The following is a 143,045-nucleotide window of genomic DNA, read 5'->3' on the forward strand; positions in this document are numbered from 1 at the left end:
TAAGTCCCCCACACTATGGGACTGAACGGTGGCCACTACTGGCTTTTCTTCAATGATGCCTGCTGGTAAACTAATGACAAACCTCCCTCAAATTACCCACTACAGTGGTAGGGTGAAGCATCACATCCACATTGCCGACATTCACCACAGGCACATATACTGAACTACTCTCACCAAAGCAGGTGATGCTAAAATCTCAGCTGGGAGACCCAACTCAGGAGGCTCAACAAAACTATGTCCAACGTACTGGGCAGAACAGGTTGCGGCCACCAACTTAATCATGCCACCTGGGATGTGACACACTACGTCCCGGCACCTGCACACATCCCACTTGATTGGAATGTTTAACACTTACTTGCTGACAATATTGCATCACTCTTGACACACCTGGTGTTTGTGTAACTACAGGTAGGTCAAAGAGGGCAGTGCCATGCTGGCGAAAGAGCTCCTGATAGCACTGGCTAAGGATGTTCATCCCTAACACCCCAGGAACACTTGAACTCAAGCCACCAGGAGGATCTCAAACCACCAGGACACCACACCCCATGACCAACTGGCCACAAAGTTCTACATCCAGCACCAAATACCCAATATAAGGAATTGTAAGCCCATTAGCTGCACGAAGCTGTAGCCACTGACAATTCTGGAGACGATCTTGACCCCAGGGTTCAAAGTGGTGTCAAACAACTTTCAGTAATTGTGGACACCATAGAACCTGTATCCACTAAGCAGGGCACTGAAACACCCCCTATCAGCGCAACCACATGTGGACAAGCAGAGATCAAATGGGAAACGGAGCTGTATACACCTATCCTGCTTGAGTCATTTACTTCTAAAACTAGTTTTCAGACGGTTGGGACTGTCCTCTCTCTGCTGTAGAGACCTGCAGCAGGCTGGGATGGGTGTGGAAAACGTCGTTCCCCGTCACATTCTCTGGCAAAATGACCTTGTCATTGACACAGTCTACATATAACTGGACCAGAACGAGGGGACAGACTATGGTTATGTGGTGTTTGAAAATGGGCAAAGGTTTGAGTAAGTAGATTCAACTGCTGTTACTGCTTCAACATCTCTCAATTCAGCCATCTCCGACTGCTGTGATGACCTAGAAGTGTCAACCACTGTCCCTCCATGTACCCCATACTGAATACCAAAAGCTAAAGGAACAGACTGACTACGCCCCCCTTGCCCCCTAGGCATCCCCTCTTGTTCCCACCTCATAGTTTCACTACGGACATCTAATAACATAGCAGTAGGCTGGCGACTAACCAACTGCTTAAGTTCCCATCTCAGTGAACTATCAGCAACGTGCTCAACAAATTGGCCCTGCAAAAAACATCCACATTACAAATAGCATTTGGTGCCAGATTCTTAACCCTTTCCAAAAGACCCATCACTGCAAGAGAATATTCTAAGATACTCACCTTGTTTTCTAGAAAAGGCGGCCTCTTGCAATGCTACATAAGACTGAGAGCAACCATAAAGATCACAGCGCTTTAATAGTCTTGTCAGGGTCTCAACGTTCTACCTCAGGACGATACCTAATCTCATCCCGGACCTCACCCTCCAAGTGGTCAAACAAGAAGAAAGCCCGGTCTAGAGCTGACATGACATAACCTCATGCATACCTGGGCCTCATCAACCCATTCATCAATACTTGAACCTGATTTACCATTAAACAGCACCAGAAGGTTGGGGTTGGGGTGTAACAGGTGTAGCACTAGAGGAATTAGGCAAAGCTGCCTAAGGAACAGGCAAACCACCCAAAACCTGCTCCTGCTGCAACCTTGCATTGTCAGCTCTTAACTGGGCAACCAAATCTCTCAATTCTTGTAATTCATCCTCCATTTTAGAACATTTTCTCCTTTCTTTTATTAAAAAAAAAAAAAAGAAAGGAGAAACTTACCACTGCAAAGAAAGGGCTACCAATAATACAAAACTCGAACACCACACTACTGTTCTGTTTCCAAAAACACCAAATCCAAAATGCAAACAATTGAATAAAGCAACAATGTCTCTGATACCAATTTATAGTGATCCTGCCGACTAGGCCAGTATGTGGCAGGAGTGAGGGGTAAGGAAAAGAGGTTGATAAAAGCTATGAGTTATCAGAGAAACAACATCACGCTATCTGGCTACACCACCTTAGGAATTTCACCCAAGGAATTAACAATGCACAGGTTCGAATCACTGATATTGGTCAGAGACATTGGCCACAATTCAACAATAAGTTTGACAATTCACATTAAATAAATACAACTGCATTCATTTCTTCATCAGTAGAGCACAAAGGGTCAACAAAAGGTCAAAGCAGGGAACTGGAGCCCAGAACAGAGGCAGAGGGTTAGACTAACCACTCCACAAACATACATTCCTTGCACACACACACACACACACACACGTGCAGATGATCACAACACATGGTGAGGAAAACACCACCACCACCGACGGACCAGTCCTCTACACCAGGTGCCCAGGCCCTATGAAGACAAAGAAGATACACGTCAATGGACAGAGCAATGAAATAACCTTTCACTGAGTCTGTCAGTCTCAGCTAACCAAATTTACAACAAATACAAAAAAACAATAAACATTTACAAACCAATAAACCCACTCAAATCATCCACAACAATCCAAACATAAAATAATGCAAAAGTAAAATAATAAAAAAAACAATTCAGTAAATCAAAATGTTCAACCAAAACAAAATTAACAAAAATACAGAAAAAAAATACAAAAATAAAGTAAACAGTTAGCTGAAGCTAGAGTAAAACTAGACTAGAGTAAAATTACAGGCCTTCCTGGGAAACCTATAGGAAATGAGACCATTAGTATTACCTCATGGAATTAGGCCACCCAATCCAGAATATACAACCATATTAAAGCTTACATACCAATCGTCAAATCCTTTAAAAGGAAGCTTTCCATAGGAAATTAAAACAGGAAAATCCCAATCTGGCGGCTGCATCAGGCACTCATGACTAAAACATAAAAAAAAGGAAATCCACAGGATTCTAAAATGTATGCCCGTGCTTCAGAAACATAACTCATTATAGCTGCAAGCTGTTAACAAGCATTTACCCACATACATCCCATACCTTCTCTGATGTCCACATCCGGTTTGTACAATAATGACAGTGACCCCATAAGCGAAGGATAAGGCCGGCAATAGCAATGGAAAGTGAAATCACACTCGGAAATCGCAGTCTCTAAAACACATTAAACATGATATTAATGATGCACGTCTTATAACTGAAAATATATATACTTATACGAAACAAGCATTGCTTTTACCTTACCGACACCGGTATCCACGTTAGGTTCCTACGACACCAGCATGTTAACGACGCAACGTCTAGTACAAATGATGTATCCCAGGTGGCACGCATACTTCCGTTTTTTTATATGCTACCGAGCGCCACCGATTGGCTAAAACGCCAAACAATTAACCGTAGGGGCAACTGCCCCTCCTGCCACATATGGTTCAGTTTAGCCAATAAGGTTCAGGAGAGTCCTGTCCAATCACAGTTTAATATTAGCAAAGGCCAATATTTTGGCATCATGCCAAAGTGGGGAAAATATAGAAAGTCCTACCGAAAAGAATGGGAGAGCGACCCATATTCTATTATATATATATATAGGACCGTCAGGGCCAGCAAGGCCTTCTCTGCTGGTCTAAACAGCAGTGATCTGAATCATTGACTTGCATGTTAATATATTTAATATATTTTTCCATGAATGTGTATTAAATTATTCCCAATAGTCTATTCTCTACATTTCACAGCTTTTCTCTCGGTTGCGCTGCTTCCAGTAGTGTATATTTATGATAAGAGTATTTATCCAATCATATTTCAGCTAGTGGCTGACATCATGTGTTGCTTGGCCTTCAGAATCAATAGTGCAGGCGCCCGAAACTTAAAATAAGTGGCAATGAAACTGTTCCATTAACCAATCAGATTTCGAGTTGGCCGTCTAGCAGGCATGCGATTACGTCAGCAATTTCCCGTCCTTGGATTGGATAATTGGAGTAGTCAGAGGCAGCGAACCGCCCAAACTAAATAAAATATATATATTTTAACTCCCAATGGCTGACAGAGGAGAAGAAATTGATTTGGTCGCAGACGTCCTTACAAATACATTTTCAAGGCGGACTTTTCAAGAAAATCCTTTTGATTCTTCAAAATAGTTGGTAAGCTTTTTCAAGAACCATTTATGCTTTTGGGTTTTCTTTTTTTTCTGGGTTTTCAGTTTGCCTTCATTCCAGTTTTTTTTTTTTTGCTGCAGTGAAAGGAAACTTGTGAGACTGAATTGTGTAAATGTGTTTTATTGCTATATGTAATGTAATGTTATTCATGTTCTCTATAAGATCCTGTGACACAGCGCACTGTTATACAGTGTCTCTATATTCTCTGTGTCTCATTTCGGATGCTGCGTCCTCCGGAGAGTGCAGTTTGCTGCATACGGCATCAAGAAGAAAAGAGAAAAGTAACCATAATAAAATGGACTATTCCTTGTGAGGTGTGAAATACTGTAGACTAATTTCTTTTTTCCTTTGTTATTTAACGGCTGATTAGTATCTATTGCCGTGGCGTCATAATGATGCTATAGAGGTGGATTAATTCAGGAAGGACACCAGTGAAGGCCTACGTGTGAAATGCACGGCCCACCACTGATACATATACACATAGTGTGTGTGTGTGTGTGTTAATAGTTCCCTTTGCACTACCCGATTTGTTTTGGGTTTTCTGTTTGTTACTGTATTAGTTATCACAGTATGCATTTTGGGCTGGTGTTTTTTTAAATGTGCAGGTTTTAAGCTGTAATTGGGCTGGAAATCTTCAGTCCAATCTGGCAACACACCCTGTCAAGTCATTACAACACACGGAAAAACTGACTTGTTTTTTGTTATTGTTTCAGGTGAGCAAGTGATGTCATCGCACCTTATGTTTACAGAATGTTTATTTAATAATTCCTTGTGTTAGTTTTAATGCACTTTTAGTATTAAACTGTTATAAGTTAATACATCAGCGCACACGTGGTTGGAATGTTAGCTATGCTATGTATCTCTATGTTAAAGCTCTATGTTTGTCTGCATCACTGTGTTCTGTGTAGCACCTCTGGTCTAAGAGGAACGTTGTTTCACTTCACTGTGTACTGCATCAGCTATATATGGTTGAAGTGACAATAAAGCTTCTTTGACTTTGACTTTGATATGCCTATATTTATTGAGAATTATTGTATAACTTTGCACACTTTGTATATGCATGTTTGTTTAAGGATTACTGTTTAATTACTATAATATTATTGTAAAGGAGTTATAGTATTTTTGTTTAAAGTAATAGCTTTTTATTGTATATTGTGTCTACACCTGTAGATGAAGAAGTCACACCCTGCCAAGTCATTACAACACACTTGTTCAAAAAAACTGTCTTGTTATTTTGGGTGTTTTGTTATTGTTTCAGAGTGTGACCACAATAAAAATAACCAGAGCCACTGTGCCACCAGAAAAACCTGTTAATTCTGTGCGTGCAACATAAACTCTGCTTGTGTAAAATGGACGCAGCAAAATGCGAGATTCGAAATCAAGCATCATGTAACCTGATGGGATCCTGTAACAGGTAATATCAGTGTAATTTAATTTTATCATTCTTTAGGGTCATCTCATACTTTTACTGTCATAATAAACCTCCAATCCTCAGTTCTTAGAAACCAGTGATGTTTCTGATTGATCTGAGCCCTGACTCCTGCTCGGTAATCTCACAACACTAGTTTTTCAATAGTTTTGAATCAGGAAATTATTGTAAACCGTCAGATGCCAGAAAGTAATATGAGAACAACAGAGATGAAAAGGACAGCAATATGAGCAAAACAAATGATAAAAATATACTAATGAAATGTCAAGCATGTCTCTCTTTTAAAGGAAAGAAATGGCATCTTCCACTTTAACAGTATCACATGAAATAAAAATATCTAAAAGCAGACAAAAGAGCCCTTCTACCATGTGGTATTTGTAAAAAAATAAATAAATAAATAAGCATGCACGAATCCTATTATTATTATTTCAAATGATATATTTTGTTCAAATATGACTCTATTTTATGTTCATGTTACATCACTCATCATTTCATTTTCACAAAACAGTTCTGCCTCATTTATCATTCAGCAATTTTCTCCAGACAGATTTTATTCCAGTAGACTGAAATGTGTAAGCAAGTTTGTTGTTTGATTCGGTTTCTCTTTGTGTTCTTCAGTAAAGTGCAGAAACTCAGGTTAAAGCTTTGATTAGTTTCTCTCCTACAGAGAGGACTAAAAATATCCACTTATCAATATACAGAAAGTCAAATGTATATCTATTGGGCAAAGGAGTTTAATCAATATGAGCATAATCAGTGCATGTGCTGAACTGATTTAAGTATGCAAATGAATGTTCCATGATCACTTTCTAGACAATTCATGCCAAGATCATAGTAAGCTGAAATCTAATAATTAGACGTTTTGAATGTAGTGTCAACTGTGTTGAAATAGTATTTTTATAGATGTTGGCTTTTTCATGTGATGTTAATAAATAAATATAAATGTTGTTAAAATCTTACAGATACACACTATTACCAGTACGTCTTCACTGGAGTCACACAATTTCCCACAATTCACTGCTGCTGGGATGCTGGATGGTGTGCAGGTCAACTACAGCAACATCAGGAAGAGAGGTAAAATAATAGGCAGATCTTACTTTATATTTGCACTTCTGGTATTTGGCAGGGCAACTTTAAAGTCTCTCTCAATGAATACATTAACACTGGTTCAGCCTAAATGGTTTTTATGTACATACTACAATACATAAAACAAACAGGGAAAATAAGAGCTAGTTTAAGTGTTTCTGGAAGAGGTAGGTATTCACCCGTTATTTGAAGACAGTCAGTGACTCGGCTGTACGGACATCTAGGGGAAGTTCATTCCACCACCTCAGTATTTTGGATCTGATGCAGCTACCAGAAGCCAGTGGAGGGAGCACTGCAGTGGGGTGGTGTAGGAGAACTTACGCAGGTTGAAAACAAGTCATTTTGGATCATTTGCAGTGGATGAATTGAATTCAGAGGTAGACCTGCCTGTAGAGAGTACTCCAGTCTTAAAATGACCAGAGACTGAACAAGCACCTGAGAATGGCCGAATCCTGATGATGTTGTACAAAAGAAACCGACATGAGCGTGTGACATTAGTAACATGGGAGGAAAAGGACTATTGATTGTCCATGGTTACTCCAAGGTTGTGAGCAGTGGCTGAAGGGGAGATCATGGAGTTGTTCAGAGATAACACAAGATCCTGGGCTGGGGATGAACCACCTGGGATGAGCAGCAGTTCAGTTTTGCTTTGAGTGGGATTACTTCACAAGAACTCGCACTCGCTCTAGGTGTGAATAAAGAAGCAGGAATTAACTCTAAATGTTTTAAAGAGACAGATCTGCTGAAGCTGAGTAAGGTTTAAAATGTTCACATTCGGTCACCTGTCAAAAAGAACAACAAATCAAAACCACAGGCAGTAAAAAGAGTAATAAAAAAACTCTACACACTCGCACAAACCAGTTCAGGATCATGTCAGGCAGTACAATGGTGATGGAGGGTGGAGAAGATCAGTCTGGATCTGAAAGATCTCACCTACTCTGCAGCTAAACCACAAGATGTGATCACCAAACAGATGTGGGATCCTGCAGGAGACTGGACTGAGTATATGGGGAACTCCCTGGAGAAAGAGTGTACTGAATGGGGAAGAAAGGTAAAGTGTGTGTATGAGTCTCTCTCCACACACACACACACACCAGGCAGCCCTGAGGCAACAATGTCAATATTCTTTACATTTCTTTATCAAGACATTGTGATTATTGTAAAATAACTTTCTTCCTGTTCAGTATAATAATTTGGAACATTAGCAAATCCACCTACATGCAGAAACAAACACATTTATCATCCAGATGTGAACTGATTTTGTTCATGAACAACTGTAATCTGGTAACTTTATCTGGTTTCACTTTTACTTTTCAGCTGCAGAAATGTAATCAGTTGATGACACCATACAGGTTTGTACTGTGTTTATTCCGAGTTATATTTTACTTTTATTGTACTGTCAGAGCGGTTCAGTGGCTGGAGTCAGACAGAGAGTCCATGAGTTCATCGTGATGAACTCTGATTATGTGTCAGTGTTGGAGTGTAATGAAGTGATGCAGTGGAATTAACACCATCAGCTGAATCAGGAGACGTTTTCAACACCAGGTCAAAATAAGTGATTTAGATAAACATACTGGAGAAATCTCACAGTTTTCAGAAAAGAGAGTTTATTTCTGATGTTGAAGAAGTTCATTCAGGTCTCCTGTAGATCCTCTCTGTGTTTCCTTCTTTCATGGCTGTGTATCTGGCCAGTGTGAACAGGTAATCACTCAACCTGCGTCAACAAGCAGCACATCAGAGCAGGTAAAGAAGTGACACTTAAAGCTTCAGCATCTCTGTTTGTTTTAAATCTGTGTTAAAGGAAGATTCTGAACAAACTCTTGTGTTTTACCTGTTGAGATATTTACTGACGTCAGGATCGGCCTCGCCTGAACGCACTATAGGAGCCACGCTGCAGACAGAGACAGGAAGTGACACGTGTGAACCAACGATCAGCTCATAATGAGATAAAACATTAGTGCAGATCTACTGTGTGTGTGTGTGTGTGAGACTGACCAGCGCTCGGCCCGGCGACACACAGCTCTGGCCACATGCAGGGCAGCACTGCTTTTCCCCCCAGACTGTAGAACATAATCCACAGTGAGAGGATGAGAGAAGAACCCAGAGTCACACAGGTGAGAATACAGTCCAGCTTTAAAGAGTTTCTTTATCCAAAGTACAAGAACATTTACTATCAGATGAAGTGTGTAAGAGGAGGAAGCTTACAGACAGGATGAAGTGTGTGAGAGGAGGAAGCTTACAGACAGGATGAAGTGTGTGAGAGGAGGAAGCTTACAGGGAGGATGAAGTGTGTAAGAGGAGGAAGCTTACAGACAGGATGAAGTGTGTGAGAGGAGGAAGCTTACAGACAGGATGAAGTGTGTGAGAGGAGGAAGCTTACAGACAGGATGAAGTGTGTGAGAGGAGGAAGTTTACAGGGAGGATGAAGTGTGTAAGAGGAGGAAGCTTACAGACAGGATGAAGTGTGTGAGAGGAGGAAGCTTACAGACAGGATGAAGTGTGTGAGAGGAGGAAGCTTACAGACAGGATGAAGTGTGTGAGAGGAGGAAGCTTACAGACAGGATGAAGTGTGTAAGAGGAGGAAGCTTACAGACAGGATGAAGTGTGTGAGAGGAGGAAGCTTACAGACAGGATGAAGTGTGTGAGAGGAGGAAGCTTACAGGGAGGATGAAGTGTGTGAGAGGAGGAAGCTTACAGGGAGGATGAAGTGTGTGAGAGGAGGAAGCTTACAGGGAGGATGAAGTGTGTGAGAGGAGGAAGCTTACAGGGAGGATGAAGTGTGTGAGAGGAGGAAGCTTACAGACAGGATGAAGTGTGTGAGAGGAGGAAGCTTACAGGGAGGATGAAGTGTGTGAGAGGAGGAAGCTTACAGGGAGGATGAAGTGTGTGAGAGGAGGAAGCTTACAGGGAGGATGAAGTGTGTGAGAGGAGGAAGCTTACAGGGAGGATGAAGTGTGTGAGAGGAGGAAGCTTACAGGGAGGATGAAGTGTGTGAGAGGAGGAAGCTTACAGACAGGATGAAGTGTGTGAGAGGAGGAAGCTTACAGACAGGATGAAGTGTGTGAGAGGAGGAAGCTTACAGGGAGGATGAAGTGTGTGAGAGGAGGAAGCTTACAGGGAGGATGAAGTGTGTGAGAGGAGGAAGCTTACAGGGAGGATGAAGTGTGTGAGAGGAGGAAGCTTACAGGGAGGATGAAGTGTGTGAGAGGAGGAAGCTTACAGGGAGGATGAAGTGTGTGAGAGGAGGAAGCTTACAGGGAGGATGAAGTGTGTGAGAGGAGGAAGCTTACAGGGAGGATGAAGTGTGTGAGAGGAGGAAGCTCATCTGTGTAGGAATCAATCCATCTCTCCAGCTCTGCTACAGTCTCACTGCTGAACTGCGTCTTCTCTGGTGTAGAAGGAAAAACACTGAAAATAACACACTGTACATACTGTCACTACTCCACCTGCTCATTTCTCTTCCGCTCTCTGTCTCTCACACACACACTCTGCATAATGAACACACACTTATGTGGCTCTCTCGGGCTGATGAGCGAGGAGTGGCCATGTTAGAGCCCACGTCCTGCAGCACACACTGGATCTGGAGAAGGAAAAGACAAAGCTGCAGTCAGAGACACTCAGTGTTCTTTATGGTGGTCCTACACATCCAACACACTGAATTATATATGTGTGTGTGATATACTGTGATACTTAACACTCACACACACCTTACTGTTGTGAAAATATAACATGCTAGATTAATATAACGCTCATCACACACACACACACACACACACACCTTGTCTAGCTGATGGGTGAAGGCGTGTCCTTTCTCGAGGCAGAACTCTCTAGCCAGCCTAAGCAGGAAGAATGTGTATGATGAAGACTTTGATACACTGATGAGATACAGAAAACCCTGTGTGTGTGTGTGTGTGTGTGTATCTCACCCGATGGCAGACGAGAGCTCGTCCGTTGTACCCAAAGCTTCAAAAACACGATCCTCTTTGGGCCGCCTCTCTCCTGTGAAAGTGCTGGAAAATCCTAGGAGAATTCAGTGGACAGAAAACAGTCCCATGTTGAGGCTCAGTGTGAAATAATGCAGGTGGAAATGCTGAGGCTCAGTGTGTTTATGTCCGTGTACAAAGAGAGAGAAAAGAAGAGATGAGAATTGTGAAACCTTTGTCTCCTGTTTTGGTGTAAATCTTGGGAATGGGCCGATCTCGCTCCGACTTTGTGCCAAAGCTCAGAAGGTGAGAAAGTTCAGAGGTTACACACGATTCCAGTCAGAGTTCAGGAGTTACACTTCTCTGTTTATGAAGGTTATGAGGTCAAATCCCAGAAGTGAGACAGAGACACTGCAGTGAAAACTGCTTCAGAAGAACTTTTCCCCAGACTTCTACCAACTAATCCCAAAGGAAACTAATGACAAAATCATTTATTAAAATATTAAATATGGAGATGCTGGAAGTTAGGAAGTGATTTCTGGAAACAACAACCTTTCTGAAATGTCCAGAATGTCTGCAGGTTTATTTAATAACTCTAGTTTGGAGCTCTGAGTGTTATTTGTTGTGTTTTTTACTTGTTTTAACATGGTTTTGCTGCGTGTGTTCATCCAAAGACAGAAAATCATTAGTGATATCAGTTCAGTTCATTTCATTCTATCATTTGTTGTCGATATGATCGTTTACCGCGGGTTGAACTTGTTACCATGGTAACTAAATGTGATGAATGATGTGTAGTTGTTTACCTTCTGAGGTTTCCACACAGAAGCTGCTGTGACTTTCTCCACGTTATTAACTGCAGCACACAGTGACGATGTGCAGCTCGACTCAAAGACAAGGACAATGCCATTACACAACTCTACACTGTTTAATGCAGTCTGATTAAATCCACAACATTTACTAACCTTAATCATCAAATCTGATGGAAATGTTTCTCGCCATACTGTAAACTGAGCTTTATTAAAGAGAATTAACTACACTACACTAGCTGCTGTTCTACTAGACAATATTACAGTTCGCAATTCAGGAAATACGGAATGTTTACACTGATCGCCTTTGGCCTTCCTGCTACCCGTAGCTGAGTCTGTTGGTTTCGTTACAATCTACATTTTAGTGTTCTAACTAGGACGCCTAGATAGTGTGCAGTGTCCTGGTCGCCATTTGGAGCGTGTTTCTAGCCGTATGATGTTTCTCGCCCTCTTGTGGACGCTGATTGTAACTGCATAAGAAAAACCCGGATGCGGCTCAGCGTCGTCTGTTGCTCAGATTTTAACTTCAGACTCCTGATTAATATTCTGAAATAAACAGAACGGATTTTTCTCTACCATTCGCAGAGGTTCACACATTAGTAACTTCTTTAATAAATATATATATTATAATAATATTTATTGCTGTAATTGTGTAATAAATTGTGGAACAGTTTAGAGGTGAACTGAACAAAAGAGGGAAACTTCATGAATCCTGTTAATTCAAACAAAAAAAATAGTTTTTAAGATCATCGTTTAATGTTTTTTTCATTAGATAATAATTTGAAGACAAGAAGTGCCATGAAAATGAACGATAATAAATCGAACATTCAGATTATTTAAACAAGTTATCATTAATAATATTAGTAGTGTCATTGTATTATATTATATATTAATAATAATAGTAGTAGTATTATTGTGTTATATTATATATTATTAATAATATTAGTAGTTATTGTATTATATTATATATTATTAATAATATTAGTAGTGTTATTGTATTATGTTATATGTACTAGATTGTAAAAGTAACTCTTACTGTTTATAATAAATAATAAGCTAAGTGGGCGGGACGAGCTGTCAGACGACTGATGACACGATGTGGTGACGTGCACTCTGATTGGTCCGTGTCCGGCCGTGCGTGTGGATCCGTGTTCTGATTGGTCACCGAGCGGCGTGTTTTCCTTTTTATTCAGTGTATGAGGAAGTCAGAGAGTCAGAGAGACTCTCAGTCAGGAATTAATACCTATATTACTCACTTTTTATTTGTGTGATTTTAATCTCATGTGGTTTTATATGTATAAATGTATTTTCGGGATTAATTCTGGACCTGGACGGTGGTCTATAGACTGAACTTGTACGGCGAGTGTGTGATTTTCTTTGCCCACCCGTATTCGGAGTGTAGGATTAGTGAGGAGTTTTGTCGGAATGCGGGTGGGTTTTTAATGCTGGCTGTGTTCCAGACATGGCGGCTGTTCAGGAGTGTTTCATTTCAGCTCCGGGGAAATCCATCCTGCACGGAGAGCATGCTGTAGTACACGGGAAGGTAAAGTGTCCCATTCTACACACTTCATTCACTCTTTCTCCTCTGATTCGCTCTTCCACTGGAAATAACGCTGCAGTTGAGATACTCCGCCTGTAGAGGGCCTTTAAAATGCCTTTGGAAACTGAATTTCAGGCCAGAAGTGTTGCAGAAGTGTATTTACTGATCCATCAGGCTTCATGTGGCATAAATATCAGCTCTAGACTGGACACACACATGGGTATCAGAGGCACAGTCCAGTGATGTGAGCTGTGAAGGAGGTGAAGTGAGTCTCCTCAGAGCTCATTGATCAGAATCCAGCACTTTTCTATCTGCTGTATCTGGATGTGTCGTGTGGAGCTCAGGTTAAAGGCTGCTTTCAGCACCTGAACTCTTCATCATCTCCAACAGGTGGCGCTGGCTGTGAGCTTGAACCTGCGCACGTATCTGCGGCTGCGGGTCACGTCTTCATCCGAAGTGTCCGTCAGTCTCCCGAACATCGACACCTTCCTGTGCTGGAACATCAGCGTGCTGAAACCACTGCTGTCTCACTGTACAGGTAGAGCTGATCACTTCACCCTCACGTATCTGTACAGAGACACGGCCCTGGTGTACACATCCTCCCTGTGTGTATGTGTGTGTGTGTAGGTGAGTGTAGGAGCTCCACAGAGCTGGACACTGAGCTGATGAGGAAGCTGAGGGAATTTACAGGCGTCTCTGATGGATCCACAGACACCAGGAGCATGGCGGTGCTGGCCTTCCTCTACACCTACCTGCGTGTCTTCTCCCAGTCAGAGTAAGAGCGAGTCCACCTCACACATTACACTGACCTCGTGCTTTTATTACTACTAGATTACTTTAGGAGTGATGTGATAAAATCTGTAACATAATCCTGCTGGTAGAGAAGCCTGTGCTTGTGTAGAAGCCCTTCACTGGGCAGAAGAAGCTGAAATGGTTTTAAAAATGATTTTCCTAATGTGTGTGTGTGTGTGTGTAACTCCAGAATCCTGCCCGGTCTGAAGGTGTGTGTGTGGTCTGAGCTGCCTACAGGAGCAGGTTTGGGCTCCAGCGCTGCGTACAGTGTGTGTGTCTCTGCTGGTCTGCTCACCGCCAGAGGAACCATCAGCTCTCCTCTTACACAGAGCCAGGAGACGGCCAGGTCTGTTACTCACTCACACATACTGTACTCGGCTACTTTAAATGTGATAGCATCATCCCATAAGGTCAATAGTGGAGTGTCTGTTGTTGTGTGTTTCAGGTGGAGTGATGAGGAGCTGGAGTTGATCAATAACTGGGCTTTTCAAGGTGAAAAGATCATACATGGCAACCCATCAGGAGTAGATAACGCAGTGGGGACGTGGGGTGAGTCTCTGTGCTCGGATTTAATCACACTTCCTGCGTGGAATAAAAGCTCAGTTCTGCTAAAATCCAGAGTTTCCATTTCAGTGCATTGTGATGAGAATAAAATAAAATACACTGCTGATAAAAATGAAAGGACGACTTTTTAATCAGAGTTTAGCATGAGGTCAGGGAAACTCCTGGGATACTGATGTGGTCAGTTCAGTAGCAGAGGGGGTTGTTGATCAGTTTCAGCTGCTTTGGGGTTAATGAAATGAACAACAGGTGCACTAGATGGACAACAATGAGACGATCCCCGAGACAGGAATGGTTTTACAGGTGGAGGTCATTGACAGTTTTTCTCTACTCATCTTTTCTGACCGTTTTTCACTAGTTTTGCATTTGGCTAGGGTCAGTGTCACTACTGGTAGCATGAGGAGATACCTGGACCCTACAGAGGTTGTACAGGCAGTCCAACTCCTCCAGGATGCACAATAATACATGATATTGCCAGAAGGTTTGCTGTGTCTCCCAACACAGTCTCAAGAGCATGGAGGAGATTCCAGGAGACGGGCAGTTACTCTAGGAGAGCTGGACAGGGCAGTAGAAGGTCCTTAACCCATCAGCAGGACTGGTATCTGCTCCTTTGTGCAAGGAGGAACAGGGTGATCACTGCCTACAAAATGACCTCCAGCAGGCCACTGGTATGAAAGTCTCTGACCACACAATCAGAAACAGACTTCATGAGGGTGGCCTGACGGCCCACATCTTCTAGTGGACCCTGTGCTCACTGCCCGGCACCGTGGACCTCGATTGGCATTTACCACTGAACACCAGAATCGTCAGGTCCACCACTGGCACCCTGTGCTTTTCACAGATGAGAGCAGGTTCACCCTGAGCACACGTGACAGACATGAAAGGGTCTGGAGAAGCCGTGGAGAACGTTCTGCTGCCTGTAACATCGTTCAGTATGACCGGTTTGGTGATGGTCAGTGATGGTCAGGGGAGACATATCCATGGAGGGACACACAGACCTCTACAGGCTAGACAATGGCACCCTGACTACCATTAGGTATCGGGATGAAATCCTTGGACCCGTTGTCTGACCCTACACTGATGCACTGGGTCCTGGGTTCCTCCTGGTGCAGGACAATGCCTGACCTCATGTGGTGAGAGTATGCAGGCAGTTCCTGGAGGATGAAGGAATTGATACCATTGAATGGTCTCCACGCTCTCCTGACCTAAATCCAACAGAACACCTCTGGGACATTGTTTCAGCCACCAGTTTGCACCTCAGACTGTCCAGGAGCTCAGTGCCCTGGTCCAGATGTGGGAGGAAATACCCCAGGACACCATCCTTCATCTCATTAGGATTTAGAAACTATTGAGGACCATTTAGAGTTGCTGCAGTGAAATTTCTGCAGAATGGACGATCCTGCTGCAACAGTTTTCACTTTGATTTTGGGGGTGTGTTTAAATTCAGCCCTCTGTAGGATAATAATTTTCATCTCCATCAAATGATGTGGCATCATTTCATTCCTAACACATTACCCAGTCCAGATCAGTCCAGATCAGTCCAGATATCCAGCAGGAGATTTTTCACCATTGAGATCTGATGAGTTTTCAAAGGGTTCCTTCATATTTTTTGAGCAGTCTACAATCAGTGTGGAACATTTACACTCCGAACTGACAAACCACAGTGTGTGCGATGTTCAGAGACGAGTGCGTGCGTGTGTGTGTGTGTGTAATGTTCAGAGTTGTGTATGATCATGTGTGTGTGTGTGTGTCTAATGTTTTGTGTTTGAAGACAAAGTTAGATTTTTTTCTGTTAAAGTGAAAGGTTGATTTTCTGAAGCTTCACACTGTGTGTCTGCAGGAGGCTTTCTGCGCTACCAGGCTGGGAAAATTACTCCACTGAGCAAGTAAACACACTCTTCACCCCTACACACACACACACACACACTGTAATTAAACTGTGGAATAAAACTTTTCTGCTTCATCACTGTGATACACTGTGTGTGTGTGTGTGTGTGTGTTGCAGTGTACCCACACTGAGGATCCTCCTCACCAACACTAAAGTACCGCGCAGCACCAAACTCCTGGTTTCTGGAGTGAAGGACAGAATTAATCAGGTGAGTCATTTCCCTCCTTAAAGGTTCTTCACTTGTTCTTCTGGAGGAACCTTTAACACTCTGTGTAGAACCTTACACCAGAGGAGAAGCAAGAACCTCTCATTATCCAGAAAGACCTCTTTCCTAAGAGTCTCCGAAGTACCAAGAAGTTAGAAGAAAATAAGTTACTCAGTTAATACACACACTGTTAGAAAAACAGTCTATTAATGGTGTGTGTGTGTGTGTGTGTCGTTCAGTACCCATCTGTCCTGCTCCCTGTGCTGGAGTCGGTGGATGCCGTGTCTCAGATCTGTGAGCGGACACTAGCTGAGATGGCTAGAGAGGGAGCTTCAGCCAAACACTACAGCACACTGGAGGTACACACAAGTAGCACACACTGAGAGTTAGGACACAACAAGCACTAGGACTGTTCTCACAAGCGCCTGTGTGTGTTTACTGTCTATTTTATGCTCATACAAATCCTCCGGATTTCCTCTTTTCCTCCTCAGGATTTAATAGACATCAATCAGCATCACCTGAACGTGATGGGCGTCGGTCACATTTCTCTGAACTCACTGTGCCAGGTCACACTGGCCCACGGCCTCCACAGCAAACTGACCGGAGCAGGAGGAGGAGGCTGCGCCATCACACTCCTCACACCAGGTCTAGGAACACACACGTGCGCACACACACACACACACACACACACACACACAGAGGTACAAACATGTGACAACATAAACCAGACTTTAATATCAGTGCATTAGAACTGGAGCTGTAAGGTAATGTAGGTATCACCTCAGTGTGGTAACGGTGGTTGAACATCACGGCATCTCAGATTCTCAGTAAGCAGAAACACCTCTGAGCAGTGTGTTGAATATCTGTTGATCATAATGACTTATACACTCCTTATTAATATTAACTGGATTTTCCACACTGTTCCTCCAGAGACAGGCGAGTGTGTGGTGCGAGACGTGATGGAGGAGCTGAAGCAGGTTGGATTTGACTGCTGGGAGACGAGTATCGGAGCGCCGGGTGTCCTGATGCACTCGCCCACCTCACTGACACACAACATCCTCCACATCCTCACTAAATACTGATGTACTGAACACACACACACACATACACACACACAGTAGATGAACATTATAGCTATACCAACAGTATTTTATTTATATATATATATATTATATAATGTTACCTGTGATTAGAGCATTGCTGAAGATAAAAGTGGACACAGATTTGAACACTATAGACACCAGAGCTACATCATCCTCCAGATTTACTTGCTCGCTTTGTTTGGGGATGAAGATCACAGCTCAGGTGAAGAGCTAATACAGTGGAGGATCTCTTACATATTTAAACTAACTTTATATTTCTAAATAAATCTGATTCTCCTGACTGAATGCAGTTGTTGAGGATTTCTTCTCCTTCTGCTTCTTAATATTATTATTATTATTATTATTTTCCCCCTAGAACATGGCACTCGTGTGTGTTTACAGTAAATGTCTCTTAGTGTTGCTCCCATTTCGATGATTTCTGTCAGGCATTACATACAGTCATGGAAAAAAGTAAGTACACCCTCCTTCAAGTCTATGTGTTTATTAATCAGGGCCTTAATAACAATTATCTGTTCTTCACCAACTTCCAGAAACAAACAGATAACTTCAGGTGACATCATGATGTACACTCACCTGAGTGGTCCAGAACACCAAACTGCTTCATACAGTCCCACTTCCTGATAATGAACTAATCTTGTGCAGTTGATTCAGTGGATCAGGGAGGATCACAGATCCAGGTTTCCTTTTTAAACATCTTCCTCTAAACTGAATATCCCATCTTTTCTTTAGAGAAATAGAGACAGAAGTCTGAGATTGTCTCTCTACAAAGGGGCTGTTTCCTAATATAAAACACTATAAAAATCCTCATTTAATCTTTTATTATTTAATCCAGGTTTTCCCCAGCTCTTGAGAATATTTCATTTTTAATAGGGTCATTTAAAGGAGCTAGGATCAAGCAGCTGATCATTAAAATAATGAATATAAACCCAATAAGCATTTCCTGTTCCACTGTGGACACTGTGGCAGACTCCTTCATGCAGAGTGACTCATTTTATACAAGTCAGCAGTTGAAGGTTAAGGGCCTTGTTCAGGGGCCCCAGTGGTTGCAGCTTGGTGTTCCTGGGATTCAGTCTCACAACCTTCCTATCAGTAGTTCAGCACCTTAACCTCTGATCTCCCACTGACCTCCCACTGACCTCCTACTGACCTCCTACTGACCTCCTACTGACCTCTCCCTTCACAGGAAGTCTGCTAAAAAAAAGAAAAGAAAATGTTATCAGGTTTACAAAAAAAGGTTTTGACAGAAACAGTCAGTCTGGAGCGTCTCACTCCACACAACACAGAGGATAAGGGTTTAGATAATATTAAAAATAATATTTTTGTCAGTTATTTTTAAAGTAGATCTATTTATTTAACGTAGGACAATGTAAACAAACTAAATTCATTTTATAATCAAAAATAATAAAAACAACAATAATAAATAAATAATAATGTATTTAAACGCCTTTTAATTAGAAATAGATGAGAATATAAAGAGTGATGATCATAAACTCTTCCCTCCTTATTGTTTCACTTTCAGAATAATTCTGTACTCCTCACATCTCCTCAGAAACTGGTGATGCGACTGAATCCTGAGTTCTGATTGGTTGCCCCATGTACACCCTCCCCTTTTCACTTAGACACCGAGAATGAGGAAAAACACTCAATCTGAACAGATAGAAATATTTAAAGGGACGTGTGCAGGTAAACAAGATCAATCTGAACACAAGAAAGGATCGGTAATTTTCTATAAACTCTTCAACAGAATTAACCAAAGTAACAGTTAAGTCTGGACATTGAGTGTGTGGATAAGAGATTAGTGTTAGTTTAGTGTTAGTTTAGTTATTGACCGGATGTGAAACAGTGATGTCTCTCTGCAGCTCAGTGATGAAGACTCTGCTTTTCTTCACCTGTTCTCTTCATCTTTCATCAGCAGGTGAGTTCTGTAATGTGAAACAAAAGCGCAGCAGGTTTTTCTGAAGGTTTATAAAATATTTTGCTGTTTGCTGAAAGCTGACTTTCGTTTACTTGCCATCAGTTTGTTGGGTGTCAATTCTAAAAGGGATACAGAGATAAGATTCCTTTTCTAAGTCTCTCCTTAAGGCTGATGTCTGGTCTGTTGTGGGATATGACTCTGTGTGATGCTTCATCACTGCTGGATATGGACTGGTTTTCTCTTTATACAATTCAATGCCACATATATTCGCCAAACAAAAAAAAAGTTTTGCAAGAAAATAAAGTTTTGCAAAAGAAAATAAAGTTTTGCAAAAAAAAAATAAAGTTTTGCAAAAAAAAAAAAAAATAATGCAAAATATAAATGAGACGGAGCAAAAGCAATCATTTTGTGATACCATTTTTCTTTGTCCTTCACTTTTCTTTGCGTTTGACTTTCTGCCACTGTTTTGACGTGAGGGTGGAGTCAAGGTGTTGGGGCGCAGGCCAGCCTCCTTCATCAGCTGGAGACTCAAATCATAACAGATGAAGTTAACAGAACAGAGGTCTCTGTTTGGATTGATCCTTTCCTTTTATATCTCTTACATTAAAATGAGTATTGTTTTATTAATGTCCATAGATTTTATTTACGACCGTGGTGAAGTTAGATTGATATTCGGACATTAGACAGACATTCAGAAGCGGTATTTTAGGGACCCTCGATAAATTTCTGTATTTAATAAAATGTGGTACTTGTTCCTTACCTGGCTCCCTGCCCCAGTTATTCTAATTTCTTCTTAAATATACATATGGTATGCGTCATTCATACAGCTTTTGTTAATTTATTAATAATAATTTAATTAATAGATAGCATTAATTATCATATTTTATCATATAATAATCAGGTTAAGTAATTTGTAATTATTTATTTATTTTTTAATTAAAAAAATCACTACTCCTTCAATACATTCTAGGTCATGTGACCCTGTGACCCAAAACTAGTACCAAAATAATCTACTTGGTCATCCCCACAAGGTACACCTCTTGGTATCCCAAGATATGTCTTCAGTGATTTTTATTTATTTATTTATTTTCTTCTTTTGTTTAATTCCTTTCTTTTTAAATAAACAAGTCATTTTCCCTCACGATTAAACCCAGTATTTTAGTGTTATTACCCAGTGCTCTTCTTAAACACACAAGCAGCCTCTCCAGATTTTTTTTTCTGGCTGTTTGAAACTCCAAAGTGTCCATTCCCACACACTGTGCATGCGTCCATCTATCTGTCACATCTGTCTGGGTGTGTGGTACACAGGCTCCACAGCTGAGGACAGGAAAACTGTGCAGAGCGTGATAAATAAGTAGCTAATGTAGTGAAACTGAAAGATATATTCCTGGAACAGAGTTTTTACTGTGTGGATGCTGCAAGTTCTAACCAAATGAATTCTCTACAGGATCCTTAAAGATGGATTTAAAGAAAAAAATCTGCAGAATGAAGCAGATTTCTGTCCTTCTGGATGTCCTGTTCTTCCTCACCATGAGTTTTCCTCAGGTTTCTGCAGGTAGGAGTGATTAATGATCATGAATAATTGCTGTGTTGTGTTCATGTGTACATGTGGGCATTAGGTAAGTGAGATATGACATGAAGGCGGTGCTGTTATACAGTAGAAATCACTCCTGTGTTGTCTGATGAATCCACTCACCTTCAGGAAGTGAATGAAAGTTGCTGTGTTTTGGGTCGCAGTGTGTTTTTGTTGTAGATCTGAGCTGCTAAACTGAACCACTGGCCCCTCCATGGTGGCCGAGAAGTGAAAAACAAAACAAATCCAAAACCAAATGAGCAAATCCAAAAATAAAAACACAACAGCAATTCAGACAAAGTGGAAAAGGTAGGTGTAGTTTGTGAATGGAATTCTTACCTCTGCTCTGATAGCGCTCCTTTTAATCTGGAATAGTTTTGTCTTTGAAACATATCTGCGTTCTTCAGGTGTGTTTTTAGAGATCACAAACTAATCTTCATGCCATGATACGCTATCAGTATATCCAACATCACCCCATATGAACGTCCTTCCTCACGGTAGCGCAGAATGAACTCCATTTTCTTATTAATATAAATGTATAAATGTTATTTTCTTTAAAAGATTTACAGTTGCACTGCTGAAAAAATGGTGTAAAGTGAAGGCAGAACCCCACACATGTAAGAAGAAATAAAGTTAGATACACAATTTCCTACTTCGTGTATATCTTGAGTGACAGATATTCCATTCGCAAACTAGACCTACAATTTCTGGTTTGTCTGAATTGTCCTTGTGTTTTCGATTTTATTAAAACTATAAACCTGTGAAGGTAAAGTTCCACCTTTATATTTGTCTAACAGACAGACTCTGATCTGACTGCTGAAAAGTTTTTGAACTCTGACTCTGCTCTAATTTGTTGAAAGTAAGATAACATGTCCATCAGCTTTTACTGATCCTAAACATTAAAGCTTGTTGTTTGGGAATAACACGAGGAACACACTTTTCTGACACTGCAGACTTGCATATATGTTAAATCTCGTTACAGACATTTCACCACATCAACGATTAGATATTAAATTTTATTAAACACTTTATGTTCATGTTAGATCATATGAATGAGCTGTTGCTATGGTTATATCTCCCTCCAAGCTCACACAGACACAAGTGGTTCTCCTGCTACTGGTTTATTGAAGACTTTTCCTCAAATCCAGCGTGAAAACTAAACACAGTATTGACAACTAAACACAACAAACACATTATTTTGACACACAGTGAAAGCGTGAGCCACCGAAGCAATGGTGGTTTACAGACATTAAATACAGACAAATAACCAAATACCTCGTGGGCTGCATGCTGTGAGAAAGGGAAATAGTCTTTTAATCTTTTAATCTTAATTGTTTTTATGACAGTTCAAGTCCTTTTATGAGTGGAACTGACTTTTAGCAGAGCATCCGTAATGTTGCTGCTAGCTTTCTTGACTAAGAACCTTCTCGCTAAATCAGCATCTGCACTAGGGATGTGCACATCAGTGCTGGAGTATGGATACATCAATACTCAGAAGCTTCAAATTTAGTATCGGTATTTTCTAAAAAGTATCGATATTTTAACTATATTATTAATTTCTGCATAACTAAATGTTTTTAGCGCTGTGTACAGGATAGTCGGTGATGGTTTGTATATATGACGTTACACACCGTTCGGTCTGCAGCAGAACGCGAATGATCATGTGACATTCAGCTATGTACACACACACACACACACACTTCTGCTTTACAGAATGGCACGAAGGCAGAAAGGAAATGGTGGTGGGGTGTGGGGCTATTTCTCAACAACGGAAAAAAATTACAGACAACACAGACACTGAAACTTATAAAGAGATGGAACAAAAATGTAGAATACTGAAGGCAGGAGGAGACAGCAGTAGATTTTAAACCTTTCAATAACACAATAACCGATCCAAAAACAGACACCAGTTAGCATTTTCTGTGAAGTTTATATTCACACCCCCTTCCTCGAGGAAGAACTAAAACACCCCCCTCACCATCATTAACCCTCTTAAAGGAGCCTGACATTTAACATTTAGCCAATACACTACAAAAAACAGTAGCCCAGTCTCTTCTGTCCGATAAAAGACATAACTGGACAGTTTTAAGGGAGGTGAACCCTATCCAGGTACACAGAGAAGAGTAATTACTTAACCTATTAACTGTACTCTCTCTCTCTCTCTCTCTCTCTCTCTCTCATTACCTTTAGGTGAATGAGAATAAATATGAAAGTGTGTATGTGTGCGTGAGTCTGCGTATGGGGGATGTACTAGTAATCCTTACTAGTAATCAAAAACGTTCACACAAGTATAATAATTCCAATAAATTCTGACCTTCTGGGGTTAGAATATACCTTTTTGTACAGTATATAAATAATTATGTGTTTGGAATGTCCCATTAATGTTAGGAATAACAGTATGTGTATATACTGTGTGTGTGTATTTTGTGTAATTTGTTATTAATGGTCAGTATGTGTTTGTAATTTGCCTTTACATGTAATGATCGTTTTTCTAAAATTAACATTATTTTGAAAAATCACATTCACATTTAAAACAATAAGTGGTTTTTGTTTCAGGATCGTTAAAATTGTAACAAAAAGTATCGGTATCATATCGTATTAAAAAAATTGTGGTATCGCCCATCCCTAATCTGCACCGAGGCTTCAAAATAAAAGTACAGCAACATTATATATTATTTTATAAAAGTACATATAACAAACACGACTTAACTTCAGTTACAGGCTTGATTTTACAAAAATGTAAACAAAATATTTAAACTGTATAAACAATTTAAAGGCAGCAGTTACAGTGGAAACATTTTCATAATATAAAACATAATTTAAGTAGTGCATTAATATAAACCTGTGATTTGCAGCTGTACTTCTGTCAGAGCTGCTATTATAGAGAGTTAATCAACACCTTCTGACCAATCAGGATTCAGAACTCAGTAGCACTGTAGGAAGAGCAAGTTGGCTGTTGAAAAGAAACAGAAATGAAAAAGATCAGGCGTGGCAGTTCTACTGATGTCCTCTATGCCGTGTTGCTCAGAAGAGTTCAGATCTCTTTTCAGTCTGCTCCCTTTCAAGGTTTTATTTTCTCACACAGTTGTTCCTTATCACTGTTGTCTTTTTCTCAAGATTTAAATCTTCAGCCAGATTTTTGTTGTGATGTTTCAACAGTCAGACACTCTCTGCAGTATCTCTACACTGCTGTCACACCAGGAATTAATTTCCCAGAGTTCACTGCTGTGGGTCTGGTGGATGGACAGCAGTTTGTGTACTACGACAGTAACATCAGGAAGATGATCCCAAAGACAGAATGGATAAAGAAGGTCAGTGCTGATGATCCAGATTACTGGACCAGAGAGACGGAGCGTACATTGAGTGACCAGGAGGATCTCCATCATCTATTGCACACTGTAATGAAAAGCTTTAATCACACTAAAGGTAAAGATGAACACAATTATTAAAGTGCTTAGTAACAGTCAGAGACAACAATGTATTTATATCAGAGTCTTCACACAATGTATGTGTGTGTGTGTGTGTGTGCAGGAGTTCACATACTCCAGAGGATGTTCGGCTGTGAGCCCGGTGATGATGATGATGATGATGATGATGATGATGATGATGGCACCACTAGACGATACAATCAGTTCGGTTATGATGGAGAAGATTTCATCAGTCTGGATCTGAAAACTGGAACCTGGACTGCAGCTACACCACAAGCTGAGATCATCAAGAACAAGTGGGAGTCTACAGGATACAAGGCTCAATACTGGAAGAACTACCTGGAGAACGAGTGTATTGAGTGGTTAAAGAAGTTCGTGTCTTATGGCAGAGAGACTCTGGAGAGGAAAGGTAAAGCATGTGATCAGCTCTGTTGCTGTAACTACAGTCACTCATACACACACACACACACACACACACACACACGGTTACATTCACTCATGTAAAATATTGTGAGTGAAATAAACACAATAGTTTTCAGAACAGAGTATCTGAATAATCCTGTACAGCCCATTATCACCTTTTATATCACACACACACATAGATTTGTTGATATTGATGCATCTACATATGATACAGTGGCAAGAAAAAGTATGTGAATCTTATGGGATTTCATGGTTTTCTGCATAAATTTGTCATACAGTGTGATTTGATCTTCATCTAGGTCAAGAGTCTTGACAAATACAATGTGCATAAATAAGAACACAAAAAATCCTGATCTTTATCTGATGTCTTTATGGAGAACAACCATGAAGAACCTCATAGAGCTAGTCAATAAAGCTAATTGGAGTCAGATGTTAGCATACCTGGAGTCTTGTTAAGAAAATGAGTAAGGAGGTGTGGACTAAAGCTACTTTGGCTGATAAAAACACTCAAGCTTTTTGAGTTTGCTCCACATAAGGAGAATAAGCTTATGTGAACCATGCCTTGCCAAAAAGAGCTTTCAGAGGATCTACAATCAAGAATTGTTGATTTCCATGAATTCACCAGTCTACAAATGAAGACACTGTAAAGTTTGGTGGAGGACACATCTTGATTTGGGCCTGCTTTCCTGCATCAGGGGAGAAGATGAATTCCCAAGTGTATCATTACATTTGTCAATACTCTTGAACTCTGAACATCAGATCACATTTTATGTCACATTTTATAACATTTATGAAGAAAACCATGACATTTCAAAAGGTTCAAATACTTTTTCTTGCCACTGTATATGTATTTTAAATATGTTAATATATTTCCTAGTACAAATCTATCTTTTTCATCTTTGTAGACTAAATATGTTTATAACATGAGAAATTCCTCAGTCTCACTGTCTAGGGGAAAAATAACTTGATACAAGCCTTTGAAAAGTTATCTGTAAATGAACAAATCACACAGAGTTTTAATATTTCTGTCTCTGTGTCTCTTCAGATCATCCTAAAGCATCCGTGATCCAGAAACACTCGCCTTCTCCAGAGGTGGTGTGTCACACTACAGGTTTCTTCCCCAAAGCAGTGAATATCACCTGGAGGAAGGACGGAGAGGACGTGAACGAGGACGTGGAGCTCAGAGAGACGTTACCCAACCAGGATGGAAGCTTCCAGAAGAGAAGCATTCTGAAAGTCCCAGCTGAGGATCTGCAGAAACACACCTACACCTGCGTGATTCAGCACAGCAGCTTGAAGGAGGAGTTAGTGCTGAATGTGATCGAGCAACAAATCCGGGGAGGTTGGAGAAACACTTTCCTATAAAACTACAGATTTACGGATGATTCATTGATGCATCAGTTAATAAATATTTTGTGCTGATTTAATAGATAACAGGTACAAGTCTAGTATGTTGGATTGGATCCTCATCTTTGGTGCAGTTGTTATTCTCTTCGCTCTCTCTGTCGCTGGATTTGTTATTTGGATGAAAAGGAAGAAAGGTAAGGCAGAAAAAAAGACGACAAATTTAGAAACCTTTGGATTCTTAATAAGCATGTTGTGTGTTTTTTTCCACAGCTAGAAAACACTAATCTAACTAATTTGCTGCCAACTCAAAAACATTTTTTGTTTATTTTAAAATAAAATTTTGATTTAAATTCATAGAGAAAAAAAATCTTAAATGATTATGTAGACCAAATACACTTCACAGTTAACAGGGGTGGTCATGGAGAACAATTTGGTGACTGCTGCTTCTGCACCTCATGAGGGAGATCATTCTCAATCTTAGCTAGGGATGGGGAAGTCTAAATTCAATTCAGAATCGATATCCTCTGGCCCCTAAGACTCCCACCAGGAAAAGAGAAAAAAACTTGAATGAATGATGTAGGTGACTGTTTGTTTGTTTCTGTCTTTCAGTCACACATGTTCCAACTCAAGGCAGCCCCAGTGTCTGTAAGTGAGTCTTTATAATCAAAGGGTTATTTAATTGTAATGTTTCACCCACATATTAAACACTTTATTTCTTTCACAGCCTTTACCCGTTTGCCATGGGTCTGCCAGTGCTGCCATGGTTCTGAGGAAATGAGAAAGTAAGATATGACATTTGTTGAAGATCTGCCTTTATATTTTACATGGATTAAAATGTGTTTTCTTAACTTCTCATTTTTTCTTTGTTTTTCTTTTTAGGAGAGAGGAGGAAAGAGAGATGAACATGGACCCCATAGATGACTAACTGAAAAGACAGCACAAGCATTTTTACTAGTTTTGGGCTGTAGTCAGGACCACCATTGTCCAAGTTCACGTCCAGGACTAGCCGAGATCGAGTCGAGGACAAAGTCAAGTCTGGAACCTCAGAAAACAACACTGAGTCAAGATCTAAATCCACAGTTGGCTTTTGGCTTCACCAGTCATTAGGCTGTTTTCTAGGGAAAGGTGTTACTTTGCATCAAAGTATGTTGATCTGAGAAACTCGGACAATATGAACATTATTTTTAAGTCTCAGTAGAGATGAAGAGCATATTCAGAGCTTAGATCAATGCCCAAGACTGAGACATGTCTAAGTCAGTGCAGAAAACATTTCAAGAGTCCTACAGCCTTATACAAATCATTCAGAACCTATTCACACCTTAATTTCTCACATTGTTGTTGTCAAAAGCCTACAATCTACACTCCATACACCATAATGCTATCAGTGCAAATTTATTTAAGAAAAAAACAAATCCCTGGAATATCACACTGATATAAGTATTTAGAGCCCTTGCTATATGACACTTGAAATTTATCTCAAGTCCTTTATATTTCTCTAAATCATCTTTGAGATGTTTCTACACTTTGATTGGAGGTTAAATGTGATTTTTTAAAATGTGAAAATTTAAAATGATAGGACATGATTTGGAGAAGGAGCACACCTGTGTTTTGGTTTTAACAGCTGAAAATGCACATCAGAACAAAAACCAAGCCATGGGGTCAAAGGAACATCCTGCAGAGCCAAGAACCCAGACTGGACTTTATATCAGAGTGGTCAGACCAGAGCCTCTTCTCAGTGAGTGACGCATGAAAGCCTGCATGGAATTTGACTTTTTTTTCCACTCTACCATGAAGCCCAGATCAGAGGTTTTGCAGTGATGGTTGACCTTCTGCAAATTTCTTCCATGTCTACACATGCGGTCACTCTGGATCTCACCCAGAGTGGCCATCAGGTTTGTGGTCACTTCTCTTACCCTGACCTTTCTCCACTGCTAGCTCAGTTTGCTGGTGATCAGCTCTAGTAAGAGTCCTGTTTGTTCCACATTTAAGCATTATGGAGGTCAGTGTGCTCTGGAAACTTCAGTGCAACCTCCAGTTTGAAAAGGTTCCTTGTGGTATTTTTGTATATGTTGATGCTGTAGGTCTGCAACAAGCTGATGTCTCCACCTATATGAAAGCAGCAGACAGGATATCTAACACATCAGTCACTCTTATGTATCTACACTGAACTGGGATAGTGGCACCTTTTAAAGCATTTTGTATACTTTGCATATTTTATTAAAATGGTACAGTTTTGTATTCCGTTCATTCTTTTTTCTGTTATAAGAAACAAATAAAAATTATTTAAAATAAGTAAGACTGCTTTGGTTCAGTGAATAGTTTTTTATTTATCGAGCTGATCTCAGTCTCACATGTAGATCCTCCCACTGGAGTGAACTCAAGGCCTCTGAGACAGGCTGTCCAGGCCTGAAGACTCTCCAGTCCAGCTGATATCACACGAGAAAATCAGACTGCAGATCAATATCAGAATCACACACAAGGGAGATACATTTCTGTTTTCAGAAAATTCATGGTTCCCACCTCGAGACCTCATGGTGCAGGTGGTGCAGGCGACTTGTCACTGTGCTGCTCATGGAGCGAAACACAGAGACACTAAGGCTGAGAATCTCCTCATCAATACTATAATATTATAATTTTATTTTGGGCATTGAATAAATAAACAATGTGTTTAAGGAAAAGTGTTCATGATGTTTTTGTGACTTTGCTGACTTTTGCCCTCTTTTACGCTCAGTCTTCTCAGTCTTCTGCCACTGCCAGAGTTTGTCTTCTACAAAGTGTATATGGGCATTCCTGCTACTCTCTGGGTTTTGGGTGTCATCCTGCAATACGATTAGAATGACAGGTTTTTGTTTACATCACAGAGGCTCTAGTACCAGGAACGTCTCCCTTGGACTGTTACAGCTTGAGCTGTGTTAAGGAGGACAGGTCGTAGGGATCTGAACATCCAGATTTTTCTGATGACATTTGAGGTCATGGGTCTGTCTGGTATTATATCTTTTCATATGTCTGTCTTCCAAGGCTGGAAGATCTACAGTAATCTGAGAAAACATTCCTGTCCAGGAACATGGCTGTATGAGGAACCACTGCTCCACAACCCTTTTATGACCAATGCAATGCTCTCTTCAGCAGGCCCGGTTCTTGCCAGCCATAGAAGGGTGGGCAGACAGATATCCCAGGTGGGCAATTTTTGGGGGTGGGGTTGAGGAGATAGATACTCTGTAAAATTCAACTAATTAAATAATGGAATAGCAAAAATATTTGTAGTAATATTCTTGCATGGGCTTGGTTAAGAAGACATTATTTTAAGTCAATATAACCACAAATAAGTTTTTTGAAAAATGTTAAATGAAGGGTTATTTTCAACATTCAGAATGGCTAATGACTGGACTAATGAGCACAAATTCAGCCAATATTATAATCGTTTTAAAGTTGGAGTGAAGTTTAGGCCAACTAAATATTAAATATTCAAGTAATATGTTAAAGAGAGAAATGGAGTAAACATTTAAAAAAAAATCTGTGGAACTAGATAGATAGATAGATAGATAGATAGATAGATAGATAGATAGATAGATAGATAATTTTTTAGTTTTTTAAGGTGGAGGGAGTCGGAATTGTTTCTGACACGGGAGCTGGGGATGATGGATTTTTTGAAGTAACAGCGGCCACATTACGGTCAGTGTTTCTGGAGCCACTAACAGGCTTTTTCTAAATGCACCAAAAATCGATGCATTGCAAATATTTCCACATTTTATGCATTGCATGGCTGTCTGTGTCACTTCTCCGTAACGACAGACCGGCAAGCCGCCTCACCTCGCGAGTGTAGACCGCGCCGTTACTTACAGCCAATCAAAAACGGGAAACTGTTTGGTTTTATTTTACTATATTCTGAATTTTAAACACATTAAACACTTGAAATGCGAAAAGTGATGGTGGTAAAATGGTGGTTTAATGCTGTTTAAGCTCTGTTCATCACTGCTGGATAAATGAGCGTGCACGTGACACCTGCGCGTGACAGTGAAACAATTAGTCTCTTTACTGAATAAAAGTTTTTAACATCACATTAAAATCCTCTTTATCACATCACTGGTACTCTACTGCCTCCTACTGGTTCATTCCTGAATTATAATAAACACTCAGAAATAAAGCCTGAGACATGTGTGCACTTCATTTATACTTATTTATTAGGGCCCGAGCGCCGAAGGAGCGGAAGCCCTATTGTTTTCATTAGATTTTTTTTTTCAAACTTTCGGGGTATTTTGGACCCCTTAACATGCTCAAAAACTCTTGAAAATCAGCAGACAGGTTGGAATCTGCGGCCATCAGGACGACACCGTGGCTCGGCCCTGGGCGTGGCACACACCCGTTACAACGCCCCCTGGAACATCTTGCTGCATAGCTGATACACACTTGCACGTATTCATGTACACCTTGGTCCACACTTAGATCTCACTGAACTGAACAACTTTCACGTTGTCATTAAGTCTAATCCACAGGAAGTCAGTTATTTTGAGTTGTTTGCAAAACACCCCAATGGAATTTGATATACTCCTCCTAGGGAATTGATACAACCGCCACCAAACCCAGGCTAATATGATCTCAAGACATTGATACAACCGCCACCAAACCCAGGCTAATATGATCTCAAGACATTGATACAACCGCCACAAACCCAGGCTAATATGATCTCAAGACATTGATACAACCGCCACCAAACCCAGGCTAATATGATCTCAAGACATTGATACAACCGCCACCAAACCCAGGCTAATATGATCTCAAGACATTGATACAACCACCACCAAACCCAGGCTAATATGATCTAAAGACATTGATACAACCGCCACCAAACCCAGGCTAATATGATCTCAAGACATTGATACAACCGCCACCAAACCCAGGCTAATATGATCTCAAGACACTGATACAACCGCCACCAAACCCAGGCTAATATGATCTCAAGACATTGATACAACCGCCACCAAACCCAGGCTAATATGATCTCAAGACATTGATACAACCGCCACCAAACCCAGGCTAATATGATCTCAAGACATTGATACAACCGCCACCAAACCCAGGCTAATATGATCTCAAGACATTGATACAACCGCCACCAAACCCAGGCTAATATGATCTCAAGACACCGATACAACCGCCACCAAACCCAGGCTAATATGATCTCAAGACATTGATACATATCATGAATATTTGTATTATTTTGACCAAACAGGGTCCAATATGATCTGAAGACATTGAGGATCTAAAGTTGATGAGGGATTTTTGATCTCAAACGGTTCAGCCGGTTCAACTTATGGCGATTAAAAGGAAACAGGAAGTGGCTAATAACTTCGGTGTATATTGTGTGATGTACATCAAACCTCAACTTTATATTAAGAGAAGAAAGCTGATCACACGGACATGACTACTGTGAGTGTCAGTCATAGCGCCACCAACTGGCAGCAGGAAGTGTGTCACTTTTAGAAATCTCTAATGTTTTCCCTTCCTTTCACCTGATTTGGTTGAAAATCGGTCAGAATAATGTCAGGACATGGCTGATGTGAAACTGTGAAGGAATTTGTGATATTTTAAATGATGTTGCTATGGTGAGGACATAATAGAAGAAAATTAATGTTCCTATATCTTAACAGTGGAAAGCCCTAATGTTTCAAAATATTTTCCATAAAAAGAACAACTGGTTGTGAGTAATTCTGCTTAGTTTCATGATTTTGTGACTCTCTAACGGCTCACAACAAATTTCTACATTCATCAGTTCAGTGGCCATGTCCATTGTCCATGGTTTTGGCCTGACTCCTGCAGTACTAGACTATGTCCACTAGAGGCTCTTTCCACTTTATTTTTTTTTTTACATATGGCTTCATGTTCACAATTTATATACACAGAGTCAGCCAAAAAATGAATATACACTTCAGGAAAAGAAAAACAGTATGATGTATATTATATTAGTATAATATTAATAATATTATCATAATATCATCATATTCAGCTCTGGAAAAAATAAAAGACCACTGCCCAATCTCCAGATGTGAACCCTATTGAAAATTTCTGGAATGTCATCAAGAGGAAGATGGATGATCACAAATCATCAAGAAAAGCTGAGCTGTTTGCTTTTTTGCAAAAAGAGTGGTATAAATTTCCCCAACAGCAATGTGAGAAACTGGTGGAGATCATGGAGCCAAAACTCATGCAAATCAGGGTTATTCCACCAAATACTGATTTCTTAATGTTATTTACCCAAAGCATTAACACAATTTGTTTACAAATTATTTGCATTTTGTTTTATTTGAGTTATTAAAACTCTGAAATACTGCATGATCTTGGGTTATTTTGATGTGTTCTCATTTCCTTTAAATATACACTCTAAATAACAATAGTTATATTCTGAATTTAGGAGAAATATTGTCAGCAGTTCACAAAAAATGAAACAAAACTCTTCATCTCACCAATACATGAACCTGGAAGAAAAAAACAGAAGAAACTCATTATTTTGCAGTGGTCTCTTATTTTTTTTCTGGCACCATACATCAGTAAATCACATATATCAATAAATTTAGTAATAAAATACTTATACAAATTTTTCTTTTCCTGAAAAGTGTATACATTTTTCTGGGTGACTCTCTCTCTCTCTCTCTCTCTCTCTCTCTCTCTCTATATATATATATATATATATATATATATATAGAGAGAGAGAGAGAGAGAGAGAGAGAGAGAGAGAGTAGCGTTTTTTAGAAATGTTTCCTTTTTCAGAAAGAGCAACAGGTTGGTTTTTTCTCCCAAAGGCAGGGGTTCCCAAACTTTTCAGCCCACGACCCCCAAAATAATGGTGCCAGTGACTCGCGACCCCCACTATCCTTGGAGATGGTTAAAATATACAAACATTGCGCGCAATGGTGCACACGCACCAATTATCCTATACAAACATGAGACAACACTAAAAAGCACAACAGTCTAACAGCCATATAATATTTATTGTAATTTTCTCTTTAAATTTCATCATTAACCTCACCGTGTGTGCACACCGATGCACTCGCTCCAAGACAGTCCATCTTCTTTTAGTTTGTGGTCAAGTTTTGAGAAACAGTCCTCTCCTGTGCATGTTCCCTCCAGCAGGGTGCAAAACAGAATGTCCTCGTTAAGTTTTCCGGTTAAAACTGTATCTGACGAATACAAGCAGCTGGGCAGTTTGATAGATCTGTGGATTCATCTAACTGTAAAGCGTATTTCCCTTTCTTCACTCTCTCCACCAGCTGACACTTTATGTCGTGGTCCATGTCGGAGATGCACTGGGCAATAGTCCCGTTAGACAGCGGCACCGATTCTAGCTCACGGGGCAGTTTATCCCCATGCATAGCCCGACTTATAGCTGTAGCAGCGGGTTTAATGAGGGTTTCCCCGATCGTGTGTGCCTTTTTTGCCTGTGCAGTTAAATTTGCCACCTCATATGATACCTGTTGAGCTTTGGTGGGGATTGTTGTTTGTTTAGTTAGGACTTTCTTTTGGCCTTGTAACTCTCGCTCCTTTCACCTGAAAAAATCTACTGGTTTAGCAGCAAGAGAGGGGGGCTTGGTTTTCTGTGTCGTAGCATTTTTACAGGCTTTAGGCTTTCATGTGCAAGCACCTCAGTGCACACTACACATTGGGGATGTTGTACTTCGTTGATGATGACGCATGTGAATCCATACTGGATAAATTCCTCTCAATACTTTCGACACTTAGAGTAAGTCTGACCCGACTGCTTATGGATGTCCTCTTTATGCACACGCCGGTCTCTTTCCTTACCTGAGGTCAATGGCCTTTTTGACAGTGGTGCTTCTCCACTGGCCTCTCCGCTGGCCTCTCCACTGGCCTCCCTGTGTGGTGGTTGGTTGATATCAACCAACGTTTCATTTTAACAAAAATCTCCTAAGCCTAAATAAGATGGTGCTGTAAAGTGATCTGCTGCAACTGACACTATTGCTGTGTTGTTAACCTGTCGTAATAACCTCAGGGGTCGTTACTGAATGGGAAAAAAAGCTAATCTAATTTAAAAAAAAAAATCTAATCTAAATCTAAAAAGGCTAATGGATTTTTTACTTGCATGTTTTTTTGTAAATGTTACTATTAACTACAATTTTTGTAACTTTTGTTAGTTATGGATAAAATATGCTATTTCTAATAGTTTAAAAAGTTTATTTGATTTCTGGAAATCATTTCGCGACCCCCCCACCTCACTGTCTCATGACCCCCCAAGGGGTCGCAACCCCCATTTTGGGAACCACTGCTTTAGATCACAGGTGTGAAACTTCAAATCTGATGCAGGTTTAATGATTAAAATATTTTTCTTTCTTGAAAGTTTGTCTCCCAGGTTCAGTGTCTCCTGCTGTGTTTTTCATGCTGATTGTGGTGTTTGGTGCAGTGATTGTGTTTCTTCTTGGTGTCCTCATCTTCATCATACTGAAGTACAGAAAAAATAGAGGTAAATAATAATAATAAATAAATAAATAAATAAATAAATAAATAAATAAAAATGATCTATCTGTTGTTTTAGGTGCTGAAGTAGAGGATTATGAGGTAATTAGGTTTATTACATTTAATAATTGTTTTTTTTTTGTTTGTTTGTTTGATTTTTTTTCACTGTTAATAATTTGAGTGTCCTGGATTTTTTAGATGTTCTATTGTTATAACAAAATGCTTAAATGATAAGTGATAAGATCAGAAGACTTTTCAACAGTTCAAAAGTTTGCATTTCCCTTTCTGAATGTGTTATAAATACATTTTTAATAATGTTTTCTTTATATCAGCCTCTGAGCTCCTTCATATCCTCTGAGCAGCTTTTCTGCATCTGTATTAAATTAAATTAAATTAAATTAAATTAAATTAAATTAAATTAAATTAAATTAAATTAAATTAAATTAAATTAAAAAAATCTTTAGACAATATTTCCCTTGCTGCAGAAAGGATGTTGTAGATACTATTTAAAATAGAGATATATTTTATAAACTACTTAGTAATAATATAGATTATTACCCTTTAGTGTTAAAGTTATGATCTTTAGAACCTGACTTAATATAAACTATAAATATATATTTTTTTTAAATATACAGTATCATAAATATACACTAGCAGCACATAATTTTAAAAAACAGATTCATTCCCACAAACTTCATCATTTCAGAATATCTTAATGAATAATAATCCAACTCTTCGAATATGAAGCTCATTGTTTAAATATGTTTATTATTTTGGTTATTCAGTGATGAAAAGTTTTTGTGTGACAGTTAATAACTGTGATGATTGTATATAAAAAGTCAATAATAATTGGGTTTAATTTTTTCTGCTGTGAGAAAATATTTTCAGAAATGAATCATGAACCATATATAATGACAAGGAATGTAATCGAATGATAAATAAACTGTTGCAGACTCTCATCAGCAGAGCTTTTTTAATTCTGGTAAATAAATCTGATCTGGTTTATCTTCAGGTATCAGGTTTATTCTAAGGAAGGAAGCAGCACACATGATAAAGAAGAGGAGAAAATCTCAGTCTTGAGGATCTAAAGAGTTTCTCCACAATGTGGACTTTCTGTCCAGCAGAAGCCAGTTACATTGAACTGATTTATTATTTCTATTTCATCATCTCCACTGTCTGTGTCATTACAGGATCCTGACTCTGACTCTGATCTACATCTCTCTAAGGAGAAAACCAACAGGAGACATGATGAAATGGAGTATTCCTATGTTGTGTTTTCTTCTGTCAGTCAGTAACACAGCAGAGTCATGTGTCTACGTTATATCACACGCTGATTACTGACCTCTTACACATTTCTGATGGTGAGTCAATGAAGGAATGATCACATTTAAAGAACCTAATGTAACACATAGTATGATGTAAATTATCAGAACAGTTCATTTACATTTCATTTTTTGCGCTTGGTAAACTTTTAATCAGCTTCAAAATGTAAGATATATCATTATTACTGAAGAATAAATATATTTTGCATGTTTTTTAAAAAGTTATACCAGAAAACTGATTATACGGTTATAAAAGAAGTAGATTATACACATTAAAATATATCTATTTATTTCTTTCTTTTTGTTTGTTTGTTTTTTTCACATTTCACATTATTATTATTCAGAATTCTTCTTTTTCTACTTAATGAAATGTAAAATGTGTAAATATAGAGCATTAGAATAATGATTACAGATTGTACACATACCCTGGTTGGGCACTAGGTGGCGCTCTGATGGTTTCTATAAATAAACAGTAGTGTTGATCTCGAGCTGAAGGAGACACAAATCAAACAAACCACCTCCTGTTTACTCTGTAATTTTAATGTCAGTGGTCAGTCGTATAAATACGAGAAAACACTGTAACTTTAGTCTCTTTAATACTCGATCATGTTTTACATTTTTTTAACATATTTTTGTCCTGAATGAAATGTGCTGGCATGAAACTGTTTGCAGTTCTACATTAGGAAAAAATGTACAACACTTTTATTAATATGTTTTAGGACAAGTCAGTGAAATGTTTTTGAAAATGTTGAAGTAAGTTAGCTGGTACACTGGGTAGCGCGAGCCACTTGGATTGTTAATGATCATATTTTTAATGATGCAGCGCTGTTACTGTTCCCTCATACTGGCTGTTTATTCATTTCATTCTTTTTGCTGTTTCATTTACATTTATATTCTTTATTTCATCACGTGTCCTCATTCATCATGCTCTGTGCAGATTATGGTGTGGTGTGTGTTGCTCTGTGAGGCTCTTTGAAGTAGACTGAAAAGTTAGAAAGAGATAATTATTAAATAAATACAACTAAACAAAATCCATAGAAAACTACCTCAATTTCTGTTCTTCCCCTCTTATAAAAAAAAAGTGTTTACTGAATTAAATCCCATATTTGTTTGGACATTTCAAATGCTCGGTGGAATACTAATCATATATCTCGTCATAATTGTTTTTTATATTATTCTTAACGTTGTTATTTATGTTTAAAAATTAAAGCACATAGTGTAAGCGTGAACATATTTATTTTTGTGTACTTGTTAAAATCTTTTAAGTAGTCACATAAATCTGATTATATATTCAAGAACAACATGTTGTATTATTATATATAATAGACATTAAAGAACAGATAAAACATATTCCTTATAATTAAATAACTCACCTGATGTTCCATTCAGCATCTTATACAGCACCATGGCTAAGGCAGTATTTTTCAACCTTTTATGAGGTTTGGCCTCAAAAATCCCGTCGCACACCGCCAACAAGAAATTGTACAGAATGACACACTGTAGCCTAACAGTCTCTCAGTTAGTTTTTATTCTCTTAGTGTGAAACCTTGGCTTTCTCGTTCACCATTGTGGTTTTTTGTTAAAGTTGCCTGTTTTTCAGTGTGTTTCTAAATAGACTGCGTTCTTGTTTCTGTTATGAATGAACAAGGTCATTATTGTGCTACCTACTGATGTATAGGAGTATTTCAACCATGTGTTCAACAATGACAAATTATTTGCAGTAACTAAATAATAATTTTTTGGACCATTTAAGTCAATAATTGGATCATTTCCCATGGCACACCGGACGATCTCTCACAGCACACTTGTGTGCCTCGGCACAGTGGTTGAAAATCACTGGTCTAGGGAAGGTTTATAATAAATCAGCAGCTAGAAAGGAAACAAGCCACAAACTGCGTCTCCACTTCACTAAAAAGGTAATTTATACTACTTAAACGTCTTACTTCACACCTCACATTGATTACGAAGCTGAGAAAAGAGAATCATGTGTTAATTCCTGTGGTATTGAGTCAGCAGGGTATTTTTGAACATGTATATTGTACTGAATGAAATGTGACTGTGATGGAGCTCAGAGAGAAACCTGAGTGCACGTATATACGGCGCAAGAAAAGAAAAGTTGTGTTTCTTTAACAAGGAGAATGTATTTGAATGTAATTATAATAAACAAAATACTGAACACTTTAATTTTTAGAAGGATTAATTGTGAGATCTACACTGTCTAAAATCTGTTCCACATTCCAACATGCTTTCTTTCATTTTCAGATTAAAATTGGTTACAGAAAATTGCAGAAGAGTTTTTGTATGGCGTCAGTTTTATGCCTTAAGTGTCGTGGTCTTAAATATGATATGTGGAAATCACAGAGTTGAATAACAAATTTCAAAAATAACAACAACAAAATAAAAAAAAATTAAAGAAAAGAACACAAAATTAAAAACAGAATTGTATTTTCTGGATGAAATCTAGGCCATACAGAATACATCCCTCTCCACATTTCCACTTCAATTCACCTTCTGTACCTGCAAACACTCAACAACAAGCACAGTGTCATCAGCTGATCCTTTATTACAGCTCTTTCACAATAAAAGCATAGAATATATAAGATTACATTCACTCTTTACTGGATTTACAGACAATACATTAACACACACACACACACACACAATATTTAAACATTTTACACCTCAAGATTTAACCTGATTAAATACTATATACAATACTGTAAAATGACAACACAGAGGAATCAGAGTTTATTTTTAAACTGATTTATTATTAAATGACTAAACAGTTACACAAAATTATAGTGTGTGTTTATTAATTATTTTGAAAGTATTTATTTACACTTTCAGAATACTCCTGCACTCCTCACATCACCTCCGAAACTGGTGACGTCACTAAATCCTGAATTCTGGTTTTCAATTAGAATTTCTCCTTCTGAAAACGGAAAAACATCCTCACGCAGCTGTAGGATCTGTAATTCTCTCTTAAACCGAATTAAAGAGAGTTTAAATTCACAGTTAAAGTGGAGATAAATTTCTAAATCTATTCGGTAAATAAGAAATTTCCTGTTTACTGTGTGTTTTAGTATTTAGTGTGTGTTTTAGTATTTAGTGTGTGTTTATTGTGTGTTTATTGTTGTAGTGGATCAGATGTGACAGAGTGATGTTTCTCTGCAGCTCAGTGATGAAGACTCTGGTTTTCTTCACCTGTTCTCTTCATCTTTCATCAGCAGGTGAGTTCTGTAATGTTTACTGTCTTTACTACATTTGTTTACTCTCTAATATTAAAGTTTAACACTAAAGCTGTGATAAGAGTCAAATCTGATAAAGTTACACAGAAATAATACAGGAAATAAAGAAATAAATCACTCAAACAGAAATACACACTTTATTATTATTATTATTATTATTATTATTATTGTTATTATTATTATTAGTCTTTACAGTAGGATGATGGAGGGCAAACCGTAGAGAAAATACAAATAAGAGAATAAATACAGATGAAGTGTGATTTATTACAGTTTTAATCTCTTTATTTTAATTTAACGAGGGTCCACGGAAGAGGTTAAAAATAAGTTTTACTGTAATAAATTAAATTACAATGAAAAATTATATTGTGATTTTTTTTATATTGAATATTGTCTAGCGCTACTAGGACAGTTCCTTTTCAGACCACCAGAGGGGGTGCTAGCAGGTGATTTATCATAGCTTGCTTTTCTTGTTTGTGTAGTCCCCGTGTGCCATGCCCCTCCTATTGTTCCGCTCTCCTGTCCTGTCACCTGTTTCCTATTTTGTGTATCCATCTTTGTCAGTCGTTGTTGTTTGTTTGTTGTTTGGTCAGACGTTATGTTCAGGTTTCCATGTTAGCGTTACAGATTGTTTTACTTGTCCAGTGTCCTGTCTTAATCTTGTCTTGAGTTTCTTTAAATAAAGCAGCGCTTCATTTTATCCTGTGTGAGAGTCTGATAAGCTGCGCATGGGAAATCGTGTCTACCACCAGATAGACCAAGACCAGGATTCGATCCCTGCTTCGACTGGTGTCTCTTGAACGTTACAAATCTAAAATTAATGAAAGATTTAAAGGCACAGCTGAATGTATTCACAGATCAGCCATAACATTCTGAGCAGTGAGAGGTGAAGTGAATAAGACTGATGATCTCCTCATCATGGCACCTGTTAGTGGGTGGGATATATTAGGCAGCAAGTCAACATTTTGTCCTCAAAGTTGATGTTAGAAGCAGGAAAAATGGACAAGTGTAAGGATTTGAGCGAGTTTGATGAAGGGCCAAATTGTGATGGCTAGACCACTGGATCAGAGCATCTCCAACACTGCAGCTCTTGTGGGGTGTTCCCGGTCTGCAGTGGTCAGTATCTATCAAAAGTGGTCCAAGGAAGGAACAGTGGTGAACCAGAGACAGGGTCATGGGCGGTCAAGGCTTTCCAAGGGAAACCTTGTGTCCTGCCAACCATGTGGATGTTACTTTGACACGTACCACCTACCTAAGCATTGTTGCAGACCATGTACACCCTTTCATGGAAACGGTATTCCCTGATGGCTGTGGTCTCTTTCAGCAGGATAATGCGCTGTGCAACAAAGCAGAAATGGTTCAGGAATGTTTTGATGACCACAACAACCAGTTTGAGGTGTTGACTCGGCCTCCAAATTCCCCAGATCTCAATCCAATCCAGCATCTGTGGGGTGTGCTGGACAAACAAGTCTGATCCATGGAGGCCCCACTCACAACTTACAGGACTTAAAGAATCAGCTGCTAACATCTCGGTGCCAAATTCCTCAGCACAACTTCAGGGATCTAGTGGAGTCCATGCCTCAACAGGTCAGGGTTGTTTTGGCAGCAAAAGGGGGACCAACATAATATTAGAAAGGTGGTCATAATGTTATGGCTGATCAGTGTATGCTTCAGCTTTACAGTATTTTCCTGTGTGTTGGGTTAGTGATGTAGTGTTAATGTGTGTGTGTGTGTGTTTGTGTGTGTTGACTTAGTGATGTAGTGTTAATGTGTGTGTGTGTGTGTTTGTGTGTGTTGACTTAGTGATGTAGTGTTAATGTGTGTGTGTGTGTGTTTGTGTGTGTTGACTTAGTGATGTAGTGTTAATGTGTGTGTGTGTGTTGAGTTAGTGTTAATGTGTGTGTGTGTGTGTGTTTGTGTGTGTTGACTTAGTGATGTAGTGTTAATGTGTGTGTGTGTGTTGAGTTAGTGTTAATGTGTGTGTGTGTGTGTGTTTGTGTGTGTTGACTTAGTGATGTAGTGTTAATGTGTGTGTGTGTGTTGAGTTAGTGTTAATGTGTGTGTGTGTGTGTTTGTGTGTGTTGACTTAGTGATGTAGTGTTAATGTGTGTGTGTGTGTGTTTGTGTGTGTTGACTTAGTGATGTAGTGTTAATGTGTGTGTGTGTGTTGAGTTAGTGTTAATGTGTGTGTGTGTGTGTGTTTGTGTGTGTTGACTTAGTGATGTAGTGTTAATGTGTGTGTGTGTGTTGAGTTAGTGTTAATGTGTGTGTGTGTGTGTTTGTGTGTGTTGACTTAGTGATGTAGTGTTAATGTGTGTGTGTGTGTGTTTGTGTGTGTTGACTTAGTGATGTAGTGTTAATGTGTGTGTGTGTGTTGAGTTAGTGTTAATGTGTGTGTGTTTGTGTGTGTTGACTTAGTGATGTAGTGTTAATGTGTGTGTGTGTGTTGAGTTAGTGTTAATGTGTGTGTTTGTGTGTGTTGACTTAGTGATGTAGTGTTAATGTGTGTGTGTGTGTGTGTGTGTGTGTTGAGTTAGTGATGTAGTGTTAATGTGTGTGTGTGTGTGTTTGTGTGTGTTGACTTAGTGATGTAGTGTTAATGTGTGTGTGTGTGTGTGTTTGTGTGTGTTGACTTAGTGATGTAGTGTTAATGTGTGTGTGTGTGTGTTTGTGTGTGTTGAGTTAGTGATGTAGTGTTAATGTGTGTGTGTGTGTTGAGTTAGTGTTAATGTGTGTGTGTGTGTGTGTTGAGTTAGTGTTAATGTGTGTGTGTGTGTTGAGTTAGTGATGTAGTGTTAATGTGTGTGTGTGTGTGTGTGTTGAGTTAGTGTTAGTGTGTGTGTGTGTGTGTTGAGTTAGTGTTAATGTGTGTGTGTGTGTGTGTGTGTGTTGAGTTAGTGTTAATGTGTGTGTGTGTGTGTTGAGTTAGTGTTAATGTGTGTTTTTACTCTTTTACAGTCACACACTCTCTGCAGTATTTCCACACTGCAGTTACAACTGGAATAAATTTCCCAGAATTCACTGCTGTGGGTCAGGTGGATGGACAGCAGGTCACCTACTATGACAGTAACATCAGGAAGATGATCCCAAAGACGGAGTGGATACAGAAGGTGACTGCTGATGATCCAGATTACTGGAACAGTGAGACACAAATTACAGGGTCAACAGGAGAGCTTCAAAGTCAGTATGGCTACAGCAATGCAGCGTGTTAATCAGACTGGAGGTAAACACACACAGTGAAGGTGTGTTACTTTCTAAAGTAATCAGTGCAGCGATAAAGAGGTAAATCATCTGTCTTTAATATGAGAGAAAATCACACACTGAAAATAAAGAGATTCATAGAAATGAGATAGAAATTGAGATTTAAGTGTGTGAGTGATGAAGAACTCAATGAGGAGTAAAGTGTGGTGTTTGAGTGAAGACTGCAGAAGCAGATGGAGCTCAGCTAAACCTCATCACTCTTACCTCTGGGTCTGTGTGTGTGTGTGTGTGCAGGAGTTCACACAGTGCAGAGGATGTACGGCTGTGAGCTAGATGATGATGGGACTGTTAGAGGATACAAGCAGTACAGTTTTGATGGAGAAGATTTCATCAGTTTTGATCTGAAAACTCAAACCTGGATCGCTCCAACACCTCAAGCTCTGATCACCAAGAACAAGTGGGATCATAAACGGCTTATGACTGTGGGCCAGAAGAACTACCTGCAGAACATCTGTATCAATTGGTTAAAGAACTATGTGTCTTATGGCAGACAAACATTAGAGAGGAAAGGTAAAGCGTGTTCCTTTAAATCTGTTACTTTAACACCCACCCACACACACACACACACACACACACACTCTCCTTATTTCTTTGTAATGCTGATGTGTTTTAGTAGAAATGCAAACAGCAGAGAAGTTTACACACACAATCTGTACATAACATTTATCTGCTGTAAACTTTCCTCCTGCAGAAACCATTCTACTGTCTACATTTTTAACATCTTGATAAAAAATTAAAAAACACGTCCTCAGCAGGAATACAGATTATTCCTCATCAGGGTTCACATGAGGAGTTTCTACATGAAGAACAGAAGAGACTTTTCATATTTCTGTCTCTGTGTGTCTCTGCAGATCCTCCTACAGCATCAGTGATCCAGAAACACTCGCCTTCTCCAGAGGTGGTGTGTCACGCTACAGGTTTCTTCCCCAAAGAGGTGATGATCTCCTGGAGGAAGGACGGAGAGGACGTGAACGAGGACGTGGAGCTCAGAGAGACGTTACCCAACCAGGATGGAAGCTTCCAGAAGAGAAGCATTCTGAAAGTCCCAGCTGAGGATCTGCAGAAACACACCTACACCTGCGTGATTCAGCACAGCAGCTTGAAGGAGGAGTTAGTGCTAGAAGTACCAAAAGGTCCTGATCAACTCCACATACAGTATAAACAATAAATCTGATTTCCTGATGCAGCAGATAATAAAGACTCTGTGCTGATTTAACAGGTGGAGGACTGATGCCTATCATCGTTGGTGTTCTCGTGGCTCTCGTTGTTCTCGTTGCCGTTGTTGCTGGAATTATGGTCTGGAAGAAGAAGAACTCTGGTGAGAGGAGGAAGGAGGCAGATGTGAAGTTTTCAGAGAACAGATTTACACTTTCTAATTCTTGAAGGAGATTTGATGAATATTTTGCTTGTTTTTAATCTGAACTGATAAACTGATAAATAACTGTCTGTCCATCATCTGTGTTTCAGGCTTCAAACCTGCTCCAGCCTCTGTAGAGTCTCTCGCCCCTCTTAAAGTGTGACTGTGTGTCTTCCTGCTGAACTGAGAGAGTAAGACATGATGATGTTTACAGTGTCATATGGAATAAAAATCTGTGTGTGGACTGAAAATCCAGCAGAAAAACCTGAGCTCACATTAAATCTCAGCTCAGAGCTGATCCTGTTTCTTTCTCTCTGTTTTTCTAGGAGAGACCAGGAGATGGAGATGAAGGGTTTAACAGCGATTAAAGATTGAAGGAGAAACACACAAAGGGGCATTTGGTGGAAGGGACAGTGCTGTTTCAGCTATCTTTACTGTAGTATTTGTCATCTTGATTACACTTATAATAATCAAGTATAAATGTGTAAGAACCCAGTAAAAAGTCCAGGACACTACTCATAAAATCTATCCCTGAAGGATTTACTGTAACTCTAGTGAATGTCTTTGGCCCCAGCAGTGTACAGAGATGACCAGGAGTGTACATGTTTTTAAAAAAGTTTCATGTTAAACTATTTAACATGATTTTCTTCTTTCTGGTGAAGTGGAGAGGTGAAAACAATTACATTTTGGAACAAATAAGTGCTTTTTAAACGTCATGCCTTTAAACTCCACAGCAGTCTGTAGAGAAATGAGAATTATTCTGGAAGGTCTGTGCTGCCTGGAGCCTGAAGAAAGATCACAGACTCTGATTTTCCTTTTAAAGAACCCCTTACCACTGCAGAGTCACAGCTTTCACTTGGACTTCCTTCATTGAGTCTCTTCACCACAGTAGATGTCTGTGTAGACCACACAAAATCATCAAGGACTCCTCCAACCCGAGTCCCAAACTGTTCAACCTTCTTCCATCCAGGAAGAGATACAGGACTATCTGCACCAGAACCAGCAGACTCAGGGCCATTGTTTTCCCTACAACCATAAACCTACTGAACTCTACAGTACACCACTAGGACACTGATGTCTCACTAACACTTCACTGTCTGTAATCACCTTGCAGTTCTGCTCCACTCTGTACATTCTGTTTCATCTCCACATAATTATACATGTATAGAACTGGAAATTCATTTCTTACCCCCAGTTTATCTCTTTATATATGTATACTATCTGTACACACAATGTATATTATCTCTGTTACTGCTGTACAGTGTACATAATGCACAGTATATATAAATATTTTTTTACACATATTGTGCTGTATATACATTTTTTGCACATACTATCTGCCATAGCTTTATTCATTTGTTGTACATATATTTACAGTTTTATTTTCACTTATTCATTTGCACAATTTCTACAATTTCTACCATTTGTACTTCTGGTAGATGCTAAATGGCATTTCGCTTCTATGTACCTGTACTATGCAATGACAATAAAGTTGTATCTATCTATCTTAGAAAGAATACATTTTTATATTTAAAAATATATACACTATTTTTATTAATCTGTTTTTTATATTATCATTAAGGACAGTGTATGTCGATGAAATATTTGTTGAAATATTGTGCATGAGTGTGTAACATAATATCCATAATATCTGCATGATTTAATGCATTGTGTTGCTGATTAGTTATTGACATGATTGTCTGGAAAACGAATGATAATGCACGAGTGGAATAAAGTGGACATTTTCCCCTTTAGTAAATCTGCATGTAAAGGCAGAGTGTAACCAGTAGGGGGAGTCAGAGTACCTGTGTCTCAGAGCACCTGTATGATTCTGTGTCAAACTGCTATACGAAACCCTGTATAGTAACCATTAAGCAAATAATTATTTCAGTTATATAATATTCAATATTATTTCAATACAAAATTCAATAATTTGTACCTATTTTCTGTCTGTCTGTCTGTCTGTGCGGGGCTCGATCCCGAACCTCCGTGGTGTTTCGTGCAACGGAGACCCATACGCAGGATTCAGCGAAGCACTGCTTTTATTACAGAAACATAAGACAGGGGACAACTAACTTAACTTAGACATGGCGTGGTATAAAACAAAACAAAATACTAATCTAAACCATAACCAGGACATGACAAAACATGGCAAAACAAGACCTGACCTGACCTGACCTGACCTGACCTGACCTGACCTGACACAGAACCACAACACAAGACCACAAGACATGAACACAAGGATCCCTATTTATAGGGATAGATATTAGGGCTAATGAGATACAGGTGACACACCAGGAATGAGAACAATGGAAAGGGCGTAGCACAAAAGACTCGCAAAGAAGCAGGCTTCCAAGGTTCACCTGCCAGCGCCCTCTCTGGGCCTGACAGAGAACTGTCCAGCTGTTCCTGACAATGCCACAAAACTATTTTCATTAACATTATTATACTATTAACATTCCAACCTTCTGGCTTTATGAAACAAAAATAAAAAAGAGGTCAATTGCAACTGTTTTTACAGAACAAACAGAGGAAAAAAAATATGGAATCACTCAATTCTGAGGAAAATATTATGGAATCACCAAACAGAAATACCACTTTGTTGCACCACCTCTGGCTTTTATAACAGCTGGAATTCTCTGAGGCATGGATTTAACTATCGACAAACAGTATTCTTCATCAATCCCACTCCAACTTTCTCTTATTGCAGTTTCCAGATCAGCTTTGCAGGTTGGAGCCTTGTCCTGGACCATTTTCTTTAATTTCCACCATAGATTTTCAGTTGGATTGAGGTCCGGACTATTTGCAGGCCATGCCATTGACATTATATGTCTTTCTTGAAGGGAAGTCTTCACAGCTTTTGTCCTATGGCACGATGCATTATCATCCTGAAAAATGATGTCATCATCACCAAACATCCTTTCAAATGATGGAATAAGAAAAGTTTCCAAAATCTCAATATAAACTTGTGCATTTATTGAGGATGTAATGACTGTCATCTCTCCCATACCTTTACCTGACATGCAGCCCCATATCATTAATGATTGGGGAAATTTGCATGTTTTCTTCAGGCAGTTGTCTTTATAAATTTCTTTGGAACGGCACCAAACAAAAGTTCCAGCATCATCACCCTGCCCAATGCAGATTCATCACTGAATATCACTCTCATCCGGTCATCCACAGTCCATGATTGCTTTTCTTTATCCCTCTGAAACCTTGTTTTTTTTCTGTTTAGATGTTAATGATGGTTTTCGTTTGGCTTTTCTGTAAATCCCATTTCTTTTAGGTGATTTCTTATAGTTCGGTCAGAGACATTGACTCCACTTTCTGCCCATTTGTTCCTCATTTGTTTTGTTGTGCATTTTCTGTTTTCAAGGCATATTGCTTTAGGTTTTCTATCTTGACGCCTTGACGTCTTCCTTGGTCTACCAGTACGCTTCCCTTTTACAACCTCCCCATTTGATTTGTACTTGGTCCAGATTTTAGACACAGCTGACTGGAAACAACCAACATCTTTTGCAACATTCCGTGAAGATTTACCTTCTTCAAGAAGTTTTATAATCCTCTCCTTTGTTTCAACGGACATCTCTCATGTTGGAGCCATGATTTATGTCAATCAGCTCAGTTCAACAGCTCACTAAGGTGTGCAAGCACTCTTTTTTAACTGCAGACTAATCAGCAGATGTAATCGGATACAGGTTTGTTTTAGAACTGCAAAGTACTAGTGGTGTTTCTGTTTGGTGATTCCATAATATTTTCCTCAGAATTGAGTGATTCCATATTTTGTTCCTCGGTTTGATCTGTAAAAACAGTTGCAATTGACTACAATTTTGTTTGTTTTTTTAATTTTTGTAAGTGTTTCATAAAGCCAGAAGGTTGGAATGTTAAATGAAAATAGTTTTATGACATTTTTTTTCCTACACAATTAAACAATTGAATGAACATCTTCCAAGAGTGGTGATTCCATACTTTTTGCCAGGGGTTGTAGAATGATCACTACAGATGATACACATGCCCTGATTGACCACTAGGGGACTCTTATTCTCTACAGTAAACATTGTGTTGATCTACAGATGATACACATGCCCTGATTGACCACTAGGGGACTCTTATTCTCTACAGTAAACATTGTGTTGATCTACAGATGATACACATGCCCTGATTGACCACTAGGGGGCTCTGATTCTCTACAGTAAACATTGTGTTGATCTACAGATGATACACATGCCCTGATTGACCACTAGGGGGCTCTGATTCTCTACAGTAAACATTGTGTTGATCTACAGATGATACACATGCCCTGATTGACCACTAGGGGGCTCTGATTCTCTACAGTAAACATTGTGTTGATCTCGAGCTGAAGAGGAAACACCCTGCTGATCAACCGGCATCTTCCGGCAGTTTAAGGGTTAATAATTCATACAAATGTCTTATTTCATAAATCACACTGATTATAAAGCTGAGAAAACACTTCAGGTTTATTTTTCAGTATTACTGAATAATATATTACATTTTTGAAGATTGTCTAAATGTGTTAGCAGATCTAAATTAGGAAAAACTTACATAGCTTTAAATCTACTATTAATAATTACTAACCTTTATTATTATTATTATTATTATTATTATTATTATTATTATTATTATTATTATTATCTCTAATTCAAATAGACAATTCAAATTAGATACACTATATTGCCAAAAGTATTCGCTCACCCATCCAAATAATCAGAATCAGGTGTTCCAATCACTTCCATGGCCACAGGTGTATAAAATCAAGCACCTAGGCATGCAGACTGTTTTTACAAACATTTGTGAAAGAATGGGTCGCTCTCAGGAGCTCAGTGAATTCCAGCGTGGAACTGTGATAGGATGCCACCTGTGCAACAAATCCAGTCGTGAAATTTCCTCGCTCCTAAATATTCCACAGTCAACTGTCAGCTGTATTATAAGAACGTGGAAGTGTTTGGGAACGACAGCAACTCAGCCACGAAGTGGTAGGCCACGTAAACTGACGGAGCGGGGTCAGAGGATGCTGAGGCGCATAGTGTGAAGACGTCACCAACTTTCTGCAGAGTCAATCGCTACAGACCTTCAAACTTCATGTGGCCTTCAGATTAGCTCAAGAACAGTGCGCAGAGAGCTTCATGGAATGGGTTTCCATGGCCGAGCAGCTGCATCCAAGCCATACATCACCAAGTGCAATGCAAAGCGTCGGATGCAGTGGTGTAAAGCACGCCGCCGCTGGACTCTAGAGCAGTGGAGACACGTTCTCTGGAGTGACGAATCGCGCTTCTCCATCTGGCAATCTGATGGACGAGTCTGGGTTTGGCGGTTGCCAGGAGAACGGTACTTGTCTGACTGCATTGTGCCAAGTGTAAAGTTTGGTGGAGGGGGATTATGGTGTGGGGTTGTTTTTCAGGAGCTGGGCTTGGCCCCTTAGTTCCAGTGAAAGGAACTCTGAATGCTTCAGCATACCAAGACATTTTGGACCATTCCATGCTCCCAACTTTGTGGGAACAGTTTGGAGCTGGCCCCTTCCTCTTCCAACATGACTGTGCACCAGTGACCAAAGCAAGGTCCATAAAGACATGGATGACAGAGTCTGGTGTGGATGAACTTGACTGGCCTGCACAGAGTCCTGACCTCAACCCGATAGAACACCTTTGGGATGAATTAGAGCGGAGACTGAGAGCCAGGCCTTCTCGTCCAACATCAGTGTGTGACCTCACAAATGCGCTTCTGGAAGAATGGTCAAAAATTCCCATAAACACACTCCTAAACCTTGTGGACAGCCTTCCCAGAAGAGTTGAAGCTGTTATAGCTGCAAAGGGTGGACTAACGTCATATTGAACCCTATGGATTAGGAATGGGATGTCACTTAAGTTCATATGCGAGTCAAGGCAGGTGAGCGAATACTTTTGGCAATATAGTGTATGTTATGTTGCTAAATGGCGCCATCTACAGTCTAAGAGTTTGAGAGTTTCTCTTTTTTTCTCTGGAAATAACGCGATATTTCCTCAGTTTAATGTGTTTTTCCTGCATGGAGCTTCTGTATTTCTGGGAGTTCCTGTTCTAATGTAGTAAAACTGAAAGATATATTCCTGGAACAGAGTTCTAACTGTGTTAATGCTGTAAATAAGTTTTAACCAAATTAATGCTCTACAGGATCCTTAAAGATGGATTTAAAGAAAAAAGTCTGCAGAATGAAGCAGATTTCTGTCCTTCTGGAAGTCCTGTTCTTCCTCCCCATGAGTTTTCCTCAGGTTTCTGCAGGTAAGAGTGATTAATGATCATGAATATTTGCTGTGTTGTGTTCATGTGTTTTTTTACAGTTCGTAGCTGAAATGCTGTTAAATTCTGGAATATTGTTGTTGTTGTTGTTTGTGGTATTATTTAAATCAACACTGTTTAAAATCCTCTCTTTATTTTACAGACACACACTCTCTGCAGTATCTCTACACTGCACTCACACCAGGAATAAATTTCCCAGAGTTCACTGCTGTTGGTCTGCTGGATGGAGAGCAGTTTTTGTACTATGACAGTAACATCAGGAAGATGATCCCAAAGACGGAGTGGATGCAGAAGATCAGGACTCATTATCCAGATTACTGGAAAAACCAGAAACATCACATGCGGAGTGATCAGGAGAAACTCAAACAGCTCCTGCTTACAGTAATGAAAGACTTTAAACACACTGAAGGTAAGAATGAAGACACACAGAGATTTTACTGTGAAATGTCACTGATGGTGTAACAGTTTAGGTTAAATGTCATTGACCACAAGGTTGTGAGTTTGAGTCTCCTTCCTGCCAGAGAGCCTCTGATAAATGACCAAAGAAACTCCAAAGATCCTGAAAGTACTGATTAAATTAGCTCTAAAGAAGAAAGTCAGTATAGTAACAAGATGTTTAAATAGTGTGTGTGTGTGTGTGTGTAGGAGTTCACACATTCCAGAGGATGTACGGCTGTGAGCTCTATGATAACGGCACCACTAGAGGACACGATCAGTTCGGTTATGATGGAGAAGATTTCATCAGTCTGGATCTGAACTCTGGAAACTGGACTGTAGATAAACCACAAGCTGAAATCTTCAAGAAGATGTGGGAAAATGATCCTGGTTTTACTGTGGACCAGAGGAACTACCTGGAGAAGGAGTGTATCGAGTGGTTAAAGAAATTTGTGTCTTATGGCAGAGAGATTTTGGAGAACGACGGTAAAGTGTGTGATCTGTTACTGAAACACACATACACACACACACACACACTCAGCTCTTTAGTTATTCACTTGTGAAAAATATGAAATCAGTGTGAGTGAAATAAAACATACAGTTTCAATAGCGATCAGAGTCTTAATAAGAGAACAGAATAAATATAAGGAGGAAGGAGGTGCTGCCTGTGAGTGAGGGCCAAATCCTGAGAGGTTGGAGAAACACACTCCTATACAATTACAGACTTACAGATGATTTATTGATGCAGCAAATAATAAAGATTTGATTCAACAGGTTCTCTGTTCACTAAATTTCTGGAGACCAACGAAGAGGAGGTGGATGTCTCCTGGAGACTGAACTGGAGTCAGTATCAGTATTCAGTAATCAATATTTCAGTTGCTGTTCTCATCTTCACTGTCTCTCTTTGTGGATTTGTCATTTGGATGAAAAAGCAGAAGGGTAAGGCAGAAACAATAAAAGCTCAGAACAACACTTTAAAAACATTCGGATTCTCAATGAGTATACTGGGGTTTTTTTTTCCCCGACAACTAATCTTATCACCCCAGTCTACTATATCTGTCTGTCTATGAATGAATGATGTATCTGTCTGTTCATTTCTGTCTTTCAGACACACATGCTCTAACTCCAGGCAGCCCCAATGCCTGTAAGTGAGTCTTTATAATCACAGGGTTATTTAATTAATATTTCATCCACATGTTAAACCTTTTACTTGTTTCACAGCCTCTAAATTATATATACCGGACTTTTAGGTCTTTTAAGTCCAGCCATGTTCCTGAAGAAATGAGAGAGTAAGTTATGACATTTGTTGAAGATGTGTCTTTATATTTCATTTGGATTAAAATGTATTTTCTGAACTCATCATTGTTTTTCTATCTAGGAGAGAGGAGGAAAGAGAGATGAAGAAGGACTTTTTACTAGCATTTTTTTTTTTTTACTAAAAAAGCATTTTTACTAGCTTTGATTAAGGCAGTGGACCACCACTGTCCAAGTTCACGTCCAGGACTAGCCGAGATCGAGTCGAGGACAAAGTCAAGTTTGAAACCTAAGAAAACAAAACTGAGTCAAGATCAAAATCCACAGTTGGCTTTATTTGTTCATTGCATCAGTCATTAGGCTGTTTTCTAGGGAAATGTTTTATTTTACATCAAACTATTTTGATCTGAAAAACTGAGACAATATGAATTTTTATTTTTAAGTCCTACAGCCCTATACAAAACATTCAGAACCTATTAACACCCCTTCATTTTTCACATTTTGGCCTTCAGTCTACACTCCATACACCAGAATGACAAAACAAAAGCCAGTTTTATGCTAAAAAAAGCCCTGGAATATCACACTGATATAATTGTTCAGACTCTGTGCTATATGACTTCAGCCCTAAAGCTCAGTGGTTTTTCAGTGATGGTTGACCTTCTGCAAGCTTCGCCCATGTCCACACATGACCTCTGGAGCTCACCCAGAATGACCATCAGGTACTTGGTCACTTCTCTTACCTTGACCCTTCGCCACTGCTTGCTCAGTTTGCTGGTAATCAGCTCTAGTAAGTAGCTCTAGAGTCCTGTTTGTTCCAAACTTCCTACATTTAAGCATTATGGAGGTCACTGTGCTGTTTGGGACCTTCAATGCAGCAGAAACTTTTCGTAGCCTTTCTCAGATCTGTGCCTCGACACAATCCTGTCTATCTTTAAACAGTTTGAAAAGGTTCCTTATGGTATATTTTACTTTTTAATGTGATATTTTTTTTTACTTGGGTTTTCTCTAATGTGGTGTAATTCATGTAAAAGTAAGTGTTCATGTCCTTTTTGGGGTCACTGGATGGTGACTAAGAAAGTGTTCCCAGCTTGAGAATGGCTGCTGATGCTGTAGGTCTGCAACAAGCTGATGTCTCCACCTAAAGCAGCAGACAGGATATCTAACGCATCAGACATTCTAATGTATCTACACTGCCATCATTTTCTTGCCATCAGTTTATCTAATGTATCTAGACTGAACTGGGATAGTGGCACCTTTAAACACATTTATTTTGTATACTTTGTATATTTTATTAAAATGGTACAGTTTTGTATTCCGTTCATTATTTTTCTGTTATAAGAAACAAATAAAAATTATTTAAAATAATCTGGACTGCTTTGGTTCAGTGCATAGTTTTTTATTTATCGAGCTGATCTCAGTCTCACATGTAGATCCTCCCACTGGAGTGAACTCAAGGCCTCTGAGACAGGCTGTCCAGGCCTGAAGACTCTCCAGTCCAGCTGATATCACACGAGAAAATCAGACTGCAGATCAATATCAGAATCACACACAAGGGAGATACATTTCTGTTTTCAGAAAATTCATGGTTCCCACCTCGAGACCTCATGGTGCAGGTGGTGCAGGCGACTTGTCACTGTGCTGCTCATGGAGCGAAACACAGAATCTCCTCATCAATACTATAATATTATCATTTCACTTTGGATGTTGGATATAATGCAATGGGACAGCGGTGGAGAGAAAGTGTTAACGATGTTTTTGTGACTGATGATGAGCTTTCTCTCTTATACTCACTTTTACTCTGTCTTCTACAAAGCGTATATGGGCATTCCTGCTACCTTCTGGGGTCTAGGCTACTTGCTTAATGGAAATTTAATCAAATGAGGATTTTAACTTGGGGCAATTGAATTGACGTCCTGACCTTTCTCAGTGTGAGCTGAAGCAGAAACTTCACATGTATAAAATCATGCAGAGAAAAATGACTTCAAGCAGAACTACAGAACTGATTTAGTTTGTTTTTCCTCTCTAACTCTCCGTGTCATCACTGCACACAGTACTGTGGTGTCTGGAGCTTGTAGTCTATCTACATATTACATATGTTATATACATGTTATGTCTATCTATATATTACTTTTTTTTTTTTTGCAAACCTCTCCTGGAAGCAAAGATCTAATATTACACTAAGCACACACATTCCACACATTCTTGTTGGAGTTGAAGCAACACTGCCCCCTACAGGTATTTATAAGATCAGCCATGGCAAGAAATGGACCTCCAAACTTCACTTCTTCCCAGCAAATGACGACGATTTGGTCCAAATTTATTTATCCACTATGACTAGTTATTTTCAAAATGACTTTAATTCAGTTTGTTTACTCTTTTTTTTGGACAGTAGGTTTGGACCGATGGAGCACTGCAGTTCTGTAATGAAAGCTGTGCTTTTTCTCACGCTTTCTGTTTATTTTTCATTAGCAGGTGAGTTTAGAATAATTATTATTATTATTATTATTATTATTATTATTATTATTATTATTATTATTATTATTATTATTATTAATACAGATAATTTAACCACACAGTCAGTACGATGTTACTTAACTGAGACTCTGAAGTGCACATAACGAAAAAGTTCACAATATGGAAAATAACATTGTTTGATGGAATTTTTGGTAAAAATAAATTATTTTAGTATGCCTACTTAAACTACAACAGCCATCTCAATAATTGGCAAACATTAATCTGCCTTCTAATGAGAAAACATGACATATTTTAGATTTTGCAAGAGCAGCGAAATCAGGTGTATATGTTATCAGCGCAATACACATACAGTGGTGCAGGTGCTGGGCTGTGAAGGATGGGCAATTACTCGTTTTAATGCCATTCATGTGTGAGAATGACGATGTTACTGTCATAATATACAACCTGCTGTCCATCCAGCAGACCAACAGCAGTGAACTCTGGCAAGATTATTCCTGGTGTAACTGCTGTGTAGAAGTACAGCAGAGAGTGTGTGTCTGAAAAGGTGTAAGTAATTTTAATAACACTCATAAAAGGTAAAACAAGAAAACATAAAGGATTTATAATTATAAAGCCAGAAAATGCATTTTTATTCATGGGAGATTCCTAAGGGTTCCCAACGTCCCAACACACACACACACACACACACACACACACACACACACACATACACACACACACACACACATCAAAATAGTGTTGATATGCAAAACAACATGGTCCCAATATGAATACTGATATGTTTATTCCTACGATGTTTTGAAAGTGCGCAACAATTAACCGGAAACGTCCAACCAAACCAACCAAAATATTTTATACTACATATATAAACGAATATACACAACACAGTTTTAAACACTATTTCACATTCTGTAAATCCATGAATAGCCGTGAAAAAATGTTGTGTGTATATTCTGGTTATATGTCTCAGTTAAATTGGAAATAAATGTGATATGGCTCTCTAATTCACCCATTTGAATGTAGAAACTTGGGCATCTTGCAATGCATTGATGTTATGCAGTTGTCAAAATACAACACAAGCCTGTTTAAATGTAGGAAAAAAAGCTTACTTGTGTGTGTTATGGTGCAAAAATACAACATATAGGCTCCTATATTGTTGTGTCATCACTCATCTTGCAAGATCCTCCTACAGCATCAGTGATCCAGAAACACTCGCCTTCTCCAGAGGTGGTGTGTCACACTACAGGTTTCTTCCCCAAAGAGGTGATGATCTCCTGGAGGAAGGGCGGAGAGGACGTGAACGAGGACGTGGAGCTCAGAGAGACGTTACCCAACCAGGATGGAAGCTTCCAGAAGAGAAGCATTCTGAAAGTCCCAGCTGAGGATCTGCAGAAACACACCTACACCTGCGTGATTCAGCACAGCAGCTTGAAGGAGGAGTTAGTGCTAGAAGTACCAAAAGGTCCTGATCAACTCCACATACAGTATAAACAATAAATCTGATTTCCTGATGCAGCAGATAATAAAGACTCTGTGCTGATTTAACAGGTGGAGGACGGATGCCTATCATCGTTGGTGTTCTCGTGGCTCTCGTTGTTCTCGTTGCCGTTGTTGCTGGAATTATGGTCTGGAAGAAGAAGAACTCTGGTGAGAGGAGGAAGGAGGCAGATGTGAAGTTTTCAGAGAACCGATTTACACTTTCTAATTCTTGAAGGAGATTTGATGAATATTTTGCTTGTTTTTAAACTTAACCAATAAATTAACCTAGATAATAAGCAAATAATGACTAATTGACTTATTTTATTTCATGAAGTAAACCAAATTAATTTCACTTTCTGTGTTTCAGGCTTCAGACCTGTTCTACCCAAACCCCGTAAGTGAACCTTTCTGATCCATAAACCATGATTAAAACCAATACATTTTAATTCACTGGATGGATTTGAATGTTTTACAGCCTCTGAAGATTCTTCCTCCAATCACTCTTAAAGTGTGACTGTGTGTCTTCCTGCTGAACTGAGAGAGTAAGCCATGATGATGTTTACAGTGTCATATGGAATAAAAATCTGTGTGTGGACTGAAAATCCAGCAGAAAAACCTGAGCTCACATTAAATCTCAGCTCAGAGCTGATCCTGTTTCTTTCTCTCTGTTTTTCTAGGAGAGACCAGGAGACGGAGATGAAGGGTTTAACAGCGATTAAAGATTGTACAAAGGAGAAACACACAATGGGGCATTTGGTGGAAGGGACAGTGCTGTTTCAGTTATCTTTACTGTAGTATTTGTCATCTTGATTACACTTTAAGTATACATGTGTAAGGACACTGCGAGTAAAATCTGTCACTGAAGGATTTACTGTAACTCTAGTGAATGTCTTTGGCCCCAGCAGTGTACAGAGATGACCAGGAGTGTACATGTTTTTAAAAAAGTCTCATGTTAAACTATTACAATATCATAATTTCCGTGAGGAATATACTTCTTTCTAGTTTAGTGGAGACGTGATAAAACTGAATTTTGGAGTTACTGCATTTTAAACATCATGTCTTTAAACTCTGAAGAGCCTGAAGAAAGATCACAGACTCTGATTTTCCTTTTAAAGAACCCCTTACCACTGCAGAGTCACAGCTTTCACATGGACTTTCTCCAGGAATTGATGGCCTGCTGTTGAAGGTTTATAAAATATTTTGCAGATTGCTGAAAACTGACTACATTTTCATTTTCATTACATTTACATCAGTTTATCGGGCGTCGATCCTAAAAGGATACAGAGACAACATTCCTTTTCTATGTCTCTCTCCTTGAGGCTGATGATGTCTGGTTTGTTGTAGGATATGACTCTGTGTGATGCTTCATCACTGCTGGATATGGACTGGTTTTCTCTGTATACAAAAGTTTCCAGATCACATCTACATCCACATAAAGAAGCTCTGTCTGGGAAAAGGAAGAGAATGATTTCGGTTCTTATAATTAAATCAGATGTTCCAAATAATTTGAGAATATAATAACTCATTCACCAAACAGTGACTGCATCTTGTGTTTTCTTTGGATAGTTTGATTTATTGCTCGTTCTTTAGTTTCTTTTGGTTTTTGATCAGTCCACTTACTATGGGTTTGTAGCTTCTGTCTTTTTTCAACACTTGATTTAGCTCCAGGTAAAAACGTATAGAATCTAATCTAACCACTTTCTGTTAAATCAGTAAGGGAGCTTTATCAGATAAAATAATTCATGTATTTCAGCAGTTATAACATAATAGGTTCACAATAAATAAAGAAGAAGCTCAAAATCAGTGGTATAAGGCAGAGACTGACAGACAGGTGCTACGTGAACTAACCTCAACATTAATGCTGCCTCAGTTACATTGTGTAAAACTATATAACCAGCTCTAATCATTCAGTGTTAATATTCCATTCTCAGAGACCTTGGAGGTTAAGATTATCAGATAGAAAATTTATATTTCTGTATTTAAATTGTAAAACAATAGAAAATCCAAATAATACCCATACCTACCGTATATATGTCACCAAAATGTCTTTATGTGAAAAAATATATATTAGTCAAACAAAATGTGTTAAACTAAATGTAGAGGAGAGCAGATACAACTGTACCATGATTTTGTAAGGAATAAAAATACTCATTGAGTGTTTAAACCACAGATTTCTGATAAACATTATACATATTTACTTCATCCTTCAGTTCTATGAAAGAAGCTGTGATTTCTGTAGTCTGTTATATGGCTACAGTGGCTGAGGAGCAGGTTTCTGATTGAGGTGTTACAGATGTACCTCAGGTCATGTCCAGGCTTTCTCACAATCTGTCAAACATCCATATAACATTCTGGACTTTCAGAGACAAACTCTATGGGGATTTCAGACAGAAATTAAGACATGCTGTATCTGTGTACCCTGAGCACATAAAAGGTCACAGTTACCAAACATTGATTTATTAACTATTGATTTATTCATCCACTTTCTGACCACCTCATCACAATCCTGAAGAAATCCTCTGGATTTCTGTTTAAAATAACACATTTCTAATGATGTGTTAAATATTATTGTTTATTAACCAGAAAGTTTTTTTTTTTTTTTTTTTTACAGTTCGTAGCTGAAATACTGTGAAACTCTGGAATGTTGTTGTTGTTGTTGTTGTTGTTTGTGGTATTATTTAAATCAACACTGTTTAAAATCCTCTCTTTATTTTACAGACACACACTCTCTGCAGTATCTCTACACTGCACTCACACCAGGAATAAATTTCCCAGAGTTCACTGCTGTTGGTCTGCTGGATGGAGAGCAGTTTTTGTACTATGACAGTAACATCAGGAAGATGATCCCAAAGACGGAGTGGATGCAGAAGATCAGGACTCATTATCCAGATTACTGGAAAAACCAGAAACATCACATGCGGAGTGAGCAGGAGAAACTCAAACAGCTCCTGCTTACAGTAATGAAAGACTTTAAACACACTGAAGGTAAGAATGAAGACACACAGAGATTTTACTGTGAAATGTCACTGATGGTGTAACAGTTTAGGTTAAATGTCATTGACCACAAGGTTGTGAGTTTGAGTCTCCTTCCTGCCAGAGAGCCTCTGATAAATGACCAAAGAAACTCCAAAGATCCTGAAAGTACTGATTAAATTAGCTCTAAAGAAGAAAGTCAGTATAGTAACAAGATGTTATACAATATAATATTGTGTGTGTGTGTGTGTGTGTGTAGGAGTTCACACATTCCAGAGGATGTACGGCTGTGAGCTCGATGATGACAACTCTGTGGACCAGAGGAGCTATCTGGAGGAGTGCTTAAAGAAGTTTGTGTTTTACGAGTCTTTAAAGGGGGAAGGTAAACTGTGTCTGATACTGTAACACACACATACACACAAACACACACTTCTTCAATTATTCACTTGTGAAAAATATGGTTCCTAAACATTCCCCTTGAATGGCTTGCCTCTCTTGGCATCTCTGGCATATGTTACAACTGGTTTAAATGATATCTTTTCCACCGATACCCCGTTCAGAGTTTGTTCAACTTAAAAATTTTAGATCTCGGTCATCTCCTGTTACTAGAGGTGTTCCCCAAGGTTCCGTATTAGGCCCTCTTTTATTTATCATCTATCTCCTTCCTCTTGGCAATATCTTATACACAATATTAATTTTCATTCATATGCGGATGATGCACAACTCTACCTGTCCACAAAGCCTACTTCCATGCTTCTCCTACATCTCCACAAACCCTGGAGTGATCATCTACACCAGCTCTAGTCATGATGTCACACAGACACAGATCAGGAGACAGGAAGCAGACCATGAGCAGAACTGGACCAAACAGAGAGGACGTCCACCTCAAGTCACTTCATACAGACTAGAAAAATAAACCATGTTTATTATATACCTAAGTGATGTCATGTACAGCATTCATAAAAAAGGATGTATGACATCATCATGAAGCTGCAGTAAAGAAATGCCAAAGACAACAGATTTTTATAAATGATGAATAAATATTTGCTCATTTTTTCTTGTGTTTGCTGCTCTGGAGGGTGAGAGAAGGTTTTCATGAAGTTCTGGGTTATTTATGGTGAAATATTACAACAAACACACAGAAATCCCTCCAGAAATGAGGCCCAGGTAACAAATAGCAGTGTTTAGTAAAGGTTTGGTCCAAACAGCGTGTTTTTAAATCATACACCTGAACCATAAATGCCTCACATTTACAACATGATCTATTTTATTCATTTTGGGTTTGCACATTAGATCTTTTTTATCTTTATATTGTTTATATTCCTGTATAGTCTGATAGATAAAGGAACCTTTTTTACATTAAAGTCATGGGACTGCTTTTTTACATAAATATAAAAGTCATTCAGTATCAGATGATGATTTCATACAGAGTTAGAAATGAAGATGTTTGATCCAAAGGCAACAGATTTTAACTTTTTATTATTGCAGGAGGCTAAAGTTTCCTTTTTATTTATGGGACTCTAATGCGATGTTAAAACTTTTCCCATCATCACTTCTCACATTTCAAGTGTTTAATGTGTTTAAACTTCAGAATAATGTAAAATAAATATCTGCTGGTTGTCTCTCTAACTGAAACACTCCGATATTAAACTGATCTTACATTTTAGATTGATTTGTACAGTGTGAGGAATCGACTCGAAGCAGTGGAGTTGACTCTTATTGTTCAAAGCCCTGAATCAGTGAATCGACTCGGGAATCGACTCCAACGTGAACTGAAAGCAGGACGGTGACTCGACACTCAAGATATAATTTTTACAATAAACATGTTGTGTGTACTCTATTACACAATACAGCGTTGTTTATAACACAGTCAAACTAATCGATAATAAAATCCATTGTTTGTATTTTTATTATATATTTGTATGATTTTTGTTTTGTACTAATATTTAGCTCTCTATTGAACTATTCAGTTTATTTAAAACAGCTTTACAGAGTGACCCACTGTACTGTAATCTAAAATAAAATAAAACATAAATGTGAGTAAAACAGTGATAAGTATAATAAATAAATAAATAAATAAATAAATAAATAAATAAATAAATAAATAAATAAATAAATAAATAGTCTGAGGAAACGTCTAAAAATGTGATGTTAACGGTCGAGAGGCTCGCGCTAACAAAGTGTATTAGCTAAGCTACTATTACTTTATAGATTACTGTAAAAAGTTTACCAAATATTTTTAAATGGTTAGTAATTATTAATTGTAGATTTAAAGCTACGGACGTTTTCATAATTTAGAACTGCTAACACATTTAGCCAACACATTTCATTCAGGACAAAAATATAATCTTCAAAAATGTAAAACATTATTCAGTAATACAGGAAATAAACCTGAAGTGTTTTCTCAGCTTTATAATCAGTGTGATTTATGAAATAAGATATTTGTATGAATTATTAACCCTTAAACTGCAGGAAGCGGTGTGTTTGATCAGCAGGGTGTTTCCTCTTCAGCTCGAGATCAACACAATGTTTACTGCAGAGAATAAGAGCCCCCTAGTGGTCAATCAGGGGCAGATGACATTGTGATCTGTAGTGAGAGCGGGGAGCAGGTGGAGGAAAACCTGGAGAGGTGGAGGTTTGTGCTGGAGAGAAGAGGAACGAAAGTCAGTGGTAAGACTGAGTACATGTGTGTGAATGAAAGGGAGGGAAGTGGAACAGTAAGATTACAGGGGGAAGAGGTGAAGAAGGTACAGGAGTTTAAGTACTTGGGCATATGTGCTGAAGAACCAAAGGAGAACATTAGACTGAGATTAGAACTTCGCAGCTGATGTACAATCTCAGCACTTCATCACACCAATAAGAGCACACCACAAGGGCTTCATTCTTTATTTTAAATATAGGTCAGTAATCAGTGTGTGATATAACGTAGACACATGACTCTGCTGTGTTACTGACTGACAGAAGAAAACACAACATAGGAATACTCCATTTCATCATGTCTCCTGTTGGTTTTCTCCTTAGAGAGATGTAGATCAGAGTCAGAGTCAGGATCCTGTAATGACACAGACAGTGGAGATGATGAAATAGAAATAATAAATCAGTTCAATGTAACTGGCTTCTGCTGGACAGAAAGTCCACATTGTGGAGAAACTCTTTAGATCCTCAAGACTTCCTTAGAATAAACCTGATACCTGAAGATAAACCAGTTCAGATTTTTTTTTTTTTTACCAGAATTAAAAAAGCTCTGCTGATGAGAGTCTGCAACAGTTTATTTATCATTTGATTACATTCCTTATCATTATATATGATTTACACCAGCGGTTCTCAGTGTGGGGTTCATGATGCATTTCTTAAAATATTTTCTCACAGCAGAAAAAATTTAAACCCAATTATGTTATTAACTGTCAAACTAATTTAATCCAAACTTTTCATCATCACTAAATAACCAAAATAATAAACATATTTAAAGATATTCTGAAATGATGAAGTTTGTGGAAATAATGTGAACTGAATCTGTTTTTTAAAATGATGAGCTGCTAGTGAGACTGTATATTTTTCAAAACATTTATATTTATAGTTTATATAAGTCAGGTTCTAATGATCATAACTTTAACACTAAATAATAATAATCAGGCCCAAAAAAATCATTACATTTTATAAATAAAAATATTTTATAAAATATATCTCTATTTTAAAATCTACAACATCCTTTCTGCAGCAAGGGAAATATTGTCTAAAGATTTATTTTATTTTATTTTATTTTATTTTATTTTATTTTATTTTATTTTATTTTATACAGAAAAGCTGCTCAGAGGATATGAAGGAGCTCAGAGGCTGATATAAAGAAAACATTATTAAAAATGTATTTATAACACATTCAGAAAGGGAAATGCAAACTTTTGAACTGTTGAAAAGTCTTCTGATCTTATCACTTATCATTTAAGCATTTTGTTATAACAATAGAACATCTAAAAAATCCAGGACACTCAAATTATTAACAGTGAAAAAAAACAACAACAACAAAAAAAACATTATTAAATGTAATAAACTTGGATCAGATTTACCTTGTACTCCTCTACTTCAGCACCTAAAACAACAGAGATCTCTTTATTTATTTATTTATTTATTTATTTATTATTATTATTATTATTATTATTATTATTATTATTAGAGGAGTATATATTTTACCTCTGTGTGTTTTTCTGTGCTTCAGTATGATGAAGATCAGGGCACCGAGAAGGAACACAATCACTGCACCAAACACCACAATCAGCATGAAGACCACAGCAGGAGACACTCTTTCTGGATTCTTAGGAAGAGATTTATGTCCATCTGAAAAAGGAAACATTTCTAAAAAAATCAACCATATTAATCAACCTCATTTTACTGAAACTCTTTACTCTATAAATGTACCTTTCACTTGTAAATAGGTGGAGGTGCTGAAGATCATTCTGACCTGCTCTATAAAGCTGCAGTAATAGAGTCCTGTATCAGAGACGTTTACTGCAGTGATTGTGAGAGACGTTTTACTGCCATGAACAGACATCACTATTCTCTCACTCTCACTAAAGAAGTAACACGTCTCTGTTTGGCCCGAAATTTTAACCTGCTTACACCCAAGAAGAAGTGGAACTGAATCAATTGTGTTCTTATACCACAAGACATGACCAATATCAGCCATGTCATGGCACCAAATAGTGACGTTATCTCCAGCTTCAGTCTCCAAAGTTACAGAGCTCAGAGTCTCTGAGAGCAAACCTGCAACCCAGAAAACACTCCACATTATAACACCTCACATCTCACTTTAATACACACAGTTAACAGAGGAGATTATATCAATCTTTATATGGTTTCATCTTTAACTAAAGCAAATACAAGTAAAATGTTGTGTAATGTTTCAGTAATAAAATCTCACAGCTGGAGAGACATTTCTAAATTATCACTGAACAATTAATTAATTCTGTTTCATCATACACAATTTCTCTATGTATTAACAGTAGTTTGTAGTGCAGGGTTAGAACATTTGGGCATTAAGTAGAGTAATAAAGATTATAAACTTACCCATGACACAGAGAAACACAGACAGAGTTTTAAACTGAAGCATTGTGTATCAGACCAGAGACAAAGAGGAAACGGTCTGTCTATCAAATGCTGCTTTATCTGTGTGTGTGTGTGTGTGTGTGTGTGTGTGTGTGTGTACGTGAGGGATGTGGCTATTTATAGAGCTTTTAACTTATTCTACTCATACCACAGTGAGCTTCACAGTGTACTTCATCAGTTTACTGTTACAGTATAAGAATAAGAGTTAGTTCTCTGGGGAATGTCCAGGTACAGTTACAGTCATGGGGAAAACACAGTACTTCCTCCTTCAGCTCTAGAGATTTATTGATCATGGCCCAAACAACAATTTCTATAAACAGGCAAATTGGCCAATATTCATATTTTCCATACAGTAAAGCAACATTCAGACACCAGGTGGAAATAAATCTGAATCTTTCAGTCGTGTGTTTAGACTACTAATAGTACTTTCTCTTTCCATGACTGCAGCTCGCTTTACTAATCTGCCTTTGAAGCTCATGCATGATATACAACAGCTTTCATGCTCATTGTTCATTTCCGTCTTTTACTCCATACGAACAAACTGAACCTGAATGTGATGTCTATCAGACATTAAATCATTAAATCTGGAGTAGATCGCTTTAGTAAAATGCTATAGCATCTCTGCATAAATATTTCCATTACTGTGGGATCTCTTTAAAGATCGTAATCACAATCTACAATCATTTGCTCTTGTTTTTTTTTTGTGTGTGTTTTTTTTTTAAAGAGAAAACAGAGGTGTGTGAAAACAGCCGGGGGTCAGAAACGGATGTAACATGGGGTTGGTGCTGGAGGTGTTTTTAAAAAGAGATGCATGCAAACACACTGAGTGTCAGATCTGTGGTTGGAAAATCTTCAGACCTTTAAATAGAGAATTTCTGCATGTTTCACTCTGCTTAACACACACACACACACACACACACACACACACACACAGCATTAAAAACAGTGAATTTTGTGATAAGGTTTATCACTGCTTTGGCAGCAAAAGTGGGACCAACACAATATTAGGCAGGTGGTCATAATGTTATGCCTGATTGGTGTATGTCCCTTTCAAGTGTTTTTATAATATGAGAGCAAACTAAAAATATAAACTAGGTGCTTAGTATTCTATATTACAGTATTTTTTTGCCGAACAGTGCATGCTGGTTCAGGGTGTGGGGTCTGATCCTGAGTTTCATGCTCTCATGCTTCAAGACAGACAAACCCAGCGGTACAGATTTTTCTTTGTTTATTATTGTCATTATTTTAAACGGAACTTTTGTGAATGCTGCACATTAATCAACATTTAGAAATAATTTAAAGTAAAGGATCGTAATCATTCAGGCTTTTTGCTTTCTTGCTAAGTGAGAAGTGGAAACAGAGATGTTTATAACTAGCTGGTAGTAAGAAGCAGTTGAAACACTGGGTATGAGCTTCAGAGGTCTGAGCTGCATGTCAGTTCTGTGGTTGGGAAATAGCATTCAAACCATGAAATGGACAGTTAGCGGATGTGTTTGTCTTGTGGTTTGAGAAATGGCCCGTTTTTTTTTTTTTGTACCTGACTCCTACAACACACCTCCTACGCCTACAACACAGCTGACTGTCAACTAAAGAAAAGGAGGGCTTAGTTGGCACTGAAATCATTTTAATACTGTGTTAAAAATGCATCAGTTGTATTTCTATGTGCCAGGAAGTGTTTTTCCCCATCAGGCAGCAGAGTTAGGGGTTAGTTTAGTTGTTATAAGTTTTTAACTGAGCCGAGTGAAAAAAAAATCATTGAAAAAAAAAAGCTATAAACCCACAACCCAGCTAAACCCACAGTAAGTGGACTGATGAAACACCAGAAGAAACCAGCGAATAATCAATCAACCAAAATAAAACAAACCAAAGAGACACAAGGTGTCAACACTGCTGCCCACTGAGTCTGAGCTTGATAAAGAGCTGGACTTTAAGTTTTCTCAAATTGTTTAACTGATTTAATTATAATAATTGAGGTAATTCTTTAAAATTCTCTAGAATTCTTAACCCTTTGACCTGATAACAGGTCAGAAACAGCCTCAAAGACAGAGACATAAAAAAGGACTCTTATCTCTCTATAACTTTGTATATTAACTTTATACATTAGAGACATTCACACAACCACCATCTGCCTCTGTGCTGTAAACAAAAACTTGTAATTCTAATTGTATTATGGTACAGGAGGACACCCACAACCCAGGCAGTAGCAGGAATGCCCATATATGCTTTGTAGAAGACAAACTCTGCTAGTGCCAGAAGATTAGCGCCTGAGCATAAAAGATAGAAAGCTCAACAAAAAAAAATCATAATAAACACCACATTTTTATTCTATTCAGCATCTAAAATGAAACGATATTATAGTATTGATGAGATTCTCAGCTCATTCTTCACTCCATGAGCAGCACAGTGGCGAGTCAACTGAACCACGAGGTCTTGATGTGGAAACCAAGAATTTGCTGAAAACAGAAATGTAACTCACTGGTGTGCGATTCTGATATTGATCTGCAGTCTGTTTTTCTCGTGTGATATCAGAGTCTTCTCTTATCTGGAGAGTCTTCAGGCCTGGAAAGCCGGTCTCAGAGGCCTTGAGTTTACTCCAGTGGGAGGATCTACATTCAAATTCCATTTTTATTTGTCACGTACAAAATCATACACAGAAAGTCATGTAGTGAAATGCTTTTTACAACTGTCCTACATTTGAAGAAAGAATTTAAAGTGTGTGGACAAGAAAGGTATAAGGCTATAGGTAATAAAAAAATATATATAGAAAAATAGGAAGAATAACAACTATCACAGTAGAAATTAAAGACATGATAAATTATGAAAAATTATGAAAATTACATTACATTATGAAAAATACATGTGAGACTCAGATCAGCTCAACAAATAAACTATGCGCTTGAACCAAAGCAGTCTTGGTTATTTTAAATAATTATTAGTTTCTTATAATAGAAAAAAAGAGAATGAACAGAATACTAAACTACCATTTTAATAAAATATGCAAAGTATACAAAATAAATGTGTTAAAAGATGCCACTATCCAAGTTCAGTGTTAATACATTAGAATGCCCGATGTGTTAGTTATCCTGTCTGCTGCTTTCATATAGGTGGAGCCATTATCAAGCTGGGATTGCATTCTTACTTAGTCACCAGCCAGTGACCGCAAAAACACTTAAACGAGACTTTAACAAGAACTACACTGCATTAGAAAACACCAAGTACAAACATACAAGGAACCTTTTCAAGCTATTAAAAAAGAGACAGGTCACAGGCACAGATCAGAGATCACAGTGACCTCTAAAATTCCTAAATGGCGGAACAAGCAGGGCTCTTACTAGAGCTGATCACCAGCAAACTTGGTTCACACCATCTTGGACTCCCTCCACCGGGGCAGCCAGCTACAGTACTTGGTGGACTGGAGGGTTACGGCCCTGAGGAGCGGTGTTGGGTGAATGCCGCTGATATTCTGGATCCTGCGCTCACTGAGGAGTTTCATCGCGACTTCCCCAACAGACCTGCCCCTCGCCCTAGGGGTCGTCCACGGCGTAGAACAATGGGAGCTGTTCCTGGGGGGGGGGGGGGGTCTTTCACTGTGCATATAGATCCTGACCACCAGAGGGAGCCCTCGCCAGAATATTGACTGTGTACACCTGGTCTCCGGTTTCTAGGCCTTTTAAGCAGCGTGCTCCCTCTATTGTACGCGAAGTATCATTTCTGAGTGTCACGTACCAGGCCTTGTTTATAGCCTGATTAATCTTTGATGTGTATGATCCTTGCCTGTTTGCCTTGATTACGAGTTTTGGTTTCTGTTTTGTTCGCTTAGTGTTTTGCTTTTCCGGTTTTTGACTCTTTGCCTGCTTACCTGTTTACGATTCTGCCTGCTGTCTTCAATAAATATCTGCATATGGATTCAGACATTCACGCTTCCAGCGAGTTCTTACACCAACACACTTCTGTATGAGTTACTAAGTCAGACTTTCCTGCTGTAGTACTTCATACTTTCTTCTGTCATGATGTATATATTTTCATTTTAAGCACATTATGTAGGAAACAATTTACAAGCTACAGACCCTGTCTTTATATAAGGGTCCTTCTTCTTGTGTAGTGTCCATGCATGAATACCTGTTCCCTGTAAACACACATACAAACAAAGGTGCCATTTCAACATCTGCATGGTAAAGTGTTTTTATCAGGTTTTAATTAGTTACTATCTTAAATTTAACATAAACCTTAACAGATAAACCCAACTGACCTCAAGTCCTGCTATTTTACTGCCCCATGTTCCCCTTGTGCTCCTTGATTTAGAATAATGTTATCTGACATCATGAATCATGATTATTGCTCAGACCTTTTATTATCAGGCAAATGAATAGTTCATTACAAAAAACAACAACATTAGAGCTAGAGAATAAATGGAGTACTTTTTTTTTACTTTGATACACGTACTTTAACTTAAGGAGAAATTCAAATTGAGGACCTCTGTTTTTATCTATAAAGAAGCTCTGTCTGGTAAAAATGAAGAGAATGATTTTCTTATAATTAAATCAGTTGTAAATAATTTGAGATTAAACTCATTCACTAAACAGTGACAGCTCCTTGTGTTTTCCTTGTTCAGTTTTAGTTTGGTTCATTGATCATTCTCTGGTTTCTTCTGTGTTTTATCAATCCAGTTACTCTGGGTTTAAAGCGTCTGTCTTTTTTCATCATCTAAACTAACCACTTTCTGTAAGAGAGCTTTATCAGATAAAGTAATGAATGTATTTCAGCAGTTATAACATAATAGTTTCACAGAAAAATAGTGGAGAAACTCAAAATCACTGATATAAAACAGAGACACGTGCTACATGAGATAACATCAACATTAATGCTGCCTCAGTTATGTTGTGTAAAACTATATAATCAGCTCTAATCATTCAGTGTTAATATTCCATCCATTCTCAGAGATCATGGACCTGAGGTTAAGATTTTTAGATAAAAATGTAATATTTCTGTATTTAAACTGTAAAAATATATAAAATTTAAACAAGACCCATAGCTTTCACCAAAATGTCCTTATGTGGAAAAAGATATCTTAATAATTGAGAAATAGTGATGCAGGAATGTTGCTAAATAGCGCCATCTACAGTCTGAGAGTTTGAGGGTTTCTCTTTTTTTTTTCTCTGGATATAACGCGATATTTCCTCAGTGATTTTTTTCCTGCGCAACAGCAAGAAACTTCTGTATTTCTGGGAGTTCCTGAGCTAATGTAAGCTAATGTATTGAAACTGAAGTTACAGAGTTTTCTCTGTGTGAATGCTGTAAATAAGTTTTAACCAAATGAATTCTCTACAGGATCCTTAAAGATGGATTTAAAGAATAATTTCTGCAGAATGAAGCAGATTTCTGTCCTTCTGAAAGTCCTGTTCTTCCTCACCATGAGTTTTCCTCAGGTTTCTGAAGGTAGGAGTGATTAATGATCATGAATAATTGCTGTGTTGTGTTCATGTGTACATGTGGGCATTAGGTAAGTGAGATATGACATGAAGGCGGTGCTGTTATACAGTAGAAATCACTCCTGTGTTGTCTGATGAATCCACTCACCTTCAGGAAGTGAATGAAAGTTGCTGTGTTTTGGGTCACAGTGTGTTTTTGTTGTAGATGTGAGCCGCTAAACCGAGCCACAGGACAGAGGTGTAGAAATGCTGTGTATTCTGGGGATTTGGACCAACAACAAACAGAGAAAACACTGGATGTGACACACAAAATGTGTTAAACTAAATATAGAGGAGAGCAGATACAACTGTACCATGATTTTGTAAGGAATAAAAATACTCATTGAGTGTTTAAACCACAGATTTCTGATAAACATTATACATATTTACTTCATCCTTCAGTTCTATGAAAGAAGCTGTGATTTCTGTAGTCTGTTATATGGCTACAGTGGCTGAGGAGCAGGTTTCTGATTGAGGTGTTACAGATGTACCTCAGGTCATGTCCAGGCTTTCTCACAATCTGTCAAACATCCATATAACATTCTGGACTTTCAGAGACAAACTCCACGGGGATTTTCTATTTTTTTTTTTGACAGAAATTAAGACGTACTGTATCTGTATACTCTGAGCACATAAGACGTCACAGTTACCAAACATTGATTTATTAACTATTGATTTATTCATCCACTTTCTGACCTTCTCATCACAATCCTGAAGAAATTCTCTGTATTTCTCTTTAAAATAACTTCATTTCTAAAGATGTGTTAAATATTATTGTTGGTTGAATTTGTTTATTAACCAGAAAGTTTTTACAATTTGTAGCTGAAATGCGGAGGAACTCTGGAATGTTGTTGTTGGTTGTTTAAAATCCTCTCTTTATTTTACAGACACACACTCGATGCAGTTCCTCCACACTGCACTCACACCAGCAATAAATTTCCCAGAGTTCACTGCTGTTGGTCTGTTGGATGGAGAGCAGTTTCTGTACTCCGACAGTAACATCACAAAGATGGAGTGGATACAGAAGATCAGCGCTGACGATCCAGATAACAGGAAAAAACAGACACATAACATGCAGAGTAATCAGGAGAAACTCAAACAGCTCCTGGTTACATTAATGAAAGGTAAGAATGAAGACACACAGAGATTTTACAGTGAAACGTCAATCCTTCAGGTCCTGTAGATTCCTTGCATTTACAGCATTGTCATTATTTGTCACTATTTTTTATTTTCTTGAAACAAAATAATAACAATTTACACCGATCATTGTGTTCAGAAGTTTACAACCCCACCACCAACCCAGATTCCACTCCACAGGACACATCAGAAAGAGCTCATTCCCAAAAAGGCTTACATTTCATAGTGGAATATGTTTAATTCAATTAAGTTCAATTCAGTTTGTTTTTAAAGTATTTATAACAATTGATATAAATTGTTGGTGATATCCGTAATTTTGCCATGGGGGTCGCAGTCCAGTGACTTCTGTGCCGGTCCCAAGCCCGGATAAATAGAGAGGGTTGCATCAGGGCAGCGTGAAACATTGCCAAATTTAATCATGCGAATCGTCAGTACTCTGAATTTCATACCGGATCAGTCAAGGCTCAGGTTAACAATGACCGCCATCGGCACCTTCAGGGCACAGGTGGAAATTGGGCTACTGTTGGTCGAAGAAGTAGAGAAGGGAGGAGAGTTTGTAGACAGAGAGAGAAGAGGAAAGGTAAGAGTGTAGGACTGAGAATAGGAACTCTGAATGTTGGTACTATGACAGGGAAAGGTAGAGAGCTGGCTGATATGATGGAGAGAAGGAAGGAGGATATACTGTGTGTACAGGAGACCAGGTGGAAGGGTAGCAAGGCTCGTAGTATAGGAGCAGGATTCAAGCTGTTTTATTATGGGGTGGATAGTAAGAGAAATGGGGTAGGTGTGGTCCTGAAGGAGGAGTTTATGAGGAATGTTCTGGAGGTGATGAGAGTGTCGGACAGGGTGATGAGACTGAAGTTAGAGGTTGAAGGGGTGATGTTGAATGTTGTTAGTGGTTATGCCCCACAGGTAGGTTGTGAGTTAGAGGAGAAAGAGAGATTCTGGAGTGAATTAGATGAAGTGATAGAGAGTATTCCCACGGGGGAGAGAGTGGTGATAGGAGCAGATTTTAATGGACATGTTGGTGAGGGGAACACAGGTGATGAGGAGGTGATGGGCAAGTTTGGAGTTAAGGAAAGGAACCTTAAATGACAGATGGTAGTGGACTTTGCTAAGAGGATGGACATGGCTGTGGTTAACACTTATTTTCAGAAGAGGGAGGAGCATAAAGTGACTTACAAGAGTGGAGATAGGAGCACACAGGTAGACTACATCCTATGTGGAAGAGGCAATCTGAAAGAGATTAGTGACTGTAAAGTGGTAGTGGGAGAGAGTGTAGCCAGACAGCATAAGAGGGTGGTGTGTAGGATGACTTTGATGGTCTGTAAGAAGAAGAGGTCAAAGATAGAGATAGAGAAGAAAACCAAGTGGTGGAAGCTGAAAAAGGAGGAATGTTGTGAGGAATTTAGACAGAAGTTGAGGCAGGCTCTGGGTGGGCAGGTAGTGCTGCCAGATGACTGGGAAACTACAGCAGAAGTGATCATGGAGACAGAAAGAAAGGTGCTGGGTGTGTCATCTGGAAGGAGGAAAGAAGATAAGGAGACTTGGTGGTGGAATGAGGAAGTTCAGGATAGTATTCAGAGGAAGAGGTTAGCCAAGAAGAAGTGGGACATGGACGGGACTGAAGAGAATAGACAGGAATACAAGGAGTTACAGCACAGAGTGAAGAGGGAGGTGTCTAAGGCCAAGCAGAAGGCATATGACGAGTTGTACACTAGGTTAGACACTAGAGATGGAGAGAAGGACTTGTACAGGTTAGCTAGGCAGAGGGATCGAGATGGGAAGGATGTGCAGCAAGTTAGAGTTATTAAGGATAGAGATGGAAAGGTGCTCACAAGTGAGGAGAGTGTACAGAGGAGATGGAAGGAGTACTTTGAAGAGCTGATGAATGAGGAATATGAGAGGGAAGAAAGAATAGAAGGGGTGAACTCTGTGGAACAGGAAGTAGATAAGATTAGAAAGGATGAAGTCAGGAAGGCTTTTTTAACTAGTCTGTGTAACAGGGTTTTAGAGAGTGAGAAGATGGAGAAGAAGTGTATTAGTGCCGATCTTTAAGAATAAGGGTAATGTGCAGAGTTGCAGCAACTATAGGGGGATAAAGTTGATGAACCATACAATGAAGCTATGGGAAAGAGTAGTGGAAGCTAGGTTAAGGAAGGTAGTGGAAATTTGTGAGCAGCAGAATGGCTTCATGCCCAGAAAGAGCACAACAGATGCAATTTTTGCTGTGAGAATGTTGATGGAGAAGTATAGGGATGGTCAGAGAGAGCTGCACTGTGTGTTTGTAGACTTGGAGAAAGCGTATGACAGGGTGCCAAGAGAAGAGCTGTGGTACTGTATGAGGAAGTCAGGAGTAGCAGAGAAGTATGTCAGAGTGGTGCAGGACATGTATGAGAGGAGCAGGACAGTGGTGAGGTGTGCTGTAGGGCAGACAGAGGAGTTCAGAGTGGAGGTGGGACTGCATCGGGGATCGGCTCTGAGCCCCTTCCTGTTTGCTATGGTGATGGATCGGTTGTCAGAGGAGGTCAGACAGGAGTCTCCTTGGACAATGATGTTTGCAGATGACATTGTGATCTGTAGTGAGAGCAGGGAGCAGGTGGAGGAAAACCTGGAGAGGTGGAGGTTTGCGCTGGAGAGAAGAGGAATGAAAGTCAGTGGTAGTAAGACTGAGTACATGTGTGTGAATGACAGGGAGGGAAGTGGAACAGTAAGATTACAGGGTGAAGAGGTGAAGAAGGTACAGTAGAGTAGAGTAGATAGAGTTCACACACTCCAGAGGATGTGCATCTGGGGGCTCCATGATGGCGTCATCACATCAGTTCGTTTTAATGCAGAAGAGTTTTTCAGTCTGGATCTGACGACTGGACGCTGGACTGCAGCTAAACCCTTAATAAACAAGTGGATGTCTACAGGAAATAAGGCGCTACACTGGAAGTACTTCATGGATTTTCACTTTATTTTTCGGTTCTATTGGTTTGAGTCTTTTGGCAGAGAGACTCTGAAGAGTAAAGTGTGTGATCTGATACTGTAAAACACACACACACACACACACACACACACACACACATTCCTTCAGAAATACATTAACTCATGTAAAAGATGAAATCATTGTAAGTGAAATGAAACTGCAACTGTTTCCATAGTGACCAGAGTATTACAAAGTGTTATAATGTTTCAACCTCCATCTGAATAACCCTGTACAATAGATTATCACCTCCACACACACACACACACACACACACACACACACACACACAGTCTTTTTCAGAATTTAATCCAAAGCCAAAAAAAGGTCCTGATCAACTCCACATACAGTATAAACAATAAATCTGATTTCATCACCAAGTCTGAGAGTGACATAGTTTATGGTGTACTCTATATTGCTGTTTAAAAGAACATGTTCCTAAAGATATTTTAAATATTAATGTTGGTTGAATTTGACAATTTGTAGCTGAAATGCTGTGGAACTCTGAAATATTGTTGTTGGTGGTTCTGGTATTTTATTTTTTAATTCATAATATTGTAAATTTGGTTTTTATATTTAATAGTTACACACTCTCTGAAATTACTGATTAAATTAGCTCTAAAGGAGAAAGTCAGTATAGAATCAAGATGTTTAAACAGTGTGTGTGTGTGTGTGTGTAGGACAGAACGCACCCCAGAGGATGAACTGTAAGCCCTATGGTTACGGCACCACTAGAGGACATGATCGGATCGATTATGGTGAAGACGATTTCGTCAGTGTGGATCTGAACTCTGCAAGCGTGACTGAAACTATAGAGGGTAAACTGTGGGATCTGATACTGTAGCACACACACACACACACACACACACACACACACACTCCTATACAATTACAGGCTTACAGATGATTTATTGATGCAGCAAATAATAAAAATTTGATTCAACAGATTTTCAGGCCATTTACAGTCAACTGAAAAACAATCAAGTGAATGTGGATGTGCTGAAGTGGGATATCATCATTGCTTCAGTTGCTGTTCTCATCCTCATTGTCTTTGTTTGTGGATTTATTATTTGGATGAAAAAGCAGAAGGGTAAGGAAGAAACAATGAAAGATCAGAACAACACTTTTAAAATCATTTGGATTCTTAATGAGTATATTGTGTATTTTTTGCACAGCTTAACTATGACACTAATCACCCCAGTCTACTATATCTGTCTGTCTATGAATGAATGAATGATGTATCTGACTGTTTATTTTCTGTTTTTCAGAAACTTATGCTCTAACTCCAGGCAGCCCCAATGCCTGTAAGTGAGTCTTTATAATCACAGGGTTATTTAAGTGTAATATTTCATCCACATGTTAAACCTTTTATTTGTTTCACAGCCTCTAAATTATATATACCGGACTTTTAGGTCTTTTAAGTCCAGCCATGTTCCTGAAGAACTGAGAGAGTAAGTTATGACATTTCTTTATCTGTCTTTATATTTCATATGGATTAAAATGTATTTTCTGAACTCATCATTGTTTTTCTATCTAGGAGAGAGGAGGAAAGAGAGATGAAGAAGGGCCTCATAGATGATTAACTGAAAAGACAGCACAAGCATTTTTACTAGCTTTGATTAAGGCTGTGGTCAGGACCACCACTGTCCAAGTTCACGTCCAGGACTAGCCGAGATCAAGTAACACCTTTCCTTAGAAAACCAAAAGCCAACTGTGGATTTTGATCTTGACTCAGTTTTGTTTTCTTAGGTTTCAATGAGGACAAAGTCACGAGGACAAAGTCAAGTTTGAAACCTAAGAGAACAAAACTGAGTCAAGATCAAAATCCACAGTTGGCTTTATTTGTGCATTGCACCAGTCATTAGTCTGTTTTCTAGGGAAAGGTGTTACTTTACATCAAACTATTTTGATCTGAGAAACTCAAAGACAATATGAACATTATTTTTAAGATTCAGGACGTTTTCTGTAAATTATCTATGAGATGTTTCTACACTTTAATTGGAGTCCACCGGTGAAAATTTAAAATGACAAGACATGATTTGGAGAATCTTTTAATACATTTCTTTAGTATACTTTGAAAAGTCTTATTAAAATTGAACACTTTTGTATTCCGTTCATTCGTTTTATAAGAAACAAATAAAAAGACTCTAATTTAGACTGATTTGGTTCAAAATTTTTTTATTTGTTGAACTGATCTCAGTTTAAAATGGAGAGCGTCCCACTGGAGTTAACTCAAGGCCTCTGAGGCAGGCTTTCCAGGCCTGAAGACTCCCCACTCCAGGAGACCTCATGGTGCAGGTGGTTCAGGTGAAATTTCTGTAATGTATAAAGTTGATATATAAAGTTATATAGAGAAAAGAGCCCTGTTTTATGTCTCTGTCTTTGAGGCTGATGGTTTCTGGTCTGTTGTAGGATGTGACTCTGTGTGATGCTTCATCACTGCTGGAGATGGACTGTGTTTTCTCTTTATACCAAAGTTTCCAGATCTTCATCCACATAAAAAGCTGTCAGGCAACAGGCAAGAGAATTATAGAGAATTTTAAAGAATTACTTTGGTTATTATAATTAAATCAGTTTAACAATTTCAAATGAAACTCAAAGTCCAACTCTATATCAAGCTCATATTAGTGGGCAGCAGTGATGACACCTTGTGTCTCTTTGGTTCATTTGATTTTAATTTGTTGATGGTTCTCTGGTTTCTTCTGGTTTTTCATCAATCTGCTTACTGTGGGTTTATAGCTTCTGTTTTTTTTTACATTGATTTTTTTTTTTTTTATCTCTGATGTCTGCCCTCAGCAAATATGGATTATGAAATCAAATAGATTTTACTTTACAGGTTTACCTTTGAACATTACTTAATTTAAAGCTGCAATTGTTCAGTAATATACTGAGTGTAGTTATTGTTGACTTACTAGTAATTCTGAGTAAAGTCAGCAATAATGTGGAGTTTAGTCAATTTAGCACAATATTTTAGGATCAATCAGGTTACCACATGATGCACAACTGGCTTGACTTTGAACCTCACAATTTGCTGCGTCCATTTTACACAAGCCAAGCTTACAGTGAAGGACTGTTCGTCCACAGTAAGGGTAAGCATCTCTAAACGTTATGTGAAATAAGCAAAGCTTTTCTTTATCAAATATTCTGAATATGCATTTTTCATTGTTATTATTATTATTTTTTTAAATACATTTCATTTGCATTTTAATAGATTTTGAGTGAACGCGTGCATGCAACTGGGAAGCTTGAACTTTTGTGAGACCAAAATTTACATTGTAAAGTTACTTTAGGTGTTGAACGATTAAAATGTCTTTCATTGATCGTATTGTGAGATGCACAGTCTGTCTGTGGCAGTTCTCAGATATTCGCTCCAACATACTGTATGACAGGAAGTATGTTCTCAGTTGCATCGCAGCAGTAGTTCTGGATGTATATCTGTAGACAGGATAAACACACTTTAAATACAAATACACACTTTGTGTTAAAAAAATGCAAGACAATAAGAACATAACTCACTGCTCTTGACTGAACATCTTTCATATCTTTGTTAATATTCAGCATATATTTAATCCATACAGTAATATCTAGGCTGTTGGGTTTTTTTTAACAATTATTTTTTAATTACTTAAATGTAATCATCTCTCTCTCTCTATCTCTATCTCTCATTTTATCACAGGCATTTCTTGAACAAAAAGGCATTTCTTGGCTCATCTGACTTTAATAGAGTTATGGTAATAACTTTTACAGTCATTTTCCAAGGTGAGGTATTAGATCTCTGTGTATAGACTGAATATATGTTTAAATCATGGATCTCCATGTGATCGGTCCATCGTGTTTCCTAAAGTAATATTTGAATCAATATGTTGAACAATTACTGATTTACTGTTTTGTTTCATTAATGGGGCAGTAGATGAAGAAGACATTGCCGAGCAGTAAATTGCTGAACTAAAATGTTTTAAGACAAGTTACATTTGTCAAATGAATTGAGTGTTGTGTTTTCCACTCATTGTAATATAAAAGAGCTATTTTAAAATTCAAGAACATAAACGAACACTCTTTTTTATTTTATTGTGGACTGAACAAAACTTAAATTTAATAGTAAAGCTACTTAACATATTTTGTTGCACCAATCAATAAATTTCAACAAAAACTTTTGCTGGGATATTCAAAATTTAAGCATCGCCTACTACAGGTTTCATTGCTTAAAATTCCATGTGAAAAAACTTAAAAAGGGGCTTGCAAAAATGATGCAATATATTAATATTTCAATAAATCATCAATAATATATTTTTAAAATCAAAAATAATATATTTTTATAGTCTATTTTATATACACTACCAGTCAAAAGTTTGGACACATCTTCTAATTCCATGGTCTTTCCTGATGTTTATCTCTTTCTACATTGTAAAACGATGCTGAAGGCGGCCGAAATCCACAATAATGTCCTTTTGAACAGTTGATATTGAGATATGTCTGCTACTGATGCTCTGTAAAGCCTTCATAACGCCTCTAATCTGAGGTGCTGTTAATTGGTGATTTCTGAGGCTGGTCACTCTAAATGAACTTCTCCTCTGCAGCAGAGGTCAGTTTTGGTCTTGCTTTCCTGGGATGGTCTTCATGTGAGCCAGTTTCATCATGGTGCTTGATGGGATTTGCAAATGCACTTGACAATACTGTTCTTGCAAGAACTATTCCAGAACACCTGACCTTCGTGTCTTAAAATAACAACTGACTGTTTTTTGTTGTCATTACATATGGATTACTGAAGTCCATGTGTGTTATTTCATAGTTTTGAAATCTCCAGGATTGTTCTAGAACGTAGAAAATAAATCCCTGAACAAAAAACATTGAATTAGGTGTGTCCGAACTTTTGACTGGTAGTGTGCTCTACTTTTATTTTGTTTTTTTACATTATAATTTAGGACAGTGCATTTGGTGAAATAATCTATTCAGTATATCTATCTATCTATCTATCTATCTATCTATCTATCTATCTATCTATCTATCTATCTATATATATATATATATATATATATATATATATATATATATATATATATATATATATATATATATATATCCATAATGTCTGCATGATTTTATGCATTGTGTTGCTGATTAGTTTCTGAATGTGCAGATGTACGTTTGTTCCTAATAAAGTGGACATTTTCCCCTTTAGTAAAGGCACAGTGTAACCAGTAGGGGGCTGTCAGAGTACCTGTGTCTCAGAGCACCTGTATGATTCTGTGGATTCTGTGTATGATTCTGTAGAGAACCCTATAGGAAACCCTGTCTTGTAACCATTAAGCAAATAATTATTTCAATTATATAACTAAATACATACATAAGTATGTGGAAACTCTACACTGTGTGTGTATTGTGTGTGTGTATTGTGTGTGTGTTGTGTGTGTGTGTGTATTGTGTATATTTTTATTAGATGTTTGTAATGTAGCTTTGCTTGTCAGGCCAAATGTCTGGTGATCTGACTCACTGAATCTCTACAGATTACAGATAAGAATCAGTTGATTAGACACATTTATTTTCTAGTTTTCTGGTAACACCAGATTCATACCTACAGTTGTACTTATCTTTTTGAGTAGATCTGTTAGCAGAATTGTTTGTTTTATTATGTTCTATATTTCATCCTCATATGTTGAAAAAGACAACAAAGATAAATCTAAAGGAAATCTGTATACATAGCATTCATTGCTTATATTTCTAAATAATTTCATTAGAATTTTTGTAAATGTCTGCTCTATACTTTATATTTGAATTTATATTTAAAATGAAAGGCAGAGATCTGATCAAACAGTAAAAATATATATCTCAAGAAATTAATCTTGAATTTATTTTTCATTTAAAAAAAAACTTTATTAAATTTGTGTCCTCACTTTGCGTCAACTTCTGCAGGGTTTTTTTTTTTTAAACCCTGAATAAATCAGGCAGTGTCATGGTCAGTGTCATGGTCAGTGTCATGGTCAGTGTTACTGTGAGGATCCCTTTCCTAGTTCCTGCTCATGGTGGATGCAGCAGTAAGGCACATTTTTTTGGCAAGTTTTTTCTATATTTTAAACAGTGTGTAAATCTCTGCAGTCACAGCTTTAACATGTCAACACTCTCTTCCCACTGTTATCATGTTTGTCAGTATTTATGGGATAAATCTTGGTATTTTGTTATTATAGTTACTGAGGCAGCTTCAACCCAGGAAAAACCAAAATGGCTGCACTATCCAACCCATGGTCAAGATGGAAAAACCTTTAATTTTCTCAACTCTGTCAAATATACATCATACCATATACACATATACTAATGTTGTTTAATGATTTTAATTACATTCAGATTTGGACAAACATTGGACGGTGTAGTATCGGAGTGAGCTTTTCTAGATTTTCTAATATTTATTGATTTGATCTGCACACAGTGTTGGCTAGAAACAAACGTTCAGTGGAGAAGCAAAGAAGGAGAAATAAAGAATATCAAAATAAAAAAAAAATCAGAAAGCAAAAGGAAGATGCTAGAGAAGGAAAGACAAAGCTGAAAGAAGATGGTTCAAGACAATAAAGTTATATCAGAGATGGCAGAGATATCAGAGAAGTTACTGGAAGGATGCTCAGAAAAGTTCCAGACAGCGTAGCGCAAAGAAGCAGCAGGTAGACACAGTCAGGTGAAGGGTTTTTTTTTGGGGTTTTTTTCAAAAATATATAGTATTTAAGCTTGGTTATTTTTTTGTGTTATTTGAGAATTAAGTCATCTGTAATATGGATTTTTTTATAATAATGTGAAACCAGAAAAAATGGTTGAGAATTGTATTTGATCACTTAGCTCCTTTACTGAACACCACAATTAGATAATTAAATACTTTACACTCTTTTTGAATGCATCAAATTACAATAGCAGGGTTTTTAATGCATTTTTGTCGGAGCTGATACAAATAACGTTGCTTTAAAAAACTGTTCTCTTACATGTTTTGTTAGCCGAGACCTCTGTCTACAAATATATCCATTCTAATAAAAAAAAAACTAATAAAGATTAATATCTAAACATGTTATGTCCCTTATCTCAACAGATTATACACACAATCTCTCATCGTCTCTGACAGGTTTGTGTAAGGACGTCTGTGTTTACTCTATTGTGTTTAGTCTGAGTACAAATATTTATTCTACTGGCTAAATTGGTCCTGTGTTGTTTGCTGCTAAATACTGTTTTCAGTTTCACATTGCTGTGTTAGACTCACCTTCATAAAATCTGACAACTGTATGATAGACATCACCTGCTCTGCTCCGTGTCTTCAGTTCTCGTTCTCTCCTCATAAATGTTTTGATGAAAATCCTAACTGAGGTAAGCACAAGCTCATAAAGACAACATAAATGAAAATGTGTTTCCTTTCATACTGTGATGTTTTTCTGAGTGAAACTGAATGAGGCTCAGGACTGAGACGGTAAGTTATAACGGATTCATTAAAATGATTATCATCGTTACCATAACAACAAGTCATATTTGTCCAGCAGTCAGGAACAGTGATGCTGACGAGGAACACACGTTTCTGACACTGCAGACGTCCACAAACGTTAAATAAACATCTCCTTGCAGAGATTTACCACATTAACAATTATATAAGAAATATTATTAAACACTGTTAGTGTTAAATCATATGAATCAGCTGTTGCTATGGAAACAATTTAATAATAGGATGAGTTCATTAATATAAACCTGTGATTTTCAGCTGCATTTCTGTCAGAGCTGCTGGTATAGAGAATTAATCAACACCTTCTGACCAATCAGGATTCAGATCTCAGCAGCACTGTAGGATATGTTTTAATGACTGTTTAATAAAACACATCTCTATATGAACACACTGTTTCATTCTCATAATTGTAGTGATTCCCCACAGTACAGTGGGATGAAGAGCTAGTGGCTTGTTAAAAAAGACAGAAATGAAAAAGAATAAATTAATAAAATCAGACATTTTATGATGTCCTCTATGCCGTGTTGCTCAGAAGAGTTCAGTTCTCTTTTCAGTCTGCTTCCTTTCAAGGTTTTATTTTCTCACACAGTTGTTCCTTATCACTGTTGTCTTTTTCTCGGAATCTAAATCTTCAGCCAGATTTTTGTTGTGATGTTTCAAGTAACACACTCTCTGTAGTATCTCTACACTGGACACACACACACACACACACACTCATCTTACACTCATGTAAAATCCGGCCTAAGATAAGATAAAGAGTACATAATTGTCTATGAAAAGAGAACAAGCTATTCAGGAGGTAAAAGAAAATACTGGTTCATTACCCAAAAGAAAATAAGAACATGAATGAATTAAATAACATGGAATAATGTTTTTTAACATGAATCAAATTTTACAAAATATTACATTTATTAAAAAGGATAGGTTAATAATAATGATATAATATCCATCTCATATAAGACTTTTTCCAGGATTACATGGTCACAAACATTGCCTCTTTATGATCTGAGTAAGACTTTCTCCCACATAATACACAAGTGATTGTTGCCCCTGGTTTTATTTACTGATGAAGATAGATGAAGACTCCTCCTTAGCATTACATGCCCAGATTACAGAGAATTACACAGATTTTAAATTATTACACAGTAGAGGTGTATCTAAAGGGCAGGACAGGAAGTTGGGGTGTCCGGCAACGAGGGTGCAGCTCCAGTATCATTAACTTACAGAGCATTTAACTCACATGGCTGTAGTGAAGACAGGAGAGGATGGGAACAGAAAGAGACTTCCTACGACACTGACTTGTGTTTACTACTGACTCAAAAATCATGAACCCTTTCTCTGGTCAGCATGATGCCTCATGTAGAAAAGGTGGGGAACAGCTTGGCACTAAGCAGAGGGAGGGTTGAAGGCCTTATCCTATTATTTACATTACTATGATTACCAATTCATGATAATTACCTCATTTTTTTATTTATACCACACCCCAGGAACTGCATAGTGTATTGTAGGACCTTCATCTCGTTTTATTCTTCAATGTGGAGCTCCATTCTTTTCTGCCATTGTGTTTGTGCTTGTGTTTTTAGATTATATATCATATTATACTATACATAAATACATTATAGAATATAAAATGTTATTTTTAAACATTTTAGTGAACCATTTAAAGGTTGTGAAATTCTTTAAAAAGGATCTGTATATAAGTGAAAAATTCATCTTGTGTTGCTTTTTAAAGGAAAATTATACAGACATACTGATGACTAAAAATAATCAGAATGAGACTGAAATAGGAAGAAATATAAAGATTTATTAAAATGAAGCATATAAGTACTATACAGATATAAGTTTATTTACAATCAATTCTATTCATCTATTTATGAACTATAGGGTATTTATGGGAATGGGGGAGTGGGACAGGAATAGAGGGATAGATTAATAAGGGATGATTACTATGGGATAGGGGATCTTATGATTTAGGGTTAAGCCCTTCTTCAGTCCTGGGGTTCACTGTACAACCTGTAGGAAAGAAAAGAGATTTTAAAAATAGAACATTAATCAAATATAGAAATAAAATGAATTCATACTTACGTATGGAGAGCCTGAGCAATGTAGGAAAAAGAAGTGAGAGAAAAGAAGAAATATGAAATGATACAGAGGAAGAAAAGATGAAGAGGACAAAGGGAAAGACATTGCTCAGAGCTTCTCCAAAATGTCCATCATCTCCTGGACGTGATGCTTGATGAGAATCTGAAGTGTGGAGGCTAAGGCTGCTGGGTTGCTGTAGAGCTCCAGAGGCTGAGTGAACAGTACTTCAAAAAGCTGTGTAAGGTGATCCTATTGACAAATGACACACAGATTCAACATAGTGTCACTGAGTTTAAGGTACAATCCTGACAATTTGTGTATGGTGGCATCAGAAGATATTGGAACACTTACAATAAGCACTTTGAAGTACAGCTCTGCTGCAGGCTCCCACACGTCTATATCCCACATGTTGATGAGCTGAAGCACGCGCTCCAAGAATCCTCCCTTAAACTTTAGGAAAGAAAGATTCATTAATGCCATGTCTTATCAGGATAAAAATATAAGAGAAAACAAAATGAGATAAAATAGACCATGTTCTGAAACTTAAATCTCCTGATAAGACACTTACTAGCTGAGGTGTTGAGCCATTTTTAAAGCAGCCGAAGAGAATCAGCTCATAAAAAACATCCAGGAAGTTGTAGTGGTAGACCTGCACACAGGAGTAAAGGTACAAAAAGAAATTAACTTCACATATTGAAGTTCAGTTTTCTATATGATCAAAATCTTTTCTGTTTAAACATCTGTCATTTCACACAGGCGTTTATTAGCTTACATCGGGCCCGGAGAGCTCTGCTTTAATCCAATCCTGATAGGAAGGTGTCCTCAGGAATCCAATCAGGGCCTCGTATGCCAACTGCACACCAACTACATCCTGTTCAAACAAACAAGAACATCTCTGTAACTCACTTTGGCTATGACTCAGTAACTGAAAGGATTTTCATCACAAAAATCAAACAGTCTTTCATCATTCTGAAGTCACCTGGTTGTTAGCTGCTGCCAGTCGCATGACGATCCTTTTTCCCACCACCAACAAGAAGTCCTGGTTGTGGACGCTGGCAAGCAGAGTCTGAATATAAGACAGCACACAATATACGTTAAAGCAGAGTGGACTTTACCTGTGCAATAACAGCAGCTGAAGAAAGGTTTTACTCACAGCGAACGCCTCACGGACAGCGGGCACCTTCAAGCCGATGTCAGTCACCCCTCTTTCTGAAAGATGGCAGCTAAGAAAGAAGAGATGTGAATGCTTAGTGTATGTTAAACATACAATACACTGTTACATCAATAAACAGTGAATAGGATCGTACCAAATAAAGGGCACCTCCATCTCCACCTCCTCCTCATTCTCCTGCAAGCCCAATCATTAAATCATTAAAACTCACACAGGAAATTTCACAGCATCCGAATCAGGGGAATAGCAACATATGTAGATACACATCAGATCTGAAAGTGGGAATTACCTCAGAGTCATTCTGGTCATACTCCCAGGTGGAGGTGTACATCTGCCCATCTCCAGCCACATACAGATAATGGCAGCTTACCGATTTAACGGTTTTGTGCTGAATAAAAAAATATATTGTCACTGCAGACAAATAAAAGTACAACTGACAAAATTCCAAAAGTTACTAACTACAATATACACTTCATGACAGTGCAATAAATTTACCGTGTTATAATGTGGCACGATGAAAGATGTCTCCACTCGGTTACAGGAGATGAACTCTGTAACCCTCCCAGATTCAGACTGAAAAGAACAATTTAAAGTCAACACAATTAGTCACTGCAATTAGCAAAAGTTTCCTAATGCCACAACCAATAATCCCTTACCTGTATGCCAGTGAAACAGTCTTCTATGGTGGTATGATAAGGGAATCCCTGCAAATGACAAATAGCTGCAACTCAAGATCTATTTTACAAACGTGAGCATCTAATAATCATCAAGGTCAATTCTCTTCCTCAGAATAATCAAGTCTGTGATTACCATGTGAGTCAAGCAGTGTGTGGTGGTGGTTATAAACCAGCAAAGACGACTCTGTGGGCCCCTTATCATCCCCAAGAAGTAGGTCTTTACGTCCACTGACTGGAAATAGAGAAACAAAACTAGACATCAGAACTTGTACAGAAGGGTGTTTGTGTGTTTGTATCTCAGCTGCTGCACTGTAGAATACCTTAAACTGGGAGATGGAGAGGTCTGAAGAGAGGAACTGTACATTTCGGCAGGCGCCGATCAGCTCACCAGCATCGAGCGGCTGTGAAAAGTAAAGCGGGAAGATCGTGAGTGCTTCTGATCATAGCAGTTTCATACTAATATTCTTTTCCTTAAAGCTCTGGCTACCAGAAAAACAGGTGAAGGGTCTTGGTCGTCTTCTGTGGGCAGCAGCTGAACAGTTGGCTCAACAACCTTAAAACACACAAACAAAATTAGTCACTGCAATTACCATAATTTTACAATGCCACAATGAATAGTCCCTTACCTGAATGCCAGTGAATCTCCCCTCATAGCTGGTGTAATAAGGGAATCCCTGCAAATGACAATTAGATGAAATTCAAGATCCACATTTCAACAAAGAACTGAAAACCACGTCAGTTCAATAATGTCCATTCTCTTCACCAGAGTAATAAAGACTGTGATTACCTCGAGAGTCAAGCAGCAGGTCTCTGCGGTGTCAAACCAGCAGAGCCGACTCTCTGGACCCCTCATCATTCCAACTACGTCTCTTCTAATGTCCACTGGCTAGAAATAGAGAAACAAAACTAAACATCAGAACTTGTAAAGAAGGGTGTTTGTGTGTTTGTATCTCAGCTGCAGCACTGTAGAATACCCCAGACTGGGAGAGGGAGGAGTCTGCAGACACGCACTGGACATCACGGCTGTTCGGCTCATCAGCATGGAGCGGCTGTGAAATGTAGAGCATGAAGATCATAAGTGCTTCTTATCAAATCAGATTCATACTAACATTCTTTACAGTAAACACAACCTTGTAAAATCTATTGATTGGTTTTAGTGAATAAATGAATGATTTGTTTACCAGAATGACAGCTGAAGGTTCGTCCTGAGGTTCGGGGGGGAGCAGCTGCAGGATTGGCTCAACAACCTTAATGTGCACACACACACACACACACACATTCACACAAACACACACACACACACACACTTAGACAAAAGTGGCCTACAGGTTTGAAATGAAGATAAATATTATTTAAGTGACACATACCTGGAGGACAGAGGGAGTATCTACTGATTCCCCCTGCACATCCACAGGCTCTGTAACAAAATCACTTTTATGTGACTCAGAACTCTGACTCTTCAATTACACAACATCAAACTTTCCTATTAATGCTTAATAACCTGTCAAGTTTGATAATAATTAGTTAACTTGTGAAGAAACAGACAAATTGTAGCAGTCAGATTGTGTAAATTCACTGTACATGTGACCTGATTAAACTCTCTAAAACCTCCTGCCCCTGTCCACCACCCAAATCTATACAAATATTATACTGTGTAATTATTAAAACTGAGTTCATCAAGCTAACTAGCTTCATACTCACTATGATATTGTGGAAATAAAATGATTAGTGAAGTTCTCTAGGTAGATCACATACACCTGTAACCAAGCCCTTTAGGAGAGCTGATTAATCAGTAGTCTAAACATGATTTAGTGGAAAACCAGTAGTCAGGGTTGGTAAAAGGGACTTTTTAATGGGGATGATTATTATATTGTAGAAATAAATGAATTCTCCTTGTTCAAGCTCATCAACTCGGTTCAGGATTTTAGTGTCATTTAAACCAACAGCCGAGTTCGCTAGCAGCTTCACTAACATTAGGCTAAACATTATATTTATATTATATTTACCAATTTATTGTGTAATAATTACAACAAACAGACAGGTTCTCTAGAGCTTGAGAATATGATCAGTTGTAGATATGATTAGTCCAACTATTACAGTGTCATTTAAATCGGTAAAAATCGGCTAAAGTCTGTTAGCGCGCTAGCTGGAGAATCACAAGGCTAATCATGATTTAGTGTAAAACCAGTAGCCAGGGCTGTTAAAAGTCACCTACTAACAGGGTCAATAATTCATTGTGGAAATAAAATACATTCTTGAACCAAGCTTAAGGACTTTATTGTGTCATTTAAACCATTAGCCAAGTTCGCTAGCACGATAACTAGCATGAGGCTAATTGTTAGCAGTAGATGAGTTAGCTTGTTAGCTCCATAACACTAGACTGTAACACCGGACCTTCTACTGGATTTATTGTAAAATCAGTGAGACATTAAAGTCACGAGGTAGGATAAAGATCCTCCTACCTTGAGGAAGCTCAGTGTGGTCAGGAGGAGCTCTTTCTGTCCGGAGGCTGCGGTAAATGAAGTATCCCGCACCGGCAGACAGAGTGACCAGACCCGCAGCACAGGCGATCTCACCCAGAGTCCAGTTCTTCAGTCCCTGCAGAAATCCTCGGACAGACATGGTGTGGTCAGAAGTCCTTCGTCGAAAGTCGCTGGTCGTAGAGTTAACTTGTAGAGTTGTAGATCTGTAGAGTTGTGGTGATGGAGACGATGTTTATCAGATGCCACGCAGAAACTCAATGCAGGTTTTCAATCAAAACTATCCACTGAACGCGTCATCACCATGGAAACAGTTTAAATACAAATAAACAAGTCTACAGCAGCGCATGCGCAGATGACGTCAAAGATGAAGAGATGCGATTCCACGTGCTATTGTCTGAGATGATGATTGGGATCACGGAGATAATAATAATAATAATAATAATAATAATAATAATAATAATAATTATTATTATTATTATTATTGGTTGTTGTTATCGTTCTTAATGATTGTAATAAAAAATACTATTATGATGTTTTTATTGTTAACAGTTACACTTTATTGCACTTATTTACTTTAATTACACTTATTTATAAACATATACTTAATCCTTTAATAATTCTCTTAATTAATAATAAACTTTCCTTCTTTATTAGTTTATTAATTTTTAGTCTATTGATTTATATATTTAAATGCTTACAACATTAAATAAATAAATTTTATTAGAAAAATAAAGAGAATTTATTGATTATTGATAATGATATTGATTAGTTTCGAAAACAGAATGCAAACGTAGATCTGTAGATACACATAGTTGTGTTGAAGGGTGAGTTTGAACGAGAAAAGAATAGATGAAGTTTGAAAGCTGAGGTTATTTAATGCTTTTTGTCAAAACAATGAAAGGTGATGTACAATTTAGTCCACATAGACTGTTGTTGCTCTAACTGTGTGAAGAGCTTTGTAAATGTGAACACAGTACTCATAAATGCATGACACTAAAAAATTCAACAATCCTTTTTCCCCATCTGCTGGAGAATCGATGAGATGACATCAAGTAATCTGGGGCAATTTTTGTAAACGTTTTCTGTTATTAAGTAAATCTTTTAGGACAGCACTCTGGGACTCTCTTAAACACCCAGGACGTTCATATCTCTTAATTATCTTATTATAATATTAATGGCTTTTGGTACAGTTTATGCCAAAGTGCATGAATCAGAAAGAGGCTACACAACTTTATTGATTATGGGAGGTGTGCAAGAAGGAAACCTTTGCTGTCTAAAAAAACAAACATCACACAGCTGAAAGAATTCTGCATTGAGGAGTGGGGGATACTTTCTTCCAGTTGATGTCAGAAACTGGTAGACGGCTACAAGAATCATCTCACTGAGGTTATTTCAGACAATGGGGGAAACACTAGCTATTAGGGCATGGAGTGCCTTTTTTACATGCTTCTAGGCTGATTGGATGATTGGATTTATATATACATATATACACTATATTGCCAAAAGTATTCGCTCACCTGCCTTGACTCGCATATGAACTTAAGTGACATCCCATTCCTAATCCATAGGGTTCAATATGACGTCAGTCCACCCTTTGCAGCTATAACAGCTTCAACTCTTCTGGGAAGGCTGTCCACAAGGTGTTTATGGGAATTTTTGACCATTCTTCCAGAAGCGCATTTGTGAGGTCACACACTGATGTTGGACGAGAAGGCCTGGCTCTCAGTCTCCGCTCTAATTCATCCCAAAGGTGTTCTATCGGGTTGAGGTCAGGACTCTGTGCAGGCCAGTCAAGTTCATCCACACCAGACTCTGTCATCCATGTCTTTATGGACCTTGCTTTGGTCACTGGTGCACAGTCATGTTGGAAGAGGAAGGGGCCAGCTCCAAACTGTTCCCACAAAGTTGGGAGCATGGAATTGTCCAAAATGTCTTGGTATGCTGAAGCATTCAGAGTTCCTTTCACTGGAACTAAGGGGCCAAGCCCAGCTCCTGAAAAACAACCCCACACCATAATCCCCCCTCCACCAAACTTTACACTTGGCACAATGCAGTCAGACAAGTACCGTTCTCCTGGCAACCGCCAAACCCAGACTCGTCCATCAGATTTCCAGATGGAGAAGCGCGATTCGTCACTCCAGAGAACGCGTCTCCACTGCTCTAGAGTCCAGTGGCGGCGTGCTTTACACCACTGCATCCGACGCTTTGCATTGCACTTGGTGATGTATGGCTTGGATGCAGCTGCTCGGCCATGGAAACCCATTCCATGAAACTCTCTGCGCACTGTTCTTGAGCTCATCTGAAGGCCACATGAAGTTTGGAGGTCTGTAGTGATTGACTCTGCAGAAAGTTGGCGACCTCTTCACACTATGCGCCTCAGCATCCGCTGACCCCGCTCCGTCAGTTTACGTGGCCTACCACTTCGTGGCTGAGTTGCTGTCGTTCCCAAACACTTCCACGTTCTTATAATACAGCTGACAGTTGACTGTGGAATATTTAGGAGCGAGGAAATTTCACGACTGGATTTGTTGCACAGGTGGCATCCTATCACAGTTCCACGCTGGAATTCACTGAGCTCCTGAGAGCGACCCATTCTTTCACAAATGTTTGTAAAAACAGTCTGCATGCCTAGGTGCTTGATTTTATACACCTGTGGCCATGGAAGTGATTGGAACACCTGATTCTGATTATTTGGATGGGTGAGCGAATACTTTTGGCAATATAGTGTATATATACATATACATATACATATACATATATATATATATATATATATATATATATATATATATATATATGTATATGTATATATGGATAAATGGATATATATATATATATGGCAGACTACTTCACCCCAAGTGTGTGAGAGAGCGGTACCATAGGTCTTCCCTCCCTGCTGCTGTGAGAGAGCGGTACCGTAGGTCTTCCCTCCCTGCTGCTGTGAGAGAGCAGTACCGTAGGTCTTCCCTCCCTGCTGCTGTGAGAGAGAGCGGTACCGTAGGTCTTCCCTCCCTGCTGCTGTGAGAGAGCAGTACCGTAGGTCTTCCCTCCCTGCTGCTGTGAGAGAGCGGTACCGTAGGTCTTCCTTCCCTGCTGCTGTGAGACAGCGGTACCACTGGTCTTCCCTTCCTGCTGCTGTGAGAGAGCGGTACCGTAGGTCTTCCCTCCCTGCTGCTGTGAGACAGCGGTACCACTGGTCTTCCCTTCCTGCTGCTGTGAGACTGTACAACCAGCACTGCTACCAGCAGACCCTTCCACAAAATGGACAACACATCACTGGGATTTCTACTATATCCGATGACAAATTATTATTATTATTATTATTATTATTATTATTATTATTATTATTATTATTATTATTATTATTATTACTAATTCAATTCATTTTATTTGTATAGTGTTTTTACCTATGGACATTGTTTCAAAGCAGCTTTACAGAAGTAGAGAAACAGAGAAGGAAAAAAATATATATTTATAAGTTTAGACTTACTATTTGATCCCTATTTTATCCCTAATGAGCAAGCCTGTGGTGTGATGAGATGAGGAAGAAACCTTGAGAGGAACCAGGATCAGAAGGGAACCCATCCTCATTTGGGTAAAACTGGACACTAAATAATGTAACTGTAACTGATTAATGGCCTTTCTACAACAGCAACCAAGAGCTCATGGGGAACTATTAGGTCAGTGTAGTAACTGAGTTCAATATAGACACTAATTCCTTGCTGTAGCAAGCTGACAGATCTAACGGCAGATCTGTGATGCTGTGAAAGTCCCCAAGTGGCTCTGTCCACAGCTGTCTCCTAGTCACAGGCTGTCCACACAGATCCATCCACAGCATCAGTGACCACCACCAAGCGCTGAGACTCTGACCAGGAGTAGAGCCAGTGATCACACTGTAAACTCAGAACATTGGGAGCTCTGGAGTGGGACATAGGGCTCGACAGAGAGAGAGAGAGAGAGAGAAATATATTAGGTATGCTTGTGATCATGTGATGTTTAAGGACAATGTAGATTATGTGTAAAGTGCAGGCAGGGACTCCGGCAAGACTAGCCATGACAGCATAACTAACAGGGAGAGCCAGAAGGTGACAGACTTGAAGGCTTCCCGGTACATAAAGCATCCAACCACTTCACAGTCAGCAAACAGAGTGCTGTCCTAAAAGATTTACTTAATAACAGAAAACGTTTACAAAAATTGCCCCAGATTACTTGATGTCATCTCATCGATTCTCCAGCAGATGGGGAAAAAGGATTGTTGAATTTTTTAGTGTCATGCATTTATGAGTACTGTGTTCACATTTACAAAGCTCTTCACACAGTTAGAGCAACAACAGTCTATGTGGACTAAATTGTACATCACCTTTCATTGTTTTGACAAAAAGCATTAAATAACCTCAGCTTTCAAACTTCATCTATTCTTTTCTCGTTCAAACTCACCCTTCAACACAACTATGTGTATCTACAGATCTACGTTTGCATTCTGTTTTCGAAACTAATCAATATCATTATCAATAATCAATAAATTCTCTTTATTTTTCTAATAAAATTTATTTATTTAATGTTGTAAGCATTTAAATATATAAATCAATAGACTAAAAATTAATAAACTAATAAAGAAGGAAAGTTTATTATTAATTAAGAGAATTATTAAAGGATTAAGTATATGTTTATAAATAAGTGTAATTAAAGTAAATAAGTGCAATAAAGTGTAACTGTTAACAATAAAAACATCATAATAGTATTTTTTATTACAATCATTAAGAACGATAACAACAACCAATAATAATAATAATAATAATAATTATTATTATTATTATTATTATTATTATTATTATTATCTCCGTGATCCCAATCATCATCTCAGACAATAGCACGTGGAATCGCATCTCTTCATCTTTGACGTCATCTGCGCATGCGCTGCTGTAGACTTGTTTATTTGTATTTAAACTGTTTCCATGGTGATGACGCGTTCAGTGGATAGTTTTGATTGAAAACCTGCATTGAGTTTCTGCGTGGCATCTGATAAACATCGTCTCCATCACCACAACTCTACAGATCTACAACTCTACAAGTTAACTCTACGACCAGCGACTTTCGACGAAGGACTTCTGACCACACCATGTCTGTCCGAGGATTTCTGCAGGGACTGAAGAACTGGACTCTGGGTGAGATCGCCTGTGCTGCGGGTCTGGTCACTCTGTCTGCCGGTGCGGGATACTTCATTTACCGCAGCCTCCGGACAGAAAGAGCTCCTCCTGACCACACTGAGCTTCCTCAAGGTAGGAGGATCTTTATCCTACCTCGTGACTTTAATGTCTCACTGATTTTACAATAAATCCAGTAGAAGGTCCGGTGTTACAGTCTAGTGTTATGGAGCTAACAAGCTAACTCATCTACTGCTAACAATTAGCCTCATGCTAGTTATCGTGCTAGCGAACTTGGCTAATGGTTTAAATGACACAATAAAGTCCTTAAGCTTGGTTCAAGAATGTATTTTATTTCCACAATGAATTATTGACCCTGTTAGTAGGTGACTTTTAACAGCCCTGGCTACTGGTTTTACACTAAATCATGATTAGCCTTGTGATTCTCCAGCTAGCGCGCTAACAGACTTTAGCCGATTTTTACCGATTTAAATGACACTGTAATAGTTGGACTAATCATATCTACAACTGATCATATTCTCAAGCTCTAGAGAACCTGTCTGTTTGTTGTAATTATTACACAATAAATTGGTAAATATAATATAAATATAATGTTTAGCCTAATGTTAGTGAAGCTGCTAGCGAACTCGGCTGTTGGTTTAAATGACACTAAAATCCTGAACCGAGTTGATGAGCTTGAACAAGGAGAATTCATTTATTTCTACAATATAATAATCATCCCCATTAAAAAGTCCCTTTTACCAACCCTGACTACTGGTTTTCCACTAAATCATGTTTAGACTACTGATTAATCAGCTCTCCTAAAGGGCTTGGTTACAGGTGTATGTGATCTACCTAGAGAACTTCACTAATCATTTTATTTCCACAATATCATAGTGAGTATGAAGCTAGTTAGCTTGATGAACTGAGATTTAATAATTACACAGTATAATATTTGTATAGATTTGGGTGGTGGACAGGGGCAGGAGGTTTTAGAGAGTTTAATCAGGTCACATGTACAGTGAATTTACACAATCTGACTGCTACAATTTGTCTGTTTCTTCACAAGTTAACTAATTATTATCAAACTTGACAGGTTATTAAGCATTAATAGGAAAGTTTGATGTTGTGTAATTGAAGAGTCAGAATTCTGAGTCACATAAAAGTGATTTTGTTACAGAGCCTGTGGATGTGCAGGGGGAATCAGTAGATACTCCCTCTGTCCTCCAGGTATGTGTCACTTAAATAATATTTATCTTCATTTCAAACCTGTAGGCCACTTTTGTCTAAGTGTGTGTGTGTGTGTGTGTGTGTGTGTGTGTTTGTGTGAATGTGTGTGTGTGTGTGTGTGTGTGCACATTAAGGTTGTTGAGCCAATCCTGCAGCTGCTCCCCCCCGAACCTCAGGACGAACCTTCAGCTGTCATTCTGGTAAACAAATCATTCATTTATTCACTAAAACCAATCAATAGATTTTACAAGGTTGTGTTTACTGTAAAGAATGTTAGTATGAATCTGATTTGATAAGAAGCACTTATGATCTTCATGCTCTACATTTCACAGCCGCTCCATGCTGATGAGCCGAACAGCCGTGATGTCCAGTGCGTGTCTGCAGACTCCTCCCTCTCCCAGTCTGGGGTATTCTACAGTGCTGCAGCTGAGATACAAACACACAAACACCCTTCTTTACAAGTTCTGATGTTTATTTTTGTTTCTCTATTTCTAGCCAGTGGACATTAGAAGAGACGTAGTTGGAATGATGAGGGGTCCAGAGAGTCGGCTCAGCTGGTTTGACACCGCAGAGACCTGCTGCTTGACTCTCGAGGTAATCACAGTCTTTATTACTCTGGTGAAGAGAATGGACATTATTGAACTGACGTGGTTTTCAGTTCTTTGTTGAAATGTGGATCTTGAATTTCATCTAATTGTCATTTGCAGGGATTCCCTTATTACACCAGCTATGAGGGGAGATTCACTGGCATTCAGGTAAGGGACTATTCATTGTGGCATTGTAAAATTATGGTAATTGCAGTGACTAATTTTGTTTGTGTGTTTTAAGGTTGTTGAGCCAACTGTTCAGCTGCTGCCCACAGAAGACGACCAAGACCCTTCACCTGTTTTTCTGGTAGCCAGAGCTTTAAGGAAAAGAATATTAGTATGAAACTGCTATGATCAGAAGCACTCACGATCTTCCCGCTTTACTTTTCACAGCCGCTCGATGCTGGTGAGCTGATCGGCGCCTGCCGAAATGTACAGTTCCTCTCTTCAGACCCCTCCATCTCCCAGTTTAAGGTATTCTACAGTGCAGCAGCCGAGATACAAACACACAAACACCCTTCTGTACAAGTTCTGATGTCTAGTTTTGTTTCTCTATTTCCAGTCAGTGGACGTAAAGACCTACTTCTTGGGGATGATAAGGGGCCCACAGAGTCGTCTTTGCTGGTTTATAACCACCACCACACACTGCTTGACTCACATGGTAATCACAGACTTGATTATTCTGAGGAAGAGAATTGACCTTGATGATTATTAGATGCTCACGTTTGTAAAATAGATCTTGAGTTGCAGCTATTTGTCATTTGCAGGGATTCCCTTATCATACCACCATAGAAGACTGTTTCACTGGCATACAGGTAAGGGATTATTGGTTGTGGCATTAGGAAACTTTTGCTAATTGCAGTGACTAATTGTGTTGACTTTAAATTGTTCTTTTCAGTCTGAATCTGGGAGGGTTACAGAGTTCATCTCCTGTAACCGAGTGGAGACATCTTTCATCGTGCCACATTATAACACGGTAAATTTATTGCACTGTCATGAAGTGTATATTGTAGTTAGTAACTTTTGGAATTTTGTCAGTTGTACTTTTATTTGTCTGCAGTGACAATATATTTTTTTATTCAGCACAAAACCGTTAAATCGGTAAGCTGCCATTATCTGTATGTGGCTGGAGATGGGCAGATGTACACCTCCACCTGGGAGTATGACCAGAACGACTCTGAGGTAATTCCCACTTTCAGATCTGATGTGTATCTACATATGTTGCTAATCCCCTGATTCGGATGCTGTGAAATTTCCTGTGTGAGTTTTAATGATTTAATGATTGGGCTTGCAGGAGAATGAGGAGGAGGTGGAGATGGAGGTGCCCTTTATTTGGTACGATCCTATTCACTGTTTATTGATGTAACAGTGTATTGTATGTTTAACATACACTAAGCATTCACATCTCTTCTTTCTTAGCTGCCATCTTTCAGAAAGAGGGGTGACTGACATCGGCTTGAAGGTGCCCGCTGTCCGTGAGGCGTTCGCTGTGAGTAAAACCTGTCTTCAGCTGCTGTTATTGCACAGGTAAAGTCCACTCTGCTTTAACGTATATTGTGTGCTGTCTTATATTCAGACTCTGCTTGCCAGCGTCCACAACCAGGACTTCTTGTTGGTGGTGGGAAAAAGGATCGTCATGCGACTGGCAGCAGCTAACAACCAGGTGACTTCAGAATGATGAAAGACTGTTTGATTTTTGTGATGAAAATCCTTTCAGTTACTGAGTCATAGCCAAAGTGAGTTACAGAGATGTTCTTGTTTGTTTGAACAGGATGTAGTTGGTGTGCAGTTGGCATACGAGGCCCTGATTGGATTCCTGAGGACACCTTCCTATCAGGATTGGATTAAAGCAGAGCTCTCCGGGCCCGATGTAAGCTAATAAACGCCTGTGTGAAATGACAGATGTTTAAACAGAAAAGATTTTGATCATATAGAAAACTGAACTTCAATATGTGAAGTTAATTTCTTTTTGTACCTTTACTCCTGTGTGCAGGTCTACCACTACAACTTCCTGGATGTTTTTTATGAGCTGATTCTCTTCGGCTGCTTTAAAAATGGCTCAACACCTCAGCTAGTAAGTGTCTTATCAGGAGATTTAAGTTTCAGAACATGGTCTATTTTATCTCATTTTGTTTTCTCTTATATTTTTATCCTGATAAGACATGGCATTAATGAATCTTTCTTTCCTAAAGTTTAAGGGAGGATTCTTGGAGCGCCTGCTTCAGCTCATCAACATGTGGGATATAGACGTGTGGGAGCCTGCAGCAGAGCTGTACTTCAAAGTGCTTATTGTAAGTGTTCCAATATCTTCTGATGCCACCATACACAAATTGTCAGGATTGTACCTTAAACTCAGTGACACTATGTTGAATCTGTGTGTCATTTGTCAATAGGATCACCTTACACAGCTTTTTGAAGTACTGTTCACTCAGCCTCTGGAGCTCTACAGCAACCCAGCAGCCTTAGCCTCCACACTTCAGATTCTCATCAAGCATCACGTCCAGGAGATGATGGACATTTTGGAGAAGCTCTGAGCAATGTCTTTCCCTTTGTCCTCTTCATCTTTTCTTCCTCTGTATCATTTCATATTTCTTCTTTTCTCTCACTTCTTTTTCCTACATTGCTCAGGCTCTCCATACGTAAGTATGAATTCATTTTATTTCTATATTTGATTAATGTTCTATTTTTAAAATCTCTTTTCTTTCCTACAGGTTGTACAGTGAACCCCAGGACTGAAGAAGGGCTTAACCCTAAATCATAAGATCCCCTATCCCATAGTAATCATCCCTTATTAATCTATCCCTCTATTCCTGTCCCACTCCCCCATTCCCATAAATACCCTATAGTTCATAAATAGATGAATAGAATTGATTGTAAATAAACTTATATCTGTATAGTACTTATATGCTTCATTTTAATAAATCTTTATATTTCTTCCTATTTCAGTCTCATTCTGATTATTTTTAGTCATCAGTATGTCTGTATAATTTTCCTTTAAAAAGCAACACAAGATGAATTTTTCACTTATATACAGATCCTTTTTAAAGAATTTCACAACCTTTAAATGGTTCACTAAAATGTTTAAAAATAACATTTTATATTCTATAATGTATTTATGTATAGTATAATATGATATATAATCTAAAAACACAAGCACAAACACAATGGCAGAAAAGAATGGAGCTCCACATTGAAGAATAAAACGAGATGAAGGTCCTACAATACACTATGCAGTTCCTGGGGTGTGGTATAAATAAAAAAATGAGGTAATTATCATGAATTGGTAATCATAGTAATGTAAATAATAGGATAAGGCCTTCAACCCTCCCTCTGCTTAGTGCCAAGCTGTTCCCCACCTTTTCTACATGAGGCATCATGCTGACCAGAGAAAGGGTTCATGATTTTTGAGTCAGTAGTAAACACAAGTCAGTGTCGTAGGAAGTCTCTTTCTGTTCCCATCCTCTCCTGTCTTCACTACAGCCATGTGAGTTAAATGCTCTGTAAGTTAATGATACTGGAGCTGCACCCTCGTTGCCGGACACCCCAACTTCCTGTCCTGCCCTTTAGATACACCTCTACTGTGTAATAATTTAAAATCTGTGTAATTCTCTGTAATCTGGGCATGTAATGCTAAGGAGGAGTCTTCATCTATCTTCATCAGTAAATAAAACCAGGGGCAACAATCACTTGTGTATTATGTGGGAGAAAGTCTTACTCAGATCATAAAGAGGCAATGTTTGTGACCATGTAATCCTGGAAAAAGTCTTATATGAGATGGATATTATATCATTATTATTAACCTATCCTTTTTAATAAATGTAATATTTTGTAAAATTCATGTTAAAAAACATTATTCCATATTATTTAATTCATTCATGTTCTTATTTTCTTTTGGGTAATGAACCAGTATTTTCTTTTACCTCCTGAATAGCTTGTTCTCTTTTCATAGACAATTATGTACTCTTTATCTTATCTTAGGCCTACAGCCTGCATACTGCAGATTTATCCCTGTATAACTGTCTGTTAGACACATTTCACCAGTATCCATCTGACCAATAACCACAAAGAAATAAAAAGTGACATTCTTTACTTCTGCTTCATGCTTGATTTACTATTGTTGCAGTTCCAAGCTGCTTGATAAAACAACAGAAAAGAGATGTTGAAATGAACAATTCAGAACACCTTCAGAGGACGTTGTATTATATAAAGCTGCTGCTTGTTTCTTCTGCCATTTACTTCCCACAAATCCATGCAAATTTCCTCTAACCTTCTTCTCCATTCTTTCACATGCTAAAGTCATTAGATAATTAGCTATGTATAATGTAGTCCATATTCTCCAGCCAGCAATTACTGCTCATTGAAATTAAAACAGAATATGGAGTGGGTGGAATAATCAACCCATTTGCTCAGATTGTTTTAAATCACATCCTTTCCCCTTCTATACTACTTGTACTAAAAGAACTCACAGGCTCTCAGATTAACAGTGTCAGGTAAATTTCCATTACAGCAGGTCTGAGGTGTTGAGGAGTCCTCCCACCCTCATACCACAGTGCTGATGTAATTATAAAAAGACTAATAACATTTTCTATTACACTGACTACACTTTACCTGCAGGAATCACAGTCTGGTGGCCTTTACAAAGGCATTTGGCCACAGGAAGTGTATCCCCAAATCAAACTAAATATAATGGGGTCTGCTTGGTATCAATGGCTCCACTTTTGGAAGCAGAAATTCCAGCTGAACGATGATGGACCATTTAACAAGCACCTGAATACAACGTGTCTTCTAGGCTTCCAGCTGAAACTGATAATAATGATAAAAATAATAATAAAAATAATAATAATAATAACATAAAAATGTAACAGGCAATGTAGAAATGAAAAATATATGTTGATTATCTAAAAATGTGCTCATTCAGCCCTGTACCCAAAATATATAAATAAAACAATTTCATTATTTAATAAAGTATAAAGAGACTACAGTCTAAACACAAATGTTTCAAATCGTTATCATGTGGTTACACAATCGAGGAATTGCTTATGTACAAAAAAAACTGTAATTATTTCAGTGTTTAACAAGAGAAAGATGAAGATCCAGTACATAGAGTATTATGAACCCATAGCAAGATCTCTCTCTTTATTGGGATCATTTCAGAGCATATCTACAAAATCTTGTACCACTTTGTAGCAGAAGTCATACTGTTCCTGAAAGAAAGAAAAAACATAATTGTTTACATGTTAGTACGACTGTGCAGCAATACACAGCTCCAACCACATCATCAAGTTCTCCAATGATACGACCGTGGTGGGTCTCATCAGCAAGAACGACGAGTCAGCATACAGAGAGGAGGTGCAGCGGCTAACAGCCTGGTGCAGAGCCAACAACCTCTCCCTGAACGTCCACAAGACTAAAGAGAGGGTTGTTGACCTCAGGAGAGCACAGAGTGACCATTCTCCACTGTCCATCAACAGATCCTCGGTGGAGATCATCATCATGGTGTCCATCTGGCAGAGAACTTCACCTGGTCACTCAACACCAGCTCCATCACCAAGAAAGCCCAGCAGCGTCTTCCTGAGGAGGCTGAGGAAAGCCCATCTCCCTCCCCCCATCCTGACTGTGTTCTACAGAGGGACCATGGAGAGCGTCCTGAGCAGCTGCATCACTGCCTGGTTTGGGAACTGGACCGTCTCAGATCACAAGACCCTTCAGGGGACAGTGAGGACAGCTGAGAAGATCATCAGAGTCTCTCTCCCCTCTATCACAGACATTACACACCCCTCACACACACTCTTACACACCACACACACCCCTCACACACACTCTAACACACCACACACACCCCTCACACACACCACACACACCACACACACCCCTCACACACACTCTAACACACCACACACACCCCTCACACACACTCTGACACACCACACACACCCCTCACACACACTCTAACACACCACACACACCCCTCAAACACACTCTAACACACCACACACACCCCTCACACACACTCTTACACACCCCACACACCCCTCACACACACTCTAACACACCACACACACCCCTCAAACACACTCTAACACACCCCACACACCCCTCACACACACTCTAACACACCACACACACCCCTCACACACACTCTTACACACCCCACACACCCCTCACACACACTCTAACACACCACACACACCCCTCAAACACACTCTAACACACCACACACACCCCTCACACACACTCTTACACACCACACACACCCCTCACACACACTCTATCACAGACATTACACACCCCTCACACACACTCTAACACACCACACACACCCCTCACACACACTCTTACACACCACACACCCCTCACACACACTCTAACACACCACACACACCCCTCACACACACTCTAACACACCACACACCCCTCACACAAACTCTAACACACCACACACACCCCTCACACACACTCTAACACACCACACACACCCCTCACACACACTCTAACACACCACACACCCCTCACACACACTCTTACACACCCCTCACACACACTCTAACACACCACACACACCCCTCACACACACTCTTACACACCACACCCACCCCTCACACACACTCAATCACCCCCCACACACCCCTCACACACACTCTTACACACCACACACACCCCTCACACACACTCTAACACACCACACACACCCCTCACACACACTCAAACACACCACACACACCCCTCACACACACTCTAACACACCCCACACACCCCTCACACACACTCTTACACACCCCTCACACACACTCTTACACACCACACACACCCCTCACACACACTCTTACACACCACACACACCCCTCACACACACTCTAACACACCACACACACCCCTCACACACACTCTAACACACACCACACACACCCCTCACACACACTCTAACACACACCACACTCCCCTCACACACACTCTTACACACCACACACACCCCTCACACACACTCTAACACACCACACACACCCCTCACACACACTCTTACACACCACACACACCCCTCACACACACTCTAACACACCACACACACCCCTCACACACACTCTAACACACACCACACACCCCTCACACACACTCTAACACACCACACACACCCCTCACACACACTCTAACACACCCCACACCCCTCACACACACTCTAACACACCCCACACACCCCTCACACACACTCTAACACACCACACACCCCTCACACACACTCTAACACACCACACACACCCCTCACACACACTCTAACACACCACACACACCCCTCACACACACTCTAACACACCACACACCCCTCACACACACTCTAACACACCACACACCCCTCACACACACTCTAACACACCACACACCCCTCACACACACTCTAACACACCACACACACCCCTCACACACACTCTAACACACCACACACACCCCTCACACACACTCAAACACACCACACACACCCCTCACACACACTCTAACACACCCCACACACCCCTCACACACACTCTTACACACCACACACACCCCTCACACACATTCTCACACACTCACACACACCCCTCACACACACTCTAACACACCACACACACCCCTCACACACACTCTTACACACCACACACACCCCTCACACATACTCTTACACACCACACACACCCCTCACATACACGCTAACACACCACACACCCCTCACACACACTCTTACACACCACACACACACCCCTCACACACACTAACACACCACACACACCCCTCACACACACTCTTACACACCACACACACCCCTCACACACACTCTTACACACCACACACACCCCTCACACACACTCTAACACACCCCACACACCCCTCACACACACTCTTACACACCCCACACACCCCTCACACACACTCTAACACACCACACACACCCCTCACACACACTCTTACACACCACACACACCCCTCAAACACACTCTTACACACCACACACACCCCTCACACACACTCTTACACACCACACACACCCCTCACACACACTCTTACACACCACACACACCCCTCACACACACTCTAACACACCACACACACCCCTCACACACACTCTAACACACCCCACACACCCCTCACACACACTCTAACACACCCCACACACCCCTCACACACACTCTAACACACCCCACACACCCCTCACACACACTCTTACACACCCCACACACCCCTCACACACACTCTAACACACCCCACACACCCCTCACACACACTCTAACACACCACACACACCCCTCACACACACTCTTACACACCACACACACCCCTCACACACACTCTAACACACCACACACACCCCTCACACACACTCTTACACACCACACACACCCCTCACACACACTCTTACACACCACACACACCCCTCACACACACTCTAACACACCCCACACACCCCTCACACACACTCTAACACACCACACACACCCCTCACACACACTCTTACACACCCCACACACCCCTCACACGCACTCTTACACACCACACACACCCCTCACACGCACTCTAACACACCCCACACACCCCTCACACACACTCTAACACACCACACACACCCCTCACACACACTCTTACACACCACACACACCCCTCACACACACTCTTACACACCACACACACCCCTCACACACACTCTTACACCCCACACACACCCCTCACACACACTCTTACACACCCCACACACCCCTCACACGCACTCTTACACACCACACACACCCCTCACACGCACTCTTACACACCACACACACCCCTCACACACACTCTTACACACCACACACCCCCCTCACACGCACTCTTACACACCACACACACCACTCACACGCACTCTTACACACCACACACACCCCTCACACACACTCTTACACACCCCACACACCCCTCACACGCACTCTTACACACCACACACACCCCTCACACGCACTCTTACACACCACACACACCCCTCACACGCACTCTTACACACCCCACACACCCCTCACACGCACTCTTACACACCACACACACCCCTCACACACACTCTAACACACCCCACACACACACTCTTACACACCCCTCACACACACTCTAACACACCTCACACACACTCTAACACACCCCTCACACACACTCTAACACACCCCTCATACACACTCTAACACACACCACACACACCTCACACACACTCTTACACACCCCACACACCCCTCACACACACTCTAACACACCCCACACACACACTCTAACACACCCCACCCACCCCTCACACACACTCTTACACACCCCACACACCCCTCACACACAATCTAACACACCACACACACCCCTCACACACACTCTAACACACCCCACACACCCCTCACACACACTCTTACACACCACACACACCCCTCACACACACTCTTACACACCCCACACACCCCTCACACACACTCTTACACACCCCTCACACACACTCTAACACACCACACACACCCCTCACACACACTCTTACACACCACACACACCCCTCACACACACTCTAACACACCACACACCCCTCACACACACTCTTACACACCCCTCACACACACTCTTACACACCACACACACCCCTCACACACACTCTAACACACCACACATACCCCTCACACACACTCTTACACACCACACACACCCCTCACACACACTCTTACACACCCCACACACCCCTCACACACACTCTTACACACCCCTCACACACACTCTTACACACCACACACACCCCTCACACACTCTTACACACCCCACACACCCCTCATTCACACTCTTACACACCACACACACCCCTCACACACACTCTTACACACCCCACACACCCCTCACACACACTCTTACACACCCCACACACCCCTCACACACACTCTTCACCCTCCTGCCATCTGGAAAGAGGTACCGGAGCATTCGGGCTTCACAACCAGACTGTGTAACAGTTTCTTTCCTCAAGCCATCAGGCTCCTCAACTCCCAGGACTGAACTGTTCTACACTCTCACACACACACACACACACACACACACGCAGGACTGAACTGTATATCAACTCTCTGTCTCTCTCACACACAGATACACACTCTCTCTCTCTCTCTCTCTCTCTCTCTCTCTCTCTCTCTCACACACACACACTCAGGACTGAACTGTACAAAACTATCTCTCTCTTTCTCTCTCTCTCTCTCTCTCTCTCTCTCACACACACACACACACACACACACACACACACACTGGAAAGTTGCCTAATCGCAGGCCAGTGGCACTATTTTATAAGAAATTTTGCTCTCCTTTTTTCTGACCTGTAAATTTTGAATCATGGCTCATGGGTCTGTTAAAACAGGATCTTTATTGTTTAATAGGACAATCTGAAACACGTGTCATCTAAACAGATTTGATTGGGATCATTTCATACTATCTCAAGTAATCTTTTTTCCCTACATTTATTAAAATAACTCAGCAGTACAGTATAACATTTTACTCTAATATTTTCTAGTTGAATTAACTTAAACTCAGTCATCGTCATAAAGCTTGCAAAACCTTTCAGAGAGCATCATGACTGATCAGTGAGTGAATCAGTCCTAATGCTGCCTTGCCTTAAACTACTGTTGTTGAGTTTGTGATCCCACATGTGTTCAAGATAAAAAACCTTTGCTGAATTTTCATCTTAAATAACCAGAGATGAAGATTCAGAGCTGAAACTCACCCCACTCCTTATTTGTAAATTGCACTGCTGCTCCTTGATGGAGTTCACACTTCTTTTCCAGAGAGAGAAGTTCAGCATCTGAAAAAGACACAGTAAATTCAGCAACGGTGAAGTCTCTTGTTTGCTGGTGAGATTTCTGTAATGTATAAAGTCGATATATAAAGTTATATAGAGAAAAAAAGTGCTTTTTTATGTCTCTGTCCTTGAGGCTGATGATTTCTGGTCTGTTGTAAGATGTGACTGCTGCTTCATCACTGCTGGATATAGACTGTGTTTTCTATTCATGCAGAAATTTCCAGATCACATCTACATCTAGATAAAGCTCTGTCTCGTAAAAGGGAAGAGAATTCTAGAGAATTTTATTGAATTACTTTAATTATTATAATTAAATCAGTTAAACAATTTGAGATGAAACTCCTTCAAAGTCCAGCTCTTTATCAAGTTCAGACTCAGTGGGCAGCAGTGATGACACCTTGTGTCTCTTTGGTTCGTTTTATTTTGGTTTATTGGTCGTTCTCTGGTTTCTACTGGTTTTTCAATCAGTCCGTGTACTGTAGGTTTATAGCTTCTGCTTTTTTTATTTATTTCTTTAGTCAACATTCAGCTGTGTAGAAAACAGCCATCTCTCAAACTACAAGACAAACACATCCGCTAACTGTCCATTTCATGGTTTGAATGCCATTTTCCAAGCACAAAACTGACATGCAGTACATTTGTATGCATCACTTTCGCATATGAACTGAAAAGACCCAGTGTTTCAACTGCTTGTTACTAACAGCTACTTTTAAGCATCTCTGTTTCCACTTCTCACTTAGCAAGAAAGCATAAAAATGATTACAATCCTTTTCTTCTAATTATTTCCTCAAATTATAATGTTGATTCATCATTCACAAAACTAACTCCTGTTCAAAAAATGACTGTAAGTGTACCTGCACATTCCCCAGAGCCCGTGCTGTAATTGTTGCAGAAGTTGATGAAGGCAAAGTTTGAAGAAAACATTCATAACTTTTATCAAAATCATTATTTCTTAATCTGACATGTCAGTGTGTCCTGTTCTTTAGCTACATTTTCTATTCAGACAAATTTTGTGTGTGTTTCCTTGGAAGTCAATAACCTTTTTGAGTGATCCCAAACTTTTGAGTGGTAGTGTAAGTGGAATATACTAGAGATTAGACGCCAGTGCTTTTCCATACATAAAGCCATCCAATTAAATCTTCCCTGCAGCTTAATTTCTTACTTTTATGAATCAGAAATTTTCTGTAAAAATAATGTTTACGTTTTGAATGCTGTAAGCTGTAAAAAATAGCCACACCCCTCACACACACACACACCCACCCACACACACACACACAGATAAAACAGTTTTCAATTAGACAGACTGTTTCCTCTTTGTCTCTGGTCTGATACACAATGCTTCAGTTTAAAACTCAAATGTCAAAATGGTCAAATGTTTAATCTGAATATTCACCAGATTAAACACACATCAATTTATTGGCTCATATTTATAGGGAATACGCACCGACAAGTCCATATAAGGGCAACTACGTCACATCACTCCAGCTTCTATTTCTCAGAAGGAAGTGAGAGTGGATGCCCGGGGTGTGGCAAGCAACGCAGTGTCTCATTCCCTTCTCAGGGAACTGGGTTACACACGTAACCTGGTGTAGTTCTATTTCGAGGGAACACAACACTGTGTCATGACTGACGCTATGGGAACGTCAATACCCACGCTGCTACACGCCGGTCGATGTCTGTCCCAGGGGCCATGAGAGAGCATGAGCGGACCAGGAATCAATCAGCACTGAAGGACCTGGGACCATGGAGTGGGGTCCAAGTCCAGGTTATAGAACCTGATAAAGGTGTGCAGAGAGGACCAGCCTGCTGCAGCACAAATTTCCTGGAGGGGAACACCCCTAGCCAAGGGACTGGATAAGGTGATACCCCTAGTAGAGTGAGCTCTAGAGGCGAAACAATACCGTACACCTTGATTCAGTGTGCCAGGCACTGCTTGGAGACCAGGTTACCCCTGTTCCAGCTCCCAAAGCAGACAAACAGGGAGGAGGACTTACGCTTGAGTGCGTAAGGAGATCCTCCCTTGGGAGGAGGGAGCTTGAGTGGTGGACATAAGGTCTCAGGGCCATCCTGGGCACCTTGGGGACATGTCCCGCACTGGGGTGCAGGATAGCCTTGAACAGGCTAGGGGCAAATTTCAAGCAGGTGGGGGTGACTGATAGGAGTCTGCAGATCTCCTACCCTTTCTAAGGGAGGCCAAGGTTCAAGATTCAAGATTCAAGAGGCTTTATTGTCATTTCAACCACATATAGCTGATGCAGTACATAGTGAAATGAAACAACGTTTTTCCAGGACCTGGTGCTACAGAAACATAAAAAGATCAAATACGAAAAATAAACCAACACAGAGCAATTTTTGTAGGTACAAAAAGACAACACAAAAACAAGACACTTAGTGCCGAAAAAGAAAATATGTAATGAAATGTAAAAAATGAAATGGAATAAAAAGAAATGATGTTCAGAGTAGCAGCGGTTGAGGTAGTGCAAATAGGCATAAACATAAATATAAACATAGCAGCGTAATTAAATAATAACAGGGTTTGAGGTAGTGCAATAAGTAGTGAACAATATAAGTTATGTTTGTATGTGTCCACACAGGTGTGTAAGTGTGTGTGTGTGTGTGTGTGAGAGAGAGAGAGAGAGAGAGAGAGAGACAGAGAGTTTTGTACATTTCAATTCTCTTTAGTCTTGTACAGTTCTGGGTGTGTGTGTGTGTGTGTGTGTGTGTGTGAGAGAGAGAGAGAGAGAGAGAGAGAGAGTTGAACAGTTCAGTCCTGAGTGTGTGTGTGTGTGTGAGAGAGAGAGTGTAGAACAGTTCAGTCCTGAGTGTGTGTGTGAGAGAGAGAGTGTAGAACAGTTCAGTCCTGGGTGTTGAGGAGCCTGATGGCTTGAGGAAAGAAACTGTTCAACAGTCTGGTTGTGAAGCCCGAATGCTCCAGTACCTCTTTCCAGATGGCAGGAGGGTGAAGAGTGTGTGTGAGGGGTGTGTGGGGTGTGTAAGAGTGTGTGTGAGGGGTGTGTGGGGTGTGTAAGAGTGTGTGTGAGGGGTGTGTGGGGTGTGTAAGAGTGTGTGTGAGGGGTGTGTGTGGTGTGTAAGAGTGTGTGTGAGGGGTGTGTGGGGTGTGTAAGAGTGTGTGTGAGGGGTGTGTGGGGTGTGTTAGAGTGTGTGTGAGGGGTGTGTGTGGTGTGTAAGAGTGTGTGTGAGGGGTGTGTGTGGTGTGTAAGAGTGTGTGTGAGGGGTGTGTGTGGTGTGTTAGAGTGTGTGTGAGGGGTGTGTGTGGTGTGTTAGAGTGTGTGTGAGGGGTGTGTGTGGTGTGTTAAAGTGTGTGTGAGGGGTGTGTGGGGTGTGTAAGAGTGTGTGTGAGGGGTGTGTGGGGTGTGTAAGAGTGTGTGTGAGGGGTGTGTGGGGTGTGTAAGAGTGTGTGTGAGGGGTGTGTGGGGTGTGTAAGAGTGTGTGTGAGGGGTGTGTGTGGTGTGTTAGAGTGTGTGTGAGGGGTGTGTGTGGTGTGTAAGAGTGTGTGTGAGGGGTGTGTGTGGTGTGTTAGAGTGTGTGTGAGGGGTGTGTGTGGTGTGTTAGAGTGTGTGTGAGGGGTGTGTGTGGTGTGTTAGAGTGTGTGTGAGGGGTGTGTGTGGTGTGTTAGAGTGTGTGTGAGGGGTGTGTGTGGTGTGTTAGAGTGTGTGTGAGGGGTGTGTGTGGTGTGTTAGAGTGTGTGTGAGGGTGTGTGTGGGGTGTTAGAGTGTGTGTGAGGGGTGTGTGTGGTGTGTTAGGGTGTGTGTGAGGGGTGTGTGGGGTGTGTTAGAGTGTGTGTGAGGGGTGTGTGTGGTGTGTTAGAGTGTGTGTGAGGGGTGTGTGTGTGTGTGTAGAGTGTTGTGTGAGGGGTGTGTGTGGTGTGTTAGAGTGTGTGTGAGGGGTGTGTGTGGTGTGTTAGAGTGTGTGTGAGGGGTGTGTGTGGTGTGTTAGAGTGTGTGTGAGGGGTGTGTGTGGTGTGTTAGAGTGTGTGTGAGGGGTGTGTGTGGTGTGTTAGAGTGTGTGTGAGGGGTATGTGTGGTGTGTTAGGGTGTGTGTGGTGTGTTAGAGTGTGTGTGAGGGGTGTGTGTGGTGTGTTAGAGTGTGTGTGAGGGGTGTGTGTGGTGTGTTAGAGTGTGTGTGAAGGGTGTGTGTGGTGTGTTAGAGTGTGTGTGAGGGGTGTGTGTGGTGTGTTAGGGTGTGTGTGAGGGGTGTGTGTGGTGTGTTAGAGTGTGTGTGAGGGGTGTATGTGGTGTGTAAGAGTGTGTGTGAGGGGTGTGTGGGGTGTGTAAGAGTGTGTGTGAGGGGTGTGTGGGGTGTGTTTGAGTGTGTGTGAGGGGTGTGTGTGGTGTGTTAGAGTGTGTGTGAGGGGTGTGTGGGGTGTGTTAGAGTGTGTGTGAGGGGTGTGTGTGGTGTGTTAGAGTGTGTGTGAGGGGTGTGTGTGGTGTGTTAGAGTGTGTGTGAGGGGTGTGTGTGGTGTGTTAGAGTGTGTGTGAGGGGTGTGTGGGGTGTGTAAGAGTGTGTGTGAGGGGTGTGTGGGGTGTGTAAGAGTGTGTGTGAGGGGTGTGTGGGGTGTGTAAGAGTGTGTTTGAGGGGTGTGTGTGGTGTGTTAGAGTGTGTGTGAGGGGTGTGTGTGGTGTGTTAGAGTGTGTTTGAGGGGTGTGTGTGGTGTGTTAGAGTGTGTGTGAGGGGTGTGTGGGGTGTGTAAGAGTGTGTGTGAGGGGTGTGTGTGGTGTGTTAGAGTGTGTGTGAGGGGTGTGTGTGGTGTGTTAGAGTGTGTGTGAGGGGTGTGTGGGGTGTGTAAGAGTGTGTTTGAGGGGTGTGTGTGGTGTGTTAGAGTGTGTGTGAGGGGTGTGTGTGGTGTGTTAGAGTGTGTGTGAGGGGTGTGTGGGGTGTGTAAGAGTGTGTGTGAGGGGTGTGTGTGGTGTGTTAGAGTGTGTGTGAGGGGTGTGTGTGGTGTGTTAGAGTGTGTGTGAGGGGTGGGTGTGGTGTGTTAGAGTGTGTGTGAGGGGTGTGTGGGGTGTGTAAGAGTGTGTTTGAGGGGTGTGTGTGGTGTGTTAGAGTGTGTGTGAGGGGTGTGTGTGGTGTGTTAGAGTGTGTGTGAGGGGTGTGTGGTGGTGTGTTAGAGTGTGTGTGAGGGGTGTGTGTGGTGTGTTAGAGTGTGTGTGAGGGGTGTGTGTGGTGTGTAAGAGTGTGTGTGAGGGGTGTGTGTGGTGTGTTAGAGTGTGTGTGAGGGGTGTGTGGGGTGGTGTAAGGAGTGTGTGTGAGGGGTGTGTGTGGTGTGTTAGAGTGTGTGTGTGTAGGGGTGGGGGTGGGGTGTGTGTGTGTGTGTGAGGGGTGTGTGTGGTGTGTTAGAGTGTGTGTGAGGGGTGTGTGTGGTGTGTTAGAGTTTGTGTGAGGGGTGTGTGGTGTGTTAGAGTGTGTGTGAGGGGTGTGTGTGGTGTGTTAGAGTGTGTGTGAGGGGTGTGTGGGGTGTGTAAGAGTGTGTGTGAGGGGTGTGGGTGGTGTGCTAGAGTGGGTGTGAAGAATGTGTGGGGTGTGTTAGAGTGTGTGTGAGGGGTGTGTGTGGTGTGTTAGAGTGTGTGTGAGGGGTGTGTGTGGTGTGTTAGAGTGTGTGTGAGGGGTGTGTGGGGTGTGTAAGAGTGTGTGTGAGGGGTGTGTGGGGTGTGTTAGAGTGTGTGTGTGAGGGGTGTGTGTGGTGTGTTAGAGTGTGTGTGAGGGGTGTGTGTGTGGTGTGTAAGAGTGTGTGTGAGGGGTGTGTGGTGTGTTAGCGTGTATGTGAGGGGTGTGTGTGGTGTGTTAGAGTGTGTGTGGGGTGTGTTAGAGTGTGTGTGAGGGGTGTGTGTGGTGTGTAAGAGTGTGTGTGAGGGGTGTGTGTGGTGTGTAAGAGTGTGTGTGAGGGGTGTGTGTGGTGTGTTAGAGTGTGTGTGAGGGGTGTGTGTGGTGTGTTAGAGTGTGTGTGAGGGGTGTGTGGGGTGTGTGTGTGTGTGTGTGTGTGTGTGTGTGTGTGTTAGAGTGTGTGTGAGGGGTGTGTGTGGTATGTTAGAGTGTGTGTGAGGGGTGTGTGTGGTGTGTTAGAGTGTGTGTGAGGGGTGTGTGGGGTGTGTTAGAGTGTGTGTGAGGGGTGTGTGTGGTGTGTTAGAGTGTGTGTGAGGGGTGTGTGTGGTGTGTAGAGTGTGTGTGAGGGGTGTGTGGGGTGTGTTAGAGTGTGTGTGAGGGGTGTGTGGGGTGTGTTAGAGTGTGTGTGAGGGGTGTGTGGGGTGTGTTAGAGTGTGTGTGAGGGGTGTGTGGGGTGTGTTAGAGTGTGTGTGAGGGGTGTGTGTGGTGTGTAAGAGTGTGTGTGAGGGGTGTGTGGTGTGTAAGAGTGTGTGTGAGGGGTGTGTGTGGTGTGTTAGAGTGTGTGTGAGGGGTGTGTGTGGTGTGTAAGAGTGTGTGTGAGGGGTGTGTGGTGTGTTAGAGTGTGTGTGAGGGGTGTGTGTGGTGTGTTAGAGTGTGTGTGAGGGGTGTGTGTGGTGTGTTAGAGTTTGTGTGAGGGGTGTGTGGTGTGTTAGAGTGTGTGTGAGGGGTGTGTGTGGTGTGTTAGAGTGTGTGTGAGGGGTGTGTGTGGTGTGTTAGAGTGTGTGTGAGGGGTGTGTGGGGTGTGTAAGAGTGTGTTTGAGGGGTGTGTGTGGTGTGTTAGAGTGTGTGTGAGGGGTGTGTGTGGTGTGTTAGAGTGTGTGTGAGGGGTGTGTGTGGTGTGTTAGAGTGTGTGTGAGGGGTGTGTGGGGTGTGTAAGAGTGTGTTTGAGGGGTGTGTGTGGTGTGTTAGAGTGTGTGTGAGGGGTGTGTGTGGTGTGTTAGAGTGTGTTTGAGGGGTGTGTGTGGTGTGTTAGAGTGTGTGTGAGGGGTGTGTGTGGTGTGTTAGAGTGTGTGTGAGGGGTGTGTGGGGTGTGTAAGAGTGTGTGTGAGGGGTGTGTGTGGTGTGTTAGAGTGTGTGTGAGGGGTGTGTGTGGTGTGTTAGAGTGTGTGTGAGGGGTGTGTGTGGTGTGTTAGAGTGTGTGTGAGGGGTGTGTGGGGTGTGTAAGAGTGTGTTTGAGGGGTGTGTGTGGTGTGTTAGAGTGTGTGTGAGGGGTGTGTGTGGTGTGTTAGAGTGTGTGTGAGGGGTGTGTGTGGTGTGTTAGAGTGTGTGTGAGGGGTGTGTGGGGTGTGTAAGAGTGTGTGTGAGGGGTGTGTGGGGTGTGTTAGAGTGTGTGTGAGGGGTGTGTGGGGTGTGTTAGAGTGTGTGTGAGGGGTGTGTGGGGTGTGTAAGAGTGTGTTTGAGGGGTGTGTGTGGTGTGTTAGAGTGTGTTTGAGGGGTGTGTGTGGTGTGTTAGAGTGTGTGTGAGGGGTGTGTGTGGTGTGTTAGAGTGTGTGTGAGGGGTGTGTGGGGTGTGTAAGAGTGTGTTTGAGGGGTGTGTGTGGTGTGTTAGAGTGTGTGTGAGGGGTGTGTGGGGTGTGTAAGAGTGTGTGTGAGGGGTGTGTTGGGTGTGTAAGAGTGTGTGTGAGGGGTGTGTGGTGTGTAAGAGTGTGTGTGAGGGGTGTGTGTGGTGTGTTAGAGTGTGTGTGAGGGGTGTGTAAGAGTGTGTGTGAGGGGTGTGTGGTGTGTTAGAGTGTGTGTGAGGGGTGTGTGTGGTGTGTTAGAGTGTGTGTGAGGGGTGTGTGTGGTGTGTTAGTGTGTGTGTGAGGGGTGTGTGTGGTGTGTTAGAGTGTGTGTGAGGGGTGTGTGTGGTGTGTTAGAGTGTATGTGAGGGGTGTGTGTGGTGTGTAAGAGTGTGTGTGAGGGGTGTGTGTGGTGTGTTAGAGTGTGTGTGAGGGGTGTGTGTGGTGTGTAAGAGTGTGTGTGAGGGGTGTGTGGGGTGTGTTAGAGTGTGTGTGAGGGGTGTGTGTGGTGTGTAAGAGTGTGTGTGAGGGGTGTGTGTGGTGTGTTAGAGTGTGTGTGAGGGGTGTGTGTGGTGTGTAAGAGTGTGTGTGAGGGGTGTGTGGGGTGTGTAAGAGTGTGTGTGAGGGGTGTGTGGGGTGTGTAAGAGTGTGTGTGAGGGGTGTGTGTGGTGTGTTAGAGTGTGTGTGAGGGGTGTGTGTGGTGTGTTAGAGTGTGTGTGAGGGGTGTGTGTGGTGTGTTAGAGTGTGTGTGAGGGGTGTGTGTGGTGTGTTAGAGTGTGTGTGAGGGGTGTGTGTGGTGTGTTAGAGTGTGTGTGAGGGGTGTGTGGGGTGTGTTAGAGTGTGTGTGAGGGGTGTGTGTGGTGTGTTAGAGTGTGTTTGAGGGGTGTGTGTGGTGTGTTAGAGTGTGTGTGAGGGGTGTGTGTGGTGTGTTAGAGTGTGTGTGAGGGGTGTGTGGGGTGTGTAAGAGTGTGTGTGAGGGGTGTGTGGGGTGTGTAAGAGTGTGTTTGAGGGGTGTGTGTGGTGTGTTAGAGTGTGTGTGAGGGGTGTGTGTGGTGTGTTAGAGTGTGTGTGAGGGGTGTGTGGGGTGTGTAAGAGTGTGTTTGAGGGGTGTGTGTGGTGTGTTAGAGTGTGTGTGAGGGGTGTGTGTGGTGTGTTAGAGTGTGTGTGAGGGGTGTGTGGTGTGTTAGCGTGTATGTGAGGGGTGTGTGTGGTGTGTTAGAGTGTGTGTGGGGTGTGTTAGAGTGTGTGTGAGGGGTGTGTGTGGTGTGTAAGAGTATGTGTGAGGGGTGTGTGTGGTGTGTAAGAGTGTGTGTGAGGGGTGTGTGGGGTGTGTTAGAGTGTGTGTGAGGGGTGTGTGTGGTGTGTTAGAGTGTGTGTGAGGGGTGTGTGGGGTGTGTTAGAGTGTGTGTGAGGGGTGTGTGTGGTGTGTTAGAGTGTGTGTGAGGGGTGTGTGGGGTGTGTTAGAGTGTGTGTGAGGGGTGTGTGTGGTGTGTTAGAGTGTGTGTGAGGGGTGTGTGGGGTGTGTTAGAGTGTGTGTGAGGGGTGTGTGGGGTGTGTTAGAGTGTGTGTGAGGGGTGTGTGTGGTGTGTAAGAGTGTGTGTGAGGGGTGTGTGGGGTGTGTAAGAGTGTGTGTGAGGGGTGTGTTGGGTGTGTTAGAGTGTGTGTGAGGGGTGTTTGTGGTGTGTTAGAGTGTGTGTGAGGGGTGTGTGGTGTGTGTAAGAGTGTGTGTGAGGGGGTGTGTGTGGTGTGTAAGAGTGTGTGTGAGGGGTGTGTGGGGTGTGTAAGAGTGTGTGTGAGGGGTGTGTTGGGTGTGTAAGAGTGTGTGTGAGGGGTGTGTGTGGTGTGTTATAGTGTGTGTGAGGGGTGTGTGTGGTGTGTAAGAGTGTGTGTGAGGGGTGTGTGTGGTGTGTTAGAGTGTGTGTGAGGGGAGTGAGTGGTGTATTAGAGTGTGTGTGAGGGGAGTGTGTGGTGAGTTAGAGTGTGTGTGAGGGGAGTGTGTGGTGTGATAGAGTGTGTGCGAGGGGTGTGTGGGGTGTGTAAGAGTGTGTGTGAGGGGTGTGTGTGGTGTGTTAGAGTGTGTGTGAGGGGTGTGTGTGGTGTGTAAGAGTGTGTGTGAGGGGTGTGTGTGTGTGTGTGAGTGAGTGTGTGAGGGGTGTGTGTGGTGTGTTAGAGTGTGTGTGAGGGGTGTGTGTGGTGTGTTAGAGTGTGTGTGAGGGGTGTGTGTGGTGTGTAAGAGTGTGTGTGAGGGGTGTGTGGGGTGTGTTAGAGTGTGTGTGAGGGGTGTGTAAGAGTGTGTGTGAGGGGTGTGTGTGGTGTGTAAGAGTGTGTGTGAGGGGTGTGTGTGGTGTGTAAGAGTGTGTGTGAGGGGTGTGTGGGGTGTGTTAGAGTGTGTGTGAGGGGTGTGTGTGGTGTGTAAGAGTGTGTGTGAGGGGTGTGTAAGAGTGTGTGTGAGGGGTGTGTGGGGTGTGTTAGAGTGTGTGTGAGGGGTGTGTGTGGTGTGTAAGAGTGTGTGTGAGGGGTGTGTAATGTCTGTGATAGAGGGGAGAGAGACTCTGATGATCTTCTCAGCTGTCCTCACTGTCCCCTGAAGGGTCTTGTGATCTGAGACGGTCCAGTTCCCAAACCAGGCAGTGATGCAGCTGCTCAGGACGCTCTCCATGGTCCCTCTGTAGAACACAGTCAGGATGGGGGAGGGAGATGGGCTTTCCTCAGCCTCCTCAGGAAGTAGAGACGCTGCTGGGCTTTCTTGGTGATGGAGCTGGTGTTGAGTGACCAGGTGAAGTTCTCTGCCAGATGAATACCAAGGAATTTGGTGCTCTTGATGATCTCCACAGAGGATCCGTTGATGGACAGTGGAGAATGGTCACTCTGTGCTCTCCTGAGGTCAACAACCATCTCTTTAGTCTTGTGGACGTTCAGAGAGAGGTTGTTGTCTCTGCACCAGGCTGTTAGTTACTGCACCTCCTCTCTGTATGCTGACTCGTCGTTCTTGCTGATGAGACCCACCACGGTCGTGTCATCGGTGAACTTGATGATGTGGTTGGATCTGTACATTGCTGCACAGTCGTGAGTCAGCAGAGTGAACAGCAGTGGACTGAGCACACAGCCCTGAGGAGCTCCAGTGCTCAGTGTGGTGGTGCTGGAGATACTGTTCCCGATCCGGACTGACTGAAGTCTCCCAGTCAGGAAATCCAGGATCCAGTTGCAGAGAGAGGTGTTCAGACCCAGCAGGCTCAGCTTCTCAATCAGCTGCTAAGGGATGATTTTATTGAAAGCTGAACTGAAGTCTATGAACAGCATTCGTACATATGATTCCTTACAGTCCAGGTGTGTGAGGGCCAGATGGAGGGTTGTGGTGATGGCATCATCCGTGGAACGGTTAGGACGATACGCAAACTGCAAGGGGTCCAGCGAGGGTGGTAGCTGTGTTTTGATGTGCCTCATGACGAGCCTCTTGAAGTATTTCATCACGATTGGTGTGAGTGAGCCGGAACAATAGTCATTGAGACAGGAAACCGTAGACTTCTTAGGCACGGGGACAATGGTCTCTCACTCCCTGAGAACTCTGCCAGGAATGTTATCTGGTCCAGCAGACTTCCGTGGGTTAACTCTGCAAAGAGTTCTCTTCATGTCAGCCATGGGGAGACAGAGCACCTGGTCAATAGGAGGAGGGATGGTCTTCCTCGTTGTTACGTTGTTCTGTGCCTCGGGGTTAGGGTTAGTCATTTAATGTGTCTGGGAGGGAGGCCTCACTGTCACAGGCAGGTGATGTCCTGTAGTTGCTGATCGCCTGGATGCCCTGCCACATGTGCCAGGAGTCACCATTGTTCTGGAAGTGGCCATGGATTCTCTGGGCATGTGTGTGCTTCACCTCTCTGATGGCTCGGGACAATTTGGCCCTTGCTGTTTTTAAGGCAGCCCTGTCCCCTGATCTGAAGGCGGAGTCTCTCGACTTCAGGAGAGCACGCACTTTTGCAGTCATCCACGGCTTCTGGTTGGAGCGTGTTGTGATGGACTAACAGCATTGTGGATGATCCCACACACCCCTCACACACACTCTTACACACCCCACACACCCCTCACACACACTCTTACACACCCGACACACCCCTCACATCCACTCTTCACCCTTCTGCCATCCAGAAAGAGGTACCGAAGCATCCGGACCCGCACAACCAGACTGTTAAACAGTCCCTCAGGCAATCAGGTATCTCAATAGAGACCTGAGCTGAACTGGACACAGAGACACACACACACACACACACACACACACACAAAACCAATATCTGATCTCAACAGGAGAAACTGAACTGTGCTGGAAACAGACATACACACACATACATAACACACATGCACAAAAACTGAGAACTGTGTTCCAAACAAGAACTGGACTGTGCTGGAAATAGACACACACACACACACACACACACAAACACTAATTGTCCTGTTTGCATGCATATGTCACATTTTATATTGATCCTGTTTACATGTGTCACTTTAATATCTGCACTCACTGTCTACACTGTTCACACAAAGTCGGTCTATATGTTGTTTGTCTTGTCTCGTCATCCTGTGCACTTCTGTTGTATGTCTAGTTTAAAGATTGCACCTTAAGTATAGTTTAGTTTTTTTTTAGTTGTGTGTGTGTGTGTGTGTGTGTGTGTGTGTGAGACTGACCAGAGCTCAGCACAGCTCTGGCCACATGCAGGGCGGCGCTGCTTTTCCCCCCAGACTGTAGAACATAATCCACAGTGAGAGGACGAGAGAAGAACCCAGAGTCACACAGGTGAGAATACAGTCCAGCTTTAAAGAGTTTCTTTATCCAAAGTACAAGAACATTTACTATCAGAAAACTGGAACTGGGTTTGTTTCAAATACAGAAGACTCCAAATACTGCAACTTACAGGACTTAAAGGATCTGCTGCTAATATCTTGGTGCCAGATACCACAGCACACCTTCAGGGATTTAGTGGAGTCCATGCCTCGACAGGTCAGGGCTGTTTTGCCTTCATAAATAGGGACCAACACAATATTAGGCAGGTGGTCATAATGTTATGCCTGATCGGTGTATGTGGCTCTCTCGGGCTGATGAGCGAGGAGTGGCCATGTTAGAGCCCACGTCCTGCAGCACACACTGGATCTGGAGAAGGAAAAGACACTCAGTGCTCTTTATGGTGGTCCTACACATCCAACACACTGTGTGAAATAATGCAGGTGGAAATGCTGAGGCTCAGTGTGTTTATGTCCGTGTACAAAGAGAGAGAAAAGAAGAGATGAGAATTGTGAAACCTTTGTCTCCTGTTTTGGTGTAAATCTTGGGAATGGGCCGATCTCGCTCCGACTTTGTGCCAAAGCTCAGAAGGTGAGAAAGTTCAGAGGTTACACACGATTCCAGTCAGAGTTCAGGAGTTACACTTCTCTGTTTATGAAGGTTATGAGGTCAAATCCCAGAAGTGAGACAGAGACACTGCAGTGAAAACTGCTTCAGAAGAACTTTTCCCCAGACTTCTACCAACTAATCCCAAAGGAAACTGGATCTAATGACATAAAATCATTTATTAAAATATTAAATATGGAGGTGCTGGAAGTTAGGAAGTGATTTCTGGAAACAACAACCTTTCTGAAATGTCCAGAATGTCTGCAGGTTTATTTAATAACTCTAGTTTGGAGCTCTGAGTGTTATTTGTTGTGTTTTTTTTAATTGTTTTAACATGGTTTTACTTCATGTGTTCACTAAATTTATAGCTAAAATCATTAGCGATATCGTCAGTTTATCAGACATCAGTTCCCAGCAGCAGAATTGCCAAAAAATAATCACTGGCATGAAAGTGTTCAAATTATAACTGCAATAACTTTAGAGTTATTATTAATATAACTAAACTGAAACAGCTGAACTGGGGTAAACTTTTGTATGGTTTTTAGTTAGAGTTTGAAACAGCAGTGCTAGTCTTAATTTAAGTAAACCTCAAAACAAATGACCAGAATGACCTTTGAAATTGAAGCTGTCTCTCTCATGTACAAGGGAAGACCACGAAGAACAGTAGACCTCCTATGTGAAATTACATCGAGGGTCTGCTGAAAAACACAGTTTATGGAGAGTCAACACATGAGCCATGACATCATTAAGATATAGAATATGTTTTACAGTAAAAAAAAAAAACATACATATTACAATATCATCCCACAGACAATTAAGGAACAGACCTGGGCATCCAGTTTCTCAAGACGTTCTTCAAGAAGTTCATTTTGTGGAGTATTGTTTACTCTTAAATTTGGAACATTCAGAATCATAAGAAAAATCATACTAATGTGTACCTTATTAGCTAGCATTACCACGAGCTATTTGCTTTTAGCAGTGCATACTGAATAGCGGGTAATGCATCATCTTCAAATGGATCTCTACAAAGCTACATTTGCTAACTTGCTAGCTACCACTAAAGTGTTAGTTATTTTACTGCCTACTCACATTAACCACACTAACTAGGTAAACCAGCCTACAACTCCTAACATATTAATGAAGTTTGGGAAAATGACTAAAGGGTCATGCCAAAGGGTAGACGTACATCGTGCACCGTTAACACGCAAATTCTCAGATTTGAGTTCCATGGAGGAGGATGTGAACACGCATGTGAACCTCATTGTTGAATCTCTTCCCGTCTCTGATCAGAAACTCAAGCAAATAGCTGAAGAGACAGCAAAAGATCCAGTTCTCCAAGCTGATGTTGACAATCTGAACAATGACTGGGTGAAAAGTTTTTGTGTTCATTTCTACAATGTTAAATCGGAGCTCAGTATGGCAGATGGTATTCTTCTGTGATGAGAGGAGAAATAGTCATTCCACAAGTGCTGAGAGAAGAGATGCTTTCCAGGATACATGAAGCACATCTTGGAATGGAGAAATGCAAAAGGAGATCCAGAGATTCAGTCTATTGGCCTGGAATAAATTCTGACATTGAGAAAATGGTCAGTAGTTGTGAAGTATGCCTAAAAAATCAAAACAGGCAGGCAAGAGAAACTATGATCGCAACAGATCTACCTCAGTACCCCTCAGTATCTACCTCAGTATCTGTTTCATTTCCATGGAATAGAATACTTGCTGGTAGTGGATTACTTTTCTAGTTTTCCAGAAATCGCTGCTGTCAAAAACCTGCTGTTGAACTCCTCAAGTCCATGTGTGATTCAGCATATGAAGTCAATTTTTGCCAGGCATGGCATTCTGCTGGTAGTGGTGAGTGACAACGGCCCATACTACAATTCAAGAGAATTTCAGGATTTTGCTGCTCACTATGATTTCAAACATGTGACCTCAAGTACCCATCATGCTCAGTGTAACAGGAAAGGCAGGAAAAAGGAGCGCATATTGTGAAGCAATTGCTCAAGAAAGCATCAGAAGACAAGTCAGATCCATATCGAGCTCTTCTGAGCTATCGAGCAACACCTCTTGAGCATGGTGCATCTCCTGCAAAGGTCTTAATGAATCAGAAGAATGATGCTTCATTTCAGAATTAACACAAAACAAGACCAGATGAACAGTGAAACTGAAAGCTCTCCAAAAGAGACAAAAGGCAAACGATGACAAACAAACAAAAATGCTGAAAGTGTTCTCAAAGAATGACATTGTGAGAGTGGAAGATGCGAACTGCTGGGACAAGACAGCTGTTGTTTTGGAAGAAGTAAATCCAAGATCATATGCTGTCAGAACAGAGAATGGGAAAATTCTAAGGAGAAATCACAGAAGTCTCCTTAAGGCACAAGAAACAAACAACACACTGGCTGACAAGAAAGAAGAAGGAATTCTGGTCTCACCTGAAGAACAAGTCCCACCAGGCATGCAGTCTTGGCCCTCATCTTCCGTTCCCCTGGATAATGGTCATTCTGCAGAAACCAGTGACAACCAGTCACTGTCAACCAGTGATAATCGCGTATCATAAAGAAACCTGGTTGACTTAATTTGTAAATGACTTTGCCTAGTTACACGTGAAAAGTAGTAAACAAATTGTTTTTGTTTTAAATGGCTGTTTAGTAATTTGATAATTGTGTGTTATATTGCCTCTGTTGTTTATGCACTACAGTTTATATTTCATTTTAAAGGAAAGGGGATGTAGTGATTAGTTGATGTTCCTGTGATTGTCCTCTAGATGGCAGTAGTACTAAACATACAAGTAGCAGAGACATGAGAGTAAAAGTTTAGAACCAAGAAGTGGTAGAGAAGTCTAAGCTCATGTTGAAGTTGAGTGCTATAGAAATAAAGAGGCTTCATATAACTTAAATTAAATAGTAAATTCTACTTAAAATATTTTGTTGCACCAATCGATAAATTTCAGCAAAAACATTTGCTGGGATATTTATATATTTAAACATCGTCTATTACAGGATTAGAATTCCATGTGAAAATTACTTAAAAAAGAGACGGGCAAAATGATGCACTATATTTATATTTAAGTAAATCTAGCACATTATTTGTTGAGTGCATTTATATAATAAAGAATAAAGCACTTGTGGAGAATAATGAAGGGTTGGTGTGATGAAGTGCTGAGTGTGTACATCAGCTGCTGATTTCTAATCTCAGTCCAATGTTCTCCTTCGGTTCTTCAGCACATAGTATGATGGAATTTGTCAGAACAGTTTATTTACATTTTATTTTTTGCACTTGCAATAGCAGGTTTTAAGTGCATTTGTCGGAGTTGACACGAATAAAGTTATAAAGAAAAAAACATTTTTCAGAAATACCTGTTCTCTTACATGTTTTGTTAGCTGAGATCTACAAATATATTCATTCTAATTAATGTAGTATTAAAAAAACTAACACCTAAACATGTTATGTCCCTTATCTCAATAAATAAATAACTTTATGATTTTCTTTCTCTAACCAGTAAATACTTACATTAATACATTAATATAAACCGTACATTTGCTACAGATTATACACACAATCTCTCATCGTCTCTGACAGGTTTGTGTAAGGACGTCTGTGTTTACACTATTTTGTTTTGTGAGAAATAACACAAATATGAATTCTACTGGCTGAACTGGTCCTGTGTTGTTTGCTGCAAAATAAATGTTTTCAGTTTCACTTTGCTGTGTTAGACTCTCCATCATAAAATCTGACACCTGTATGATAGACATCACCTGCTCTGCTCCGTGTCTTCGTTTTTTGTTCGCTTCTGCCAGATATTGTGATAAAACCTCACTGAGGTAAGCACAAGCTCATAATCATTTTTTCTTACATCTCTTATCTTATCTTATCTTATCTTACCTTACCTTACCTTACCTTACCTTATCTTATCTTATCTTATCTTATCTTATCTTATCTTATCTTATCTTATCTTATCTTGCCTTGCCTTGCCTTGCCTTGCCTTGCCTTGCCTTGCCTTATCTTATCTTATCTTATCTTATCTTATCTTATCTTATCTTGACAACATAAATTGAAAACTGCAGGTGTTTCTTTTTGTACTGTGATGTATTTCTGAGTGAAACTGAATGAAGCTCAGGACTTTATAGTGAAATGTGAAGAGGCTGTGAAATAAGAAAGACTGTGCTGCGATTAAATTATATTCCTTCACATGTAGATATGAGTAAGTATCATGTGTTGTAAACTTCCAAATGTGGAAATTCATAACCTCACCCTAATCTACTACCACTCTAGTCCTAACACTTACTGAAAGGAAGATTGTAGTTAATTCATTAAAATGATTACGCAAAGTCGACACCTAACAATGAGCTAGTGTAAGTACACAGGTTCATCAAGCTTTAACACAGTGACAGAAGGGAATTAAAACCATTTAAAGAAAGGAAAAAGAAGTATGTGTCTTATGGCAGAGACTCTGGAGAGAAAAGGTAAAGTGTGTGATCTGTAACACACACACACACACACACACACAGTGATGCACAGTAAAGTAAAGCTGCACTGTGAAGCACCTACCAATGGGTTTTGAAGCATTTGACTGAATCTGAGCAGAAAATATAGCTCCTCACATTCAAAGTGACATACAGACAAGTTGGTCAATATTAATGAATTAATAGTTGACCATCTTATTCTTAACACTGTGTTGATCTCGAGCTAAAGAGGAAACCATACCGCCTCCTGCAGTTTAAAATACCACTGTAATTTTAATCCACGTAATAAAAAATTATATTTTACATTTTTGATATTTGAGATGTTTTTTGTCCCGAATTAAATGTGTTGACAAACTGTTAGCAGTTCTGAATTAGGAAAAACGTCAGTAGATTGAAATCTTTTATTAATAGTTATCATTTATTTTAAGATATGTCTAAATAATCTATAAAATAAGAGTAGGTTAGCGGGTACACTGGGTACCATGAGCCACCTGGACCGTTAATATTTATAAATGATGCAGCACTGTTACTGTTCCCTCACACTGACCGTTTATTCATTTCATTCTCACTCACATTTATATACTTTATTTGATCACGTGTCCTCATTCATCATGCTCTGTGAGGATTATAGTATAGTGTGTCGCTCTGTGAGGCTCTTTTAAATAAACTGAATAGTTTAATTAAGATATAGAGATAAATACTGCAAACACTGAGTCTAAAGATCCATACAAACACATCATGAAAATATGAAGAACAGATTATGAACACTGTGTGGTGTAGAAGCTTACACACAACAGTGATTGGAGGTTTAGAATTTGAATCATATGATCATACTTTATCTTTATATATTATATTATATATCGATTCTTTCTTTCTTCCTTTCTTTTTCTTTCTTCCTTTCTTTCTTTCTTTCTTTCTTTCTTTCTTTCACTTGTACAGCAGTGATTCACTTTTCCATTATTCTGTGCTACACCACTATAAAGTGAGGATTGTTCATAGAAATGGCAAATGATTTAAATATTAAATAGATTTAAAATGATTCATTATTAATCACATCTATAAACATGTGTACAATCGTTTGTACTTTGTTACTATACCTTACACTACCTAAGCATTATTTTTGGCTTATCTAGACTTTGCAAGAGATTTAGTGAAATGAATTATCACTAAATTATAAAGTTATATTTTAGAAAAAACTTTATGCCTTATATTTGTTGAAAGATCTTTCTGTTTTAGTTGCCTCTTTACAGTGCATATTAACGTATATTTTGCTAATGTTTATTTGTCTGTATCTTTGCTAATACCTGGTTAGACTAGCATACCTTCCAGTAGCTAACGTGACCGGCTGGAAAACAAGTCTAGTTCTAACTAATGAGACAAACCTAGAAAAGATTCAATGATGTTTTCAGGCAAAATGCAATAGAACAAATATGATGCTTTAATCATTTTAGATGAATAATAAAAGTTTCTTTTCACATGAAACATGTCATTAGCTTAATTTCCTCAGTTAAAGACATTTTACTAGCTAATACCTTTTTGTTTTTATCTGAATGTGTTTTGTTTTATTTTTCTGGATGTAACTACGTGAGCAGTCGAAACATTATCTACAGTTTCAGTGAGGTATCATTTCTCAGTACTTCGTCCTCCACAGACTCTACACCACTGGACTTTGTGTGATGAAAGCTGTATATAAACTGACTGTTTTACTTTATTGATGTTTAAATCTAAAGTTTCCTCATCAGACCAGTCAGATTGCATGATTTCACTCCACATGTGTTTTATTGTCTCTTCAGGTTTCTGTTTCAGAGGCTGGGTTTCACAGGAATGAATGTAGCTAACAACTAACTACGTTTTGATACCTGGTGGTCTTTAAAGGAATACTCCTTTTTTCTATCGACTCCTTTTTAAAATTTCATTTTTCTCCAAAAATAATATGTAAGAAACCAAAAGGCAAAATATTCCATCTGTAATATAAGGACTATATTCTCTTGAAGATTAATTCTACATCAATTCTACAGGAAATGGACCTCACTCCTGTCCTAATGAAAGTTCTGCTCTTCTTCTTCGTTATTTTTCCTCAGCAGGTGAGTGGGATTTCTTTATTTCCTCGTATCGTTGTAGATTTGTTTTTCATGTGTGAATGAGATGAACACTTTTTAACCACTGAGAAGAGTTCTGTGTAGTTGGTCTGGTTTATACAAGATGGTGGATCAATGAAACACTACTGGGTTTGTGTGTGTGTTAAAGAGCAGCTCAGAATATACAAATAGTACATCAAATAAATATTCTAAACTTTAATGAGGTAAAAAAATCAGATTTTTAATCCCAATAGTCATGCTTCATGTGTTCTAAACTGCAGATTGTCATCATTTACATGTATATTATATGTGATAAAGTGTAATAAGTGTACATACATGGAGTGTGGTTTAATCTGTTGACATAGGACTGAGAAGGAAGTCCAGCTAAAGGTGTTTTTATATTCTTGTACAATGTTTAATTTTCGACCAAACCTAACATTGGTGATTGTTGCCCAAGAGAGTCCATTTTGTGAGGAGGTTACAGATAATCCATCCTGAAGATGCAGATTTTTTGTGAGCGAAAAGTAGAAAGGTGGACCACCACTCTTGTATCATCTAAATGATCTTTTAACCTACTTTCTATTTCAGTTACATCAACAAGTAGAAGCAAAAACATTTCTGTCGCATTTTTCCATCCCCACAGATTTGATTGACACTTTTTTTTATCTTCTGATATTAGTTACACTATAGTGGCAAACGTTTTGGGACACCTCTCCAAATCATTAAATTCAGGGGTTCCAATCACTTCCATGGCCACAGGTGTATAAAATCAAGCACCTAGGCATGCAGACTGCTTCTCATGAGCTCAGTGAATTCAAGTGTGGTAGCATGATAGGTTTCCACCTGTGCAATATGTCCATTCTTGAAATTTGCTCACTACTAAATATTCCACAGTCAGCTGTTATTAGTATTAGAATACATTGGAAGCAATTGGGAACAACAGAAACTCAGCCACATAGTGATAGGCCATGTAAAATCACAGAGCAGGGTCAGCGCATGCTGAGGCTCACAGTGGGCAGAAGTCACCAACTTTCTGCAGAGTCAATAGCTGATGACTGCACACCAGTGCACAAAGCAAGCTCCATAAAGACATGAAGAGCAAGTTTGGGTTGGAGGAACTTGACTGGCCTGCACAGAGTCCTCACCTCAACCCAGTAGAACAACAACAATGCCTGATGTCTCTGTCAGTGCCTGACCTCACAAACACACTTCTAGAGGAATGATAAACAATTCAAATTAATTCGAATTAAGAATGGGATGTCACTAAAGTTCATGTGCATGTGATGGCAGACATCCCAAAACTTTTGGCAATATAGTGTATGTCATAAAACCAGTAAAGTGTGATAGTGAAGTCTGACCCTGGTGGTCCAGGGGCATTAAACAAACTTTTATCCTGCTTATAGTTAAAAAAAGATCTGCACACTAATGTGTTTTGGCTGAATGGGCAATTCCACATAACGACATTAACATCTAGTGAAAAGCCTTCTGAGAAGACTGGAGGAAATTCCAATTACATTGTAGTACAGTGTGTGATGGAGATTAAATCCACTGCTTCAGGTAATCAAATATACATTGATTAGAGTTGTGAAATTGATAAACTGAGCTGTAGAGAACTGCTAAACTTTGTAGAGGCAGAAATGACATGTTTGGACGTTTGGACCGACAAACACAAAGAGAAATATAGCTGCAAGCAGCAATGACGGGCCCTCGCACTATGGGCCATCACTACACGGTGCCATCGCCGCCCAGGCGCACCCGACACAGTGAGCACAGTGGGTACATGCATTAACAGGGGAAATACCAAAAGGACAAGAGTGACAATTTGGGTGTAATGAAAGTGATCACAGCAAAGTCCACTGATGGCAACAAGAACACTAACTCTCCGTCTAAACAATATAAGGGCAAAAGTGACAGTTTGGGTGTAATGAAACAGATCATAGCAATGTCCAGTGATGTGAAAAGGGACAATGACTCTCCCTCTAAACTATATTTCTGTATCATTTTATAAACAGAGAGAGTCACCCAGGAAAAAATGTCTACTTTTTCTTTTCTTGAAGTCTATATATACATTTTTTGGCTGACTCTGTATATATAAATTGTGAACATGAAGCCATATTTAAAAAAATAAAACTGAAGTGGAAAGATCTTCTAGTGGACATAGTCTAGTACTGCAGGAGTCAGGCCAAAACCATGTCCAGTCAATGCACTGATAAATGTAAAAATTTGTTGTGAGCCGTTAGAGCGTCACAAAATCATGAAACTAAGCAGAATTACTCACAACCAGTTGTTCTTTCTATGTAAAAATTTTTGAAACATTAGGGCTTTCCACTGTTAAGATATTAGAACATTAATTTTCTTCTATTATGTCCTCACAATAGCAACATCATTTAAAATATCACAAATTCCTTCACAGTTTCACATCAGCCATGTCCTGACATTATTCTGACCGATTTTCAACCAAATCAGGTGAAAGGAAGGGAAAACATTAGAGATTTCTAAAAGTGACACACTTCCTGCTGCCAGTTGGTGGCGCTATGAGTGACACTCACAGAAGTCATGTCCATGTGATCAGCTTTCTTTTCTTAACCTACAGTTGTGTTTTGATGTCCATCACATAATATACACCGAAGTTATTAGCCACTTCCTGTTTCCTTTTATTCGCCATAAGTTTAAGGACTCCTCACGGCTGAACCGTTTGAGATCAGAAATCCCTCATCAACTTTAGATCCTCAATGTCTTCAGATCATATTGGACCCTGTTTGGTCAAAATCATACAAATCCCCTAGGAGGAGTATATCAAATTCCATTGGGTGTGTTTTTCAAACATCCCAAAATAACTGACTTCCTGTTAAGCAGATCCCATGACAGGTGGATTAACATCATTTAGCTCAATGAGAACTAAATGTAATATAAGTCCAAGTGAATATGAGCTGTGCAGCTATATTTCTGACAAAGTTCCAGGGGGCGCTGTGACAGCCCTGTGCCACACCCGGGGACCAGCCACACTGACCTTTCTCATAAACATGTACACTCTCTATGGGAAATATTTTGGAACATTAGGCCTTTCCACTCGTAAGATATGAGAAGATTCATTTTCTTCTATTATGTTCTCATGTAAATCATCGCCATAGTAACACGATTCAAGGTATCAAAAATTCCTTCACAGTTTCACATCAGCCATGTCCTGACATTATCCTGACTGATTTTCAACCAAATCAGGTGAAAGTAAGGGAGAAAATATTACAGATTTCAAAAAGTGACACACTTCCTGCTGCCAGTTGGTGGCGCTATGACCGAGACTCACAGTTCTCATATCAGTGTGATCAGTTTTCAATGCTTAACATGATCCTAAGGTTTCATGTAGATCACTTAATGTACACAGAAGTTATTAGCCACTTCCTGTTTCAATTTATTCACCATAAGTTTAAGGGCTTCTCACGGCTGAACCGTTTGAGAAATCAAGAGTCCCTCATCAATTCTGCATTATCAATGTCTTGAGATCATATTAGCCTGGGTTTGGTGGCGGTTGTATCAATGTCTTGAGATCATATTAGCCTGGGTTTGGTGGCGGTTGTATCAATGTCTTGAGATCATATTAGCCTGGGTTTGGTGGCGGTTGTATCAATGTCTTGAGATCATATTAGCCTGGGTTTGGTGGCGGTTGTATCAATGTCTTGAGATCATATTAGCCTGGGTTTGGTGGCGGTTGTATCAATGTCTTGAGATCATATTAGCCTGGGTTTGGTGGCGGTTGTATCAGTGTCTTGAGATCATATTAGCCTGGGTTTGGTGGCGGTTGTATCAATGTCTTGAGATCATATTAGCCTGGGTTTGGTGGCGGTTGTATCAATTCCCTAGGAGGAGTATTTCAAATTCCATTGGGGCGTTTTGCAAACAACTCAAAATAACTGACTTCCTGTGGAAGACTTAATGACATGCAGTGTGAAAGTTGTTCAGCTCAATGAGATCTAAGTTGTACATGGATACGTGGATACAAGTGTGTATCAGCTATGCAGCAAGATGTTCCAGGGGGCGCTGTAACGGGTGTGTGCCATGCCCAGGGCCGAGCCACGGTGACGTCCTAATGGCCGCAGATTCCAACCTGTCTGCTGATTTTCAAGAGTTTTTGAGCATGTTAAGGGGTCCAAAATACCCCGAAAGGTTGAAAAAATATATATATATATAAAATTCTATAGAAAACAATAGGGCTTCCACACCTACGGTGCAAGGCCTCTGGCCTCTGGCCTTGCTCCTTCGGTGCTCGGGCCCTAATAAATGCTGGATGTGACACACACAGTGTATGCTAGTTGTGTAAGAGAGGCCTGGTACAGATGAAGACTTCTACTGCCATATGCAGTATATATGTGTGTGTGTGTGTGTGTGTGTGTAATATCACTGTATTTTGTTTTGTGCGACATTTTAGTGTTTTACAAGTCAGTCCCAACTGTTGTATTGGTTATGCACAATGTTTGAGGAATAGCTTTTAAAAATGGTTTTTTTTCCCGAAAAAATAGTAATATTGTTATTTTGAAACGTCTGTTCTGTGAATTTGTGCTGTAATGTTGTGAAATGCGCAGTACAGATCAGAGTAGCATGATAAAGCAAAATGTTTGTTCTAAAAGACCGATTTATTTGAGCCATTCCACCGAATGGGGGCTATTTGGCTGTTGTAACTCTTCAAAATTACATTTCACTTTAGATCTTTTTTCAACCCTGAATCTAATAACACACATATTTAACTATACAAAATGTGTATCGGTCCATCTCAGGCAACCTTGTTTTGTGAATTCCACGTTAAGTTTTTTAATCCGACGATGGTTGCATTTTTCTCAGTCCTGTTACCAAAACTCATGTGCCATTTAAAAAGTATTTGTAAAAGTATATCAACTAATTATTTTGTTTTCCCTTCAAGAAAGTGCCTCTTTTAAAGATATAGTTAGTTACACATTCAAATAATTGATATTTGTGACTAAAATATCACTATATATGCAGACAAGCTATATTTTTCTAGATATGCAAAGCCATTTTTTCATTTTAAAGAAAACCCAGACCTCAAGTTTATCAACTTTTTTATCATGTAATTTCTTAAACAATTGGATAAAAGATAGGCCAAACATAATTTAAAAACAACAGTGGTATATCTTTATTTTTTGGAAAAAAACAATTAAGTAACAGGAACATTGGGTAACAGGAATGCACGTCATGTGTGTGCTTTTGTGTGGTGTATGATGAGTAGGATTTGGTTACTTTCATACAGTAATGCAGTCATGTATTTTTTTCAGATACTCTCTAAGTACACTGTACTACTTAGTTATTACACAGCACTTTATTATATTGTAATAAACACACACACATGCCCTATTGCTCCCTTGTACACCTCTGACACCTGATCCAATTCATAAACTAAAACTAGACCTGGAAGTGCTTGACTGTGGATCTACAGCTTGCACTGGTGATAGCTCGGGGCTGTGTAGAGGTGTGATGAGCTGTTGTAGATCATTTTTCCTCTCCTTGATCCTATGGTAAGTCTCCCTCCATTTTCTGCACTTTCCTCTTTCACTGAGGTCATTGATGGTTTTCTTCCTGCCTGACTTTAGGTCCTTCCCGTATTTTTTGGTGGTGGATCAGCTCCCTTAAAGTAAGGTATTCACACATAAAGCTGATCCTAAATTTCAACAACTTTAGTAATTTCGAATGAAATCAGGTGAATAGTATTATATTGACTAATATTCAGATAAATAAATCAGTAAAGTAGAGGACATTACTCACTCCTGTTACTGTTACTCAGTCCTGTTACTCTTTATATGAGTAACAGGACTGAAAGTAGCAGGACTGAGTTTTTAGCACAGAATTAGCAAATGCATGACAATTAGCCACATGGCGTCTATGCTAATAGCACGAGGAGCCTGAGCACATTCTACTAATTTACCAAAAATGTGTATTTTTAAAATTAACAAAAAGCTTCGAGAAATAATTTTGGTAACACAACAGCACGTTGAGATGAGTCTTAGTTACAATATTATTAAAAAGAAATAATAGAAAGAATAGAAAAGAAAATGACAGAACTTTTGGGCTTCCCATGGTCTTCAGAAGAGCCTTCCTATTGAACATGTGACTTTTGGAATATTCCAAATTTTTCAGAGGGGGAGATGTGTTAGGGTAACAGGACTGAGTGGAAGCCTGGGGACATGACTAAAAAGTATTTGAAAGCATAGATGAGAGATGGATTCATACAACAATGTAAAAAAAAATGTCCTGGGGACGCAAATGGCACCCATTTGGCGGAATGGCTCATTTATTTATTTATTTATTTATTTATTTATTCCAGTGCAACCGAATTCAGGCCACTTACTACATGACAACTTTTTTCACTTTCTTAAGTGTTCATGTGAACCTTTTATCTGTTTCAGAATAAACCGAAAGCCTCCTAAACTTCAGCCTCTACTCTGTTACACACAGCAAGTGATGACGCAGCTTCATTCCTGTTTCTTATTGGCTGAATTAGACACGCGCACGAGTAACTGCATAAATAGTCCTATTTCTGCAAATTCCCAAGCTTTGTGTCCCTATGTAAAGGCTTTTACTAGAGTTTACAAAATTATTTATTTTTCTTCATTTGCCCTGAAAGATGCTTTTTCTCACGTTTTGTTCATCTTTCAGAAACAGGTGGCCTAGTCTCACCATTTAATCAGAGCATAAGCCTGTACACCACACGCACCCACACATACACACACACGTGCCCGGGTGCGCTTCTGACAGATGCGCCACAACACCATTATCACCATTATAGTATGTAAACTGTCCGATAAATGGCTCAACGGCCATATAAACCACATGAAATGAACAACAATGACTATACAACTACATAGTAGGAAAATGTAGATTGGCTTACTTTTACACTGGTGTGTAGGGGAGGGACACGCTGAAGAATAAAGTGCTGCTGGTGATGGAGTAAAACGTGAATGAACACTAGCAGAGCTCCTTACTGCTCGAGCTTCATGGCTCGATGACGTATGACCTGCCAAAACAAACTAAGAGGGTCAAAGGCATGTGTAAAGGCATCCAGCAATCGCTGTAGTCAAAGCAATCTGTTCTGTCGTAAGCAACTGATCTGGTGGCCCACCCAGGCCCACCCATAGCTACGCGACTGGTTTATATACATTATGTTTGTCTGGATGTTTACAGTAGATTATTTATATTCACTGAGTGATTAAGAATTCACACACATTTCCATTTGCTGTGTGCTTATAATGCATATATCCACTTCAGACTTATTTGCAAATGAGGAAAAAACAAATCTATGTGCAAAAAAGACATTAATCTCTTTTAAAAATGAGAAGGACTCTTCTAGAATTAAGAGTGCTTTAGTTATATTTGTAGATATTTGTATATTTGTCCACTGAGCAACAGCTAGTTCCACTATTTTTACTCAGTTTTCAGAAATCTAGTTTGCCACACTGAATGATGGTATGAGAATGATAATGTGCAATACTGCCTTCAGACTTCAGTCCAAAATGAGCAAGAGTCCTCCAGGTGTAACAGCTCTTTTCTTGGGAGCACACAGATTCTGCCCAAAAGTTGCCTAAGGACACTGACTGGAAAGAGCTATCAGCCAAAATAGGCTATATAAATAGGTTCAAGGAATTAACAAAAAAAAAAACATTAAAAAAAAACATTAGACTGAGAGAAACACTGCTTTTCTGGTGTTTGGTAAAGTCAGTAGAAATGACAACTGGATTAGCATCGTATGAGTCTGAAGACAATACACATCTGTGTGTGTGTTGGTTATTAATTACTGGTGTTTTTGGTTGTTGTACTCTATGATGAGTGTTACTAAAACACGTTCCACCTTTCCAGTCACACACTCTCTGCAGTATCTCTACACTGGAGTCACAGGAATAAATTTCCCAGAGTTAAGTGTTATCGGTCTGGTGGATGGAGAGCACTTCATGTACTATGACAGCGACACCAGGAAGGTGATCGTGAAGACAGAGTGGAAAGAGAAGTTTGATGATGATCATTGGAACAGAATGACATATTTTTATCAAGGTCAACAGGATTGGTTCAAAGAAAATATGGCTAAAGCAATGCAGAGCTTCAATCAGACTAAAGGTGAAACACTCTCAAAGCTCTTATCACTCACACACACACACACACACATCTTATAAGACACACATTGTATTACATTGTGTACTTTATCACACAACACACACACACACGCGCGTTTATCTCTATTCTTCTATTCTGTGTTATCTGTTTATGTGTAAAAGGCTTTCCCATGTTTTCTCTCTTGAGTTTCAGTAAGAGACAGTAACTGGTACTACACACCTTTATATAATTATCCCATGTAACCTCTAGAGGAAGTTCAAACTGAAAGCATGTGCACATGAACCAAAAACATTGAAACAATAATAGACATAACAAGTAGAACTACATACTAGATGCCACCAGCAAGTTGACCTTCTGGTTACTAATACACTGTGTGCATCATTTACTAGGTGGTTTTTCATGATTTGTTTTCCTGTTGAAAGAGATAAAATGCTCTCGCAGAGTCACAAAATGTATTTTGTTTGAAATATATATATATAAAACAAAAAGTGAAATTAGTCTAAGGGGAATTATAACAGCTTTTTCTGTCTGTGTGCACAATTGTCCAGCACTGAATTATAAAGGATATTTATTGACTTATTTTAAAATGTTTAAACAAGTACATCATGCAATTCATAGTATTCAGTGGTCAGTATAGTCAACCTGCTTTTCAGTGAATTTCATTAGCCACCCATCCATAAAATTAATGTGTCTTTATTTGTTCTTGAGTAATTTGATATTGTCACAGACACGCCGGACTCGACCCCTCGCCAGCGCACCCACTCTCCCGAATACAAATTTAGCTCACCTGCACCTCGTTTTTTAATCACCTCCACTCCCCTATTTAAGTTCACTCACTTCACTCCATCTCTGTCTGGTCTCATATAGACGCCGACTCACTATCGCGCTGACTATCGTTAGCCTTAACCACAAAGCTATTTCCCGTTGCTTTTCCTACTGCTACCTTCGTCTCCTTTTTTCCCTCCACGCTAGCTGCCATCTCCAACTCTATATACCTCCATGCATGGCGTGATCATCTCCTTCCAGCTCCGGTATCCAGTTCCTTCCAAAGCTGAGTATCATCCTCTCCCCTATTTCCACCCGTATTCATCTGGCTCAGTAAACATACCCCTCCCAGGGTTTAAACTGTCCTTTGTCTGTTCCTCTCCGGCATTCCTGACAGATATGAATCAGCCACTGCCAACTCGCAGATGCTGTACAGATGCTGTACAAGCATGTATTTGAGAAGGGCCTACAAGTTTTTAGTTGGGTTTAAATCAGCTGAGGAAGAGAGGTCATGTCATTCTTCTGGCATCTTTGAAGCCGTTACTGGAAGCCAAACAGTGGTCTCGGATGCATGTAATGGTGCAAGATCATGGTCTTCTTGAATGCTTCTGACTTCTTCCTTCACCACTCTTAGGTAGATAGATAGATAGATAGATAGATAGATAGATAGATAGATAGATAGACAGACAGACAGACAGACAGACAGATAGGTAGATAATCTATACTTTGTATGTATTATATGTACATTATAATTACATTACACTGAGAAGATGTAACAGAATGTACAGGGTGAAGCAGAACTGCAAGGTGGTGAAGTGTTCGTGGGACATGATTGTCCTAGCGGTGTAGTGTAGAGTTGAGAAGGTTACGGGGAAAACTGTCCCTGAACCCGCTGGTTCTGCTGCGGCTGGATCTGTATCTCCCCCTGGATTGAACAGTTTGTGACTCAGGTGGGAGGAGTCCTTGATGATTTTGTGTGCTCTGTGCAGACACCTACTGTGGTGAAGAGACTCAGTGGCAGGTAGTTGGGTGCCGATGATGCGTCCAGGAGTTTTCACCACCCTTTGCAGTGATTTCTTTTCACACAGTGTGGTGCTGCCATGCCACACTGTGATGGAGCTCGTCAAGATGCTCTCAATAATGCAGAGGTAAAAATTGGTCAGGATCTTGGGGGATAGGTGAACGTTTTTTAATATTCTCAGGCAGTAAAGATGCTGTTGAGCATTCCTAACCAGAGTTGAGGTGTTCAGATGCCAGGACAGATCCTCAGAGATGTGGACACCAAGAAACATGCTCTACTTCAGACGCATTGATGTAGATAGGGGAGTGTCTGCTGCTGTTAGATTTCCAGAAGTCCACAATGAGCTCTTTGGTCTTTGTGGCATTGAGGGTGAGGTTGTTCATGGAACACCATGCTGAAAGGCTTTGGATCTCCTCCCTGTAGGCCGATTGTTGCTGATTCGGCCAACAACTGTGGTATCATCTGCATATTTGATGAAGATGTTGGAGTTATGCCACAGAATACAGTCATGGGTGAACAGGGAGTAGAGCAGTGGGCTCAGCACACAGCCTTGTGGGACACCGGTGTTCAGGATGATGTGATTACCCAACCTTACAGACTGAGGTCTATTTGTTAGGACTTCCATAATCCAACTGCATATGTATGTGCAGATATCCATGCCACTGAGCTTAGTGAAGTCAGTTGTGTGATGCAGATACAGCATATGTGGAATGGAATGGAGGATTGAAATAGCATCCTCTGTTTATTTATTTGGACAGTATTCAAACTGGTGTGGGTCCAGTGTAGGTGGGAGACATGCTATGAGGTGACTTAGAACCAGCTTCTCAAAGCACTTCATAACAAGGGGTGAGTGCATCAGGGGAGAAACCATTGAGACACTCTGCAGATGAATGCTTGGGCACATGTATGATACTTGTAGTCTTCAGACATGTGGGAACAGTGGCCTGGGCCAGTGATAGGTTGAAAGTGTCAGTGAAGACTTGCGCCAGTTGGTCAGCACATGTCCTGAGCACACACCCAGGCATGCCATCAGTACCAGCTGACTTACGTGGATCTACTCTGCTCAGTGCTGAGTGCACCTCTGTCATGGAGAGTGATATTGGATGATCAACCATGTGACTCCTTAGTCAAAGCAAGAAGTGATTGAGCTCGTCTGGGAGGAAGGCATTGCTGGTTTGTGGTCAGTGATAGTCCGGATGCCTTTCCACATGTGTCTGGGGTCGGAGTTGCTGTGGAAGCGTTCCTCAATGTGCAGTTTGTATGCTTGCTTAGCTTTCTAATGCCCTTTTTCTTTTGGGAAGAACGTGTCCTCCAGAAACTGCCAGTAGTTTTGAGTGTTTTCATTTCATCTGTATTAACATATTTTGAGATATATTTTGCAGAGAGGGTTAAGGGGCTTGCTCAAGGGCCCAACAGTGGCAACTTGGCGGTGCTGGGGCTTTAACCCATGATCTTATGGTCAACAACCCAGAGCCTTAACCACTTGAGCGACCACTGCCATCAATGTGATATTTAATCTGAAGCAACTGTGAAACTGTGGGTGTAGAAACTGATCAGAATCTCTGGATGTTATCAAAGTCACTCAAAACAAAACACATTCAGAGACAAGTGAAATGTAGGGTATGTGTGCAGGGGGTGTGTTTGTAGGGTGTGAATGTGTGTGTAGGGGGTGTGTGTGTGGGGTGTGAATGTGTGTGTAGGGGGTGTGTGTGTAGGGTATGTGTGTGTGGGGAGTGTATGTATGTGTTTAAAAACATACCCTAAACATTGTTATCTGTTTCAAATCAACTACTGTATCTCAGACATTCATGAATATATGAATATGAAACTGTAGAGTTAACTTAGAGGAATGTAGAACATGGATACAAAAACACTGTCACAATGTTATCTGAGGAATGCAATTTATTGTGCATTGGAGGGTTTTGTCAAAGCATAAAACGTTTCACTTGTTCGCACACAGAAAAGATAAATTATACTGTTTAAGGAAGCTGTGAAGGAGAGGAAAGGAGGAGAGGAATTGCAGTTAAACTCATTGTGTGTGTGTGTGTGTGTGTGTGTAGGAGTTCACATGATGCAGTTCATGTACGGCTGTGAGCTCCATGATGACGGCACCACTAGAGGATACAGTCAGTACGGTTATGATGGAGAAGATTTTGTCAGTCTTGACCTGAAAACGTTCTCCTGGACTGCAGCTAAACAACACACCATGATTAAAGAAAACAAGTGGGATTCTAAAGGACATCAAGCTCAACGCTGTAAGGACTTCCTGAAGTACGGCTGTATCGAAAGATTACAGAAGTTTGTGAATTACGGCAGAGACATTCTGGAGAGGAAAGGTAAAGTGTGTCTATTGTTAAAAGTGCTATACAAATAAAATGGAATGGAACTGAATTACAGTTCACCATGAAACAGTGTTTAACATCTGAAAGTGACTTTTATCAATCTTATACACAGTTTCCATAACAACAGTAACCAGAGTACAGGATAAATACTACACTCTCCAATGTTTATACCTCAACCCTAATAACAATGTATTACCTTTGTCATATTTTAAATGATTTTAAGTTGTTATTAATATTATCTAGCACAAAACTGTCTTTACATTTCTTCAGCCATTTTTATTTTTATAGGGAAAATAATGTGACGTTTCCTACCTAATTTAATTCTGTCTCTGCAGATCCTCCTACAGCATCAGTGATCCAGAAACACTCGCCTTCTCCAGAGGTGGTGTGTCACGCTACAGGTTTCTTCCCCAAAGCAGTGAATATCACCTGGAGGAAGGACGGAGAGGACGTGAACGAGGACGTGGAGCTCAGAGAGACGTTACCCAACCAGGATGGAAGCTTCCAGAAGAGAAGCATTCTGAAAGTCCCAGCTGAGGATCTGCAGAAACACACCTACACCTGCGTGATTCAGCACAGCAGCTTGAAGGAGGAGTTAGTGCTGAATGTGAGGAACGAGTGTCGAATCCTAACAGGTCGGAAAAACACTTTCCTATAAAACTACAGATTTCCTGATGCAGCAGATAATAAAGACTCTGTGCTGATTTAACAGGTGGAGGATCAGATGAAGCACAAATTGTTATCATCGTTGGTGTTGTCATGACTCTTGTAGCTCTCATTGCTGGAATTATCATCTGGAAGAAGAAGAACTCTGGTGAGATGAGGACCACACACACACACACACACACACACAGTAAAGTTAAGCTTTACAAATTTTCCTGTATCTTTCCAGTCCTGGTGACCTTCAGTAGCATGGCTTTCCCTCCTATTAGCCACCTAACTGCAAATGTTATCATGTTAGAAAATGTAGAGATATGAGTGTCTTGTTGAACTGGATGTTGGGTTTCATCATTAATATTCCACAGTGTTATATATTTATATCTATATTTTTGTAAAGCTGTACAGTTTGACTGCATTCTTGTGACTTTCAGAATAACATTTAGTTTAGGATTGTTTTCCCTTACCTTGTTTTTATTTATGTAAAAACCCCTTTGTGTAGCCACTATGGTTTAGATGTTTTCTTTTTTCCCCTTCTCCTCATATTCAGCCCTATTGCTGCTCTTCCCGTTATCATTTACCTCCGTGCACGGCGTCTTCTTCTCCCCTCAGCTCCGATTTCCGGATCACCACTCCTACAGCTGAGTATCCTCCTCTCTCCTCTCTCTACCTGCATTCCGCCTCAATAATCACACCCCTTCCGGGGTTTTGATGCTCCATTGTCTGTTCGCTTCTGGTGTTTTTATGACAGGTGTTTTTTTGTCTCTGCCTTTTTTTGATTACACTCCTGACCACATTTCGGATTTGTGTTTTTCTGTACCTAGTCTGACTGCTTTAATAAACCTCATGTGTATAGATCCTTATATGCTTATTATCCTTATCTCCACAGTTCCAATATTAATGACCTACTCCTACACACACTTGTCATATTGAAGTTTTCTCCATCCAAATCCTAATTCTTTGGGTGTTTTACCTTCAGCAAGTGAAATGCAGTTTAAATGAATTCTTGGTCACTGCAGATTCCACTTCTTTACCTTATAAAAGTCTTGGATTGCTTTCACAGTGTCCCTCAGGTCATTGTCCATCTGCACTGTGAAGCACCTACCAATGGGTTTTGAAGCATTTGACTGAATCTGAGCAGACAATATAGCTCCTCACATTCAAAGTGACATACAGACAAGTTGGTCAATATTAATTAATTATGGCCTGATTTGACCACTAGGGGGCTCTTTTCTTTACAGCACACATTGCACTGATCTCAAGCTGAAGAGGAAACAACCTGCTAATCAACTATACTGCCTGCTAAAGTTTATGGGTCAATAATTCATACAAATTCTTACTTAACAAATGATAAATATGAGAAAACACTGTAATTTTAATCCACGTACTAAAGAATCATGTTTTACGTTTTTGAAGTTTGTCCCAAAATAAATGTGTTGGCCAACTGTTAGCAGTTCTGAATTAGGAAAATGTCCTATCTTAAAATCTTTCATTTATAGTTATCATTTATATTAAGCTATGTCTATAAAATATTTGGTGAAATATTTAAAAGAACAATTTATAAAGTAAGAGTAGGTTAGCGGGTACACTGGGTAGCAGGAGCCAATGTGAAATGTGAGAGAATGGATGGAGAGACCACTTAGAGAAATAAAGGAAAAAGGAGAGGCCTAGGTGAGGAGAAGTGAAGACAGAATAACTGTAAAATGTTATAAAAAAAAAAAAAAAAAAGTAAAAAAAAGTGTACTTAACTAATAGTTTTGCTCACATGGATTAATAGTTGAACTTAAGTGTTTGTGATCACACAGTAATTACTTGTTATAATCACATTAGGAAATAAGTCTTTGATTTTAACTGTAAATGATTCACCAACTCTAACCTCTCACATTTATTATTTTATACATCTAGCATTACATATTTACTTAGATAGATATTTAGAGAGAATTTCGTCTGTGAGTACACACACAAACATAAATTTCTCTCACATGTGTACTGGACTATAAACAGCTCTAAACATGAACAGACCGCTACACAACCAACCACAAGCTTTTGCTCAAACAAATGCAGCCTCTGTCCATTTCAGAGAAAGACATGCACAGTGGTTTTAGTATTTTCCAACCACAAAGCTGATGTTCACCTCGTTTCACTGCACCACCACAAACAGCCTCCTGCCTCTACTTGCTGCATTGAGGCCACAAAGACAAGTTTTATTTTCCATATGGCTGAAGTAATCTCAGGGTGGACAAATGATAAGTTCATCAAAAAATCTGGTGTGATGTTCAGTTCCAGTTTTTTGCCCCAAAATGGACTAGGCAGAAGTATAGCAGCTAATGTACTGTAATAAAGTATAGTGAGCTAGCATTAACATAGAAAACAGAACACAAAAACATTACATGATCATGTAGCATGTCAATCATGAAAATGCCAACAAAGCCGACATTCAAGCCATGGGGTGTGGTGATTTATCACTGCAAGATGTTACTCGAGTCTGGCCGCATATTTATTTTCTCTCTTTAACTGTGAAGTGACTTTATGTTATGTTAGTAGAAGGGACAGTGTTAGTATCTGCTTTATTATAAATATAGAAGAAGTATGATTATTTGCTACAACTTCCTTACTGAGGCAGACCCGCCTTTTCTGATTTTAATCAAACAAATATCAGAAACCTTTCTTTAATTCACTTATACCTATATCATATTTACACTAATTTTAAAAGACAGACAAAAGACAGATTATAGCTTACAAAGTTTTAGAAAGTGATTTACTTTCTGAAAATATGCTATAGAATAATTATGTTTATACATAGCGTTAATATCCTCACCACACCCCCTACACACAGATACATCATCATTTGGTTTGCTGAACACACAGTTTCCTCTTTCTGTCTCACCTCATACACAATGCTATCAGGCTCAGCAACAGCAATGGTTCAGTTTATGACTCTGTCTGTGTTCCTCTGCATCACTGGTAAGTGTTAAACTTATTGATTTAATCAACAGACATTTAATTTGATTGTACAGACCTGATTTCATTTCAACCACACTGATTGTGGCACAATAAAAGCATACATTAATATTTACTTAATTAAACTGCTGTTAATGACCTGTTATATTCAGTTAAGGTGCAACAGATAGAAAAGTAGGTATCTATCAATCCTGAATGTAATATATTTCTGGAATATTTTATATGAAAAATAATTTACATGTTATAATGTGGAGAGTTTTCTGGGTTGCAGGTTTGCTCTCAGAGACTCTGAGCTCTTTAACTTTGGAGGCAGAAGCTGGAGATAACGTCACTATTTGGTGCCAACATGAGGTGACGGTTGCAGGTTCTATCTTCTGGTTTACACACACGAGTGATTCAGTTCCACTTCTTCTTGGGTGTAAAAAATTTATAAACTCAGCTCCATCAGAGCCGTGTTACTTCTTTAGTGAGAGTGAGAGAATAGTGATGTCTGTTCATGGCAGTAAAACGTCTCTCACAATCACTGCAGTAAACGTCTCTGATACAGGACTCTATTACTGCAGCGCCGGTGATAAAATGATCTTCAGAAACTCCACCTATTTACACGTGAAAGGTAAATTTATGGAGTGAAGAGATTCAGTAAATATAGATTGAGCTGACTGAAGTTGTAAAATGACTGTTTCCTTTTTTCAGCAGGAAATAACACATTGTCTATCTCAGTCAGAGCAGAAGGTTTGTCATTTCTTTGTCCTATTAAAAATCAGACTCTCTATAAAAATTAGATTTATATGTTTGTCAATGTTTAACATTTCAATATATGACTTCGGTGTAAAAGCAATTTTTCCTGTTTTCCAGGTTCAGTGTCTCCTGCTGTGGTCTTCATGCTGATTGTGGTGTTTGGTGCTATGATTGTGTTTCTTCTCGGTGTCCTGATCTTCATCATACTGAAACACAGAAAAACACACAGAGGTAAAATATACACAATAAAAAAGGCGAAAAAATAAATTAATGGATAAAAAAAATCTAAAATATACACAAACTGTGAGATTTTAAAAAATCTGTTTTTCTTTAGGTCATATCACTGACAGACATGATGATGATGGTAATGATGATGATGAGGTAAATCTGAGAATACATATTTACATTATACATGTTGTGTAACATTATTAAATAATATTATCATTGTAGTTTATAAGGGCAGTAGAAATAAACCCTTACAGCTGCTCTGACAACCCTTACAGGAGCCTGATTTGGTGAACTACACTGCTGTACAGTTCCCCAAGAAGAAAACAAAGAAGACAGGAAGATTTAGTGAATTAATATATTCATATGTCGTATATTCTGCTATCAGATAATAATTTAGTTAATGTTGTGGTAACAAGCTGACATAATGTCTTGTATATATACTGTATATATATATATATATATATATACAGTATATACAGTATGTTACTGTACTAAAGGTAAACAATGTTCATGTGATAAAGGAGGTGGGCATAGTTTACTGCTTTCTATCACAACAGAAAATAAATATGCCATTTAAAATAACTATATTATGGTAAATATGTTGATCTATGGAAGCTTTGGATTTATCAAAATGATCTCATTTACCCTGTGATGTGTTACTGTCTATCAATCTGGTATTCACTGTAATAAAATATTTTTTATTTAAAAAGAAACATGTTTAATTTTGTGATGAAGAGTGTGTAAAATATTTGGGATACTTTATCCTGCATAAAAATGACAAAAACTGGAATTTAATGTTATGTGTTAATGTAATGTGATGTGTTTAAGGTTTTCTTGTAAATCAAGTTGACTTAGGACAAAAACATGTCCGCATTTTATAACTGTTCAGTAGTGTGGCTGTCTGGCTGCTAGCTTTTTAAAAGGAAACAGGAAATAAAATCATCATTTCAACCGGCTTCATTTCAATCGTCTTTCTCATCACAGCAGCTGGAAACCAATAAAATATGATTCAACAATTATTATTATTATTATTATTATTAATAATAATAATAATAATAATAATAATAATAATAATAATAATAATATTATTATTATTCTGCATACTTTATTTTAGCCTTTTTTATATAAATATTCTTTTGTTATCTAAGAGCCTACTCTACTGGTTATGGCTATTGTTGGAAATGTTATAAAATGAAAAAAGTAAATATTTAATAAAGAAATAGATTTTATTTTATTTCATTACGACTGAGAAACAATACATTTACAAACATATTTGTACAGTGGCCTGAATATATTAATATATTTTTATTGCTTTATTATACTTCTATTATTTTATTATTGATCATAAGCATTATTTATCCTCTTATCTGTAACACTGTAACATACCCCGCTGCTGAAAATAAAACATATTCACCTAAATCTTTCCACTGTACTGCCTCCAGACCCTGGACTAAACACTTCAACTTATTCAGCACTTCCTCAGGATCAGTGTCAAGATCCTGCCGTCACAAAAACAGTGACGTCACTTACTACCATAGTGTTGATTGGCTAGGAAAGAGCCGTAGGATGAGGACCAGTGGACCAATGGAGACTTTTGTCCCGCCCCTAATTTGCATAAACCTCTAGTTGTGATTCCTGGAATCGCAAACAAGCACCATGGAAAGAAGAAGAGAGAAAACAGAGACAGAATAAAGAGAAAATTAAACAACAAGCATCCAGTTCTGTGATCCGCTACTGTAGTGATTTAAATAATTAATTGATACGTATGTGATGTCATGTCCTGGTGAATATTCACGCCATAGGTCAGAGCCAATCAGAATC

At 39.8% G+C, this 143,045-nt stretch overlaps 10 protein-coding genes, 1 long non-coding RNA gene and 1 pseudogene across 16 annotated transcripts in view; 10 read left to right on the forward strand and 2 right to left on the reverse strand.

Moving 5' to 3' along the window:
* LOC131343802 (BOLA class I histocompatibility antigen, alpha chain BL3-7-like) overlaps positions 1-3,142 on the forward strand; it is a 16,302-nt gene extending 13,160 nt beyond the window's left edge. The window contains exon 7 of the mRNA XM_058375740.1: positions 1-3,142. This exon is cut by the window's left edge and continues 1,191 nt beyond it. The gene's annotated coding sequence lies outside the window, so the exon portion shown is untranslated.
* Positions 3,143-8,068: 4,926 nt separating this feature from the next.
* LOC131343007 (corrinoid adenosyltransferase MMAB-like) lies at positions 8,069-11,785 on the reverse strand. The gene is made up of 9 exons (XM_058374344.1): positions 11,446-11,785; positions 10,876-10,940; positions 10,646-10,739; positions 10,498-10,555; positions 10,227-10,299; positions 10,010-10,107; positions 8,715-8,779; positions 8,551-8,610; positions 8,069-8,433 (listed from the first exon to the last, which is right to left on the reverse strand). Exons 1-9 carry the CDS (start codon positions 11,547-11,549, stop codon positions 8,349-8,351), a joined length of 702 nt encoding a protein of 233 aa, XP_058230327.1. The 5' UTR covers positions 11,550-11,785; the 3' UTR covers positions 8,069-8,348.
* An 840-nt stretch (positions 11,786-12,625) lies between these two features.
* Positions 12,626-18,001, forward strand: LOC131343312 (mevalonate kinase-like). Its single transcript, XM_058374890.1, has 10 exons — positions 12,626-12,991; positions 13,379-13,526; positions 13,616-13,763; positions 13,971-14,126; positions 14,226-14,329; positions 16,182-16,227; positions 16,347-16,437; positions 16,674-16,793; positions 16,926-17,079; positions 17,365-18,001. Exons 1-10 carry the CDS (start codon positions 12,911-12,913, stop codon positions 17,514-17,516), a joined length of 1,200 nt encoding a protein of 399 aa, XP_058230873.1. The 5' UTR covers positions 12,626-12,910; the 3' UTR covers positions 17,517-18,001.
* Positions 18,002-18,933: 932 nt separating this feature from the next.
* LOC131343311 (BOLA class I histocompatibility antigen, alpha chain BL3-7-like) lies at positions 18,934-28,784 on the forward strand. Of its 2 annotated transcripts, none has more exons than XM_058374888.1 (9): positions 18,934-19,452; positions 20,900-21,007; positions 24,185-24,451; positions 24,557-24,862; positions 25,922-26,218; positions 26,307-26,417; positions 26,833-26,868; positions 26,948-27,005; positions 27,103-28,783. In XM_058374888.1, the coding sequence occupies exons 1-9, from the start codon at positions 19,383-19,385 to the stop codon at positions 27,146-27,148; spliced, it is 1,299 nt and encodes a 432-aa protein (XP_058230871.1). In that variant the 5' UTR covers positions 18,934-19,382; the 3' UTR covers positions 27,149-28,783. The 2 variants fall into 2 exon arrangements, with proteins under 2 accessions (XP_058230871.1, XP_058230872.1); XM_058374889.1 differs by lacking the exon at positions 18,934-19,452 and adding an exon at positions 19,472-20,014 and having other exon boundaries at positions 27,103-28,784.
* Positions 28,785-39,176: 10,392 nt separating this feature from the next.
* LOC131343313 (BOLA class I histocompatibility antigen, alpha chain BL3-6-like) lies at positions 39,177-43,987 on the forward strand (annotated as a pseudogene).
* A 5,931-nt stretch (positions 43,988-49,918) lies between these two features.
* Positions 49,919-53,189, forward strand: LOC131343315 (major histocompatibility complex class I-related gene protein-like). 3 transcript variants are annotated; one of them, XM_058374893.1, is made up of 7 exons: positions 49,919-50,147; positions 50,308-50,574; positions 50,811-51,086; positions 51,375-51,539; positions 51,709-51,744; positions 51,822-51,889; positions 51,979-53,189. In XM_058374893.1, the coding sequence occupies exons 1-6, from the start codon at positions 50,051-50,053 to the stop codon at positions 51,848-51,850; spliced, it is 870 nt and encodes a 289-aa protein (XP_058230876.1). In that variant the 5' UTR covers positions 49,919-50,050; the 3' UTR covers positions 51,851-51,889; positions 51,979-53,189. The 3 variants fall into 3 exon arrangements, with proteins under 3 accessions (XP_058230876.1, XP_058230874.1, XP_058230875.1); XM_058374891.1 differs by having other exon boundaries at positions 51,851-51,889; XM_058374892.1 differs by having other exon boundaries at positions 50,814-51,086; positions 51,851-51,889.
* LOC131343776 (BOLA class I histocompatibility antigen, alpha chain BL3-6-like) lies at positions 52,503-55,880 on the forward strand. The gene is made up of 2 exons (XM_058375708.1): positions 52,503-52,641; positions 55,510-55,880. The coding sequence occupies exons 1-2, from the start codon at positions 52,503-52,505 to the stop codon at positions 55,824-55,826; spliced, it is 456 nt and encodes a 151-aa protein (XP_058231691.1). The 3' UTR covers positions 55,827-55,880.
* Positions 55,881-61,051: 5,171 nt separating this feature from the next.
* LOC131343605 (uncharacterized) lies at positions 61,052-63,952 on the reverse strand. Its single transcript, XM_058375416.1, has 5 exons — positions 63,843-63,952; positions 63,195-63,539; positions 62,970-63,113; positions 62,846-62,868; positions 61,052-61,833 (listed from the first exon to the last, which is right to left on the reverse strand). The coding sequence occupies exons 1-5, from the start codon at positions 63,883-63,885 to the stop codon at positions 61,729-61,731; spliced, it is 660 nt and encodes a 219-aa protein (XP_058231399.1). The 5' UTR covers positions 63,886-63,952; the 3' UTR covers positions 61,052-61,728.
* Positions 63,953-69,019: 5,067 nt separating this feature from the next.
* On the forward strand, positions 69,020-75,252 carry LOC131343526 (uncharacterized). Of its 2 annotated transcripts, none has more exons than XM_058375277.1 (8): positions 69,020-69,123; positions 69,210-69,317; positions 70,237-70,473; positions 74,135-74,272; positions 74,401-74,544; positions 74,723-74,758; positions 74,838-74,905; positions 74,992-75,252. In XM_058375277.1, exons 2-7 carry the CDS (start codon positions 69,221-69,223, stop codon positions 74,864-74,866), a joined length of 681 nt encoding a protein of 226 aa, XP_058231260.1. In that variant the 5' UTR covers positions 69,020-69,123; positions 69,210-69,220; the 3' UTR covers positions 74,867-74,905; positions 74,992-75,252. The 2 variants fall into 2 exon arrangements, with proteins under 2 accessions (XP_058231260.1, XP_058231258.1); XM_058375275.1 differs by having other exon boundaries at positions 74,867-74,905.
* Positions 75,253-94,547: 19,295 nt separating this feature from the next.
* On the forward strand, positions 94,548-94,955 carry LOC131343242 (uncharacterized). Its single transcript, XR_009203126.1, has 3 exons — positions 94,548-94,600; positions 94,687-94,767; positions 94,856-94,955. It is a non-coding gene; the product is annotated as an uncharacterized LOC131343242 (long non-coding RNA).
* Positions 94,956-119,017: 24,062 nt separating this feature from the next.
* LOC131343777 (BOLA class I histocompatibility antigen, alpha chain BL3-7-like) lies at positions 119,018-138,963 on the forward strand. Its single transcript, XM_058375709.1, has 7 exons — positions 119,018-119,291; positions 124,344-124,409; positions 132,261-132,515; positions 136,359-136,634; positions 136,976-137,275; positions 137,353-137,454; positions 137,848-138,963. Exons 1-7 carry the CDS (start codon positions 119,018-119,020, stop codon positions 137,940-137,942), a joined length of 1,368 nt encoding a protein of 455 aa, XP_058231692.1. The 3' UTR covers positions 137,943-138,963.
* A 66-nt stretch (positions 138,964-139,029) lies between these two features.
* Positions 139,030-142,173, forward strand: LOC131343547 (uncharacterized). 2 transcript variants are annotated; one of them, XM_058375320.1, is made up of 6 exons: positions 139,030-140,261; positions 140,530-140,871; positions 140,952-140,990; positions 141,114-141,227; positions 141,331-141,377; positions 141,500-142,173. In XM_058375320.1, the coding sequence occupies exons 1-6, from the start codon at positions 140,087-140,089 to the stop codon at positions 141,611-141,613; spliced, it is 831 nt and encodes a 276-aa protein (XP_058231303.1). In that variant the 5' UTR covers positions 139,030-140,086; the 3' UTR covers positions 141,614-142,173. The 2 variants fall into 2 exon arrangements, with proteins under 2 accessions (XP_058231303.1, XP_058231304.1); XM_058375321.1 differs by having other exon boundaries at positions 140,955-140,990.
* Positions 142,174-143,045: the final 872 nt, after the last annotated feature.

Source organism: Hemibagrus wyckioides, linkage group LG22 (genome assembly GCF_019097595.1).
Source record: "Hemibagrus wyckioides isolate EC202008001 linkage group LG22, SWU_Hwy_1.0, whole genome shotgun sequence".
NCBI classification, from domain to species: Eukaryota; Metazoa; Chordata; class Actinopteri; order Siluriformes; family Bagridae; genus Hemibagrus; species Hemibagrus wyckioides.

What these genes read in the sequence shown, in the direction of transcription:
- LOC131343312 (XM_058374890.1), top strand. Translation starts at nt 12,911, where the DNA reads ATGGCGGCTGTTCAGGAGTGTTTCATTTCAGCTCCGGGGAAATCCATC. An exon ending in AAAATTACTCCACTGAGCAA is followed by an intron (nt 16,228 to 16,346) that starts GTAAACACACTC and finishes TGTGTGTTGCAG; the next exon opens with TGTACCCACACTGAGGATCC. An exon ending in CATCACACTCCTCACACCAG is followed by an intron (nt 17,080 to 17,364) that starts GTCTAGGAACAC and finishes CTGTTCCTCCAG; the next exon opens with AGACAGGCGAGTGTGTGGTG.
- LOC131343526 (XM_058375275.1), top strand. Translation starts at nt 69,221, where the DNA reads ATGGATTTAAAGAATAATTTCTGCAGAATGAAGCAGATTTCTGTCCTT. An exon ending in TTTTCCTCAGGTTTCTGAAG is followed by an intron (nt 69,318 to 70,236) that starts GTAGGAGTGATT and finishes TTTATTTTACAG; the next exon opens with ACACACACTCGATGCAGTTC. An exon ending in CCTGGTTACATTAATGAAAG is followed by an intron (nt 70,474 to 74,134) that starts GTAAGAATGAAG and finishes GTGTGTGTGTAG; the next exon opens with GACAGAACGCACCCCAGAGG.
- LOC131343777 (XM_058375709.1), top strand. Translation starts at nt 119,018, where the DNA reads ATGACTAAAGGGTCATGCCAAAGGGTAGACGTACATCGTGCACCGTTA. An exon ending in GGAGCTCAGTATGGCAGATG is followed by an intron (nt 119,292 to 124,343) that starts GTATTCTTCTGT and finishes TCAATTCTACAG; the next exon opens with GAAATGGACCTCACTCCTGT. An exon ending in GAGCTTCAATCAGACTAAAG is followed by an intron (nt 132,516 to 136,358) that starts GTGAAACACTCT and finishes GTGTGTGTGTAG; the next exon opens with GAGTTCACATGATGCAGTTC.
- LOC131343311 (XM_058374888.1), top strand. Translation starts at nt 19,383, where the DNA reads ATGTCTCTCTGCAGCTCAGTGATGAAGACTCTGCTTTTCTTCACCTGT. An exon ending in AAGCTTTAATCACACTAAAG is followed by an intron (nt 24,452 to 24,556) that starts GTAAAGATGAAC and finishes GTGTGTGTGCAG; the next exon opens with GAGTTCACATACTCCAGAGG. An exon ending in AGAGACTCTGGAGAGGAAAG is followed by an intron (nt 24,863 to 25,921) that starts GTAAAGCATGTG and finishes GTGTCTCTTCAG; the next exon opens with ATCATCCTAAAGCATCCGTG.
- LOC131343776 (XM_058375708.1), top strand. Translation starts at nt 52,503, where the DNA reads ATGGTTGACCTTCTGCAAGCTTCGCCCATGTCCACACATGACCTCTGG. An exon ending in TTTGCTGGTAATCAGCTCTA is followed by an intron (nt 52,642 to 55,509) that starts GTAAGTAGCTCT and finishes TCATCTTGCAAG; the next exon opens with ATCCTCCTACAGCATCAGTG.
- LOC131343547 (XM_058375320.1), top strand. Translation starts at nt 140,087, where the DNA reads ATGTTTATACATAGCGTTAATATCCTCACCACACCCCCTACACACAGA. An exon ending in CACCTATTTACACGTGAAAG is followed by an intron (nt 140,872 to 140,951) that starts GTAAATTTATGG and finishes TCCTTTTTTCAG; the next exon opens with CAGGAAATAACACATTGTCT. An exon ending in ACACAGAAAAACACACAGAG is followed by an intron (nt 141,228 to 141,330) that starts GTAAAATATACA and finishes GTTTTTCTTTAG; the next exon opens with GTCATATCACTGACAGACAT.
- LOC131343315 (XM_058374891.1), top strand. Translation starts at nt 50,051, where the DNA reads ATGGATTTAAAGAAAAAAGTCTGCAGAATGAAGCAGATTTCTGTCCTT. An exon ending in TTTTCCTCAGGTTTCTGCAG is followed by an intron (nt 50,148 to 50,307) that starts GTAAGAGTGATT and finishes TTTATTTTACAG; the next exon opens with ACACACACTCTCTGCAGTAT. An exon ending in TCCAGGCAGCCCCAATGCCT is followed by an intron (nt 51,745 to 51,850) that starts GTAAGTGAGTCT and finishes CCGGACTTTTAG; the next exon opens with GTCTTTTAAGTCCAGCCATG.
- LOC131343007 (XM_058374344.1), bottom strand. Translation starts at nt 11,549, where the DNA reads ATGGCATTGTCCTTGTCTTTGAGTCGAGCTGCACATCGTCACTGTGTG. An exon ending in CTGTGTGGAAACCTCAGAAG is followed by an intron (nt 10,941 to 11,445) that starts GTAAACAACTAC and finishes TCACCTTCTGAG; the next exon opens with CTTTGGCACAAAGTCGGAGC. An exon ending in CACCAAAACAGGAGACAAAG is followed by an intron (nt 10,740 to 10,875) that starts GTTTCACAATTC and finishes GAATTCTCCTAG; the next exon opens with GATTTTCCAGCACTTTCACA.
- LOC131343605 (XM_058375416.1), bottom strand. Translation starts at nt 63,885, where the DNA reads ATGCTTCAGTTTAAAACTCTGTCTGTGTTTCTCTGTGTCATGG. An exon ending in GCACAGAAAAACACACAGAG is followed by an intron (nt 62,869 to 62,969) that starts GTAAAATATATA and finishes CTGTTGTTTTAG; the next exon opens with GTGCTGAAGTAGAGGAGTAC. An exon ending in CTGAAGTAGAGGAGTACAAG is followed by an intron (nt 61,834 to 62,845) that starts GTAAATCTGATC and finishes GTGTCATTACAG; the next exon opens with GATCCTGACTCTGACTCTGA.